The 144,179-nt window shown below is 42.4% G+C and overlaps 4 protein-coding genes and 1 long non-coding RNA gene across 6 annotated transcripts; 2 read left to right on the plus strand and 3 right to left on the minus strand.

The window, feature by feature from the left end:
• Window positions 1-32,262: 32,262 nt before the first annotated feature.
• Window positions 32,263-36,615, minus strand: LOC309795724. Its single transcript, XR_014292349.1, has 4 exons — window positions 36,443-36,615; window positions 34,933-35,041; window positions 33,396-33,472; window positions 32,263-32,332 (listed from the first exon to the last, which is right to left on the minus strand). It is a non-coding gene; the product is annotated as an uncharacterized lncRNA (long non-coding RNA).
• A 16,388-nt stretch (window positions 36,616-53,003) lies between these two features.
• On the minus strand, window positions 53,004-77,506 carry DCTN6 (dynactin subunit 6). Of its 2 annotated transcripts, XM_082608856.1 has the most exons (7): window positions 77,397-77,506; window positions 69,981-70,045; window positions 60,207-60,312; window positions 58,191-58,279; window positions 56,886-56,933; window positions 55,068-55,210; window positions 53,004-53,467 (listed from the first exon to the last, which is right to left on the minus strand). In XM_082608856.1, the coding sequence occupies exons 1-7, from the start codon at window positions 77,417-77,419 to the stop codon at window positions 53,369-53,371; spliced, it is 573 nt and encodes a 190-aa protein (XP_082464982.1). In that variant the 5' UTR covers window positions 77,420-77,506; the 3' UTR covers window positions 53,004-53,368. The 2 variants fall into 2 exon arrangements, with proteins under 2 accessions (XP_082464982.1, XP_082464983.1); XM_082608857.1 differs by lacking the exons at window positions 60,207-60,312; window positions 77,397-77,506.
• Window positions 77,507-83,371: 5,865 nt separating this feature from the next.
• MBOAT4 (membrane bound ghrelin O-acyltransferase MBOAT4) lies at window positions 83,372-90,857 on the plus strand. Its single transcript, XM_082608737.1, has 3 exons — window positions 83,372-83,505; window positions 86,507-86,731; window positions 89,559-90,857. The coding sequence occupies exons 1-3, from the start codon at window positions 83,384-83,386 to the stop codon at window positions 90,520-90,522; spliced, it is 1,311 nt and encodes a 436-aa protein (XP_082464863.1). The 5' UTR covers window positions 83,372-83,383; the 3' UTR covers window positions 90,523-90,857.
• Window positions 90,858-97,473: 6,616 nt separating this feature from the next.
• LEPROTL1 (leptin receptor overlapping transcript like 1) lies at window positions 97,474-107,347 on the minus strand. The gene is made up of 4 exons (XM_082608598.1): window positions 107,228-107,347; window positions 101,584-101,659; window positions 98,618-98,804; window positions 97,474-97,789 (listed from the first exon to the last, which is right to left on the minus strand). Exons 1-4 carry the CDS (start codon window positions 107,241-107,243, stop codon window positions 97,673-97,675), a joined length of 396 nt encoding a protein of 131 aa, XP_082464724.1. The 5' UTR covers window positions 107,244-107,347; the 3' UTR covers window positions 97,474-97,672.
• A 3,045-nt stretch (window positions 107,348-110,392) lies between these two features.
• SARAF (store-operated calcium entry associated regulatory factor) lies at window positions 110,393-126,207 on the plus strand. The gene is made up of 6 exons (XM_082608858.1): window positions 110,393-110,563; window positions 117,737-117,915; window positions 121,340-121,757; window positions 122,400-122,529; window positions 123,157-123,311; window positions 125,350-126,207. The coding sequence occupies exons 1-6, from the start codon at window positions 110,461-110,463 to the stop codon at window positions 125,373-125,375; spliced, it is 1,011 nt and encodes a 336-aa protein (XP_082464984.1). The 5' UTR covers window positions 110,393-110,460; the 3' UTR covers window positions 125,376-126,207.
• Window positions 126,208-144,179: the final 17,972 nt, after the last annotated feature.

Consider the following 144,179-nt stretch of genomic DNA (forward strand, 5'->3'; position numbering starts at 1 on the left):
TCAACACAGTAAAGTAAGAAGACAACATCCCTGACCTTACCGTTCAGAGACTGCCTCTGCTAATGTTTATTCTTCCTAAGTCAAGCAAATGTTCAATTCTGGAACGTGTAACTCAAACGTGTTTAAGTCAGAAAAGATAACAATCATGACATCATCCAGTGACCAGCATCCAGAATGTGTTTGCTTGCAAGATGGAGCAGCAGAGAGGAGTGATTTCCCACTTCCTTCTTCTGGCACCTTCTCCTTTTCATGGTCCCTCTCTTCATCTCTAAGACTTCTGAGGATTTGGGGTCTCTCTCCTCAAACTATGTCATTGCCAACTCATCCTCATGGCACACAGCTGCCACCTCCTTGAAGATAAAGCTCTGAGGGTCCTCGGGGCTTCCCTGGTGGCGCAGTGGTTAAGAATCTGCCTGCCAATGCAGGGGACACGGGTTTGAGCCCTGGTCCAGGAAGATCCCACGTGCGGAGGAGCAACTAAGCCCGAGCGTCACAACTATTGAGCCTGAGCTCCCCGAGCATCACAACTACTGAGCCTGAGTTCTAGAGCCCGCCAGCCACAATTATTGAAGCCCGCGCGCCTAGAGCCCGTGCTCCGCAACAAGAGAAGCCACCACCACAATAAGAAGCCCACGCACTGCAACGAAGACCCAACGCAGACAAAAATAAATAAAAATAAAATAAAGTAAAATAAATAAATTAAAAAAAAAAAAGCTCTGAGGATCCCCTTGTCCTTCTGCCTTTCCTTGGCCGTTCAACCCTTTCAGGCCTGTTCTGCGACTCTCATCATGTAGAGTTCCATTCGTTGCTACGGGACACGGCAAGATCATCACCAGCATCAGCAGCTGAAGCTTCTCTGTAAGCCTACTGTTATTGATGCCTCCTTCGATTCCAATGGCCGTAAAGCTGCGTCTGCTTGCACCTAAGCAAAGTTTAGGATGCCTTAGAAAACTGTAGTTGATTTTTCAAAATTGGAATAAAGTTTGCCAGTAATACAGAAATCCCATAGGCATAGCGTGAGAATCTCACAATAACAGAGACAGCATGAAGCAGAAAGCAAAATGCCTACTGGAGCCGCCTCCTGCTGTGTGCTCTTGCTTATAAGCGTTGTCCAAGCCCAGAAAGCTTCGTGTCTCCAACATAATGCAAAATTCTCTGGGTCTCTAAAATTGTATTATGCACCAGATTAACATTCACCCAGTTTACCAGTTTTTCTAGAGTGGCTTTTTTATGTGGGTGAGGGCAGGGTGAATCACAGATCTGAAATAAGGATAATCTAGGACATTTCTGTGCAATTGCATGCTACTTTTTACTAAACATTTTGAGTTACTTTTTAACAACTCAGAGGTTATTTCATTCAGAAATCAATTTAAAACTAAAGTTATTCAAAGACTTTAGAAAGACTCTATATTACTTAAACAAAGGCAGTATTAGAAGTTGTTAGAAGTGGGAATTCCCTAACGGTCCAGTGGTTAGGACTCAGCGCTTTCATTGCCATGGGCCCGGGTCGATCCCTGGTCGGGGAACTAAGATCCTGCAAGCCACACAGCGTGGTCAAAAAAAAAAAAAAAAAAAAAAAAAGTTAGAAGTGAGATTTTTGCCAGTGTTTGATTGTATCATGGCCAGGAACACAGGACTACCTCAGTCCTGTGGCCCACACCTCCATGGGGCTTTTATGCAGGGAAGAACAGTTAAATGGGAAACAAAGCCCAACTTGGTAACAGTTGGCCAAGCCCTCCTACCCCCAAATGTGGTTGCCTTGGGGGAAATGCAATGGGGACTGTGGCTGAGGCCAGAGACCACAGTGGGACTTTCTGCTCTCTGCCCTCTTGAATCCCAGAAGGTTGTCTGCAGAGCAACCTCAAGGTAGTTGATCCACCCCACTGCAGGCAGAGAGGAGCAAGAACAGAGACGAGGCCAGGCTTGACTGCTCAGAGGAACTGACCTTGACCCTTTCTGCTTATTATCTTAGGATGCAGAAGGCAGAAAGGGCATAAAGCTGCCTGGGAGATAAAGTCCCTGCAAGGGGTGCTCACTGCAGGGGAGCAGAAAGCGTTAAGGGGAGCACCATGGTACTGCCTTTGATCCTCACAAGTACCCCATGATAGAGAAAGTCCCAGTTAGAGGTGAAGAAACTGAAACACAGAGAGGTTAAGTAGTGTGGTTGTTAATTTTACATGTGAACCTGACTGGGCTAAGGCATGCAGAGAGAGCAGGTAAACCATGATTTCTGGGTGTGTCTATGAGGATGGTTTCCCATCAACCGATGGGGATGAAAGGAATCAAGCTGAGGATGAGCTAAGTAGAAAGAAAGGTAACCAGCATCGCATCTTATAAGGGAAACTTACACTACATGCAGAGACATAAGTCCATTGAGAAACCAATGATTCTTCTATATGTGTTTGGGGAGGGAAAATGAACTCAATTAAAAACATCTGCTCCAGGCTTCCCTGGTGGCTCAGTGGTTAAGAATCTGCCTGCCAATGCAGGGGACACGGGTTCAAGCCCTGGTTCAGGAAGATCCCACATGCCGCGGAGCAACTAAACCCGTGCGCCACAACTACTGAGCCTACGCTCTAGAGCCCGTGAGCCACAACTACTGAGCCCGCATGCCACAACTACAGAAGCCTGCATGCCTAGAGCCCATGCCCCGCAACAAGAGAATCCACTGCAGTGAGAAGCCCGCGCACCGCGATGAAGAGTAGCCCTGCTCACCGCAACTAGAGAAAGCCCGCACATCAACGAAGACCCAACGCCATAAATAAATAAATAAAAATAAAGTTCCCTTCAAAAAAAGCAGAAATCTGCTCCTTTCTTCTGATGAGACTATGGAGGAAGAAAAAGCAGAAAGCTTTCTGAGTAGGTGTATATAGGAACAAATTGTGATGCAATGGAACCTCTAGCCAAGTGCCATGGAGACATTATGCCTCTGGTGAGGGGATGCCAACACACTATTAGTTTGGAATCCCAAGTGTGACAGCAAGTTAGTTGTTCCCTCCGCCTATCCGTGGTCCTGTTTCTACATTCCAGCAACCAGGATGCCCAGAGAACTCTAGTCATTTCAATGAAAGCTTCAAGTTGCTTCATTCCTTTAAGGGTAGCGACTTTGGAAATCCAGTTTTTCGGTTGTTTCCCCTCTGCTTTTGAGATGACACGAGATGTATATTTCCTTCCCAGCTGTAAAGCACATGTCTCCAAAAGATCCCTAATTGCTGCTCCTAACAGGAGGAGCTTTAGTGTCTGGGAAGCTCCATGGGAGAATTATGAAATGGGATGTTAGGTAAGGCCTTTCCTGTCAGACTGGAATTGTGTCTAAGGCTGAAAGCTGAGGGCAGGAGGAGCTGATACTGAGAGAATTAGCCAACAACTGGGACCAGACAGCGTCCCCAGGAGTTTAGAAGAAGCAGCAGAACAGGCTCTACTACCTTCACCGTCCTGCTCCAAGAGATTCTATCCGAGAAGACTGGGGAGGGGTCAGGGTTCAGATGAGTGATAATTCTCTCCCCACCCTCCAAGGGAAGGAGATGCTTGCGTCCTATGAACCCAAGCAAAGAGAGAGTGCCTCCTACAGCACCATTTACAGGCAGTGAGGATGCCTGTGAGAAGCCCAGCTCTGGGCATCTCATTTCCCTGCTGGATACCAGCTTAGATGGCAGACTTGCTGGCCACTTGTGTTCTGGCGTGAGCAGCGACAAGAGAGTTGGAAAGAGATGCCTGGACCTGGGGGAGGTGTGGCAGCTGCAGGTCCACGCTGGGAGGTGGCCCTCCTGCCATCCACAGAGCCATCCGTGTTGTGATATGGCAGCTTTGCAGTGTCAACCTGGCAGAGCTGAACTAGGTTTCCAGCAATTCCCTTTCTTACGCATTTCTGGTGAGGGGTGGCCACAAGAGGCATTTGCAGAAGCCTTGGAAGACGGAGGTGGAGCAGTAGCCATGACTATTCTCAGAAGGTCCAGGTAGGTCAGGCCCTGTGACAACTCACACTGGTATTTGCAGATCCAATGGCTCTGCTACTAGTGTGGGAAGCAAACAGGCTGAAGCTCCAGCTCTGTGGGGTCTCTTCCTCCAGCTCTTCCAGACCCTCTCCTGCAGGTCACGGCGGCAACGGAGATGAGGAGGGGCTGACTGCACTCCAGTGAGAGGCAGAGGTCGGCTGCCTCCCTGTCTCCCAGTTTGCGTCCATCTTACCTTCCCCATCCCCTACCCTGTGACTTTGAGCTTGGCCCCAAATCCAGGAGGAACAGCTGGTCTGAGACTGTTTTACGAGCTCTCTCAGTCGACTTAAACCCCTTATTCTAGTTCATTCCTACTGGGTCTGCTTCTCTAAGCTAGCACTGCCTGATACATGTGGTTTCTTCTCAATACCAGTCATACTTCCAGATTATGGGGAGAAACTTGGTACAATAAAAAGAGCACAGTTCTGGGGGTCAGATACATCTTCCAAGTTCATCTTTTTAACCGACTTGCTGTGTGACTTTGGTTACGTCACTTAACCCTCTGAGTCTCAGTTTCATCACTGGTTTAAATAAGGGGGGTTTGGGGGCTGCCCTGGTGGCACAGTGGTTAAGAATCCACCTGCCGGGCTTCCCTGGTGGCGCAGTGGTTGAGAGTCCGCCTGCCGATGCAGGGGACACGGGTTCGTGCCCCGGTCCGGGAAGATCCCACATGCCGCGAAGTGGCTGGGCCCGTGAGCCATGGCCGCTGAGCCTGCGCGTCCGGAGCCTGTGCTCCGCAACGGGAGAGGCCACAGCAGTGAGAGGTCCGCGTACCGCAAAAAAAACAAACAAAAAAAGAATCCACTTGCCAATGCAGGGGACACGGGTTCGAGCCCTGGTCCGGGAAGATCCCACATGCCACAAAGCAACTGAACCCATGTGCCACAACTACTGAGCCTGAGCTCTAGAGCCCACGTGCCACAACCACTGAAGCCTGTGCGTCACAACTACTGAGCCTGCATGCCTAGAGCCTGTGCTCCACAACAGGAGAAGCCGCTGCAATGAGAAGCCCACGCACCACAACGAAGAGTGGCCTCCACTCACTGCAACTGGAGAAAGGCCACACGCAGCAACGAAGACTCAACACAGCCAAAAAAATATATAAATAAAATAAATAAATTAAAATGTAAATATTTTAAAAATAATAATAAATAAATAACTAAGGGGAGTTTGGAATAGGTGGTCTCTAAAGATGTTCCCAACTTTAAACATATAAGCAAACACATAACATTAGATTTGTGATTACCAGAGGTGGGGGAGGGGAAGAGGGAGAATTGGATGAAGGTGGTCAGAAGGTACAAACTTCCAGTTAGGAGATAAGTACTAGGGATGTAAAGTACAACATGATAACTGTAATTAACACTGCTGGATGTTATATACGAGAGTTAAGAGAGTAAATCCTAAGAGTTCCATCAGAAGGAAAAAAATGTGTTTCTATTTCTTTAATTTTGTATTTATATGAGATGACGGATGTTCACTACACTTACTGTGATAATCATTTCATGATGTACGTAAGTCAAATCATTATGCTGTACACCTTAACTTATACAGTGCTATATGTCAATTACACCTCCATAAAACTGGAAGAAAAAAGATACTAAAGTGGGCTTCCCTGGTGGCGCAGTGGTTGAGAGTCCGCCGGCCGATGCAGGGGACATGGGTTCGTGCCCCGGTCCGGGAAGATCCCACGTGCTGCGGAGTGGCTGGGCCCGTTAGCCATGGCTACTGAGCCTATGCGTCCGGAGCCTGTGCTCCGCAACGGGAGAGACCACAACAGTGACAGGCCCGCGTAACGCAAAAAAAAAAAAAAAAAAAAATTATTAAGAAGGTAAATTTTATGTTATTGTATTTTACCACAATAAAAGAGAGAAAGAATTTTTCCTAAAAAAACTCACAAACCACTCTAATGGCTTTCTAGCTCACTCAGAGGAGAGTCACTGCTGCCTTTCTGTCTTCACCTCCTACTTTTTTGGTCTCTAGGAGGGGATCCAGTTTTTGAGGGGCCTGAAGCTTATACGAGTTGGAGGACTTTTTAAGAGCTGTAATACAAAGTTATGCATGAACATGAATATTTCTTTACAATGAGAAAACAAATCACAATCGATTAAAAATCTTCCCAAGTCAATTTCCCCTTCCGGATCCCCAAAATTCAAACGTCAAATGGCCGACACCATCCAACTTGGGAGGAAGTGTAAGGAAGGGAAACAGGGTAAAAGGAGACGGGAGTCCCAATCCATCTCAGCTGAATTATCTCAATTGCGTAAATTACAGAGTGTGTGACAAGTGAACCCACTGCCAGGCTACTCTCAGGGCTTGGAGGGGACACCTGAGCCAGTGGGGGCCCTGATGCTCCACGGTGGCCCCAGCCCTGCCCACCCCCTATCCTGTCTTGCTCCGGCCATATGGGTCCCCTCTGTACGAACACAAGTCAGCCCCCTTCTCAAGCCTTTGCCTCTGCCGGTCTCTCAGCCTGGAACTCTCTTCCCTCAGATACCTGTATGGTTTCCTTCTCCATTTCCTTCAGGTCTCTGCTCAAATATCACTGTGTCGGAGAGCGTTTCGCAAGCATCCTGTATGAAAGATAACCTCTGCCATTTCTATCCCTCTCACCTGCTCTATTCCTCTCCCTGATATGATATCTACTTGTTTGCTATCTCCCCCACTAGATGTGACAGAAGAGACCCTGTTGCATTCACTGCTTTATCCCCAGTACCTATCACAGTGCCTGGCACATGGTAAAAGGTCAGGAAATACTTGTTGAACCAGTAAATATTTTAATAATTGCGGGTATTACATTGCAGATACTTGGTGACAGGCTCTACTAGGTGGTATGATTCTTGAGAACAGGGGACTTATTTATTCTTTTTTTTAAAAAGTGATTAATTTTGGGGGGGGGCGGTACGCGGGCCTCTCACCGCTGCAGCCCCTCCCGTCGCGGAGCACAGGCTCCGGATGCGCAGGCTCAGCGGCCATGGCTCATGGGCCCAGCCACTCCACAGCATGTGGGATCTTCCCGGTCCGGGGCACGAACCCGTGTCCCCTGCATCGGCGGGTGGACTCTCAACCACTGTGCCACCAGGGAAGCCCAAAGTGATTAATTTTTTAAATTTTTTATTGGACTATAGTTGATTTACGATGTTGTGTTAGTTTCTGCTGTACAGAAAAGTCAATCAGTTAGACACATACACATATCCACTGTTTTTTAGAGTCTATTCCCATATAGGTCATTACAGAGTATTGAGACGGTTTGATTTTTTAAATTATTTATTTATTTATTTATTTGGTTGCGCTGGGCCTTAGTTGGAGCTCTCAGGCTCCTTAGTTGCAGCAGGCGAACTCTTAGTTGTGGCATGCATGTGGGATCTAGTTCCCTGACCACGGATCGAACCCTAGCCCCCTGCACTGGGAGCACAGAGTCTTAACCACTGGACCACCAGGGAAGTTCTGGGACTTACTTATTCTTTCACTTATTTTTTTCCACAGAAGTTTCTGAGCACTCCATGTGTACTAGTCTGCTATAGGACTGCTATAACAAAATGCCATGGACAACAGGAATTGTGGCTTAAACAACAGAAATTTAATTTCTCACAGTTCTGGAGGCTAGAGTACAGGATAAATCAGCTGTCAGGGTTGGTTTCTGGTGAGAGCTCTTTCTGACTTGCACATGGCTACTTTCTCCCTGTGCCCTCATGTGGCCTTTCCTTTGTGTACACACATGGGAGAGATCTCTGTTTCCCGGGGTTTCTCTTACTCTTCTTACAAGGATACCAATCCCATTGGATCAGTGCCCCACCCTTATGACTTCATTTATGACTTCACCCTTAATTACCTTCCTAAAGGCCTTAGCTCCAAATATAGTCCCATGGAAGATTAGGGCTTCAACATATGACTTTTTGGAGGGACGTAATTCAGCCCATAACACCATGTTAGGCAGTAGAGATACAGCAACCACCAAAACAGTTCTGACCCCAACCTGCAGGGAGTCCGCAGCATTTACTACAAAGAGTAAAATTTGACAAAAATGTTCCTAGTTGGGGCGTAGCTGAAGGTGTCAGAAAGCACTGTGGGGGGACTTTCCTGGTGGCACAGTGGTTTAGAATCCACCTGACAATGCAGGGGACACGGTTTCGAGCCCTGGTCCAGGAAGATCCCACATGCCACGGAGCAACTAAACCCGTGCGCCACAACTACTGAAGCCTGTGCACCCTAGAGCCCGCGTGCTGCAACTATTGAGCCTGAATCCTGCACCTACTGAAACCCACGCTCCTAGAGCCCGTGCTCCACAACAAGAGAAGCCACTGCAATGAGAAGCCTGTGCACTGCAACAAAGAGTAGCCCCCGCTTGTCACAACTAAAGAAAGCCCGGGCAGCAACAAAGACCCAAAGCGGCCCAAGAAAGGAAGGAAGGACGGGAGGGGGGGAGGGAGGGAGGGAAGAAGAGAGGGAGGGAGGGAGGGAGGATTGCAGGAAGCAGATGATACCGACAAGAGCAGTAATAACAATAGCTGATGTTTATTCTGTACTTCCTAGGGGCCAAGCAATGTTATAAACAAGAAACAACAGAGCAAGGTAGACACCACTATCCTTTGTCTGCAGCAAAGGTGCAGACAGTATACACACCTTGCCAAGTTCATACAACTGGTACTTGGCTGAGACGGGATTCAAACCCAGTCAGCCGGACCCCAGAGCCATGTTTGTAACAATTGTGCTATAGAAGCTTCGAGAACCATCCTGCCTCCTTCACCATATAGATGAAAACCACATAGTTCTTTTTCCATCTCCAGTGTCGGACATGTATCTCTGTTGGCTGAGTTGTGGCAATATCCCTACATGGTGCATAATCTACAAGCTCAGATACGGCCCCTCTTGTATCATTTGGTTACTCACGATCTTTTTATTCATAATAATAACTGGTATTAGTTCAGTACTAACCAGTTTACAAAGCATTTTCATATGCCTTAGCTGACTTAATCGTCATAATAATACTAGTCGGTAGGTATTGTGACCCCATTTTACAGGAGAAGAAATTGAGAGTAAGAATGAGAGGATAATGATGCCAGAAAAAAAAAAGGTTTTTCCTTGAATGAGTGAGGGCTTTGGAACAGCCTCACTGGAATCCCTGGCCTTAGGCTTGGATTGCACTAGCTGTGAGGTCTTGAGCAAGTTGCTCTGTCAAGGGAGTGCTTTCCTAAGCCCAGGCTTCTTACCTTAAAGCAGGGTATCTCAGCCTTGGCACCGCTAACATCTGGGGGCTGTCCTGTGTGTTGTAGGATATACAGCAGCATCCCTAGTCCCTACCCACTAGATGCTAGAGTACCCTCCTCACCCCAGTTGTGACAACCCAGAATGCCTCTAAACATTGCCAAATGTCCCCTGAGGATAAAATTGCTCCTGGTTGAGAACCACCTTAGTGACAGGACAGGGAGAGCCAGGAGTCATAGAAGCTCATCCCCTGAAACACGGCCATGTGTAGAGATGGGGCCCCCAGATCCCCGCAGCCCATCAAAGGCCGCCTTGATCTTCGAGGCAGGAATCCATTCTTTGTGCTCAGTATATGACTTATTAATGTGTAATTTTATAAATATTTATACCCGGTCTGCCACAGTGCCCTGCACCCCTTGCCAACAGCGAGGGGTCTGTCATGGCAGCTGGGAGGGAGGTGAGGGACGTGACCAGGCGTGGAGTTCACAGAGCCAGCGATGGGCTGAAGGTCTGGTCAACTGGGGGCTCCAGGGATAGTTGAATAGTTGAAGACCTGGGTTCTAGTCCTGGATTTGCCTCCAGTGTGGCCGTCATGAAGTCCTAGTTGGGTCTTCTCTAACCTCGGGTCAGTGATACCTCTCTTACTTGCTCAGTTAAGATGAAGCATATGGAGGCTCTTTTAAACTAAGTGTGCTGTGTGTCAGCTCTCAGTATAAAGAACACCTGCTCTGGTCCCACAGGCCTCTCTCTGACTGTCGCCAGAAATTGCGCCATAGAGACATTCCTTTGCGTGAAGGCAAGTCCAGAACTAACCTGAAATCCGTGCCAGCTTCCTGGAATTCTATCCCAGCCTCCCAGAATTCATGACCATTCAGCTCTGCCTTTACCGACTGCTGGTCTACCTGCCAAAGTTTCCCAGGGAGAAAATCCACACGAGCTGCAGATCCTTCTAAAAGAAGGTCAGGAAAATTTGGAACCAGGACTGGTTCCTGCCACCATAACCGGCCCAGGTGATCAGGAGACGGTGAGCAGCCCTTACTGGCTTTCTTTAGGACAACTGGGGAAGCTAAAGAAGCAACACTGTCTGTTTGTGAATGAGTACGCAGCATGAACTTAAGAAATGGTTCTAAACACACCTCTAATCTCTCTATATTTCTTTTTTTTTTTTTTTTTTTGCGGTACGCGGGCCTCTCACTGCTGTGGCCTCTCCCGTTGCGGAGCACAGGCTCCGGACGCGCAGGCTCAGCAGCCATGGCTCACGGGCCTAGCCGCTCCGCGGCATGTGGGATCTTCCCGGACCGGGGCACGAACCCGTGTCCCCTGCATCGGCAGGCGGACTCTCAACCACTGCGCCACCAGGGAAGCCCTCTATATTTCACATGGATGTTAAATTACCCCTTTAAATCTTGGTGTTCTTTTCAGAATAGTCCATATGAATCTGCCTTTCCTTCCTTTCTTTGGAGATTCGTTCTTCTTTTCTTAGAAAACTCCACCAACACCACTTAAATACACCACTTGAAAACGGCTGGGGTGCCGCATTCAGTGAGTGGACTTACACTGACTTTGTAAAAGTTTATTAATTTAATTGTTGCTTCACCCCTGCCCTTCACTGGGCCTGGTATCACCAGAGTGCAAACGCTTCATGGTTCAATATCTCTAGAGACGAAATCTCCCAACTCTTGCATTTTTAAACAAATTTTCTTTGGGACGATTTACTGCCAACTGGAGAAGAAAATTTAAATTCTTGAAATCAATGCTGAAAGGAGTAGAACAAGCAAGAGGAGAGAATCTGTGCTGTGGGGTAGGACTCCTCCCTGGGGACTTTTGAAATTGCTGGTAAAAAACTATGGAAAAAAATCAACAAAGCAAAATGAAACTAACAAGTGGAATAGGCTGAAATGAATGAGAAATTTTCTAAGTGAAAAATATGACAAAGCTATTTAAAAGCCCAAATTGATTTTAAGATTAGTCTTTAATTTCTTGAATTTTGACCTATTTGTTTAACCAAAACATCTGCTTCTATGAACTCCTGCTTGTTATTCAGGTAATACACAGTTCGTTGTTCACATTTAAGGCTTCACTCCCTGGATAGCCATTGATTCTCTTCAGAGTCCCTGGCAAAGTGTGAAAGAGTCCATCTTTGGCCTCCCTGACCTGCTCCCTCATTCATTCATTCAACACACATTTGTGGAGAGTCTGCTGTGCTTCAGACACTATACAAGGGAAAGTGGACCCAGACCAAGAAGAACTCATAATAAATGGGGAAAAACAAATAGTACACAGGAAAGAGCTACAGTCAAGAATTACGTATGAAATATTGAGTGACCACAGTTGAGGAACCATAAAAATTCCATTGAGAGCATGGGATGGTTTGGCCATCGAGGTCACAGATGAACTATTTTAACATCTCCTCCACCCATATTATCTGACTCATTCATCTTCTCCATTACATGCAAACAAAAATAAAGCTTACTTTGCTTCCCATTGTAATAAAAGCATGGGTTGGAGTTCTCTCGTGAGTTGCATCTGTTTTTGTACTCCAGGTCTTCCCAGGAGGAGGCTGTAATTGAGTGGAAGGTCACAGACTTTGGAATCAGAAATTAGAATTTCCCACCACTTAATTGCTATGGACCTTGGGCAAGTATAAGTTACTTGACCTCTCTGGACCTTAGATCCTCATCTGTAAAAAGAGATGACAAGAAAAACTAGGTGGCAGCCTGCTGTCTGTCAGGATAGCAATAATGTATATAAAATTACAGACAGGGGCTTCCCTGGTGGCGCAGTGGTTGAGAGTCCACCTGCCGATTCAGGGGACATGGGTTCATGCCCCGGTCCGGGAAGATCCCACATGCCGCGGAGTGGCTGGGCCCGTGAGCCATGGCCGCTGAGCCTGCGCGTCTGAAGCCTGTGCTCCACAATGGGAGAGGCCACAACAGTGAGAGGCCTGCGTACCGCAAAAAAAAAAAAAAAAAAAAAAATTACAGAGAGTTACACTGATTGCTTCCAGTGATTCAATCCCACTGGTATTCATGGCATTTATGTCCTTGGGTAGTCTCCTTCTAAACTGACTTTGGGCTTGTCCTTATGAATTGCTTGGCTCATGGGACCTGTGACACAGCAGAGGCTGGATAAACGTGCACACACTGGGGCTTACATTCTCAGAATCCAGATGCCAAGTAAAAAGAGAGGTCCCAGTTTCCCATCTAACTCCAGCTCCAGGCAACCGACCTGCCGAATGCAGCTTCTTGATCAAGCCCAGGCAAGACCAGCAAAAGAACCACCCAGCCAAGCCACAAAATCATGAGAAGTAATAAATGTGTTTGTTTTGTTTGTTTTTCTTTTCCTTTTTTTTTTTGTGGGTTCTTTTTGTGTGTTTTGGGGGCTTTTAAAAAATATTTATTTATTTATTTGGCTGCTCTGGGTCTTAGCTGCGGCATGCGAGATCTTTAGTTGTGGTATGAGTTGTGGCATGCACGTAGGATCTAGTTCTCTGACCAGGGATCAAACCTGGGGCCCCTGCATTGGAGCATGGAGTCTTAACCACTGGACCACCAGGGAAGTCCCTAAATGGTTTTGTTTTAAGCCACTAAGTTTTGGGATGGCTTGTTAAGCAAGAATACACAATGGATGAGTTAATTCCTACTACTATGATCTGTTTTTACTCAGAATATTTCTGATACCAAATATGTGAGGGTTTTCCCCACACCAACAAATTCTCCAACTCTCTGGACTCCAACTGCGTGTTTTATAATTTGATTCTGACACTAACTACCTGGATTTAGCACACACCTGATGGGTTAAAGGCTCAGTCCCAAAGAATGCCCCCACTTCAGAGACCAACTGTAAGTCCAAGCCTCCCAAACTTCTGACCAACCATCTGTAAAGTTGGGGGGTGGGTTCCCACACCCCCTTCTCAGGCTCAATAATTTGCTAGAATGGCTCACAGAACTCAGGATACAACTCAGGAATAGCCAAATGAGAGATGCATTGGTAGCACACCCTCTTAGCATCTTGATGTGCTCACCAAGCTGGAAGTTCTCCAAACCCTGTAGTTTAGGGGTTTTATGGAGGTTTCATTATATAGGCATGATTGATTAAATCATTTGCCTTTGGTGATTAACTCAGTCTCCCCAGAGGTCCAACCTTCTAATCACAAGATTCGTTCCTCTGCCATTCGACTATCTAGGAACGAACAAGAGTTACCTCATTAGTGTAAACTCAGATTTGGTTGAAGGAGCCTTATTATGAATAACAGAAAACACTCCTCTCACACCTACCACTCAGAAAATTTCAAGGAATGTGTTATTTAATTTCTTTCCATTTGTAAATGTTCCAAATTTCCTTCTGTTATTGACTTACAATTTCATTCCATTGTGGTCAGAGAACACAAAGGTATACAGGTACTTTTAATGGTGTTCTTTATTTGTGTAGATTGGAGTTACTGTCTAGAGTCCTTTTATTTCAACTTGAGAACCTCCTTGAGCATTTCTTTTTTTTTTTAATAGTAATCTTTTATTTATTCATTTATTTTTTTATATTTATTTTTGGCTGTGTTGGGTCTTTGTTTCTGTGCGAGGGCTTTCTCTAGTTGCAGCAAGCAGGAGCCACTCTTCATCGTGGTGTGCGAGCCTCTTCACTATGGTGGCCTCTCTTGTTGCAGAGCACAGGCTCCAGACGCGCAGGCTCAGTAGCTGTGGTCCATGGGCCCAGCTGCTCCGTGGCGTGTGGGATCCTCCCAGACCAGGGCTCGAACCCGCGTCCCCCGCATTAGCAGGCAGATTCTCAACCACTGTGCCACCAGGGAAGACCCTCCTTGAGCATTTCTTGTAATACAGGTTTGCTAACAATTCTCTTACTTAAAATAATCTGTGAATGTCTTCATCTCACCTTCATTTTAAAGTATAGCTTTGCTGAATATAGAATTCTTGGTTGACAGTCCTTTTTCTCCCCCAGGACTTTGAATATGTCACTCCACTGCCATCTGGTCTCCATGGTTTCTGATGAGAAATTGTCTGTTAATCTTATTGATGATTCTTTGTGATGAGCCACTTCTCTCTTGCTATGTTCAAGATTCTTCCTCTGTCTTTAGCTTTCAGTAGTTGGATTATGTGTCTAGGTGCTGATCTCTTTGAGGTATCCCACTTGGAGTTTGCTAAGGTTCTTGGATGTATAGACACCCAAGGGACAGTTTTTATTAACTGCTTTTCCTCCTGTGTATAGGCCATACTTTTCTGTTTCTTTCAAATCATGTAATTTTTTTTGTCAAAAACTGGACATTTTAAAGAATATAATTAGCAATGCTGGAAATCAGATTCTCCCCTCCAAGGTTTTTTAATTTTTTTTTTCCTCTCTCTTTCTGTTTTGCTATTTGTTTGTTTAGTGACTTTCCTGAACTAATTATGTAGAGTTTGTATTTTTTGGTCATGTGTGGCCACTGAATTCTTTGTTCATTTAGCTTAGTGGTCAGCTAGTAATTGGATAGATATTTTCTTAAACTCCCTGAACCAGTACATCTCCCAGCTTTGCTGAGCATTTCTATGTGCATGTTGGGGCTCACAATCAATGTTCCAGCAGTTTACAAGTCTGCCTCATTTCCTGCTTGCACAGAGTCTCAAGTTCAGCCAGAGTGAGAGATTAGGGTCTTCTCAGCTGTCTCCTGGGCATGTGCACAGCCCTGCACATGCCTCTGGACTTTTAGATTTTTATTAGTATGTCAGAGCTTTTAAAATCTTCTATGGACATCTCATTTTACAGCTTTTCCTTTTAAGATTTTGATCAGCCTTTTGTTTCTTCCAACTGTTATTGCCACTTCAAGCAGCTGTGATATTAAACAATTGCTGTTGATTGTTTTTTTTGGGTTTCTTTTGGCTGCATTGGGTCTTCGTTGCTGTGCGCAGGTTTTCTCTAGTTGTGGCGAGTGGGGGCTACTCTTCGTTGTGGTGCACAGGCTTCTCATTGTGGTGGCTTCTCTTGTTGCGGAGCACGGGCTCTAGGCATGCAGGCTTCAGTAGTTGCGGCTCACTGGCTCTAGAGCACAGGCTCAGTAGCTGTGGTGCACAGGCTTAGTTGCTCCGCGGCTTGTGGGATCTTCCCAGACCAGGGCTTGAACCCGGGTTCCCTGCATTGGCAGGCGAATTCTTAACCACTGTGCCACCAGGGATGTCCCCTGCTGATTGTTTTTGACAAATGCCCCTGGAAAAATCTGTTCACATTTAGTGGGCTCTGAATTGGTGAACTAAAGACCAGCCCTGAATTTGGTGGTTTCCAGGGAGCTACCAGAGAAATCAAATAAAGACAATTCTCTGGGAATGGGGATTTAAGAGATCTCTAAACTCCTTGTGCCCCCTCCATTTGCTGTTACGCTGCTCGTTTTCACAACTACAATAGTTACAAAGTTCTTGGTTTTCAAGACTATTACAAAGCTGGAAATAAGGAATGGAAATTGAGCAAGTTAAAAATGCCATAAAGTTCATTGCTCTTACCAATATTCAGTTGTTTTTCTTGAATAAATGCTCTTAGGATTGTTGCAAGATTTTATTTAATTTCCAAACTTGTGACAAAGTTGATTTTGAAAAAAAATTTTTAGTGTTCTTATTGCCTTTATGGAAGAGTGGATTTTCAAAGTCCTTACTCCACCATCCCAAAAGCTGACTGCCACTATACCACTTCTTATAACCTAGTGTCATAAATCAAGTAGCATCATTTTGTTGAGGCAGTCACAGAGGTGTGTCCAATTTCAAGTGAGAGGCAATAGATTCTATCACTTGATAGGACAGTGTCAAGTCTCTGGAAGAGCATGTGGGAAAAGAAATGGGCCATTTTTGGAAAATATAATCTGCTACATTTACTGTTTTGGAAAAATCAAGCCACCAATGGCAGTTCTGCTTGTAGTATCCAAGTTACCAGTTCAACAGACTAGAGTCAGTTTACATTTGTGCTATCACATATATGGAGATGATTTTTCTAAGCAACTAATCAAGTCTTCTGGATTTGTAACGGCCAAGAATTTTTATATTAAACTACTGTTCATATTTTTCCTTTTATTTCTTTTATGTTATAATTAATACATTCTATTATTATTCTGTATTAAGTTGATTATTAAATTTAAAACTTTTTTATTGCGGTATCACTTATATATGGTAAAGTGCACAAATCATCAGTGTACAGCTCAATAAATTTTTTTAAGCAATGGTACTCATTTATTATTTCTCACAGTTTCTATTAGTCAAGAATTCAGAAAAATACCAATGGCATTTGTCACAGAAATAGAGAAAACAATCCTAAAATTTGAATGGAACCATAAAAAAACCCTGAATAGCCAAAGGAATCTTGAGAAAGAAGAACAAACCTGGAGTCATCATGCTCCATAATTTAAAACTATATTACAAAGCTATAGTAATTAAAACAGTATGGTGGGGCTTCCTTGGTGGTGCAGTGGTTGAGAATCCACCTTCCAATGCAGGGGACATGGGTTTGAGCCCTGGTCTGGGAAGATCCCACATGCCACAGAGCAACTAAGCCTGTGAGCCACAACTACTGAGTCCACATGCTGCAACTACTGAAGACCACATGCCTAGAGTCGGTGCTCCGCAACAAGAGAAGCCATCACAATGAGAAGCCCGTGCACCACAACGAAGAGTAGCCCCTAGGGCCTCCCTGGTGGCGCAGTGGTTGAGAGTCCGCCTGCCGATGCAGGGGATACGGGTTCGTGCCCCGGTCTGGGAGGATCCCATATGCCGCGGAGCGGCTGGGCCCGTGAGCCATGGCTGCTGGGCCTGCGCATCCGGAGCCTGTGCTCCGCAACGGGGGAGGCCACAGCAGTGAGAGGCCCGCATACCGCAAAAAGAAAAAAGAAAAAAAAAAAAAAAAGAGTAGCCCCTGCTTGCCGCAATTAGAGAAAGCCCGTGTGCAGCAATGAAGACCCAACACAGCCAAAAATAAATAAATAAAATACATAAATTTATATAAAAATAAATAAATAAATAAATAAATAAAACAGTATGGTATTGGCATAAAAGCAGACATATAGATCAGTGGAACAGAATAGAGAGCCCAGAAATAAATCTACATAGGTATGGTCAGTTAATTTATGATAAAGGATACAAGAATAGACAATGAGGAAAGGATGGTCTCTTTAATAAATGGTGCTGGCAAAATTGGACAGCCACATGCAAAAGAATGAAACTAGACCATTACCTTACACTATACAAAAACTTAACTCAAAATGAATTAAAGACTTGAACATAAAATTTGAAAAAAATCTTAGAGGAAAACATAGACAGTAAGCTCCTTGACATAGGTCTTGGCAATAATTTTTTTAATCTGATGTTCAAAGCAAAAGAAACAAAAGCAAAAATAAGTGGGACTACACCAAACTAAAAATTTTCTGCACAGCAAGGGAAACCATCAACAAAATGAAAAGGCAACATACTGAATGAGAGAAAATGTTTGCAAATCATATATCTGATAAGGGGCTAATGTCCAAAATATATAAAGAATTCATACAACTCAATAGTAAAAAATAAACAATCTGATTTAAAAATGAGCAGAAAACCTGAAAAGACATTTCTCCAAAAAATACATACAGATGGCCAACAGGAACATGAGAGATGCTCTACATCATTAATCATCAGGGAAACATAAATCAAAACCACAATGAGATATCACCTCACACCTTTTAGAATTGCTGTTACCTAAAAGACTTGAAATAGCAATTGTTGGCTAGGATGTGGAGAAAAGGGAACCTTTGTGCACCGTTGGTGAGGATGTAAATTGGTGCAGCACTATGAAAAGAATATGGAGTTTCCTCAAAAAAATTAAAACTAGAACTACCATATAATCCAGCAATTCCACTTCTGAGTATGTATCCAAAGAAAATGAAAACACTAACTCTTTCTTTCTCTTCCTTCCTTCCTTCCTTCCTTCTTCAGCTTTGTTGAGGTATAATTGGTATACAAAAAACTGAACATAATGTATACAGTTTGGTGAAAGGATTCACTTCACTGTGGCTCATACATTGAGCTAAGATGCTGCTGACTGGCAGCTGGGAGCCTCAGTTCTTCTCTCTATGGACCTCTCTATGGGGCTGCTTGAGCGTCCTGACAACATGGTGAATGGATCTCCCAGAAATCCAGGAGACCAAAGTGGAATCTGCGATACCATTTATGATCTAGCCTTGAAAGCCACATGATGTCATTTTCACCATATTCCACTGGCCCCACAAGACCAGCTGTGATTCACTGTGGGAGGGGACCACATAAGGGCATGAATACCAGGGGACTAGGATTCCTGGGGGATGGCTACCACATTGCTGCATTGATGGGTTCAATTCCTGGTTCCACAATTGTGCCAGTGCCACATCACCTCTTAACTTCCTGAGTCTTGAGTGTTGCATTGGTATTTTTCAACAGTCACCCCTGGCTCCTCAGGGCTGTGCCTTCCTAAGTGTCTTCAAGAGTTCTGAGAACAGTGTTTATTATTAGCAAAGCACTGACCCCCGTCACTGAGCTAACTCCAAGGCTCATCTGCTTGCTTCTCTAGAGGTTTTTTAATAGAAAGAAATGTGTTAATGGCCTAGTACCTCATCTGTCTGCTACAGTTTTGACAGGCAACATGGAAATGTGATTTTTTTAAAGAAAAAATAATATTTTGATTTTATTCTTAAATAACCACAATTACTTGCTAATGGTATGTGTGTGTCTGTTGGGCACTGCACAGTCCCTCAAAACCACGGAAACAAATTCGACACATCCATCCATGTTTCCTGTTCCATGTTGACTTTTGCACAGTATTTTTTATTTTTTAAATTTTATTTATTTATTTATTCATTTATTTATTTTTGGCCACACCATGCAGCTTGCAAGATCTTAGTTCCCTGACCAGGGATTGAACCTGGGCCCACAGCAGTGAAAACGCCAAATCCTAATGACTGGACTGCCAGGGAATTTCCTTTATTTATTTTTAAAATATTTATTTATTTACTTGGCTGCGCCGAGTCTTAGTTGCGGCACACGGGATCTTCGTTGCAGCGCGTGGGATCTTTAGTTGAGGCATGCGAACTCTTAGTTGTGGCATGTGAGATCCAGTTCCCGGACCAGGGGTCGAACCCAGGCCCCCTGCATTGGGAGCTCAGAGTCTTAGCCACTGGACCACCAGGGAAGTCCCTCCCTTTATTTTTAAATAAAAGAAAAAACAGATGAACACTTTGTTTTCAATATTGTACCATTACTAACAATATCTCAAAGAATGTCTCGTACATATATTCTTATTCGTGTGTGAGAGTAGAACGGCTGGCTCCCAGGGCATCTACATTGCCAATCTTAGCAGGTAACACTGAACTGTCCTCCATAGCCATTGTACTAATTTATGCCCCTAGCAGCACTGAAGAATTTCCCTTTTCTCCACATCCTTGATGAAATGAATATTATTAAACTTCTCCATTTCTGCCAATCTGATGGGTGTGAAACGCACCTCGTTTTTAAAAAATTTTGGCAAAATACACATTTAAAATTTACCAGGATCTCGCTTTTAATTTAAATTTTAATAGAGGTAATTATAGATTCATATAAATTTGTAAAAAAAAAGAGAGATCCCTTGTTCAATGAATTTTTATATATGAATACAGCCATGTAACTACCACCCAAATCAATATATAGAATATTTCCAACAACCCAGAAGGCTCCCTTGTGTCCTCGCCCATCAATACTTCATCAAAGGCAAGTTATAGTGGTTTACATCTTTATTTCATGATAAGAAAATAGTGTATTCATTATAAAAAGGGGGAGTTGTATCCGGTGAGGTTGAGAACCATTGTGTCTAGAAGGACTTCCTATAGCTGGTGGGTTAGAGATAGCGGGAGATGCCCCTCCCATCCTTTACTTAATCCCATTGCCTGTCCTAGACTGTTGTCTCTGGCACTGTGCCCAGTAAGCACCGTGTTAAAATGCAATGATGAAGTGGTGTTTGACAATAATTGATGACAGCCTTAGAACCCCACCCTATCCCCACCATGACCACAATGCTGTTCCGCATTCATGCAGCTTTTGTGTTTCTACCAGGAAAGGAGACAGAGGAGGAGCATGGTGGCCTGAGGAGGCCATCTCTGAGCACCAAACAGCAGGCAGGCACCGTGTGATAACACAGAGTGGCACACAGGCTGTCTGCGGCCCAGGACCAGCCAGCCTGTGTTCTCTGTATCGTGGTGTAGCAGTGGTTGGTCACTCTTGGTTACAGAGAACAGAGGTAACTACGGCTACAGAGAGAAGACTTTCTGGGAGTGAAAATGTAGAATTATGCACAGGGAGTTCTGCTGGACACCTTGTGTTGATTTTCTCATTTAATTCTCACAACTATGAAGCAGGTGTTACTATTCCCTTTCTCTGGGTAAAAGAAGAGCAGTTATTCTGAAATCAGGCAGACAGAGGTAACTACGGCTACAGAGAGAAGACTTTCTGGGAGTGAAAATGTAGGATTATGCACAGGGAGTTCTGCTGGACACCTTGTGTTGATTTTCTCATTTAATTCTCACAACTATGAAGCAGGTGTTACTATTCCCTTTCTCTGGGTAAAAGAAGAGCAGTTATTCTGAAATCAGGCAGACAGAGGTAACTACGGCTACAGAGAGAAGACTTTCTGGGAGTGAAAATGTAGGATTATGCACAGGGAGTTCTGCTGGACACCTTGTGTTGCTTTTCTCATTTATGAAGCAGGTGTTACTGTTCCCTTTCTCCGGGTAAACGAAGAGCAGTTATTCTGAAACCAGGCAGACAGGGATTCGCATGCTAGCTCTGCCAGTGAACCAACCGTGCCTGTGACCTCAGCCGAGCCAGCCGCCTTCCCCGAGACATGGCTCATTCACAACTCACCGAGTCGTCTCCCATCTCCAATTGGATAACAAATGTGAGGGGTTTTGACTCCATGCAGTGAATAGATGTAATGTTATTAGTCATTTATAAATATCTAAAACACAGCTTGCTAGAGGCCTAGCAAGAGCGTTTGGGGGTCTGGACTCAATATGTGAGCGGGATCCCTGGATCCAGAAAGGAAAGAAAGCCTCCAGAGTTAGAAGCAACATGGGGCAAACCTGTCCTCTTCCTTGCCCTGGTCTTCACCAACACAACCTAAACGTGAAAAGAAACACTCTCTGCCAAGCAGGACTGCCCCACCGGCAACCCCACCTTGGTGGCCCATCGCCACTGGCTGATGAGAAAGGCTGCCGCTAATTAGCATACTAACACTCCAGGCTTAGCTACACGTGGGGGGCCTGGTGCCCCCTTCCTCTGTGGGTTCACCTGTCCAGCCCTGACTAGGTGTCCCTGATGGGGAGAGCGCATGTATCCAGTAGAACTATCTTCAGAGCCAAGCGGGACGAAATGGTGAAATGAGCTTCCTCCCCTCTGTCAGTGACTCCCTTTCCCTCCCACTCTGCCTGCTCCCCCTGCTTGCTCTCTGGTGGCCCCGGGGCCCCCAAGCCAGAGGAGAATGTCCAAACTCACTTTACACGAGAGGATTTTGGTCTCATCCCCTCAAGGACCCGCTCACTCTCCATTGGTTGGTTCATGTCACTCTTCCCTCTGTGCCCTCAGAGCCTTCTCTTAATTACAGTGCCTTCTTCTCTCCCATGACCTAAAGCAACTAGCCCTTAACCAGGGCCTCAGACGTTCACGTTCGCCCTTTGAGTTCACTGACAAAGGCACTCTCTCTGGGCACATGTAGCCCATGTGCTGTGGGATGTGCCTAGCGAAGCATCAACCGGATTTCAGCTTAAGCTCCTTCCCTTACTGGCATGTTTGGGCAGTGCACAACTTGTACAACTGTATGGGGAAGCCCTGTCATCAGCTGCTGTGTTTTACTCATCTCTGCGTTTCCCACTGCCTACCATTCTGCTTGATCTCAGTGAACATTTGTTGACTGGATACGTTCATAAATTGATGACCTACTGAGTAACACTACTAGGCTTTGCCGGTCCACTCACTCTCTTACCCTCACAAGCATGGTTTTGAACCCTCTCTGCTCTCCTCAGATTTCCTCACTCAGGAGGTGATCTTGCTCCTACTATACAGAGAAATAGAAAGGGTTGAGACAGCAATTGCCCCCCCTTCCTCCTAACACCAAGTGAAAGCCTGCCTTTTCTTCTCTGTGTTCTCTCGTTATGGCAGGGATGCCGTCCCTCCTACAAAAGCAAAGTCCTTCATACCTGCCTTGAATCTTGGCCAGGAGTCCTTCGGAGGAACAGAAAACTGTCCATTATCCCTTCTCTCTCCTGTTCTCAACCTCTGGCTTCTGGATCCTTCCTATCGATTCCATAACATACACAGTCTTTTCCAACAAGAACAAAGCAACACACACACACACACACACCCTTACCACATTATTTCCGCTCACTGGCTCGTGAATGAGACAGTGAGGTCAAGTACTGTACACTGGCTGCCTGGAGCCCACCCACATACAGTGACAGAAAGTTTGGGACTTGACCTTGGCTCCTAGACTGAGAAGTACCCCCCAAGCATCTGCTCTGCCAGGTAAAATCCAAGTTCCTTAGTTTGGAGTGAGAAGCTTAGCACAATCTGATTCTACTCTATTTTCCCAGTTTCTCTCCTGTCTTCCTTCCCCACACACATACCCGCACCTAATAACCAACGTACCAATAGGGCCGGCCTTGCCATGACTACAGGCCTCTACAGATGCTAGTCACATTCTAGAATGTTCTTCCTCCTTTCCCACCTGACCAGCCTCAAGAAGCCGACTCAAATGTCATATTCTCATGAGTAGAAAATAAACTGGATTCTAAGTTGCATTTCACTGAGTTTTATCAACTCAGTTGTCATTGTGATAAGACTTTATCATCTCTGATGGGCAGTAATAGATATGTCTCACAAATATGAAATGTGCATAGTAAATTGCTATTAGTCACCACAAATTTCTATGAACCAGCATCTCTAAACCTTGACAGTGCGATTACCATTGACAATGTAGAAGACACAAAAATTGTTTCTCGAATCCATTGAAAGTTAAGTTAGGTTGTATGAAAAAAAGAGATGCTTTCTGACCAGACTGGTAGTTGCAACTTATTGCTAGCTGGGCACGCTGCTGCCTAGATAAAGACTACATTTCCCAGCCTTCCTTGCAGCTAGATGTGGCCACATGACTAGGTCCCTGCCCTGGAATGTGAATCAAAGAGTAGGTGCAGCTTCTGTGTTTCCTGCTTAAAAAGAAATTGCCTGCCCTCCTCTTTTTCTCTTCCCCTTTCCCAGGCTGAAGCTTGGATATTGTCATGACCCAGCTTTGACAGTGCAACTAAGGACAACATCCTACGGATGATGACGCACAACAAGATGGGAAGCAGCCAGATCCCCAACTGACCAGTCTGGACCACTCTGGTTTCTGGTGTGAGAAACAAATAAATTGAATTTTCTTTAAGCCACTGTGTGTGTGTACGTGAGTGTAGATAGATGTCTCTTTAACATAGCAGCTTAGCCCTAAACTGTTCTCCTAGGTGGGGTAGGCAGTGAGCTTCTCCAGAGCAGAGATGAAATCTCTGTTATCTTTTTATTTCCAGGTCCCAGCAAAGCACCTGATAAAAAAACAAGTGTTCAATAAGCCTTTCCTTAGTGATTGAATGGGTGCCTGAATTGGTAAGCCATAAAAAGTGAATTCGATTCAATCTGAAGGGCCTGGGATGTCCTCGATAGGAATTTGGACTTTACACTGCCCACATTAAGGCTCCATGGAAAGTTTTCAAGTAGAGAGAATGAACTTTGCGTTTTCTGGCTGCTCAGAATCGTGTTAGCTGGCGACGCCTGCTGGCCATTTGGAACACTGCAGCCTAGCGCAGGCTGTGACTCCAGGGAAGAAGAGACGAAGCAGTTGTTAAATACTGAAAGTTACAAATTAGAGGGCTAACTAACACCTTGTGATAAATAACCTTTTGGAACTACTCTGGACCATTCAGCGTGATGGGTGCTGTAGTGGGGATGGAGCAAACTTTAGACATGGTTCCTGGTGTGGAAATTTTAGGTTTCTTTTTTTAAGCGTTCCTGTCCCTTGCTCTTAAGTTTATAAAAAATGCCTCTTCAACAGCTGGCCCAGCTGACACAACAGCTGGCCCAGACAGAGCAACACCTGAACAGTCTGATGGCCCAGCTGGACCCCCTTTTTGAGCGTGTGACTACCCTGGCTGGAGCCCAGCAGGAGTTTCTGCACATTGAAGCTGCAGGGTGTCCACCAGCTGCTACAAGAGAGCAAGACAAAACAAGGGTGTGGAAGTTCCGGAACCAGAGGCCAGCATACCCTTTCCTAAGGTCTTATGTCTAGAGGAGAGTGAGGAAGAGGCTGGTGACAATCAGACCCCAGAGGCGCCCCTAACCTGGAGCACAGGGACAAGGAACCTAGCAACACCAAGAGAAATGGCGCGGGGGCTAAGGAGCAAATGCAGGAAGGCGGCAGCAAGGGCCCCGTCACAGCCCCCAACTGGGAAGGAGGGACAACAGCTGACGGTTTAGTAAAACAATCTGTTCTTATGAAGAAGAAAAAAAAAAAAAAGCCTCTTGCACCCTCTCCTTCCTTCTGTAATTCTTTCTTGTCCATTTGCATCGACTTAATGCTTTTCTCATTTCTACCAAAGGAGTACGTTATTTGAGCCAACTTGTGATTTTGATAAAAAAAAAAAAAAGAACCACAACCAAACCAAAAACCGCACGCTGTGTGCACCGCAACGAAGAGCAGCCCCGCTCACCGCAACTAGAGGAAGCCCGCGCGCAGCAGCGCAGACCCAACGCGGCCAAAACAAACAAGCAAGCAAACAAGACCCCCCACTGTCGTAAGAGATGAGCCATTTTCTCGGATGAGACGGTACACCGAGGTCTTTGGCTGGACCCGCTGGGGAGATTTTTCTCCGTTCTCAGTGTCGAGAGAAGATGTTCTATTCCTAAAAACCAGTCTGATTGCACCTAAGCACGCTGTGCAGCCCCTGCAATGATTCTTTGCCCTTTAACTTTGGCCTCCGGAAAGAGACTTAGAGAAACTTTCTGGCCCCCTTCTAGCAACTGGATAAGACTGTGCTTTTCTCTGTGCCAATATCATACCTGAGTTTTAAAAATCTTTTTTACGTTTTTGTAAGCCACTACAGATCTCTAACACAACGTATGACTAACCATCGGAATGACTGGCCCAGATAAAAAGCGTCTAGGAAACCACAGGACCGGAGATGTGAAGGAGGAGGCCCTTAGGAGAGGGTCTGTACCTGGAGGGGCGGGGGGAGGAGGGCGAGGTTAATTAAGCCTTGAAGGGAAGACGGTACATGGTAGGCTCTCCCCATTCCTAGCAATTCTCTCACCCTTTCCTTATAACTCTTGTCCTGGCTACTGCAGACGACAAAAGAGCCGGTTTCTGAGATGATTTTTAAAATACGTGATGAACTGGTAACTAGCCACTCCCATCCTCCACCCCGAGTGGGCTGGTCTAACCGGGGCACCTGCGTCCTCCTCCCCAGGTTGCCATCCGGACACCCAGCACTGGAAGCAAGAGGGTGGCTTTCCCTGAGCGGACTGTGCAGAGCTGCTTTTTGTGGGGTTTTTTTTTTTTTTTTTTTGGCGTCGGGGGAACTCCTGTAGGAGTTACGTGAATTAAGTTACAAATAGCAAGCGGCTCCAGCAGAAAGGGGCCTAGTTTTCTGCCAGCAAAGTGTTGCAATCTGTTTTGATGGCCGTGCATGGAAAAGGTGCTTTTCCTTGCTTCCAGCTGCTAGACAAAGGAGGGGAAGGAGCTGTCGGCCCTCGTTCCCGAGGCCAGGCTTTCAGACCTGGGCGGGAAGCAAGGCCAGGATAAGTCCTCCAGGTCCATGTCCCGCTCCTTTGGCGTCCTCCCAGACTGTTCCTGGGCCGGCTCGCTGGGGTCCGAGGCTGCCCCACCGGATCGGCCAGGCCTTCAGCTCGTCACTGGCTCTGTGACCCCAACACCAGGCCACATCCCTCACCTCCCTCCCCACCGCGGCGAGAGGCTCCCCACTTCGGGCTGGCAACCCCCTGATGCAGAAGACTGGCAGAAAGATTCAGAGTGACCGGTAATGCAAACCATCGACTTCTGTCTAGAGCAAAGTGTCTACCTCTGCCCTGAGGCCTAGTGAGCAGTGGGGCTGGGGGGATAGCTGGGGGCTTGGGGTCGGGGAGGAGGCCCCTTGAGCCTTCCGAGGGCTCAGAGCAATGTGGCTGCAGAGCTGAGAGGGCTGTGGATCTGCACCTGAAGCTGACATTGCCCCGGGTGGGCCCCCATAGCCCCCAGCTACCTCACCCCGTGGATACTCAGAGGGTCGGGAAGGTGTAGGAGAGAATCAGGCCTGAGTGGGAGGCTTCTGGGTCCGGGCCTGGCGAGCAACCACTACTCCTCTCCTGAAGTCCTTACCCACATTAACGCCGAGGTAATAAACGTGTATCGTTGCGTTAAGACAGTTTCGAAGTTACACAGCAATTGATGACCAACACGTAAAATGATGCTGGGACCTTCAGAGGACACGGAGGTGCCTCTTGGCAGGTGTGGCCTGCCTTCCTGCGGCGAACCACAGGAACTTTCTCTCCTGCCCACAAATCTCCCTCTCCCTCCGTGTTTTCATTCACAGCAGCCCAGGGAGAGACTGAGATGTATTTCCTTCTGCCATTCTGACCCCATAGTTGTAGGAAATGTCAACAAGCTCCTTCAAGACTCTGTGCTCCAGCACCACCCCTTCCCCAGCCCTTCAGGAGGAGTTTATTCCTCACCACACACCCACCTCAGGACCTCCTGGCAGCTCCTAGCCCCATAAAGACAGTTACTCCCTGGACCCCTGAGAGGTCCCCAGGTCTCGCTCATTGAAAAGTTGTTGACAACATTCCGCTCACATTTTCCCCGCCAACCTTGAGCCTCAGCCTCTTATCTGAGAATCTCTCCATCAGCAATCAGTTTTTTACGGCAGATACAACACCACTCTTTTAAAGGAGGTTTTATAAAAATGTTTTCTTTATGAGAGTAATATAAGCTCAATTTCAAAAAAGTGGAAAATCCATAGAGCGATCATGGTTAAGGTGTGCGTTGCTGTCAAAGCAAATTCACTATAAATAATGTATAAGAAACGAAGTGCTGAAGTAATTTATTTTGTTGTAGCCAAAGCTTTGAAATGAAACTGGTTTGCAGCCTGGAGGCTTTGTGTATTGATATTTAAGGCATATTCTGGCAGACAACTGCTTACATCTTCTAGAAATATAATGGATGCAGTTATAAGGGAGGAAAGGGATTTTTGTGGGCCTCTTTCTGTCTGACCAGAAAGGAATGGCCATCAGGTGGGGAGGATGGTGGAGAAAGGAAATAACACAAAACACCTGTGTTTCAATTAGCCCTTTGCTCAATGCCTGACACCTGTGATCTCTGTGGATCTCCTCCCCACCCCCCAAATACCTCACTGCCCCTCACAACGAGAACCCCTGTCCCTTCCCCCCGACTCGAGTGCCAGACCTGTGCCCATACCTGTGGCCCTCTGAGGCCACAGCCTGCTGTAATTAGTTTGCAAGCACTGCCGTAAAAAACACCAGCACCTGGGTGCCTTAAAACAACAGAAATGTACTCTCTTACGGTTGCAGAGACCAGAAGTCCCAAATGAAGGTGTCAGCAGGGTTCGTTCCTTCAGGGGGGCTCTGGGGAGCATCCGTCCCAGGCCTCTCTCCCAGTGGCTGCCAGCAGTCCCTGGCGTTCCTTGGCTTGTAGACGCATCCCTCCAATCTGTCTCCGCCCTCACGTGGCATTCTCCTCTCTGTGTATCTCTCTGTTTTCACGTGGCTTTCTTATAAGGACGCCAGTGATTGGATTCAGGGCACACCTTAATCTAGTATGACCTCATCTTAACTGAATTGCACCTGCAAAGACCCTGCTTTGAAATGAGGTCTTGTTCTGGGGTTCCAGGTGGATCTGAATTTGGGAGGGATGCTATTTAATCCCGTACATTAATGCCCAAACAGTCCACATTTTAGTCATCAGCCATGGCAGTGCCTGGGTTATCCCCACTGGATTATAAATCCCTACATCGTGAGAAATAAAGGCAAAAGAAGAGATCATGAAAAAGAAAGTCTTGAAACCCGAACTCTGCTGAAACATGTTGGACTAAACAAGTTTTCTGAAGGTCCCAGGAGAGTCTGGATGAAGATTTTGCTGTCTTGTTGCTTGGAGAAAGCAGGGGAGCAGTTCTTTGCAGGAGGAAACTCTAAAACATGGGTAATGAAAGCAAATCTCCTGGAAACATAAGGGCTGGATCACAGCTACCTTAGGCAAGAAAACAGTGCAATGAATGTTACACAACCTATAAAATTGTCTTTAAGAAGAGTTCTTAAGGACATGGGAAAATGCTCATGCTGTAACGCTAAACAACAAAGCCAGGATTCAGAACTGCACTGTGGCGTGAGCTCGACTGTGCAATAAAGAGTAAGTATTTCCAGAAAATAAGGCTGGTGCCAACTGTGTGGTGAGGAGATGGAAGCAGGGAGCTATTGCCTTTTGTTTTACACACTTCCATGTTGTCCAAATTTTTTTTCCTGAAACATGGATGAAAATGATCAAAAGGTACAAACTTCCAGCTATATGATAAATAAGTACTAGGGATGTAATGTAGTATATGATTAATATAATTAACCCTGCTGTATGTTATATATGAAAGTTGTTCTATATGAACATTGTTAGGAGAGTACATCCTGAGTTCTCATCACAAGGAAAAAACATTTTCTTTTTCTTTTGTATCTATATGAGTTGATGGATGTCCACTAAACTTGCTGTGATAACTATTTCATGACATATGTAAGTCAAATCATTATGCTGTACACCTTAAACTTTTACAGTGCTGAATGTCAATTATATCTCAGTAAAACTGGAAGAAAAAAAATAAACTTTAAATTTGAAAATAGGTTTAGATTTACAGGAAAGCTACAAAGATAATGCAGAGAGTTCCCATATGTCAAGTACCCAGTTTCCTCTATTGTTAACTTGTCACAATTAACCATTTTTATTAACCAACGTCCATTCTTTAATGGGATTTTTAAAGTTTTTAATCTAATGTCATTTTCCTTTTCCAGGAGCCCATCCAGGACACCGCATTATATTTAGTGATCGTGTCTCCCTAGGCTCCTCTAGACTCTGACATTTTCTTAGGCTTTCCTTGTTTTTGATGATCTTGACAGTTTTGAGGAGTCCCGGTCAGATATTCTGTAGAGTGTCCCTCAGTTTGGGTTTGTCTGTAGTTTACCCTCATGACTAGACTGAGGTTATGAATTTTGGGGGAAAAGACCACAAAAGTTAAGTGCCATTCTCATCACATCATATCAAGAGATATATTACTTTTCAAAAAATTATTTATTTATTTGTTGCTTGGTTTTTATTTTGGCTGTTCCACACGGCTTGCAGGATCTTCGTTCCCTGACCAAGGACTGAACTTGGGCCACGGCAGTGAAAGTGCCCAATCCTAACCACTAGACCGCCAGGGAACTCCCTATATTACTTTCTGAATGAAACATACAATAAAATATATTTTCAATAAGAATTATGCTAGAAAAATAGCGGTGTCTGACTCTGAGCGTAGATCATGAGGGTTTTCTTAATATCTTTCTTTATAGTTCTCTATAAGAAGCATAAAATATATTGTATAATTAGAAAAAGGACAGCAACAAGAACAAATCCAACTGTAAATACACAAGAGGGGCAGCAGAGGTGCTTGGCTGTGAGGACAGGGTTAGAGAGCAGGAGTCGGGCCTGGCTCCGGTGCGGGAACAGTGTCAGCGTGATGGGGAACACGCCAGGCCTGGCTGCTGGGAGCAGTCAAGATTACTAATGGCAGGACAGACGGTAACAGCAACAAAAGGAGAGCAAGGTCCGGGGCTGGGAAGACAGCGCTAATGAGAACACTGAGAAGCATTCCAGGCAAAAGGGTCACCCAAAAATGTAAGCAAGCCTAGAGCCAAGATTAGTTATAGCCAAATAAGTCTTGCAGGATTCAGGGGGTGCAGGCAGCTGGGTGAATGCTCGGGCACCTCTGCGTCTCCGAATCCGGCAACGCAATGCTTTGTGTAAATACTGACTTTTTAGGGAAGACAGAGAGGAGCCTCTTTCTTTTTCCACTGCAGGGATTAAGAAAAGTTTATTGATTTTTAAACAGGCTGTTTCTAATCTGGGCTTATTTTAGATCTAATAAGACTGTTATCATTATTTTTTAATTGGGTACAGGGAAGGGAATTCAACGTCAATCTGTGGGTAAAGTATTTTTAATTGCTTTGGAAGAGTTACATTAAAACTGAGATTGTAGGTCACACGCGAGTCCCAGGGCACTGGCCCCACAAGGATATTCTACTAAAAGCAGTACGTCGCCCCTGCTCTCAGCCCAGCATTAAAATGGCTGGGCAGATGAGCTGGCATCCACATAACGGGGCAAATGACCGTTACTTCCAGAGAAGCAACCTTTCAGTTATGCTTGGCAAACTTCTATTCCTCCTTCCAAGACCCAAGTCAAGTGTTGTATGATATCTTCTCAAATTCTCAGGCATCAAAATCTCTCTGAGGTGATAAAAATCACCTCCCTTTCTACCTCACAGGTTATTCTGAGGAATGAGTGAGCCCAGTTTTTATGGAAGTGCTTTGGAGTCTGCAAAGCACCATGTAAATGATGGATGATGTTATTATAAAATATCTGCAGGGAATGCCCTGGCGGTCCAGTGGTTAGGACTCTGCGCTCTCACTGCTGAGGGCCCGGGTTCAATCCCTGGTTGGGGAACTAAGATCCCACAAGCTGTGAGGTACAGCCAAAATAAATAAATAAATATTTTTAAATTAAAAAAATAAAAATATCTGCAAGTTAATGGTATGTGCCTGTCAGCGGGCTAGGTAGCTGTACCTTGGTACAAAGACGCTTCTGGGAGGAAAAAAGTCGACCAATATTGACGATGGATAATTCAACCTATTTGAATTCGGCAGGACATGTGGCTTGCATCCCATATTCCTGACTCTTTCTCCATCAGCTGCTCAGAGCTGGGACCGCTGACTTCACTGATGCTCACCCCTCAGTGCAGGTTCCTTTGGCGCTCAGGCAAGAAAGGATTACAGAGTTTAAGCACCACCCCCCACACCTGTGGGTTTAGGGACCCTGGACCCCCAGCTGACCCCTGGGCTCACATCGTGGTCCCAGCTGTGCTTGGCGGCCAATCCCATGGGGTGTCCACAGCCTCAGAGAAGCCCAGGGCTTTATCACCACTGGACAGGGCATCTGTGTGGCTCCAGCTGGAATTCTGGACAGGGCATCTATGATCCAGACTCAGGACCGCCTGATCCCTGGATTTCCTGGGCTGCTTCCCCCTCTCCAGGTGGGAACTTGCTGCCGCCAGGGACCTAAATGAGGTTTGAGACCCGAGACTCTGTCAGTGGCTGGACATGCCTTCCCTCTCCTGTTCCACGTGGCGGGCTGAGCTGGACCCCCTCCTCTCCACCTGCCCTGTTTTGCCAAGGAAGCACCCTGCTTAGTGCCAGTCTTAGGTTTTAACAAGTTTCATTACTGATTTGTTGTTTGTCTCTAAATACATTCAGGTGTGATCTCTCCCATTATACCTCTCCAAACTGCCAAACCTCTACCAATATTTGAATAGTGTCCTGCTCTAATTTAGAATCTCTGCTCTCATTTCAAATATACTGAGGACCCACATAACAACAACCACAACATCAAATAGCGACTGTTTATAGAGCACAGCCTATGTGCCTGGCACCGAGCTGAGTGCTGGACCCTCCCTGTGAGGTGTGTGATCGTCTCTTTACAGGTGAGGACCCTGAGCCCCAGGGTGGACAGCTGGTGGGTGACAGAATTGGGATCCCGCCCAGAGCTGTGTGGTCCCAAAGCCTGTGCTCGTGGCCGTGATGGGACACAGGTGATCAGACGACTCAGGTGCATAAACTGCGTGGAATGGATAGAAACACAGCCGAGTTCCTGCAATGGACATAGGTTGTGGCACGTACTTTTGAAGGTTTTATTACATTTCCAAGTTACATGTTATTTGTTTCCTCTGGCAAATCCAAAGGGCCCACGTCCATCCTATCCTGTCTTCTCCTCCAGCGCTTTGCCATTCATATCCAAAGCGTCCTGCTAGGAGCTGTGGGAAATAGAAAGAGTAATCAGATGTAGCTTCCGCGTTCAAAAGGTTTTAATATAGGAGATAAATGGGAAACGACGTGAGAGCTGAATGAAGCTTTAAGTCAGTCTCTTTTCTGTTTCCTTTCAGCTACCTAGAAATGGCTCGATTTCTTCTGTGGAATATCTCAAATTGGAGAAAGGCCTTGAATTCAACAGCGAATGGCTGAGTTTTAGGAGTCCAATTTTTATGTGTGCTTTAAGGGGCAAGGATAAGACTTGAAGGGTGAGGGTATGTGATACTGTCCACTGCTGTGAAAGGTTGCAGTCTGCCCAGGGATTCGGAGAGGGGAATCAATTTTACATTCGGTCACCCGGGAAGCCATTCCGTTTCCCAGTCCCTCCAGCCTGCCTTGAATTATGGTTGGGTTCAGTTAGCAAAGCTTTATTGACGGCCCACTCTGAACCAGATAGAGCATGGGGAAAGCAGGGTGCTAAAGTTGTGAAGGATATGGTCTTTGACCCAGAAGGGTTTATCATCGAGATAGGAGGACAGATTTGTCAGTAAAAGCTGGTCAGTTCAGTGACAGAGGCTGGGTGCTAGGAGAGCCCGGGGAAGGGATTTAGCCCAGTCTTAAAAGAGTATGGTGCAGTATGGGGTGTGTGTGTGTATCTCTGTGTGTGTCTATATGTGTGTCTGAGTGTGTCTGTGTGTGTCAATGTTGTAAAAATTAATAAACAGAAACCTCAATTTCTTTCTTTTTTTTTTTTGGCGGCACTGTGTGCCATGTGGGATCATAGTTCCCGGACCAGGGAGCTAACCCGTGCCCCCTACAGTGGAAGCTTGGAGTCTTAACCACTGGACCACCAGGGAAGTCCCCCTCAATTTATTTTAAATGGAGTTGGGAGACCAGAAAGGGGAGATCTCAGGGCCTGTGATGACAGCAGAGCCCACCAGGAAGGAGAAAGACTCCTTTCCTGGTTAGCACTCAGCCAGTGAAAAGCCATAGACTCTTTGTTTACTGTAGCTCCCCAACTTCTCTCTGCCCCATAAAAGCAATCTCCTTCCCTTGCCCCTGGCTCACCATGGCTGCAGACCCCAAACTGCAATTGCTGGGGAGTAAGAAATTTTCCTCTGCCCCTCTAGGTTCTTCTGGCTGGTCTAAGAATTAAGTGCACATGAGACAGATTAACAAGAGAAAATCAAACAAAAGTTCAGTAACATGTATACATGGGAGAGACCCAGGAAAACTGAGTAACTCATGCAAATGACCCAAGCCCTCACCTTAAATACCATCTTCAGCTAAAGACAAAAAAGGATGTTGGGGGTAGTGGTTTGGGACTTCAAAGGGGGAGGAAGGCAATGCACATGGAGATGAAAAAGCAAATGTTTAGTAAATAAATGTTTGCTGGGCTTGCAGAGACAGTGGGACCCAGCGTGGACTCTGGTCTCTAGGCATTTCCCCCACCACACGGAGCCCACACTCTCTGCTGATGTCTCTGGTGACAGCTCTATTCCGGGAACAGGCCCTCTATGCAAATCCTTTTAGGCAGTTAGGGAGGAGGTCAAAGATTCTGAGTTTTGGGGCCCTTGACTGTTTTCAGCTTGAAATAATCCGCCTGACAAAGAGGCCTTTTGGGGTGGCGGCTTGCTCCCCTCCACAATTCTTTGCTGACCCCAAATAAACCCATCTTTGTTGGAGAAATATCTGGCACTCTATTTGTTTTAGGTCAACAGTGTATATACATCTTCCTTGAAGACAAGACACCTGACCTAAATCTTGAAAAGGAGATTCCAAGCAAAGAGAAGGGCAGAGCCGGTCAGTACACAGGCAGCAGCTGACTTGCCGAGACCCATCAACAGGGATGAGAGGGGAGGAGGGGCAGGGATTAGGACCGGGAAGCACATGGGTTAACCCCGTAATAGCTGAGGGCCCTGGGAAGCAAGGGAGAGACAAGGTTACATCAGCCCCTTGGAGACACTGCTCTGGTGGCAGCCTGGCGACCAGAGTGATGGCGGGCACAGGCGGCGGTGGGACACTGAGCTTAGTCACCAGGGGAAGCAGTCCAGGAGAGAGGCGACCAGAGCCCAGATTCCGGCAGGGGAGAAAGCGACGGAGAGAAGGTGCCACGTTATCCTGCTGTCCCACAAGCCAAATGCCATTTCCGTCTCTTCCTCACTGGCCTCTCTGCCCCCTGCCAGCCCCTCCCCAGCCTTCCGTGGCCTTCCGTGATACAGCCTCTGCCAGGGTCCCCTTCAACAGTGGGGAAGCCGGCAGTCGGGGAGGGGGAGAGACCGATCAGAGAGGGGGCAGGGCAGGGTCAGCCCAGCCTGCCCACCCCCCCGAGTCCTTATCTGATCATCACGTAGTACCATTTGCTCTTTGCAGTTTATTAAGTCCATTACTTCTCTATGGGTCTAATAGAATTGTACACCTAGACACATATGAGGAGTTCTTATGCTGTGAGGGGGGTGGGGTTCTGACCCTGGGAGTTTTTACAGCACTGGTACCTTTTAATGGAAACAAAATTTCCTTCTCCCTCCTTTCATTGCCCTCCCCTGCCACGCTCCGGGTTGTCCAGGTAAAGACTGACCCCTCCCGGGGTGGTGGGGTCTGTTACCTCCCGAACAGGCTTCCATGGTGAGAGTTCCCTCGTAAGAGCTTGTTCTTTGCTTCTAGAAATCACTTCAATAAATACCCAGCAGATTAGATTCTCATGTAAACAGTATCTGTTGTGAGGACAGGAGAGAATGACAATGTAATGAGACTGTTAGGAAACCCATCTGTGGCTTTCCAGCTTTCTTTTTCTGGGGGAATCAAAAGCAGCAGGCATTTTTGAGCACCTGGCCCGTTGAAGCATCGCACTTGGGAGTCGGGTAGGTAGTGAGTGAGGAAGGGAACAGCCCTGAGCTCCAGGAGGTAGGTCCACGGGCCCATGGAGCTGTTGACTCTGCCCAAGGGACTGGGGGTGCTTGTGTCTGAACTGGGTTTTTCAATGGTGAGTGGGTGTTTGACAGGCAGAGACAAGAGCATTCCGAGCTGAGGAGGCAGTGTGACCAACGGCATGCAGGGGGGTGGGGTGCTGGGGCCCAGAGACTCGGGGTGTGGCTGGAGACAGACAGTGTGGAGGCGGCGTGGTGGATTCTGTGTTTTGGGAAGATAACTAGAGACGGGGGAGTGATGAAAAGCAATCTGGAAGCTGTTACAGGATGAAGGTGATGAAGCCTGCTCCAGGCGGTGGGTGGGACGGAGAGAAAGGGACAGTGTCTCGAAATACTTAGGATGTAGAATTGAGCTGAGCTGGCTGCTGACTGTGTAGAAGGAATAACGCATGACAGAAAAGTTTGCTGGTTGGGAGAATAGGTCCTTCAAGCCATGCACTTGGATACCTGAGAAGAGGTAATGCTTGCATAAACTGGTATCATCTCAGGTGACTCTAAGGATGGAGTGGCCTGGGGATTTGGCAGAAGGTAAAAGGAAGAGCTAAAGGGGGGCACACGAAGAGAGGCTTGTTCTTCGTGCCCAGATGGAATCTGCTAGTTTCCCTAACGTCTCCAATAGTGCCACTGGTGGCAGCCACTGTATAAACCGGGACGGAATCAAGTGGGACTCACTGCAGACCCCCCACGTGAGGCACTTCTGGGAGGCTGGTCGGGTGGAAGCACACGCTGAATGCAGGGCTAGAAGGCCATCGGGTGGTGCTCTCTAGAAGACGGCCGGAGCTTGGATATCAGGTGATAGCCAGGTTGGAAATCCGGGCCGCAGTTAGCAGACTGGAGGCAGCTGAAGCCAGGGGCGTGGGTGAAATGACTCACAGAGGGCCCTGGACAGAAACCTGAGGAACAGCATCATTTACAGAGCAGCCGAGGAGGAGGTGCCTGTGGAAACTGGGGTATGAGGAGGACGAGGAGAGATCAGAGGCTGGGAGTCTGCTGTGGGAGGGACCAGGCTGGCTACAGGGCAAGTAAAACCAGTAAAGCCAGTGAGGGGAGGCTGGCAGAGCGGGAGCAAGGGGAATGGGGCGGGGCGGGGCAGGGAGGAGGGCGGTGGGGCGGGGTGTCAGCCCTAGCAACCTGGACTGTCGTGCCCCGACCCGTGTACTAACTTCTCTGCATCCAGGCCCAGCTTACTTTGCTCCGGGCCCATCCTTCACGGCTCTAAGGGAGGCCACCCTCTTGCCCTTTGGGGGCTCAAGCCTCTGGCATCAGAAGTAAAACAAGGAGGGTCTTATAACCTCCCTTCACTCATCTCTTGGATAAGAGCTTCTGGACTACTGGGCCAACGCCACTCTTCCTTGCTTTGCACTGGAAAAAAAAAAAAATCAGCGTAGATAGCATGTAGCGATATTTCTGAGCGTGGCTTTGATCTTGCGGTAGGAACATTCCAGGAGAAAAGCAAGAAAAAACTTCTTAAGAATCTGTCGATTGTAAGCTGAGAGATTGGGTGTTGGGCTGATGGATGGAGGTCCCGCCGCCCAGCAGTCAGGGGAAAAAGGCTCTCCCCTCGCTCTCTGACCAGCGTGGTGTGTTCTAATCCTGGCCGCCAGCTGCTGCCCTCATGGTTAAGCACCTCTAACATCTACCATGTGTCGGCTGGAAATTTTACTTAAAGAAACAAACAACAGTCCTAATACTGAAATAGGGTTTGTGTATCTAGGCTCACATCACAGGTGGAATCATGTTCTATAAATGCAAACAAACTTTTAAAAATACATGTATGAAGTTTGACAATCACCTCTGAAGATTTTTAGTGTGGGGATGTGATGGAACAGGGTTGGAGAATTTAACAATGATGTAAAGACTCTACAAGTCAAATTGTTCTTCTACTTTCTCCGCTTTGCATAATCACAGTGTAAACAACACATATATCAGTATTAATGCTTATTCCTTTGGTTAAATAAAAATTCCAGTAGACAGGAGGTAGCTTTTAGAGGTTCTTAACTGTGAACGAAGCGAGATAGGGTAGTTTTTCGCCTGAGATACATCCAAGAAAATTACATTCACCTTGGTGGGTTGGGACCAAATGCAGGTTTTTTGAGAAAAAGTAAAGAGGCATTGAACTCACAAATTTTCTTTTCAGGAAATTAGTATTTTCTATTTGATTAATGATGGAAATTGACCATGTCTACATTGCCTCCTTTCTCTTATCAATTCAGAAAATAGAATATATTCCATCTGCTGTCCCTCCTCTCACCTCCCATCTTCTTAATCTCATTAAGACAGAATTGCTAAATAATAATAGCTGATGATAGTTTCTGATCAGATGAGGAGAGGTGGATGATCATAGAGATGAAGGTGCATCAGGCAGGTCTGACTGAAGGAGGAGGCTGCATATGTGGTGAAATCTAGGGGGTCTTATTTTGACAATTTTATTTGACAACTCATTCTCCTTTAAATGCCGTGGGGTTTTTTTGTTTTGTTTTCCTGGACTGAACTGGAACCATCAGGGTCATTTTTGTTTGGATGTTGTTTGGTTCTCATTCATTTACTTACTGAGTGTGCATCATGCACTGTGCTAGATACCTGGGGAGAGGTAATGCTTTTATAAACCTCCTTCTGGTATCATCTCAGGTGAATCTTAGGATGGACTCACCTAAGTATTTGGCAGAAGGCAAAAAGGAAGAGCTAAAGGAGGGCAGATGAAGAGAGACTTGGCCTTTGTGCCCAGGTGGAATCCGCTAGTTTTCCTAATGTCTGCAATGGTGCCACTGGTGCCAGCCACCGTCTGCTGTATAAAGTGTGACACTCACTCCAGACCCCGGCATGAGGCATTTCTGGGAGACTCGCAGGGACTGCACGAGGGCCGTTGGCTATACAAGTTGGTTCTTCAGGGCAGCATCTCAGATCCAGATGATAGATAACAGAAAAATCCTGTTTGGTTCAATTCTGTGTCTCTCTGACCTGCACTAGAAATATTTTTTGAGAGTCTTATTATAGTTGAAACCTTCCATTATATGTGATGGGAACAATGGAACTTACTCTTTTTTCTTATTTGTCGTGGCTGTCAAGAATCACAGAGATTTTTGCAGACCAAAATACTGGGGACCTTATTGCCTCCAAATTTTCCAGTCAGAGATGGAAGAGCTAAACGTATGGGAAAAGGACATTGCTAGTTTAATCTTTTTTTTTTTTTTTGGCCGTGCTGCTTGGCTGGTGGAATCTTAGTTCCCCAGCCAAGGATCAAACTCGTGCTCCCTGCAGGGAAGCACGGAGTTCCAACCACTGGACTGCCAGGGAGTTCCCAATCATTCTTTTTTAATTGCTGAAATGCAAGGCTCAGATGATCCTGAGTTAGAAGAGCGAGCTTGGTGCTGCACTGTACCAGAAGATTCCAATCCAATGGTGTCTTGTTCCAAAATTATTTTAAAGCCTTAAAAATGAATGTAGGGCTTCCCTGGTGGTGCAGTAGTTGAGAGTCCGCCTGCCAATGCAGGGGACACGGGTTCGTGCCCCGGTCCGGGAAGATCCCGTGTGCCGTGGAGCGGCTGGGCCTGTGAGCCATGGCCACTGAGCGTGCGCGTCCGGAGCCTGTGCTCCGCAACGGGAGAGACCACAACAGTGAGAGGCCCGCGTACCGCAAAAAAAAAAAAAAAAATGAATGTAGCTGCAGCTTCATGCGATGAAATAAAATGCATATTTGAGAAATGTAATACTGGTTATGAATTATAATAATACTGGCCACGACTTATTAGCCCTTATCATGTTCCAGGTTTCCTGCTAACTGCCTTGTATACTTGCTCTTGGAGCCAAGTCTGACCGTCAGTCACAGTGGTTAGCTAGTTCTCAGAGTTAGGATGTCTGCTTCGCCTCATTTTCCCACTTGCTCCGTGCATGTCTACTTTGTTAATCTTTTTTTTTTTTTTTTGGCTGCGTTGGGTCTTCGTTGCTGCACACGGGCTTTCTCTAGTTGTGGCGAGCGGGGGCTACTCTTCGTTGTGGCACGTGGGTGTCTTATTGCGGTGGCTCCTCTTGTTGCGGAGCATGGGCTCTAGGCACGTGGGCTTCAGTAGTTGTGGTACACAGGCTTAGTAGTTGTGGATTGTGGGCTCTAGAGCACAGGCTCAGTAGGTGTGGTGCACGGGCTTAGTTGCTCCGCGGCATGTGGGATCTTCCCGGACCAGGGCTCGAACCCTTGTCCCCTGCATTGGCAGGCAGATTCTTAACCATTGTGCCACCAGGGAAGTCCCTACTTTGTTCATCTTAATGTGTACACATTCTTTACCTTAACCCACTTCAAATTTCTTTTGGAAAAAGGCAGCATTCTGATGAATGAAATACATTTTGGAATGATTTTTTAGAGTGATTGTGAAGGCTTTAGTTTGTCTCAAATTCTAAAGAATCTATGGTTTACCTGAAAGACAACAGCCATTCTTGTTAAATTATTCTGCTCATGTTTACTTTGTAAAACAGTGGTATTTTATGCAAAGTTGGAAAGCCTTGATTTGGGCTCTGCAGGGGCAAAGGCCTTTCCTCTGTTACCAAGTACAGAATATGGTCCCCAGCTTAGTTTGACTTACAATTTTTTGACTTTAGGATGGCGAGAAAGTGATAGGCAGTGAGCAGAAACCGTACTTCGAATTTTGAAGTTTAATCTTTTCCTGGGCTGGCAGCATGCTCTCCGGTGACGCTGGGCAGTGGCAGTGAGTCTCAGCCTCGGGTCAGCCCTACGATCATGAGAGTAAACAATCAATACACTCACAGTCATTCTGGACCCAGGCAATCATCCTGTTTTCCACTTTCAATACAGTATTCAATAAATGACATGAGATATTCAACACTTTATTATAAAGTAGGCTTTGTGTTAGATGATTTTGCCCAACAGTAAGCTAATGTAAGTGTTCTGAGCATGTTTAATGTAGGCTAGGCAAAGCTATGATGTTCTGTAGGTTAGGTGTATTAAATGCATTTTCAACTTATGGTATTTTCAACTTATGATAGGTGTATCAGGAGGTAACCCCATCGTAAGTTGAGAAAGATCTGTACTGTCTGGTGGGGCTTCAGAGGGAGGCTCTGTCATTTCCACACCTGCCCATGGATCATAAGGGACAGGTGGGGTGGACTGTCATCTGAATGAAGTCTGGCTCGCTCTCCTTTATAATATAATATGTTTTCACGTACACATAATCTTTACACTTGTACTTTATGGACAGTCTACGTGTGTGTGCATATAAATATAGTATATATGTGATCATTTCTCTAAGCTGTTTCATTTCTCTGTGAGTCACCCTCCGTAATTATGCACAGTAACCTAACTGAAATATAAACTATTCAAAGAGAATTTACAGATTTCCAGAGAGGACAGGTGCCCATCGACAAGGACTCCTGCCCTTGGCAAACGGTTTTTGAGGGAGCTGTCAGAAGTCTGAGGGGGGTCAACGAACACCTTCACTCAAGGGCAGGAAAAGCCACCTCTAGCTGGCAGCTCCCTTCTGGCACTTGGGTGGTGGTAAGTCGGGGTGGACTCTCCCTCTGGGGCTGGGATCCCATTATCGCCCCAGGCACACTGCCTTTGGAAGAGGCTTTGGGAAGGCAGGGAGGGGACATCAGGTCAGGTCGAGGCTCAAAAATCTGTATTGTTGACTTTCTCAGGAATTTCCAGGTGCCTAACAAGCAAGGTTTAAAGGGAACTGCACATCAAAGCAAGTGGTCCATAGACTCTGAAGGGGAAGGCAATTCAGTATCCCTAAATGGAAGCTTTGTTATTAAAAGAGCCCTTATCTGGTGAGGCCCTGAGGTAAAACCAGTTAAGTCTTGACTACCCGTTTTTGTGTTTTAACTTTGGTGAGTTCTTGTTTTGACCTAGTGAGGCTAAGGTGGGTGGGAGGGATGGACCTTAAAGTGATGGGAGGATTTTTACTTCTAATTTTCTGATAACCATACTGCCTGCCTTGCCTGGAAAATGCTTCCTTACAGTGTCAAGTAGTACAAAATAAAACCAAATAGTCTTTGTGTATTTACACTGGGGCCTTAGTTATATAAAAAATATGGATAGGGCTTCCCTGGTGGCGCAGTGGTTGAGAGTCCGCCTGCCGATGCAGGGGACGCGGGTTCGTGCCCCGATCCCGGAAGATCCCACATGCCGCGGAGCGGCTGGGCCCGCGAGCCATGGCCGCGGAGCCTGTGTGTCCGGAGCCTGTGCTCCGCAATGGGAGAGGCCACAGCAGTGAGAGGCCCGCGTACAGCAAAAAAAAAAAAAAAAAAAAAAAAAAAAAAAAAAATATGGATAGGAAACATTAGTAGAAAATATGATTAAATGGTACCAGTGGTTTTCTCCTTATTTTGGGGCTGTGAATGGTTCCCCCCCCCAAATTTTATGTACTGAATGAGACATATTTATAATGAAACTGAAATATGGGAAAACAAAACAAAAAAAACAACCCTACCCTTGTTTTGCAATTTATGCCACACATTTTGTCTGAAAATTCCATCAAATGTGACAGTCTTCAAACTTGGGGGTTGTGTGTCACCTGGAAAGCTTTAAAATTTTTCAGAGACTATGAGGTCTGGCCTGGGGGGCTGATGTACAGCCAAGGTAGAGGACCTATGAGCTTGTAAGCAGATAGGTTAGGGGATCCCGGGAGAAAGAGAACCAGGAATGGCTTTCTTGACATAAGAAGAAGCCATTTTGGCCTAAGCCATTTTGGGATCTAAGGCTGGCCACAATGCTCGCCCTTGAACATGTCTCAGTAATTAATGATGCTAAGGGAACAAAGGAATATAGGAACAGAGAAAAGGCAGTCAAACAATAGTGAAATGATGAAGCAGAGTCCGAGCTCTTCCTCAAGGGATATACATAATAATGTCTTTGAGTTCTGCAGGAACTAAGGTTCCCCCGCAGGTAGTGGAGGGAATGACCTGACCCTCCTGACTTCCATCAACTAAAGCTTGGACTCCGTTGACCTTTGCCCCAATTCTGTGCTGAATTCTCCTCTGCTCAAGCCCCTTCATGAATATGCATGTACACTTAGCTTAAAGCTTCCCCAATTTTGTGGTTCGGAGAGACACTGCTTTGGGAAAGATCCCCAGGGTTCTCCTTACTTGCTGCAAGTAATAATAAACCCTTCCTTCTCCCGATCTTTGGCTTGGTTGTGTCTTTTGGCTCGATGCTCAAAAAGAGGCAAACCCAGTTTTCAGGTAACAAGCTGATGGTTTCCAGACTTCCTCACTAATCGGGGGGATGATGACCCTCCTGTGAAGTCCATGACATCAAGACTCTGGCTGGAATCAGAAGCTGAAGGGAGTATCGGCCGCCACCACTACTGTGAATGGTGGATAAGGGGTGGGTCTCCTGCGTGTGTCCAATTGAACAGATTCCCCATGGGGGCTTCCACGTCCATTATTAGCCTACTGGGTACTGGAAAATGGTCAAACTTAATTCTCAAAGCAATATTCATTTAAATTCATTAAAAAAACCCCACACAAATCTCACAGCACTCTTGGAAACAGGAGAGAGTTTGTGAAATAAAATACATATGCAACACTGCAGGTTGGGATTCACCTCTTCAGATGGTTGGTATCCATCAACAGGCCAACCGTGACTACTTTTAAGCTAAATATTCAAGGAGGCATCTGTCTTTTTGGCTAGTGGGTATGTGGGTGTGTGTGGCAGTGGTGGTGATGGTGGCCAGGATCTGAAACTGTAATATGGGAAGTGACACAAATCCCTCAAGGCTTGGTTTGCAATAAAGATAACATAATGGAGATTTTGATCTAAAAGATCAATAAGTTTTCTCTCAATTATCATCTCCATAGGAAATGAGAGTATTTCATTTCAGATTCTAGAGACTCACATAGATGAAAAGTTCCTGAAGTTCAGGCACACGGACAAGCAAGTTCACGTTCAGTTGAGTGGAGCGGGAGACACAGATGGGGTGTCTCTCCGCCTCTGCTCCCCTTTCCTGAGAGCTGTCCCTGCTCAGACCCAGGGGCAGGGTCACACTTGCATCCAGGATGCTGCCTTCCTGGCTAGAGCTGATGGGATTAGCAGTGGGACTAACAAGAGTCTCAATCCTGAGGGTTCTGAACTGGGGCTGTGAGGCACTATTTAGTCACTCCTGCAGGGCACTGAACGCAGGACGCGGAAACTAGGGAGTGAGGGCAGGCACGCGGGTCAGCGGCACGCGTGAGCAGTGGTGGCTGCTTCGCTGAGAGCTCAGCAGAGCGGATAATTTGAGAGAACTCGAGCGAGGGAAGCTGGCTGCCGGCTTCCTGGGCCAGTCCTCTGTTGGTCCCAGCCAGGCTGGATGCCCTTGGATTCCATTAGCCACATCGAGAGCCTTCCATAAAGTCCTTTTTGCTTAAGCTAGTGTGAACTGATATCTTTATCTTGTGACCCAGAAAGCCTTGACTAGAAAAAATGGTAACCAAAGCAAAATGCATAACTTAACCAGTAACTAACATTGAGAAAGAAATGTTAACGGAAGCAGACATTAAGAAGGCATTAGTCATTTTTTCCCCGATGAAAATTTTAGAGCAGTCATTCTTAGCTTTTGCGGGGGGTGGTAGTGGTTAGAATTCTTTAAGAAATTCACAGAAGTTATGGACCGTGACCATCTTTTTGGGAAAAACCCCACAGTTTGCAGATAATCCACGGACCACAAGTTAAGTATTTAGGTGATTAGTGTTTTGATTTGAGCCTTAATAAATGTGCATATGTAGGTGTTATTTTCATTATACCTCCCAATTCGAGTATAAGCTTCTTTCTAAAGGATAAAGTCCTTGTTTGTATGTAAATTTACCTTAGTTCATTCCCTGATGGCTCAATTAGTACTGTTCAAGGCAGTTATTATTATCTGTTAAATTATTGGATGTATATTTTATCAAAATATTTTATAATGGGACTTCCCTGGTGGTCTGGTGGTTAAGACTCCACACTTCCAATGCAGGGGGCTAGGGTTCAATCCCTGTCCGGGGAACTAAGATCCCACATGTCATGTGGCCCGGCCAAAAAAACCAAAACAAAAACAAACCACTTTATAATACTGAAAATACTTTTTTCAATTACTAAAATACTTTTTGCATGCAAGCCATGATCTGTGCCCCAAACACCATTAGTCATCAAAGAAATGCAAATCAAAACCATAAGATACCACTACTTCACACCCACTAGGATGGCTAAAATAAAACACAAATATTAACAAGTGCTAGTGAGGATGTGGAAAAATTGGAATCCTCATTCGTTGCTGGTGGGAAGGTAAAATGGTGCAACCACTCTGGAATACAGTTTGGTAGTTCCTCAAAAAGTTAAACATAGAGTTAACATATGACCCAGCAATTCTTCCCCACTCCCAGGTATGTATAAGAGAAATAAAAACTTGTCACACAAAAAAACTTGTGCATAAATATTCATACCAGCATTATTCGTAATAGCAAAAAAAACCCCCAAAACTAGAAGCAACCCAAATGTCCATCAACTGATGAACGGATAAACAAAACGAGGTATACCCATATACTGGAATATTATTCAGCCATCAAAAGGAATGAAGTACTGATATGTGCTATTACTTACATGAACCTTGAAAACATCATGCTAAGTGAAAGAAGCCAGTCACAGAAGACCATATATTACATGATTCCATTTACATAAAATGTCTAGAACAGGCAAATCCACAGAGACTGAAAGTTGATTAGTGGTGGCCAGAGGTGAGAAGGAAGGAGGAAGGACTGCTAATGGGTGTGGGGTTTTCTTTTTGGAGTGATGAAAATGTTAAAGTAAGTCAGAAAGAGAAAGACAAATACCGTATGCTAACACATATATATGGAATTTAAGAAGAAAAAAAAATGTCATGAAGAACCTAGGGGTAAGACAGGAATAAAGATGCAGACCTACTAGAGAATGGACTTGAGGATATGGGGAGGGGGAAGGGTAAGCTGTGACAAAGCGAAAGAGAGGCATGGACATATATACACTACCAAACGTAAGGTAGATAGCTAGTGGGAAGCAGCTGCATAGCACAGGGAGATCAGCTCAGTGCTTTGTGACCGCCTAGAGGGGTGGGATAGGGAGGGTGGGAGGGAGACACAAGAGGGAGGGGATATAGGAACATATGTATATGTATAACTGATTCATTTTGTTATAAAGCAGAAACTAACACACCATTGTTAAGCAATTATACTCCAATAAAGATGTAAAATAAATAAATAAATAAAACTAAAAACTAAAAAAAAAAAATTAGTCATGATGATTGTATTACTCTGTGAATGTATTAAAGGCCACAGAACCATACACTTTTCTCATAAATCTCTCTTTAGTTTTTCCACTTGTCCATACCTTTATTGCTACATCCCAAGCTACCATCATCTCTTGTTAACAAAGTTTCTTTTCTGTCCTGTTTATTCACTCTTGCCCCTCTTCAATCTGCCACCCAGGCAGCAGCAGGCAGTGCTGGGTTGCTCAACAGATGAACCAGGCTTGTGCTAACTACACGAGCAAAGCAGGCCACCAAAAAATTGAGGCGGGAAGACTGCCACCACGTCCTGCCTGCTGTCCACAGTACACAGGGTGGTGTTGCTTCAGGAACTTGCTTCAGACATAAACTAAGAAACTAAGACCCCCATCCAGTGGAGGATGTTGACTACATGCTGACCACAAGCATGTAGACCCCAGACTGGTTGGAACCAGAAGACTGATGAATAAGATTTCCAAAACATCACCTGGTTACCTCACCACCAACCAACCAGGAGAATGTCCATGAGCTGATGACCTGTGACCCTGTGACCCTCGCTCCTAATGCTGCCTTAAACAAACCCTTGCTCCAAAGCATCAGGGAATTCAGGTCTTTTGAGCATATGTTGCCCATTCTCCTTGCTTTGTGTCCTGCAAATAAATGCTGTACCTTGCTTCACCACAGAAAAAAAAAAAAAAAAAAGAAAGAAAAGAAGAAAAAGAAAAAAAACGGAGGCAATATTTCTTGAAAAATTTTGTATTTTCTGCAAGTAATAGAAATCCCAGCTAAGACAATGAGCAAATGTCTCCCCTAACAAGTTCAGGGTTAGGTAGGCTCTAAGGTTAGGCTCAGCCATGTCTTGGAGCACCTATATTTTTCCTATCTTTCCATTCTGCTGCCTCTCCTCATGGTGGTAAGGTGGCTGCCAGCAGAAAGAGGCAGCCTATTCCCCTATACACATCCTGTGACAGAAGGAAAATCTCCTCCCCAACTCTAAGTTCTTCCCTGAGCTTGAATTAAGCAAATTTAAGTTTCATGTGCAATTGTGGACCAGGGAAAGGGCAAACACTCATTGGCACGGACTGACTGAGGTTTACTTGTGGACTGGGTAGACAATTGAACAAAATTTGAGGATCTGCTCAGGAGGAAGAAGCGGGGGTGGATGCTTGCCCCTGATCTAATACAGCTCTTCTTTTATGCAAAGCTTGAAATATAGGGAAGGGGCCCTCGTATACTGCAGAAAGAGGAAGGTGATTTAAGCAAAATGTCATTTACAGCATGACTTTTCCCCCTTCTTATTTCAATATTCAAAACTCAAATGCACTTGATTTTCTGTCATCCAGCACAAACACACTTTAATAATTTATCTATAATTCAGTAAAGAGCTTTCTAATTTTTCTTACTGCATTATGATAAAGTTAAAATATAAAGGCTGACAGCATATGGGATCAGGTGTGGGTCATTCTTTCCCCAATTAAAAAATATATTGAGGGGCTTCCCTGGTGGCGCAGTGGTTGAGAGTCCACCTGCCGATGCAGGGGACACGGGTTCATGCCCTGGTCCAGGAAGATCCCACATGCCACAGAGCGGTTGGGCCCGTGAGCCATGGCCGCTGAGCCTGCGCGTCCGGAGCCTGTGCCCCACAACGGGAGAGGCCACAACAGTGAGAGGCCCATGTACCGCAAAAAAAACCCCAAAAACCATATATATATATATATATGTATATATAGTATGACAGCAGAGATTCACGAACTACAGGAGTAAATATAAAGTTGCAGCCTTCACTTTTGGGCTGTGAGCATTTAAGCAATATAGATCACACATCTACAATTATGCCAGCCTTAAGTAAAACGGAAGCATATTTTAGGCACAGATACAGGATAAGCTGAAAGATCTGAAGCCATCCTTTCAGATAGCAGGCTTAGGCACATGATAGGTAATTAAGTTATAAAAATCCGCTATATTAAAATCAAGCACATCTACGGGACTTTCTGGCAGTCCAGTGGTTAAAACTCTGTGCTGCCAATGCAGGGGGTGTGGGTTCAGTCCCTGGTTGAGGAACTAAGATCCCACATGCTGTGTAATGTGGCCAAAAGATTAAAAAAAAAAAAAATCAAGCACATCTAACCCAGAAATAAGGGCTTCTGTGTAATCTTTATAAAAATGAGGTTATTAATTTCAAAATGTACTTAAGTCACTAGCAAGCACTGAGGTCCAGGTAATTCATTTCTCCATACCTGTGTACGGCTGGCAGCTCCTGGTTATATTATACTGTGGCAGCTCTCTTCCCCTATGTCATCAGGATCTGTCATTGGTCAGTTAAAGAGAAAAGCCAGTTAAAATGGGGAATCATAAAATTATAATAAAAATCCTTATAACTTTGTTTTTAATTTAAAACATATACAAGTCCATTCATCCATCATTCCTTTGGTATCAGGCTAAGGCCTTTTCTTTGAGTGGGGTCTGCTGACTGGGGCTGCACATAAGGTGACCATTAGCACAGCAAGTAGCCTCGCCAAATTTAGTTTCAGTGGAGTGGGGACTCAAAACACTTGTGGAGCAAACCGACGGCAGAATTATTCTAGATTTTGACAATCCTTTCCTCCCACCCAAACTTTCACATTTGTTTTGTCCACACGTTTTTTTCCTGATATCAGGTCTTTCTAATTCCACAGCATCTTTTTTTCCTGATATCAGGTCTTTCTCAAGCACTCAACTTATTTTCAGAGAGATTACGACTCTCTCCACACTCATATATATATATATATATTTTTTTTTTTTTTTTTTTTTATTTTTTTTTGTGGTATGCGGGCCTCTCACTGTTGTGGCCTCTCCCATTGCGGAGCACAGACTCCGGACGCGCAGGCTCAGCGGCCACGGCTCATGGGCCCAGCCGCTCCGCGGCATGTGGGATCCTCCCGGACCAGGGCACGAACCCGTGTCCCCTGCTTCAGCAGGCGGGCTCTCAACCACTGCGCCACCAGGGAAGCCCTCATATTTGTTTGATTTTGGTAATACTGAATTAAATTATGTAATTACTGAGCACAACTTGCATAAACAAGTTTGGGAACAAGTGACTGATTTTGAAAAGCATACAACTCAGGGAGAAATGTGACTAGCCCATCAGGGACTGGCCTACTTACTAGTTGTAAAAAGTGGGTGGGCCTTGAGCAGCAGTCCTATTTTTCACAGAGAACAGAGACTGGTTCAAAGGTCTGAATCACAGGAAAATAGGGTTGGTTTAAGAAACAGAACATCTAAATTCAGACACTTAGCCCTCAAACTCACATGAAGTTAGTGTGGAAACTCTTTTGTGAAGGATGCTAACAAAGATTTGAGAAACCTTTCTTTGCTAGGTCCCTGGTGGGACCAGCAATGCTTCTCTGAGGGAGATGCCATGCCCGAGCCCCCATGTGGATGTGTGTAGCGTCACTGGTTCTACTCCTGGTAAATTCTCTAAAATGTTAAAATATACCTATCTCTCTTTGAAGGGGGCAGGCGAGGAACTGTTTCCAGTTTATGTTTAATAAAATATGTTTAAAGTAGCCTTAATATAGGTTGGATTACTAAGGATAATAAAATTCTCTAGGAGAACCCATTTGCTAGCCAAAAGTGGAAAAAATGATCCTGTTTCCCTCCTGTGATAAAACAGCAGGTCTACAGTGGAATTATAAAGTTCTAAGATTAAATCATCTTCATTTACTTTCATTAGTGGTTGGATTGCACACTAAGAAGTAGACACTAAAATGATAAAAGTGGTGGTGCTTTAGGGTGGGCCATGGAATTAGAAGTATTTCCTCTCTACCCTCTTAATGTCTAAAATGAAATTATATTACTTTTATAAGTAAAAACAACAATAAAAATACCACCACAATTTACCACCACACTTAACTGGTAATAATAGGCAGAAGTAGTTCAGAGTTTTGGACAGAATGACCTGCAGCCTTATCGTGAGAATCTCTCTTTGGGTAATTCTTACTGAATTCAGTGGGAAGACCAAACAATTCTTTTAAAATTTTCCTATTGTTTTGTCTCATGCGGTTTAAAAATTTTAAGAGAAACAAAAACTAAGCAAGACAAATCCACAGCTGTTTTCCTAACTAGCATTTAGGAAGCTCACCAAGCTATGGAATCTCTATCTTAAAAGGTTTAACCAGTCTTCCAAATGGCAGCATTGAATGGGGTTAAGGTTATGAACTCTGGAGCTGAAATGCCACTTACCAGCTGAGTGACCTTGGATGATTACTAAACCTCTCTGTGCCTCAATTTCCACATCTGCAAAATAATGGTAGTAAGATTACCTACCTGATTAAGAGTATTAAGTAAGCTAATGTGTAGTTAATAAGTTATGTGTAAACTGCTTTAAACAGTGCCTGGCATGTAATAGGTTCTATACAAGTTTAACAAATACATGCAAATTTTTAAAATGTCAGTGAGTTTACTAAGTACATACTTTAGCATTTCTGTATGATTTTCAACATTCTCTCATTCAACATCCTTATCCTTCAAGATTTTTATTAGTAATTTCTATTAAGCCTAGACAAGTTAAACTGAGGCTTAATGAAATGTATGCTAAATTTAGGACAAGTAATCTAAATGTCTAAGAAGACAGGGTTTATAAGTTATGAGATGAAGATCTTGAATGATGTCATGTGTGTGCCCATCAATAAACAGCAGTCCTTCCTAAAGCTTCCCCACAGCATGGGGGCCCCTAAGAGATGCTGATGGTGCACTAGGGAGGAACCCAGGTGGGAATGATGCGTGTATATGCTGGCAGCTTTAGAACATGAACAGGAGTTCTTGGATGCTCCTCCCTTCAAAAGGTAGAGCCTAATCACCCCCCTTGAGTGTGAGGTGGACTTAGTGACCTGCTTCTAGCAGATAAAATGCAATGGAAGTGGTGGTGTGCAACGTTAGAGACTAGGTCTTTCCTTGCTTGGATCTGGAGGAAGCTGAGGGAAGCCAGCTGCCCCATCACGAGGACACTCAGCAGCCATGTGGAGAGGCTCACGTGTGCAGAGCTGAGGCCTCCTGCCGACGGCCATGTGAGGCAGCCACCTTGGAAGTGGACCTTCCAGACCCAGGTGAGCCTTCAGATGACTGCAGTCTGGCTTGAGTAAAACCTGAGGGGCACTGAGCCAGGACGACCAGCTGAGCCGCTCCTAGATTTGACCTGAAGAAACCACACAAGAAGATAATACACATCTGTTGTTCTAAGCTGCTATATTTTACGGTAATTTTCTACACTGCATAGATAAACCACTACAGTGTGTGTTAATGGATGAAGAAGACAGCAGGGTAAAAAGTACCCTTTCTAGACCTGACGCTTCACCTGGTGAAAACCCATCATCTTGACCCAAGAACTATCACCAAACTGTGATGATAAAATGGTTTCTTTCTTCTCCCTGCTTAGTTGCTACTTTTTATGTCACCAGCATGCCAGGGTTTGTCCTACCACTTAGCACAATTGCCTAGAATACCTGTGCTGAAGTTTGAGTACTGAATGCGGTCTTAGTGAGACAGAGACTGTCACCAGGAGAAGGCTGGGGGCCTGGCTATGGAGAAGCCCCAAAGAGTAAAGACTGCAATAAACTGTCTGGGCTTTGATTCTCTGTCCTGAAGGGTCATAAACTATTTTATTAGAATATTCAAAACTCACAGACTAAACTGATGGACATGGAGGCAGAACTACACAAACTAAATTCACATGATACTGATGTATAAATCAGAAAGCTTCTCTAAGTTTACTATGTGCAGAATGGAATTCGGATGCTCTCATACAGAGCTCCCCCTTTTCCTGAATGATAGCTTAGAGTCTGTATCGGCAATCAGAAGGTGGCTCAGTTAAGCTTGCAGTTAGAGGACAAAGTGGCAAGTCCTGAGGTATGTTCTTCCCAAGCCACAGCAAGCCTTCATAAACTGATACTACGGGAAGTAGAGAACACCTCTGGTCACTGAATGGCTCACATCTCTTGGATTCAGCACCTCCCCTCCGTGGGTTAACACTGTATGCACACTGTCACTTTTTGTTTCTCTAAACTCTTGGTAAATTGACATTTTCTTTCCTCAAATGAGTTAATAGTGATTAAAAGCCACAGTGTACCTGGGAAACATTGAGGCTCTTCTCACATGATGATTAAACTAGTTTGACTCTCTGGGGATATCTTATTACCAAGTCCTCAGGAGGGATCTCACTGCTGTCTTCACATACTACCTGTATAGTTTGGAGCACAGGGCATTTATTAGCATATCAGAGCCTGTCCAGAGATAATATTTCAGAACTGGTACAGCATTTCAAGGGCAGTTTTGTAATTTCTGATCTTTTATCTAGAAATTTTCATGATCAACAAAATCCTAAGTTGATCGCCAGGGGTTGAAAAATGAATAAAGATCAGTTATCAAAAACAGGACATTTATGTGATGTTCTCCTTTTTCAAACCACTATATGTAGTAGTACAGTTTTCTAACTTGAGTCATGAATATTCTTACCAAAATCAAGTCGTTCACAACTGGAACAAAGGCTAATTTGTAGCAGTCAGTTTCAGAAATTCAAAAATAGTTTTTTACTATCCACAATTAAAAATTAATCTTGTAATAATTTATAATGGAAAAGAATCTGAAAAAGAATACATATATACGTATAACTGAATCACTTTGCTGTATACCTGAAACTAACATAACATTGTAAATCAACTATACTTCAATGAAAAAAAAGGTTTCAAGAGAAAATATTTTAGCATTTAATGTCTTAGTATTAATCAACATCTACTGATTCAAAAGTTAAAAAGTATGTCCCGGGCTTCCCTGGTGGCGCAGTGGTTGAGAGTTCGCCTGCCGATGCAGGGGACATGGGTTCGTGCCCCGGTGCGGGGAGATCCCACATGCCGCGGAGCGGCTGGGCCCGTGAGCCATGGCCGCTGGGCCTGCGCGTCCGGAGCCTGTGCTCCGCAACGGGAGAGGCCACAACAGTGAGAGGCCCACGTACTGCAAAAAAAAAAAAAAAAAAAAAAAAAAAAGTATGTCCCATTAAATGTATGCACTTGAATTATTAAAAAAACTTAGAATTACAATAAAATCCTCAATACTTTGCCCATTATGTAATTAGGTAAATAGAATTATGACAAGGTCAATAATTAGTGATTAGTAATATGCCAAAATAATTTCATACATTTATAAATATATCAAAATCTCTTCTAGTTTCATTGTTTTCAGAAACCTAAGAATACCACTCAATGGTCATTTTACTTGTCATGTTCATCAGACACCATTCTTTTTGATTTTGTATTCTACTGAATACATCTTTCCCTGATTACTTTTGTTTTACTGAAAAAAAAAAAACCCTTTTTCTTGGAAACAAAATGAAGTCTAAATTAATTCAATAGCTGCTGAAATTTCACCTGGAATTTTAAACAGCTACAAATCCACATTAGCTTTAATATATAGCTAGTACACAATAAAAATTAAAAGAGCTATTTTGGGAGAGTTGATGCAAGTAGAAAAATTGATTAAAGTATATTCACTGAAAGTCCTGTCATCAACATTTTTATTTAGTTTAGTAAATGTTAGAATATAAATACATAACAATATGTTCTTTCTTATCATGGGTAGTCTTTTATATAACTAAAATTCATGGCCAACATTTTACATAGCAAAACAACACAAAACAAGAAATTTGTAAATTATCAGAAATGGGACAAGGACATCAGAAAATAATACATTTTATATAAATTATAGAGGACAGTTACAATGAAAACCCATTTCTTTCCTCTCTAACTCAATTTTACAAGATAAAGTCAACACATATTCTGCGGACTAAGAATGTATAAACACTGTGGCTCTTTCAAAAGACAGTGGTCAAAGACAAATGTTATCTTGATGTCATATATTTTTCTTAGTTCTTAACTGGAGTTGAGCTTCCTTTCATAGTCTTCTTTAGGTGATGGTAGTTTGGCAAGATTTTCATCAGGAAATCCAGCTGTAGTGTCTGGGGCTAAAAAGATAAGAGAATTAAGAACTGACCAGCAGAAAGCAAAGAGTATCAGGTAGAGATGATTATCACTATGTCATGGGATTACAGGTGATTTTCACTGACTTTTTTTTTTTTTGGCCCTGCTGTGCAGCATGCAGGATCTTAGTTCCCTGACCAAGGATCCAGGGATCGAACCTGTGCCCCTGCAGTGGATCCCATTCACTGACTTATTTTTGCTTCTGTTTTTTCAATTTACAATGAACATACATTAAGTTTGGTAATAAGAAAAAGCCAAAAAATTTTACATATAAAATATATGTTAATCAGTTTTCAACCTTGCTTTCATAGATTTTACCTTGGCCTCTAAGAATTGAAAAAGTTCCAATTATAGTAGACAACACAAGTAAAATACCCCGAGTACACTGCTTTCTACACGACCTACAGAGCACACAGCTGTGATACTCACCTGATCTTCACTCTTCATATACCAGCTTTGCTCGAACTTCCCTCACTGTAAATCTCACTTGGAGTACTTGTGAAAATTACGGACTTTTAGGCCCTTGCCCTAAGAACTTTGTTTCCAAAAGTCTGGGTGAATCCTCTGTAATAAGGACCTCTACATGATCCTTACGATCAGCAAGATAATGGAAAACAGTGTTGCATACATACCACTATGTATTAAACTTCAGACATTCTTGCTCACTTAATTCTAATCTCCCTTAACCCAACTCCAGCTTCATTTCTCCCTCTTCAATTGTTTTGCTGTTATGCAGAAAGATAGTGAAAAAATACTGGATTTGTTCTTATTTCCTTTTTGGTCTATAGAGGTAATACTTGCTTATAATAATAGTAATAATAATAAAAGCCAAACATTACAGAATTACAATAACCCAGAAAGAACTGGAATTTTAATTTCTGATAAAATATGGCTAAGAACCAAAAGTGCTAAATGTCTTGAAAAATACTTTCTTTGGGGAAAGGGAAGGAGGGTGGGTAATATACTGAGTGTGTCAAACAGTGAGGCTCCAAACTTCAATCAGAACGTCTTCTGTCCAAAGGAAGTCCCAAATGCTCTATCTTACTTATCTCCTATCTAATGTGAAACTCCAAATACGTACTTCCCATTATTCTTGGTTATTAGGAGGGGACAATTTCTCATAAGACAGGAAAATATCTAAATATACCTGCATATTCACAAGCTGTGTTTATTTTCAAGGCATCTATGTTAGTAAACTAATAGATGAACCCAAGTTGGCTATTCAGTATAAATTTGGTAGGTTCATTCCTTACCCTCAAAGGTTGGTATTTTTAGGAGCAAATCCATATAGTTTGTAAGGCTTGGTGATGTACCTCCAGTGAAAATACATAAGACTAGGAATAACATCCCTGGATTTTCTTTTCCCATAATCAATGTGTCATTGTCATCTTTGGACATATTTCTGATATTAAGGACTCAATAATTACAAAGAAATTATAGTTTTAGGAATGTTTCTCTCATGTTTTATTTTAATTATTTGCTTTTTAAACAGCTGACTTGCTGCCCCATTAAAACAATTATGTGGTATTTTGGGAAAATTAGCAGCCCTAGAAAAGACTCTTCTTAAAAGAGACGTTCTAGTACCTGTGGTCGCTCAGTCTGCACCCGACGAAGGCAGTCTGCGCCATAAATCACTGTGTTCTCAGGGATGACTTCAAACGTGTTCAGGCTGCAGCAGGCCCCGATGATGCAACCACTTGTCAATATTACGTTTCTGCCTACATACGCTGCAGGAAAGACACAGAGAGAACTACCATGTGAGACATTCAATGACTAGAATACTATTTTTTTTCCTAAGATGATGCAAGTCTAAAAATACAAACTGCCCTTAAAAAAATAATAAGAAATCACTTTAGTCCAGAGTTTGTACAGCACAGAGGCAAGCACCAGACTAGTATCAAGTGCATTCAAAACACAGCTCTGGGGCTTCCCTGGGGGCGCAGTGGTTGAGAGTCCGCCTGCCGATGCAGGGGACACGGGTTCGTGCCCCGGTCCGAGAGGATCCCACATGCCACGGAGCGGCTGGGCCCGTGAGCCATGGCTGCTGAGCCTGCGCGTCCGGAGCCTGTGCTCCGCAACGGGAGAGGCCACAGCAGTGAGAGGCCCGTGTCCCCCCCCCAAAAACAAACAAAACAAAACAGAGCTCCGCTGCCATCTGTGCAACCTTGGGCAAGTCACTGTAAAGTCTCTGAGCAAGTTCATCCATAAAATGGAGACCATCCCACTTCATAGTTTGCTGTAAGGAATAAACGAGATAGTAAATGTAAAGTGTCAAGCACAGGTTTGACACATAGTAAGTATACAATAAATAGAAAATGACAGTGGGAATCATCATCGTCGTAACTGGTAATCCAAATTAAATAAAAACCATTAAGCAGATTAACAAAAAGCCTAATTTTTTTTTTTTTTTTTAAAAAGAAAACATTTCCTTTCATGCCAATCAAGACCACGAAAGGAAAGGCACTATTCTAAAAAAGTCTTATCACTCCGGTTCTTTCTGGACAAGCTCTTGGAGCTGCTTCCCAGCAGTGATGGTGACTTACATGGCCCCCGCCTAGCCCCGCCTATGATAAAGTAGCTTACATTTGTTTCTGATGGGCTAGGGGAAAGCAGTCCTGAAATTCAAGAAAGCAAACTGCTAGAGAAACTAATTTTTTTCTTTAATTCTACAATAACGTTAATCAACTAAATTACCACTGACTCTAGTTTTGTTTTTTTTTTTAAAGGAAGGAAGGAAGTTTCTTTTGGTTTTTAAAAATCATTTATTTATTTATTTATTTATTTTTGGCTGCGTTCGGTTTTCGTTGCTGCGCGCCGGCTTTCTCTAGTTGTGGCGCGCAGGGGCTACTCTTTGCTGTGGTGCATGGGCTTCTCATTGCGGTGGCTTCTCTTGTTGTGGAGCATGGGCTCTAGGCACGCATGCTTTAGTAGTTGTGGCATGTGGGCTCAGTAGTTGTGGCTCACAGGCTCTAGAGCACAGGCCCAGTAGTTGTGGCGCATGGGCTTAGCTGCTCAGCGGCATGTGGGATCTTCCCAGACCAGGGCTCGAACCCGTGTCCCCTGTGCTGGCAGGCGGATTCTTAACCATTGAGCCACCAGGGAAGTCAGACACTAGTTTTTAGGAGAAATCTTTTTCAAATCTTTCACCTGAAGTTTATGGTTTAACTCAATCCTGATTTAAATGTACACAGCTAGAATTTCAATTTAATGTATGAAACACATTACTAGATTAGGTTCCTTAAAGGCGAAGAATTCGTCTCACAGCTGTGTTAGCCCACTTCCAACCACGCCTTCCTTCCAAGCACACCACTTTGCCGTGGTCTGTACTTAGGTTGTTTTCTGGAACACCACAAAGAGAAAGGAGGTAATCAGTTTCACAATAAAGTTCCAAACATAACTTACCTTTTGATTCAATAACATTATTATCTCCTATTTTCATGGCTTGGGAATCTGTAAGCCAGAGTTAAGTAGACATTGTGAATATGTTCATCTTTCTTCCCTACTAATTCACTGTGTCCTTATCCTGTACTGGGGCAGAGACAGAGGCATGGGAGGGGCCACGCGGGCTAGCCTGACCAGAACTCCTTGCCCAGGGCAGTCTGCAAGTAAAGTTTCAATCTTTGTATAGAAATATCTCAAGTATAAATAAATGTCTTCTATATTTTTAAAGAAATGAGCACCTTATACCCCGATTTTATGAGTAACATATTTTCACAATTGTTTTAAGAAAATGAAAACTAACACCCAATCACTTAAGGGTAGCACTGTTAATGGTTTGATATATCTTTATGCAAATATGTATAATTCCCTTTATATAACTGGAAATCAAACTGTACAAAATCAAACCGTATAAACCTCTGTAGCTCGCTTTATTCGGTTCACTTCCATTTGCAAGCCTTATCCCATACCATCAAAAATCTTTAAAAACATAATTGTAAATGACTGCTTAGTGGTTCTAGTGGTCCATTTTATGCTTGCAGCTTAATTTATTTAAATATTTTGCTATTGTTAAACCTTTAGATTTTCTCCTTCAAGTAGTTTCTATTATAAAATAAGGTTTCGCTGACATCTTGAAAAGATTTTACTATCTTTTTAGAGTATGAAATCAGCAAAGGCACTGGTGACACTTGGGGGGAAAAATGCAAAGAATGAAATATTTTCATCCCCATCCACCATTTCCTTGTATCAGACAACAACACACTGTCCACCTAAAACTATATAGGAATCAAATGGACAGAGTGTGGTTCTTAAACCAGGACTGAAGCCAAGGTTACTCTATTTCATGGCTACTGCCACTCAGTCACTGTACCTGCCAACAAGATGTAGCAACAGGAGCAAGATGGTTCCTAAAGGTGAGTGTGAGTTTGTGTGTGCATGCATGCACACCTGAAAACAGCATACTTCTTTTACTCGGGTTATTCAATGGAACAGAGGGGATAATTTTTTTTGATATACTGTAAACAAGTCTTTTCAAAGAGCTGGAAGGCCTAGTCCTAAAAACGTAGTTTATATATGTTTATATATACACATAATATAAATTACATAATATATAACATATATTATACACAATTATATTATGTGTTAAAAAATAATTATATACATATAATGGAAGTATTTGATAGATAAATTACAACAATTTCTACAGAGGAGATTTAGGTACCAAAAGACAGCTGGAAATGATTTATCTTAAATTATGGCAAAGGATACAACAGCCAACTTCAAACACATTATTGGTGCCAATGATCATAGGTTTGGGCTCTGGATCTTCAGTATCAGGGGTGATATTCTCAGGGTGACTATAAGAAGAAGAGACAAATTATCAACAAGTCAACAATGCAGTAAGCAATTCTGCTGTTTTAGAATTTGGGTTCATTCTCTGAATTTTACCTCCATCAAGCTTAATATATGTAACGATGTAAGTAATTTCTTAATCCAAGTGAATTACTTATCCTCTATGCCACAGAAGACTGTATTCTGAGTTGAAAAAGAACTACTGAAATGTAAAGAACTCATAGGTGTGTACAGAAGGTCAGCCTTTCTTTGTTTATTTTTTAAACTCAAAGCCCAGTGTGCCTTTCCCAGGACAAGGTAGAAAAGATGCTGGCTAGGACTTTCGGCTTGTTGAAATGGAATCAAAATCATGCCTAACTTGGAAAATTTCCTTTCTTAATCATCATGCAAGATTGTGAAATGTAAACAGATATTCACATAAAATAATCATTTTACGCTGTTAGGTGGATAGCTGAAACATTCAGAGCGTACGATGTTTGTGGCCTAAGAGGAAAACGCCATTTAAAAACAGTGCTTTGCCTGTGACGGCTGAGTTACTGCAGAATAGAACTGTTAGTTGACTTACACTAAAGTTGCCAAACTATTTTAAAAAGAAACTCCGCTTAACAGAGCAAGAAACTCCCAAATCCTAAGCAAGCACCAAGAGAAGTCAACCTCTCTATCACAGTTAAGTATGTTCCCAAGGTCTTTAGTAAACATTCCACACACTGTTGCTATAAATTAGGTATAAGCTTGAATTTCCTGCCAAAATTTTACCTAGAAAGCTTTACAAACGCTTATAAAAATTTCACAGGTATTATAGTCTAGTTCACTAAGATTATGTACATGTTCTAATATTTTATAAAGTTTAAAAATTTTTCAAATATAATTCTGAGTGTTATCCCTCAAAGCATATGAAAATATATATCAGATTTAAGTTCACACATCTGGGTAACATTGCAGCCAGAACCAAGACATCCAACTAAAAGACAATTTGAGGCAGTGAGCACAGCACTGGGCCATTGGGGGTGTCCTCAGGAAATGTTTGCTTAAGGAACAGAAGAGGCTGTCATACGTAAGGGGAAGATTATCAGAACGAGACTCGGAGATTCTAGTCATCCACCTACGAACTATCTCACCTTAGACAAGTCTCTTTACCCCTCTGGTCTTTGGTTTCCTCATTTACTAGTTACTTGCGTTGAGAAAGATGCTTAAGATGAATGGAAAAGAAGATGTGGCACATATATACCATGGAATATTACTCAGCCATAAAAATAAATAAAATTGAGTTATCTGTAGTGAGGTGGATGGACAGTCTGTCATACAGAGTGAAGTAAGTCAGAAAGAGAAAAACAAATACCGTATGCTAACACATATATATGGAATCTAAAAAAAAAAAAAAGGTTCTGAAGAACCTAGGGGCAGGACAGGAATAAAGACGCAGACGTAGAGAATGGACTTGAGGATATGGGGAGGGGGAAGGGTAAGCTGGGACAAAGTGAGAGAGTGGCATGGACACATATACACTACCAAACGTAAAATAGATAGCTAGTGGGAAGCAGCCACATAGCACAGGGAGATCAGCTCGGTGCTTTGTGACCACCTAGAGGGGTGGGATAGGGAGGGTGGGAGGGAGGGAGATGCAAGAGGGAGGAGATATGGGGATATATGTATTTGTATAGCTGATTCCCTTTGTTATAAAGCAGAAACTAACACATCATTGTAAAGCAATTATACTCCAATAAAGATGTTAAAAATAAATAAATAAATAAATTAATTAATTAATAAACAAACAAACATAAAAAAAGAAAAAGATGCTTAGTGTTTCCCTAGTTCTCAAATAGTGGGCTTTCCAGATGTCAGTTGTAAAAGGTCCCTAGAGATGGGGCTGAAATGAATGGAAACACTCTCTGTGGCACCTGATTCAGAGCATCTGTTAAGAGTCTGACTCACGCATTTATGATGAGCGCCTGTTCTTCTATTAGGTTACCTTCGCCGATCACTATAGGCCCGGCTTCTGCAATGATTCGTGCTTTAGGGTGGATCACCGTCCTGGGTCCTGTTAAAAGTACGGTGAAAAGAAATTACTTTTGAAGGCTGCGCTTCCAAGGAGGCTATTGGGAGGAACGTTTCCTAAAGCAGGTGCCAGGCACCACACTAGGCACATTACAAACGTTATCACTGCCGTTCGTGCCAAATCTCAAGCCGAGGTGAGTGGAGACAGCACACGCTTTGAAGCCGGACAGCCGTGGCTCACCCTCTGTTCTGAAGCCTCTGTTATCTCAGCGGTGAAATGGGGGCGGTGATAATACCAGTCCTGCAGGGCTGTTTTAAGAATTAGATGAAGTAATGTTTGTAGACATAGTATTCTGACACGTAGCCAGCAATAAAAATTAATTCCCTTCCTCCTTTCCCTCATACAGGTAAGGCTCTCTTTGCTTACAATGTTGGTGCTTTCTTATGCTAGTGCATTACAGAATTAATCCTTTAAATTAGCTAATTAATTAATTTATTTTAATTAATTAATTTATTTTTGGCTGTGTTAGGTCTTCGTTGCTGCGCATGGGCTTTCTCTAGTTGCGGTGAGCGGGGGCTACTCTTTGTTGCGGTGCGTGGGCTTCTCATTGCGGTGGCTTCTCTTGTTGTGCAGCACGGGCTCCAGGCACACGGCTTCAGTAGTTGTGGCACGTGGGCTCAGTAGTTGTGGCTCGTGGGCTCTAGAGCTCAGGCTCAGCAGTTGTGGCACACGGGCTTAGTTGCTCCGCGGCATATGGGATCTTCCCAGACCAGGGCTCGAACCCGTGTCCCCTTCATTGGCAGGTGGATTCTTAACCACTGCGCCACCAGGGAAGCCCAAAATTAGTCCTTTTATTAAGGGATTAAGAGGAAATATGGGCGAGATGAGAGTTAGAAAATATGGAGACTAACCTTAGCTTTGTTACTCTGTCACTATCCCTACTGGCCTAGGATGTGACTTTAACCAGGTGAAAGGGGTAACAGCAGGCAGAGGAAGAAGCCAAGCATGGTTACTGGAGTCCTACGACTCTGATAAAGGGAGACCTGAGGCAGTGACTCCAACCTCAGGTCTAGGGGCAGGAAGGGCTATCATCAAGACCATTGGCGGTCGCGGTGGAGGAGGCACTGCACTGCCTAAATCCGGTAACATCCCCTCCCCATAGGCCTAGCATCTGGGTGATAATGAAACCGCTAATGAGAAAACAGAATCGAGAAAACAGAATCGAGGCAGCCGCTCCCTCCAACACCCGCCCACCCACCCATACCAAGGCCATTTTTATCTGTAAACCAGCGGACAGGAAGTAACTGACTCTGAAAGTAACAGAAGGTGGGCAGAAGTGCTGACAGAGAGTAGGAGGGGAGTCAGATAGATGGCCCCGTCCAGGAAATTCAGTATGCTATTGTTTTAATAAAGTATATTCATAACTTGTTAATTTATTCAGTAATCATTATCTGCTTGTGACAGGCAGGGCTGTATGTTACAGGGAAACAAAGAGGAATGTGTGCTATATTTGCCCTTTTGAGCTTGTTTATCTTAAAAATTGGGAATATTTAACATGCTTGCTCAAAAATGTATTAAAATAAAGAGGCATTCCAGGTGCCCAGAGAATTGGAAGGAATCTCGGCGCAGCATATTTTTTTCCCTAACAATGAAGAGCTGCTCGGGATTGATAAAGAGGCGGGGCCCAAGTCAAAGGATGCACAGAGAGTGGCTTTGTTATTTCTGTCAACTCTGGCTCCCCAAATTCTCAGCTGCTAAAGTACAATTTCCCTGGCGAATTCTCCTGTTCAGGATAGGAGATTTCAGAATAGAAGACGGGATCACTGAGATTCCGGGGAAGCTTCTCAAGGCGACCATGACTGTGACCACGTGTGCCTTTTTCCTTTGCTAAACACACACACACACACACACACACACACACACACACACACACACACACACACACACACACACACACACACACACACACACACACACGGAATACATACTCATTAGAAAAACGTCAATCAAAGCCAAAAGTGAAAGATCTTCTCTCTTGCTAATCCCATTCCCTAGAGGTAACTATTCTTAAAAATTTGGAGTATATTATTCCAGACTTAAGTAGTACTATATACTTAAAATCTGTAAATATCACTGTACATAAAATATATTTCATTATAAAGTTAAAAAATAAAGGAGAAAAAATACAAATTACAAGTACATACTTTTTCAAAAAAACAAGGAATAGTACCTATTCTGCAATTTGCTTTTTCACCTAATAAGTCATGGTGATTTTTCCATATAAGTACATCTAGCTGGCTAATTTTTTTTTTTTTTCCGGTACGCGGGCCTCTCACTGACGTGGCCTCTCCCATGGTTGAGCACAGGCTCCGGACTCGCAGGCTCAGCGGCCATGGCTCACGGGCCCAACCGCTCCGTGGCATGTGGGATCCTCCCGGACCGGGGCACGAACCCATGTCCCCTGCATCGGCAGGCTGACTCTCAACCACTGCGCCACCAGGGAAGCCCTGGCTATTCTTTTTAATGGCTGAATATTATTTCACATCATATGAATATATCATAATTTATTTAACCAATCCCTTAATAAGGGGCATTTAGAAGTTAATACTTTTGGGGAGAGGTGCTAAAACATTGCTGAAACAAACACTGGATTCCTCTGAAATGAGAAATTTCTTACAGGTCTTCCAGCCATGTGAACCAATTTAAATCTGTAGTTTGCACAATACCAGATTTACATTTTATGTCAAAATATTCCATGATAAAGGGACTCAATCTTTCTATTTTAGGTTATTTATAATTAAAGCCCCAGCTAGCACCCCGCCCCTTGTCTAGAAAGTCCAGGCTCTGGCCTTTATCACTTAAAGGCTATGTGCTTAATCTCTCAAATGCCTCAGTTTTCTCATCTATAAAAAGATGGGTATGATAACCTACCTCACTGGGCTGAAGTGTGGATTATATAAAATAATGTTTGAAAAGGAGATCATAGTTCTTCAAAATGGGAAGTTCATCACTACCTGACACTAAGAGCTAAGACCTTTATCACAGTAAACAAAATAACTCCTTCTGGTCTGAGAAACAGAAGAAAAGGGAGTACTTTACTTCCCTGATACTCAGGTACTGGGGTAAAAACTCTTCTTAACCAGGGAGGAAAATTCTTCACCATACTGTAAGATAGTGAAAAAGATTAATAATTAATAAAATTAATAATTTTCCATTGCTAGCATTAAAAATCTGACAGGAGGAAGAGATCATCATGGCTGTGACAGAAAGTAGATCCTTTGCCACAGCTAGATAAGTAGCCAGAGGCACTAGATATTCTGCTGGTACTCAGGCTGAAGCTTTTAACAACAAGCAGCCTTGCAAGAAGCTACGTGAGAAAGGGCTAATACGACAAAAGTACTACTGGGACCTGTTATTCTTTAAAAGTTCCTCTAAAGTACAGCTTTGAAAACAATTGGTATTTTCATCTTTCCCTTTCAAAAATAATATAATACATGTTAAGTATACAAAAGAAACCCAAAGAGATGAGCACAAATTTTTAAAAATTAAAGAATCCCAAATCCCATATCTTCTTACACAATATTTAAAAATAATGCGGGGCTATTTTAGCCAGGTGTTTATTATTGTTATTGTTTTTATCATTATTAATAAGTTTGTTAGTAAGTAACTGGAAAACTGGTTATAAATCTGATGGCCTTGCCCTGGGATATAAAGCATATATGAGACCTGTGAGCAGCTGCTGTGAGACCTGTGTTTAGGACAACACCTCCACCTGGTGGCCACACTGCCAAACTACAAGTCTTGGAGTTCCGGGCTGAAATGACTTGAAAGGTGAAACTATCTACTGCAAGTTGTGATGTTAACAAGGTCATGGGTGACAATAAACTGAATAGCTTCCCTTAACCTCTTGTAGGTCTTTTTTGGGCAGAGACTAGAGAGGTTAGTATGTGTATATGAGCTGCAGGACATGTGACTGCTAAGACTTAAGTTTGGTGAACTCCTTAAAGGAACTTTCTGACTTAGGTGAGTGAGGCTTTGTCTCTGCACAGCGCTGGAGGTCGGCACCAGACAGCCTGGCAACCTGAGCACTAGTCCAAGACACTGGAATGTGAGCACAGTCCGCTCCATACTTCTCTGCACGCAAGAGGCATTTTTACCTAGAATGGGTCTGAATTCAAACCAAGCTGAAGGGTCTTGAGGTTAAAATGCTTTAACAATAAAAATCTGTCACCATGGAAAGTTTTTTTTTACAAGGCTGCTGTGAACTTTCTTGGCGCTCTTTCTGGCGGGGCAGTTTGTATATTTTCTTACCAAATGTGCTGAAACCCTATTTGGCTTATCTCCTTGTTTGGATAAGTGTGTCTAGAGTCGGAGCTGCCTCACTGGCTGATGAATTATTTTTCTAAATGGTTGGCCGGGCTTGATGCAACCCAGCCAGAAAGACATTCCTTGCATCAAATTTCCATTCCCCTCATTTAGTAAAGGGCATTTTTCCTGTCTATCTTTGCCACAGAAAGCAATCTTTGTGGACATTTTCATATGTCAATAAATAGCTCCAAAAGCCACAAGGTCTCTTTTGAAAATGAAAACAATTCCTTTGACCTGTAAGCTGAAGTACCTTTAAGAACTGCTTTATATTCGATGAATTTCTCAAGTCAAAGCCACTGTTCTGCTTTATTGAAAAAGATTTCCATATAATGCACATATGAAACTTACATAATGTTATAAACCAATGTTACCTCAATTAAAAAAAAAAGATTTCCACAATAAAAGGGAAGCCTGTATTAAAAACTCTATTGGAAAGAACGGCAGAATAAGTGGGACAAAGTGCTTCCATCACAAAGCTTTGCCACTGTCCTCAGTTCTGCCTTCACATTACGATGTCCCACCAAGCCCTGTCCTAACCCCAGGAGTCTGCCTTCACCCTGGAACAGGACTACAGGACTGTGCTCAGAGCTACCTTTCTGAAATGTTTTTCAGCTTTCAAAACAAAATTTTCAGGAAATAATGCATGGCCCATGAATCAAGGCAAACTAATTAAAAACAGGCTTCATACTATGAAACCTTATTTAGCCAAATTATAATTAACGAGAGTGCTGTTATTTTTCCCAAGGTCTGTTTCCTAGCTGCCTCTAATGAAAGGGTCAGGTTCCTGCAGAGCCACAGCCACAGGGTTTCTGGTTAAGGACAGTACTTCAAATCTTCGGACTAGTTAACTTTGATAAACCAAATACCTGATTTTCTAGGAAAACAGAAGATCAGGTTTAAAGTTCTACTAACTGAAACACAGCAAAGGAAAAAATTACTTTCCTCCTCAAATATTTCAGAATGGAATAATTTGGTAAGAGTAAAACTGATGAGGGAATGAAAAGTTATGTAAAACATCCTGAAAAATCTATTAATTAAACTACACTTAAATTTATTGCCACTTAAGCCAGAAAACAGAGCTTATTAAGTGCTCAAATCTCATACTGTAACAGAAGACTTACATTAGTTATCCTGATAAATTAAGCAAAAACAAAAACAGCCGTAAGTTGAAAATAGTCCATTGACAGAGGAATGGATAAAGAACATGTGGTATATATATACAATGGAATATTACTCAGCCATAAGAAAGAATGAGATAATGCCATTTGCAGCAACACGGAAGGACCTAGAGATTCAGACAAAAACAAATATCATATATTGCTTATATGTGGAATCTAAAAAAATGGTACAAATGAACTTACTTACAAAACAGAAATAGAATCACAGATGTAGAAAACAAACTTACAGTTACCAGGGGGAAAAGGGAGGGGGAGGGATAAACTGGGAGATCAGAACTGACATATACATACCACTACATATATAAAATAGACAACTAATAAGGACATACTGTATAGCACAGGGAGCTCTACTCAGTACTCTGTAATGACCTATATGGGAAAAGAATCTAAAAAAGAGTGGATAGATGTATATGTATAACTGATTCACTTTGCTATACAGCAGAAACTAACACAACACTGTAAATCAACTATACTCCAATAAAAATTATTAAAAATAAATAAGAAAATAAAAGTTTCCCTAAGAAGAAAATTCCACCACCACTCCCAAAAAAACCCCACAACACTAAAAATAAAAAAACACAACGTGGTAGGGAGAGTGAGATTTAATCAGATAACTTATCTCTACTCTCAGCTTTGATTTAACTTTATATCTCCCAGGAGCTTTTTTAATCTGATGTATTACATCAGAAAAATGAATTAATAGTATCAAAAGATAAGAGATAATTTTATACCAAATATAACATGATAGAAATGACTAAATACCAATACTGGAAAATTTCGATATTTATATATAAAATTAGAGATAAGAAACAGGCACAATGAAAATGAGGTAAGAATTGTGTGGGGCTTCCCTGGTGGCTCAGTGGTTGGGAATCCGCTTGCCAATGCAGGGGACACGGGTTCGAGCCCTGGTCCAGGAGGACCCCACATGCTGGGGAGCAGCTAAGCCCGTGTGCCACAGCTACTGAGCCTGCACTCTAGTGCCTGTGAGCCACAACTACTGAACCTGCGCTCCTAAAGCCAGTGCTCCACAGGAGAAGCCACTGCAATGAGAAGCCCGCACACCGCAGCGAAGAGTACCCCGCCCCCCGCTGCAACTAAAGAAAGCCCATGCACAGCAACGAAGACCTAAATAAATAAATAAGTTAAAAAAAAAAAAAAAGAATTGTGTAACATAGAACACTGGGTAACTATATCACTTCTGAATCTTTTCCTTGATTTTCTTTTAAAATATTTATTTATTTATATTTTGGGGCTGCATCAGGTCTTAGCTGCAGCACATGGGCTTCTCTCTAGTTTGGGCATGGGCTCAAGAGTTGCAGCGCGTGGGCCTAATTGCCCCGAGGCCTGTGGGATCCTAGTTCCCTGACCAGGGATCGAACCCGTGTCCCCAGCCCTGGAAGGCAAACTCCCAACCACTGGACCGCCAGGGAAGCCCCTTTCCTTAATTTAAAAAACTGAGATGTTTCTGTAACATGAGCAAATTTTCTTGTTCTAAAAAGCTGGGTCAAAAATAAACCCAACAAATATTAACTTAGATCCATTCTATGATAAACTTCAAATCACTAGTTTTAAAAAAATTGCCATTTCTTATGCTACAATCCGTCACTGAAAATCTGTGTTGAACAATCATTTTATATTTTAACCATCAAAATTGTGCATGATCAGATGGTAATCAGCTTACATGGAAAGTAGATTTAAATACTGTATTTCTTTACATAATTTCAACATTTACAGAAAGCAGGAAGATAAAAGGGATAAACAAAGGGGAGAAGCACAAAGGAACAAAAGACAGAGGGAGAACAGAAAAGCGAGTGCTGATTCCTGAAACCCCCAGGCCCCAGTCCTATGTAGTGGTCCAGCTCTCCTTTTCACAGGATAAAGCCTTTACTGCTATTCTAGGGATGCTTTGCAAGGACAGGACCTGTTATTTCAAATCTGAAACACACACACACAAACATATATGTATACCTGTGTGTACATTTATGCCTGTAGAGACATTCATACCATCTATATATCTACTATACAGTAGATACTGAACACTTATTGTTTAAAGTGAGGAAGAAGTAGAAATGAGAGGGAAAGTAATTATTTTAGTCTTATTTTCCTTCTAAGTACAGAATACCTTGTGGGCTACGATTAGATGTTGTTCCTCGAATCATGAAGAAAACCATAAAAATACTAGAATAAAAATGCAGAGGAGGGACTTCCCTGGCGGTCCAGTGGTTAAGACTCCGTGCTCCCAATGCAGGGGGCTCGGGTTCAATCCCTGGTAGGGGAACTAAGAGCCCACGTGAGGCCAAAAAAAAAAAGGCAAAATGCAGAGGAACATTTTGATAAACATGTGACCATCATAATTTCTCCTCATAAAAAGTTTGCAAGTGGTTTAAGAGTTAACAAAGAGTTAATACAGCACTGGAAAGAAAGAGCCACCATCTAAACTTTGAAATTCTGTCAATTAAAAATATTATAATTAAATAAATCCAACCTGGCTAATTCCTAATGATGTTCCATAATACTGGCATGATCTTTTTAGTAGTTTAATGCTGTATTTATTTTATTTATTTATTTGGTTATGCCGGGTCTTAGTTGTGGCAGGCGGGCTCCTTAGTTGTGGTTCACGGGCTCCTTAGTTGCGGCTTGCCGGCTCCTTAGTTGTGGCATGCATGTGGGATCTAATTCCCTGAACAGGGATCGAACCCAGGCCCCCTGCATTGGGAGCGCAGAGTCTTAACCACTGGGCCACCAGGGAAGTCCCCAATACAGGCACAATCTTAACTGGTTTTATAAGGCATGATGCCTGAAGTGGCTGGAGGCTTAGACTTACTAAAATTAAAAAAAAATTTTTTCTTTTACAGATACTGTTAGTATAAGGGAACAAGGCATATCTTCTCTCTGAAAGTGTACTTATTCCCTGAAAGCTGTACTCCAGCAACACACAGTGGCTAGTCAGGATGGGCTCACGTTAACAAAGCTACCAGGGCACCATGTCCAGTGAAAACACATGTAAAAGAACTAGAATGTGCTACAGTGTGCATCTGGGGGAATTTAATCATGTTCATATAAGCAAGCTGCCTCATGTTAAATTGTTCATTTGATTTAAATGTTGGACTTCACCTCTAACAAGGCTACACTGATTTTACAGTGTGATTCGCCAACGTTTATTGAGTGCTTACTGTCTGTTAGGTACTGGGCAATGACTTTCACAAATATTCTTTTATTTTTAATCCTTCAAAAACCTATGAGGTAAAAAAAAGAAAAACCTCTGAGGGAGGCACTCCTATTTTGCCTGTGACAAAAGCTGCTAACTAGCACCGAATATCCATTCTTTCCTTTTGCCTTGTAACAGAACCCAATAAGGGGGCAGCAACGTGTCCAGTTCAGACGACATCTCCCAGCCTTCTCTGTAGCTAAGTGTGTCCATGAGACCAAGACCAAGGCAAAAGGCTGTGTGGAACTTTCAGGAAGACTATTTAAGGGGAGCTGATGCACTGGGAGGTACACCCTTTGTCTCCACTCCTCCCTTTTCTTATCCAAGATCACTCTTCGTGCTCTAGCCATCACATCCTGGCCTGCAAGGCTGGAGTTCCCAGACAATCAACTGACAGGCCCTGAATTGCCCACCCCTGGGCTTTTTACATAAGGGAGTAAACCTGTGAGTGTGTAAGCCACCACTACAAGCAGTTGAACCTAATTCTGATACACACAATTACACAGATGGGGAAAATGAGACAGGTTAAGTGACACGCCAGAGGTAACTCAGCAGGTTAGGAGCGCGGATGCTACCCCAAGTCTGTCAGACCCCGTGGTTTGTACTCTTAATAGAATGTAAGCTCTGTGAAGGCAGTACCTGTGTCTGCTGTGTTCACTGCTGGGTCCCTAGTGCTAGCACAGTGCCTGGCACATAGTAGGTACACATAGCTGTCTCTCAGATAAATAAATGACTTTATTATATTGCCTTGTTAGTTTATCAGACATGAGTTTAAATATAGACTCCATCACATTAAATTCTTTTAGAAATATTAAACACTTAGAGAAATACACTGTTTCTCAATAAAATTAGGACATCAGTCAAACATAGAAAATAATACCTAATGAATTATAAAGCACTGAAATAAATCACAACAATTCTTGAGAAACAACACTAATATGTTATTTTCTTACCTATAGTTACATCACCTTTGATTTCACTCTCTACACACACAACTGCTCCAGGTGCAATCTTCACACTGTAGGAAAAAAAGGTAACATTCATCATGTGTAAAGTTTAAAAATACTGTTATAGAAGCTATCTTGACACTGCAATGAGAAAAAGGTTAAAACAAATTGAGGGAAAAATGAAAAGTAAACTGTAAGATTTAATATATTATAAACTTCTCAGGTGGCACACCATCCACTGAGCTAAAATTATTTATCATGCGTTCTTAAAATGCTTGAGAGGAAAAGAGGCTTTGGACTCTTTTAACACCAACATTGTTTCTAAATAGCAAAAAGCTCAAAACAATCTAGATATTCATTAGTAGGGAACTGTTAATAAATTATGGTATACTATGAACTAATATACAGCATAATAAAGAATGAATAATCCTGTATGTAAAGAGTTGGAATGATCTCCAAGCTACATTGTTAAGTCAACAAAATCAAAGCCAGAAGACGGACAGTAACATGCCAGTATTCTGGTTAAGAAGAGGAAAAAGAATGTTCATTCAAAATATTTAACAATACAGCAATGTAATATTAATATAGAAATCAATGTAGAAATTTAAAATTTACAAATATTCCTATTTATTCTCTATGTATATGATAAAGCTGATCAAGTGATATAAATTGTAGTGCAAATTATCCAAAAAATCAATAATGTCCAAATAATGTATTAATGTTTTTGATATTCTGCTGTGATCTTTTGTTGGACACAGCTGAATCTAGCTAAATGCTGCCCTAGCTGAGCCATGAGCTGACATGAAGAACTGTATCAAATGACTTCCCCATTAAACTGATAATCATTAAGTAACTCGTAGTCATTAATAATCTTTCTTAGTAGTAATGATATTATTCATGGTGTTAAATCTGCTCTCAGTTTCTATGAAATAACAATACCATTTTAGATATTTCTATTTTATATCTGTGTGGATTTTTCAAAATTTTGATTTCTAGTTGTTTATTGCAAGTTTATAGGAATACAATAATTTTGTATATTGACCTTGTATCTTGCAACCTTGCTATACCCACTTAGTTCAAGTAGTTTTTTATAGATTCTCTGGGATTTTCCATGCAAACCAGTTTCATGTAAACAATTTTGTTATCTGTGGATAGGGACAGTTTTATTTCTTCTTTTCCAATTTGTATTCATATTATTTCTTTTTCTTCCCTTATTGTCCTGGCTAAGACTTCCAGTATGATATTAAGCAGAAGAGTGATGAAACCAGACATCCTTGCCATGTTCTAGCTCTACAAGATAAACAAAACCTATCAAAGTTTCTTCTAAGACATGAACTTTGCATTTCAAGTAAATTACTAAAACCTGGTATATAACAGTTGAAGTTTTCTTGACTTGCATGTTACAGCCTTGATTTATAAATTTTCCAAAAAGTTGTTTTCTCATATCAGTAAATATCATATTTATATTTAAATAAATATTTGTATCACCACCAGCAAGGACTAGAAATCTAGAGTGCAATGATTCACTCATATCAATATCATTCTATAAATATTCATGTATGAAAATACTTGCTTATTTATTGACTTATCTTTAATTAATTAATTTATTTATCTATCTTTGGCTGCACTGGGTCTTCATTGCTAAGCACGGGCTTTCTCTAGTTGCTGTGAGGAGGGGCTACTCTTCACTGCGGTGTGTGGGCTTCTCATAGCAGTGGATTCTCTTGTTGCGGAGCACGGGCTCTCTGTAGGTGCGCGGGCTTCAGTAGTTGTGGCACTCGGGCTCAGTAGTTGTGGCTTGTGGGCTTAGTTGCTCTGTGGCATGTGGGATCTTCCCAGACCAGGGCTCGAACCTGTGTCCCCTGCACTGGCAGGCGGGTTCTTAACCACTGCGCCACCAGGAAAGTCCCTACTTGCTTATTTTTAACATACAGTAGATACTATAAACAAATTTAATGGTACTTTCCATTTGTTTGTCATGTCTTTTTTGGATACTTCTTGGATTTTAAAAAATATTATTGCCAAGTTTTACTTTTTCAAATGTTTTACTGTGAAAGATTCATGTTTTTAACATTTGCCCTCCTTGATGACTGAACATTTTCATTGTATGTAACGTGAGCTTAAACAGGAAAACCTTACCATTCTAATAAAATACTTAAGTGTTTAGCACCTTCAGCTTTTCTGAAATGACTTTTGAGCATCATTTACAACTGGTGCAACGTGTATAGTAATACTAGTGTGTAACCGCTTAATATTTGTATTTTCTTGAATGTTTCCAAACTATCTCTGGAAGAACAGGTAAGAAACAATCAATACTCGCTGCCTTCAGAGAGAGGAGCTAGATAGCAGGGACACAAGGGTAGATGGAAGATTTTTTTCATTATACATCTTTTTTTTTTTTTTTTTTTGTGGTACACGGGCCTCTCACTGCTGTGACCTCTCCCGTTGCGGAGCACAGGCTCCGGACGTGCAGGCTCAGCGGCCATGGCTCACGGGCCCAGCCGCTCCGCGGCACGTGGGATCTTCCCGGACTGGGCCACAAACCCGTGTCCCCTGCATCGGCAGGCGGACTCTCAACCACTGCGCCACCAGGGAAGCCCTATACATCATTTTTTAAATTGTTTGCATTTTGAATCACACAAATGCATTACCTATCCAATCAATCAATCAATAACTGATCAAATTTTCTTAAGGCCAGGTACTAAAGAAGTCCTGGATATGTTTCCATAATCAGGGTGAAACTTTATCCACTTTCCTGAAAAAGTCCCCCTCAAATCAGAATCCCTCAAAGTGTCTCCCCCTTTATTTTATCTAAAAATACTTTCATGTAACTTGTAAGTATCATTTAATGAACTTTAGATTCCTTAGTTTCCCTTTAAGACCAGTTTTTCTGTTCTTCAAATCATTTCTCCCACTGCTTCAGCAACAATCCTCTTTAACCAAGGAAAAAATTATTATTTTTCATTAGCATTACTTCTCATTACTTTCAGTCTCCAAATAAATAACTGCTATCACAAATATAACCTGATTATACCATATTCACAATGGCATGGGTTAGAATATTTCCAGACCACAGTTCATAACTGTTCTGTGTCATATTACACCCAGGATGCTTGATATCGTACTAGCAGAAACATGACACAAGTCAATGGAGGGAAGAAATGAAAGGCTGTGTTATGAGATAAATGTGAATACTTGGAATATTCAATATGGTTACATTCTGGTCCATTTCTTATCTCATATTAGTTTGTTCAGGGTGATGAGGTGTTTTGTTTTTCCTTTAATGACAGCTATCCAATGGTGATGCAGCTGTAATTTAACTGAGACACTAGGACATTTCTGGTGGCACTATCAGGACACCTCTTTGAAATTACTGTACCAATATGCATCAGGAATCATAAAAATATTCATAATGTGTGATCTAGGAAATCTATTTCTGGAGTTCTATCATCAAGAATTCAATAGGAGGAAAATATATGCACAAATTGGTCATTATAATATTATTCAGAACAGCGAAACATTGTTAATAACCTTGATAGCCATAAAAAGGGAGAGGTAATGAAATAAAATATTGCCACCAGCTTACTGGAACACTATGTACTCCTTAACAATAAAAACAAGGTAATACTAGCTTTTTACAGAAGAAGTTAGCCCCCCCGGTCTACATGGACAACTTATCTCTCCTTTCAAAATACCACTAAAACAACAGTAAAGGAATAAAAGAAGTACTATTCCCAAAGAGCAAGGGAGAGGAGGTAACAGCAGATGAAAGGTGTCGAGACTTTCAGAAGCCTGTAAGCAGCAGGAAGAGAGTCACTGAGGGGCTTAGCTTGGAGGCACCAGGCACTAGGGAAGGGGAGAAAACGCGAGGCAACCAAGCAGTCAGATGTCTGCCCCCGGTCCCCATCCTCAGGGGCACAGCCGGATGATGACTGGACCCTCCATGAGGCGCTGCGCTTAAGATATCAAGCCAAAGCCAGGTGACGATGACAGGCAGAGCAACAGTGAGACCACCAGCACCCCTTCCCCATGTGCCTTCCTGGCCTCACACAGAATTTCAGGCAGCAAGGAGATAAGAAGATGATTCTTTTCTACAGAAACTACCAGCCATCCTGAGTTCTTCGACGAAAAGCTCAGCTTCCTGCCTGACTTGCTCTACCCTGAAACACATCAGAGGACAAGCCTAATGCATATACCTGGAGCTCCCAGCTGTGCTGTTCTCATGCTTAACAATGGACAGAATGGACAGAAGGCCATTATCAGATACATCCAGAAAGCCTCCAACTAAGAAGGAAAAAACCAAAACCAACAGGAAAAAAAAGTTTGAGGAAACACAGTTAATTCAGATAGTAGAAGAAAACATTAAAGACACACAACCCTTATAACTGAGAGAAATGAGACACTACTGCATAAATCAAGACAGAAGCCTATGAAAAAGCAACAGAGTCTAAGAAAGAGGTGCTAGAAATAAAAAACATGACTAATATTTAAAATTCACTAGAAGGATGGAGGTTAAAAAAAGAGCTCTCCCAGAAAGCAGAACAAAATGTAAAGAAAAAAGAGAAAAGGCAAGACGGTTAGAGGACCAATATATGAAATATAAAAGTAATCCCAATAAAAGTAATCTTGAAAGGAGAAAATAGAGATATTGGTGGAGAATAAACTAGGAAAGAATAACATAAGAAAATTCCCCGGGACAAAGGCTATCAATTTCCACTCAGGAAGGACTCACTGAATGCATAACACCCATGGCAAGTACCATTAGCATAACATTTTTGAACACTATAGAGAAGATCCTCAAAAGTTTCCAGGGGTGGGGGGTGGAACAGTCACACACGGAGGGGAAGAAATAATCAGAATGGCATCAGATTTCTTAAGAGCAATACTGGGTACTACAACACCAGCAAACAATCCCTACAGAAGTCTGAGTGAAAACTACTTTTAACCTAGAGCTGTTTATCCAGCCAAACTAGCAAACAACTACGGAAGGAAAATAAAGACATTCTTAGACTTGCAAGGACTAAAAAAAAATATCTCCTGTGCACTCTTTATTAGGAAGCTAATGAAGGATGTACTTAGCTAAATAAAAGTAAACCAACAGACAAGACAGATTCTAGAAACAGAGGCTCCAGTGTGCAAGGACAGAGGGAAACATCAGGATAACAGCTGTGCATCAGTCTTAGAGAGCAAAGTTGACAGAGGACTTCGAAGGGAAGATTTCTAGGAAAAAAGAAAAAACCAGAAAGATTATGTGATGAGCATTTGGAAAAAAATTTTATGAGGCATTTGACATATCTGTGGGAAGATATGAAAAACATCAGTACATAGAAAAGAAAGAAAATGAAAAATGAAGTTACTTGGTTAAATTTTAGATGAACTCAGCTTGAGGTATCCATGGAGAAAGACCCAGTATATCCAGATCTGGAGCCATGAGAGAGTTCTAGACCAGAAATACAGCTCTGAAGAGTCAGAAGGGTACAAACTCTTTAATATGTTTCTCCATCATTCATATTCCAGAATCCTCCCAAATATTCCCTAATATAAATGAAAAGTGACACCAAAACTAAGTATTTTTAAAAATCACCACTTCCTTACTGATGTGAAAAACTAAAAAAAGACGTGTAAGAATTTTTCTTCTATAAATTTCTGTGAACAAACCTTCCTACCACAAAGTATTTTTAAAGCTCTAAGTAAAAAGAATATCAAACCAAAAACTAATAATCCCTGGGTCTATCTTCAAGAAATGTTGTTGAGACTAGACACAGCTATGTCTGCTCCCATCATTTTAACAGGCACTGACTTTCTACAAGGAACAAGTTAATAAAATTTTAAAGTGATCCATCTGGGTTACTACGTGTCACTTGTCTGCTGAAATCACAGAAAATATAAAACCTTTCTACTGAATAGAAGAAAGAAAAAACTTCAGTGACATGAAGTAGAAAACAGAAAATGGTCCAAACCTCTCATTTTCTAGATGAGGAAACTGAAGCCCAGAGACTTCAAATGTCTTGAAGCAAAGTTCATTTCCGGGACATCATTATCCTAACACCAGTCATCTCTTTTCTGTTAGCTGAAAGTTTCCTGGAAACATCCTGTCATTTTGGATATTCTTTCTGTGACAGCTGAATGATGCTGCCCTTGAATGTATCAACATTTGTAAATGTTTTTTCAAGTTGGTTTGTGTGTTTAAAAAAGCAATTTTATTAAGCCCTGGACAAATAAATTAACCTCTATAAAACATCTCATTTTAGACATGATTTCCCAACCCAGTTTTCCATTCCCTCAGCCTCCCTCTCGCTATAATTTTTTAATGAAAAAAGTATTATCTAACGTTTAACTTATCCTGGGCAGCGAGAACAGGTGAGACTCAGAAATGCCCTGTCTTCAGTTTTATGCAGAAGGAAGAGGCTCCAGGTAGTGTGTGTTACAATCAGCACACTTTGTGAGGCAGGAATAATTAAACGCACCGCTAGATCAATTAAAACGTGGTCCGAACATCTCCACGTAGACCTCACTGTACCTGGGAGTGATGGGGCGGACAGGGAAACAGGCAGCTGGGAGAAGGCTTAGCCAAAGACCTACCTATTAAAACAACAATCAACACCACCTTCATCTCCACTGCACACTACTATACACTGTGCATAATATTCCTAGCAGATCTTTCCTCATTATCTTATGAAAAAGATTACAATTACCTGCCTAAAGAGAAGAAAAACCTAAATGTTAATTTATGGCACCCAAAACAAGGTTTGTCGGTTTTCTTTTTCAGAGAGAGTCACCAGAGAGTGCTCAACACTGCTGCTGTGGGAAACGGTTTAACTTAAGCATGTCCCCATCCCAGCCGCTCCTTTCCACCCAGAGTGCCCAGCCAGTAAGACCACTGGAGAAGCAGCCCTAGGGCCTGTCCCCACGCGTCTACAAAGCAGCTAGTTCTGGTCCAGGCGCGGCCCCCCCGGAGCCCGTCTACACAAACACACAGCGCCCACGACAGGCAGGAAGGGATTGGGGAGCGGCCGGCACTCCCGTGTGTGTCGGGGACACAGGTCAGCTATAGCCACCCCGAAGGCAGCGAAAGGGAAGGGGACGGTTCCTCCGTGTCCGGGGCGGGGGACAACACCCTCCTCCCCTCGCAGCCCCGCCCGAGACCGCTTCCGCGCAGGCGCGTGGCGGAGGAGAGCCGGAGAGGTCGCGGAGGGACCGAGAACCAGAAGCTTCCCTGCCCCATTCCGTATACCTTCCCGGGCCGCTCTACCGCTACTCCGTCGTCCCCTCCCTCCGCGGACGCCCAGGTCTGGGCTTTAGGAACCGTCTAAGCCGGGCGCCCGGGATAAGACACCATCTAAGTCCCCACCACAGGCGACCAGGAACAGGTTCCACCCCTGCGGAGAGGGCAGAACAGGCTTTTCTCAGACAGCGACCCACCTTTTTTGAGTCTTTTCCGCCATGGTTTGGGCCTGACTTCCAGTTGGATCTACACAACCGCCTGGGCAAAGCGACGATCTCTACGAACGATTGCAGAGCCTGGCAGGATCGGGAAGGGGCGGAGCCTGGGGCTGCTCGCGGGGGCGGGGCGGGGCGGAGTGGGGCCGGGGGCGGGGCCGGCTCTGGTTTAAGGTTCCACTTCGCTGGGGTAAGCGGATTTGTGCCGGGGGTCGGTGCGTGGCCACCATCTGGTTTTAGCGCAATCCGGGGATCGATGGACTCGGATTTTAAACAGCCGTTTAGTTTGATCCAACGCACGTCATTGAGACCTCATTATACCCACTGTTCCTTCTCAGTCTCCCTTCCTGAAGCATCCTACTGCTAAACCCTGGGCCCTTTTCCCTTTCAGTGTGAGCTCGTTATTCCCGTAAATTAAGTACCCTCTACCTGCTGTCGGTCTCAGGTTAATATCTCTAATGCTGTCCTCCTTGCTGGGCTGATTATTCGATTGCCTACTTCACGTGTCCACTTGGGTCTTATGAAACCTAAAATGTCCAGAACAGAGCTTTTGATTTACGCCCTTGCCCTCTCTCCAGAGGATCCAAGTTGGTCATTTGATCTCTGTCTAGTAAAGGAGTCCGCCATTCACCCAGTTGCTCAAGCGAGAAACTCAACAGTCATTCTTGGCAGTCGTCACCTCTCCGTACATAACTCACCGGCAAGTTCTGCTGTTCCTACATCTCATTCTTACACTTTGCATCATTTACTCTGCCACCTCTCTAATCTAACCTCCCCCTGTAGCCTGCCCCTTCCACCCGTGACCTCTGAAATCACACCCCCATCCAAGCCACTCTCCTGTAGCTAAAATCATCCTTGAAAAACCAAATTCAGTTATTTTACTTCCCATTCCTTTTAAAATCCAGCCCCTGCCCAGTTCTCTCTTCTTTAATTCCATGTTCTCTTCCTCTTTCTCTAATCACACTTTCATTCTCTAGGAAGCCAGGCTGAATCTGAGACCCAAACAGCTTCCACCTGCCCTCGGCCCCACCCCCGCTTCTGACTCTAGTCTCAGATGTCATATACGGGGCATATCAGCCAGGGTTCGACCACAGAAACAGAACCACTAGGAGATAATATACTAAGAGATTTATTGCAGGGAATTGGTCAGCGTGATTGTGGGGCTGGCTAGGCAGGTGAGAAATCTTCAGGGCAGGCTGGAACTCCGACACATGGAGTGAAGCCCTGTCTACAGGTGGACTTTCTTCAGGAAGCTCCAGCTCTGCCCCAAGGCCTTTTAACTGATTGAATCAAGCCCACCCAGATTATCTAGGATAATCTCCATTCCTTAAAATCAGCTGGTTATGGCATTTAATCACATCAGCAAAATACTTTCACTACATCACCTAGACTGGCGTTTGAATAACTGAGAACTGTAGCCCAGCTCAGTTGATACAAGAAACTGACCTTCATTCTCAGAGAAGCCTCTCTGACCACTGAGTCAGAAATAGGTCACTCTTATATGTATATGTATAACTGAATCACTTTGCTATACACCTGAAACTAGCAAAACATTGTAAATCAACTATAGTCCAATATAAAATAAAAATTTTTTAAAAATAGGTCACTCTTGCTATACTGTTGGTTATCTCCAAGGGATAAGGATAGCATCCATCACCAGCTGTACTTCTTTTACCACCTCCCCCAAAGACTAAGTTCCATGAAAGTAAGGCCATAGGAGTTTGTCCTTACTCTTTACTCACTGACCACAGTACCTGACACATAGTTGATACTCAAAAAAAAACCTGTTGAATAAATATATGGATGAATTTAAAACATCCTATTGTCTCCAAGCATGTAAACACTTATTCTTTTTTTTTTTTTGCGGTACGCGGGCCTCTCACTGTTGTGGCCTCTCCTGTTGCGGAGCACAGGCTCCGGACGCGCAGGCTCAGTGGCCAGGGCTCACGGGCCCAGCCGCTCCGCGGCACGTGGGATCTTCCCGGACCAGGGCACGAACCCGTGTCCCCTGCATCGGCAGGCGGACTCTCAACCACTGAGCCACCAGGGAAGCCCAACACCTATTCATTTTTAAGCAATGTCTGTCTAAATCGATTTGAAAGACTTCCATGGCCCAGTCAGAATGGCCATCATCAAAAAATCTACAAATAGTAAATGCTGGAGAGGGTGTGGAGAAAAGGGAACCCTCTTGCAGTGTTGGTGGGAATGTAAATTGATACAGCAACTATACAGAACAGTATGGCGGTTCCTTAAAAAACTAAAAATAGAACTACCATACGACCCAGCAATCCCACTACTGGGCATATACCCTGAGAAAACCATAATTCAAACAGAGTCATGTACCACAATGTTCATTGCAGCTCTATTTACAATAGCCAGGACATGGAAGCAACCTAAATGTCCATCGACAGATGAATGGATAAAGAAGATGTGGCACATATATACCATGGAATATTACTCAGCCATAAAAAGAAACAAAATTGAGTTATTTGTAGTGAGGTGGATGGACCTAGAGTCTGTCATACAGAGTGAAGTAAGTCAGAAAGAGAAAAACAAATACCATATGCTAACACATATATATGGAATCTAAAACAAAACCAAAGAAAGGTTCTGAAGAACCTAGGGGCAGGACAGGAATAAGGACACAGACGTAGAGAATGGACTTGAGGACACGGGGAGGGGGAAAGGTAAGCTGGGACGAAGTGAGAGAGTGATATGGACATATATACACTAAGAAACGTAAAGTAGATAGCTAGTGGGAAGCAGCTGCATGGCACAGGGAGATCAGCTCAGTGCTTTGTGACCCCCTAAGGGGGTGGGATAGGGAGGGTGGGAGGGAGACTCAAGAGGGAGGGGATATGGGGACATATGTATATGTATAGCTGATTCACTTTGTTATACAGCAGAAACTAACACCATTGTAAAGCAATTATACTCCAATAAAGATGTTAAAAAAAAAAAAAAAGACCTTCATGGCATGGGTGCTAGTGTTCTCCAGAGAAGCAGAAGCCATGGGAGACACATTTATTTTAAGGAACTGGCTCACGTAGTTACGCAGACCCCCAGGCTGGAAGAAGTTGATCTTGCAGTCTCAAATCCAAAATCTACAAGCGGGAAATTCAGGCAGGGTTTCTATGAGGCAGAATTGCTTTCTGCGGAGGGGAAACCTCAGTCTTTGGTCTTAAGGCCTTCTGCTGATTGGATGAGGCCCACCCACATTTTGTTTATTTTATTTATTATTTTTGGCTGTGTTGGGTCTTCATTGCTGCACGTGGGCTTTCTCTAGTTGCGGGGAGCGGGGGCTACTCTTCGTTGTGGTGCGCAGGTTTCTCATTGCGGTGGCTTCTCTTGTTGTGGAGCACGGGCTCTAGGCGCGCGGGCTTCAGTAGTGGCAGCACGTGGGCTCAGTAGTTGTGGCTCGCGGGCTCCAGTAGTTGTGGCTCGCGGGCTCTAGAGCGCAGGCTCAGTAGTTGTGGCGCATGGGCTTAGCTGTCCTCGGCACGTGGGATCTTCCCAAACCAGGGCTCGAACCCGTGTCCCCTGCATTGACAGGCAGATTCTTAACCACTGCACCACTAGGGAAGTCACCCCCCACATTTTGGATGGTAATATGTTTTACTAAAATTCTACTGATTTAAATCTGATTTTAATTTCATCTTAAAAATACCTTTGCTGCAATATTTAGACTGGTAATGACCAAACAGCTGGGCAGCATAGCCTGAGTTGACACAAAATTAACCATCATGGCATGCTTGTAAAAAGGACCATTTTATCAATATTAGCTACAGTGTCTAGGGCCTACAGGCCTTTCGGGGAGCCTATAAAATGTTTGAGACCTGCAAATAAAATGTGCTGATTCCAAAATGCAAAAAGTACAAGTATGAATTAATAAATATTTAATTCAATGACAAAAAGCATAACCTTTTCCCTAACAAATTAAGGGCAACTCAATTCTTCTGAACCTAGCAAGTATATTTAATGGGGGTTTTGACTGCATTTTAATATGTTTACTATGATGTGAGCTTATTCGTTGCTTAGGGAGCCCTTTTCTCCCATTAATTGCTCTACTGTTTGTCTAGGTCTTTGTGCCATCTGTGGCCTGGAATAAACTATCCATCTGTTTGGAAACATCCTTCCAGAGCCAAGTTAAGCATTCCCCCTTCTCCACTTCCCCTGCATTTAAAAAATTCCTTATCTCTGCAGATGATTGCTTCTTTATTTGTCCACTACAGTGTGCCAGTGGTATACGGCACCTATAGTTCTTTAATGCAAGTATTTGTTGCCATTTCCTTCTCCCTAGTAGATTCAGAGCTACTTGAGGGCAGGAACCGTATCTTATTCATCCTTCTACTCCAAGTGCTTAGCACAAGTCTGTCATAAAATGGTAGCCCAGGGACTTCCCTGGTGGTGCAGTGGTTAAGAATCTGCCTGCCAATGCAGGGGACACGGTTTCGAGCCCTGGTTCGGGACGATCCCACGTGCCGTGGAGCAACTAAGCCCATGCCCCACAACTACCGAGCCTGTGCTCTAGAGCCGGCCAGCCACAAGTACTGAAGCCCGCACACCTAGAGCACGTGCTCCGCAACGAGAAACCACTGCAATGAGAAGCTTGCGCACCACAACGAAGAGTAGCCCCCGCTCGCTGCAACTAGAGAAAGCAGCAACAGCAAAAAAAACCCAACACAGCCAAAAACAAATAAATAAATAAATTTATTTTTAAAAATAATAAATAAATAAAATGGTAGCCCAATAATGCTCAACATTTTTATTATTCAATTGTGTTACCTTCAACTACATTCAACCAAACAGCTTTATCCTCCATGCTTTTACATACGTTATCTAATCTTCATAACAGTTCTGTTGAAGACAACACAGCAATTCTGCTGAATAACTGTCATTATTATATAGAATTTTAAGATGAAGTTGTTCAGTCTCAGAGAGGGGACTGATTTGCTCAGAGTTCTCTAGCTAATTGGAGGCTTTCTTTCATGTTTTCTCTTCTGTGCAGAGCTGTCTCCCACTAACAGGGGGTCCTTGCCCTTAAGATGCTTTTGAATCAGGCTATACTCTCCCGTCCCTTATTTAAGGCTGCTTGCTCTTCCATGTGCCTTCAGAGATGAAAAGTGGCTGGTCTGGGATGGCGTTGTAATGCTCTGGGCTCAGTAGATGGACCTCTACCCGCCAAGAAATGGCCTCTTGTTCTTGTCTTGCTTGTAGGCAGCGTCTCTTGGATTTCTTGTCCACACCCTAAAGAAGAGCTTCTCTTTAAATGTTCCTCTCCACACTTTAGCTTCCTTAAAACCTTTCAGATTTTAACAAGTACTTACTGAGTACATCGTACGCACCCAGCACTGTTCTATGTGTAGGGGGTACAGCAATAAACAAAACAAAGCTCCTCCCTTGCAGAGCTCACATTGTAGCAGGGAGACGGGCAATAAACTAATTGAGAAATAGGTATATAAAGGGTGGTGACTAGGTACTATAAAAAAAAAAAGAAGAAATAGCATAAGGAAATAGTATAAAGAGCCTAAGGAGGAAATGGTTGGGAGGGGGAACCGGCCTCCCTTCTTCACAGTTCGTGTTCTTGTTCCCCCTCCCGAGTCGGGTGAGTTGACTGTCCACAATTGGAAAATGAGATTTTCCATTTACTTAGTGAGAAGAATATGAAAGTCAGATGACTGGAAAGGCAAATACTGCAGTATATAAACAAAACCAGAACTTCTGAAAGCAATGCTTTTCATACATAGCCTTACTAGGTAATCTAACACCAGATGCGTTTTGCTTTCTATAGTGAGTTCCCTTTATCAGAAAGCCAACTTTTATACTGCTTATCTCCAGTGCTTTTGTTTGCCTTTTGCTCAGCCAGGCCTTCCTAAACTGTATAAAAAGATCAAAGAGAACCTGGTTGAGATTTCCAGGAAAGCATCAGTTAAGGATTCTGGAAAGGACAGTATCTTTTGTTCCAGTTCATGATGGATTGGCTTCAGCTGTTCTTCCTCCATCCTGTATCACTTTATCAAGGGGCTGCTTTTCCTTTTGCGCTTCTCTTTAATTATCTCTGCATTATGGATTCATTTTCCACTCATGCCAGGTAGGTTTGATGGCTAATTTTGCTCTTACGTCTATGAATACTATAGTAGATCAAAAAGCCCAGGTTGGAGTGCAGATGTGAATATTAAATACTAATTACACTGGTTGTTTTTAAGTTATCATCACTGCCACCGATTATTGATTGCTTGATCATGATTATGTCTAATAGAGTGAATCAGAACTGGAAATTGACATCATGTCTGCATTGACTCAGCCAAAGTTTGATAGGGTCACATTAAGTAGGAAAAGGATGAAAATAAATGGGGGACAGATGGATGTTGGGGTGATATAGGAATTCCCCAAATAGATGCACCTATAAATCAAACGTATGCCCCAGATGTTCTTTTTTTTTTTTTTTTTTTTTTTTTTTGGCGGTATGCAGGCCTCTCACTGCTGTGGCTTCTCCCGTTGCGGAGCACAGGCTCCGGATGCGCAGGCTCAGCGGCCATGGCTCATGGGCCCAGCCGCTCCGCGGCATGTGGGATCCTCTCGGACCGGGGCACGAACCCGCGTCCCCTGCATTGGCAGGCAGACTCCCAACCACTGCGCCACCAGGGAAGCGCCACCCCCAGATATTCTTGAACAGTCTTAATTTCATGGAATTCTATCATTTTGAATAAAATTAAATTTTATTAAATATACAACTATGTGATTTTTTTAATGCCTTTGTCTGATTTCTCAGAGAAATGAAAAAAGTCAAAATAAATTTTGTTTGATTAGTTTTATCTCTACCTGGGATCCAAAATTACTGTCACTAGAGATTTGATAACTTGATTGAAATGATTTTTTATACCTAGTAAATTCAATACATTAGAGACAGTCCCTATTTTTAAAAAAAGGTTTTATGGAATATCCTTTTGTAAAGTGAAAATCCATTGCCAAAGTTCTACCTCTTAATAATTCACTTATTTTGGAAACTAAGATTTTTATATATTGGGGATTCATAAGTAAATCTAGCTGTTTCTAGCAACCAGGATGGCTGAGTTCGATTAAACTATGGTAGGTTATTACATCTTCACAACTGGTTGATGGCGCTTTACCTTTGTTTAGGAGACGAGGGAAGCAGTTGTTAAAAAAAAAAGTTTCCTATTGAGAAAGAATCACAAACAATAAAGCAAAACAAGTGCAAAAATAAGGGCTAATTCCCATAGGTTAAGATTGCTGGCTTTGGGAGTTAGCCTGGTGAGTCCTGGTCCCTCACTTCCTGAGTGTCCTTGTGTATGTGAATAAACTCTCTGAGTTCATCTGTAAAATGGAAATAATAATGCCTACCTCATGGGATTGTTTTAAGGATTAAACGAAGATATTTCATATAAAGGAATTATTGGCCCAATGCCCAGAATAAAATAAGCACTCCAAAAAATCATGCATCCTGCATTGTACATGTGTAGACATAATAATGTTTACATACCCCCAGGGCAGTTGCTTTGAGGAATAGCACTGTTTCATGTTTCACCTCTGCTGTGTAAGGAATAAGTGTTCTCTATTTTCCAATGGCAGGGAGGCGAAGGCTTGGGCGGGTAGAGAAGGAGTCATCCCAAGCAGAGGCTGAAGCTCAGGAATGGCCAGGGCCTGTGGAATAGAGCCTCGCACACTGAAGCACCTGCCGTCTCCCTCAAGAAAGAAAGAAATTCTTGCAAAGGCCTGTGCGTCACAGGCCAAAGAGCCATGATCTACACCCTGTGACACAGAGATTTATTCACTTTTCCTGTCCCTGTTTCAGAGTTTTTTTTATGGCCTCTTTGTTCAGATTTATTAACTAGGCACTACTTAAAAGGAAAAAACAAACAAATCTCCATATACTGTGGAAAGAAAAGCCGAGTCCTCATAATATGGAAACTCTGGTGCCTCTGCAGATCCAGAGGGCATCCGCTGGCTTCCAAAGGAGGCATGCTCCACAAGCCACTTCACTGATGTATTTACAACATGTATTTACAATGTATTTACAACAATACAAAAAGTACCAAGTCATGAGAACTTAAAGTACAGTAGAGAGGATTGAGGGTAGATATAAAGACAAATATCATGGTATCACTTATATGTAGAATCTAAAAAATGATACAGATGAACTTATTTACAAAACAGAAATAGACAATAGACTCACAGACATAGAAAACGAACTATGGTTACCAAAGGGATAGCTGGGGAGGGGGTAGAGATAAATTAGGAGTTTGGGATTAACATATACACACGACTATATACAAAACAGACAACAAGAACCTACTGTATAGCACAGGGAACTACACTCAATATCTTATAATAACCTACGATAGACAAAAATCTGAAAAAGAATATACATATGTATAACTGAATCACTTTGCTGTACATCTGAAACATTGTAAATCAACTATACTTCAATAAATTAAAAAAACAAAATATTATACTAATGATAGAAGCTTTACTCAAATAAGCAAATACTGTATGATTTTATTTGTATGGATTTGGAGAATAGGCTAAACTATGTATGCAGATGACAAAAATTATTAAACAATACACTTAAAGAGTTTGTAATTGAGTTTTCAAACACTTATCAAAGGGAGGCATTGAGGGCCAGGGGGTGCAGCTCTGTGGAAAGGGAAGAGACTCACCTGTGTGAGATGATGTCTAGAGTCCTCCTAGATCCTGGATCCTAGATTCCCACCACTTTGGTTGGGCAGCAAGCGCAGGGCTGAGTGTGGCCCTACTGGGAAACATTCCAGACCGGTCTCCACAGGATTGTTGGGGGCAGGTATCTCCCCACTGGCCTGGCAGACATCAAAGAGGGGTGCCCAGGGTCCCAGAGGCAGAAATCAAGATTTGTCTCCTGCTGAAGTGGTTTACACATGGACTCTGCCTCTACCCTCCGTTTCTCTTCTTCAGAAGAACAGGAGGAATACTTCAGAGTGACAACGGTGTGACTTCTGTAGGGGTGAGGGGGCGCCCACCTCCACTGGGTTCCACAGATGGGCTGCCACGGGAGGTGACTCATCTGTCACACTGCTCTAAGGTGTTCTGTATTCCAGGTACCTGTTCCTCCTGGTGGTAGGAGGAGGCCTGGCAGTAGCCGCCATGGGTTCCTTCGCTGTGCTGGTCTTCATCCCCGCTCTGTGCACCGTGGTCCTGATCCACTCGCTGGGCCCCCAGGACGTCCACAGGCTGACTTTCCTCTTTCAGATGAGCTGGCAGACGCTGTGCCACCTGGGTCTGCACTATACGGAGTATTATCTGCAAGAAGCTCCTTCCACAAGGTAAAGCAGCCCGTTCCTGTGTTCCTACAGAGCCCACCAGGGTTTGCTTGCACCGGGGTGCTGGTGGGGAGGACCTGGGCGTTGAGTTTGAATCCAAATTCTTCCACATCCCAGCAGTGTGATCTTGAGTGAGTCAGTCAACCTCTCTCAGCCTCAATGTCTTTTTCTGAAATAAAGGGTGTGTGTTAAGTGTGTGTTGGGGGGATAGCAATACCTATCTTGCAAGCCTCTTAGGTTAGGGTTAATGAATGAATATAAGTGTAATTGTATGACTTATCTCCTAATAGCTACCATGTGCTGCCTGCATGGCACAGTGCCTGGCACTAGCTGTAATTCACATTGTGCCCGAGAAAGGGAGTGAACCAGGAGTCCCAGGGCCCACAGATGAGGCTGGCCTGCAGGTAACTAAGCAGAGTACACACACCTCAGTGTAGGTAGTTTAGACACATAGCCGGCAGCCTCCCCGCTGTTTCAGTAGGACAGGAAAGGTATAAATCTACCATAAACCTTTGCTGCCTTCCCACACACCTGCTCTGCAAGAGTTTTACTTTCACTGACACTCAGCTCTTCCATCCCCCAGAAAAAGGGAAGTCACTCAATCCAGGAAAAAAAAAATAGGGCGCTAATTACAGTCTAGGGACGTGTTTTCCTGAGCCAGTGAGATCACCAGGATTAGAGGGAATCAGGCATCTCTGCCATCCTGAAGCCTGTTGTTCCTGGCTCTCGCTGTGATCACCACTGGCCTGGCTTCATGGTCGCTCGGTGAACTGGAGGGGTGACCTGTCGAGGGGGTCACCTCTCTGATTCTAGCTGCTGTTGGTTGCCTTACTCTGCCATCCCTCCCACACCCAGAATCCTATTCTTTTTTTTTTTTTTAATTTTCCCAGGCTACATTATAATCCACTGTTTTGTTGTATAAAAAATTACTAAACCGTTTTGACATCCGTAAATTTTTTTTTTTTAGTTTATTAATTAATTAATTTCTTTTTGCTGTGTTGGGTCTTCGTTTCTGTGCGAGAGCTTTCTCTAGTTGTGGCAAGCAGGGGCCACTCTTCATCGCGGTGCGCGGGCCTCTCACTATCGCGGCCTCTCTTGTTGCGGAGCACAGGCTCCAGACGCGCAGGCTCAGTAATTGTGGCTCACGGGCCCAGCCGCTCCACGGCATGTGGGATCCTCCCAGACCAGCGCTCGAACCCCTGTCCCCTGCATCGGCAGGCAGACTCTCAACCACTGCGCCACCAGGGAAGCCCCAGAATCCTATTCTTTATTCTGACTGTTTTCACCAAAGTCTCCAGGGCTTGCTTCTCTGAAGAAGAGGCAAGATGGTGGGTGGATAGGGAGTGGGGAGTACTGACCGGGATGTGGTGACTTAGGATTTCAGGAGGAAGCCCGGACCTGATAGGGGCTGGAGGAGCAAGTTGAACAGAACCTGGCTGCACGGGAGGGAGGCTGAACCTGAGCTGAAGCGGGAAGATGTGTTAGTTTGCTCTGGCTCTCATACAAAGTACTGCGGACAGGGTGGCTTCAACAGCAAACATTTACTTCCTCTGGAGGCTGGAAGTCCAAGGTCAAAGTGTTGGCAGGTTCAGCTTCTCCTGAGGCCTCTCTCCTTGGCTTGTAGATACCATCTTCTCCCTCTGCTTTCACATGGTCTTCCCTCTGTGTGTGTCTGTGTCCTTATCTCTTCTCATATGGAAACCAGTCATCTTGGGTTAGGGCCTGCCCTCATGACCTCGTTTTACCTTAATTACCTCTTAAAGACCCATCCCCAAATATACACATTCTGAGGTACTGGAGGTTAGGCCCCCAACATATGAATTTGGGGTGGGGGAGGACACATTCAGCCCTTAACAGAAGAGGACTGAACAGGGGTTAGTGGCATTTGGTGGCCACTTTGCTTACTGTTTGATAGGTCAAGTAAGGAGATCAGTTGTCCTTAAGTTCTCAGACACAGAAGCAGCAACGGTTGGGAAACAGAGCCATCTTCTCTCCACAGGACAGTGTTCCTGGCTGTAGAGTGTGTCACTGTAACTCTCATTAATTTTCTCCATGGTCAGCAGGATCTTCTCTACTGTGTGATGGTGACGCAGGAACAGGTCAGCTGATTGGTGAAGAACACAGCTCAAATGCTAATGACTCAGCACATACCCTGAGCCTCTAGCTTGATTCGCTCTTCCTCAGCCCAAATCCCGAAGCCTTCAGAATCTTGCAGTCAGGGACTGGTTCACAGTCCACATCTCCAGCTTCCTGTAGTCTCTATAGGAAGAACTAAGACTAAACAGAACTAAGGTCTTGTTTCTTCTGTGACAAATTTCTCCCTGACCTCGATCCTAATCTTTATAAGGTATTCTTAGAAATACTATAATCAACGTTTCACTGTAATATTCCTCGTCATTCTTTTATTTGCCTCTCTAATGATTCATTTCTCCATTTACCTTTCCATCCTGCTCAGAGGAGCCTGTGGTTCCGGATTAATCCAAGAGTCTTTGTGGGGGAAACTGCAGGCCATGAGATTGGTCTTAATTGTTTAGAGCCACCCATTGGCCACTGGGTCTTTTTTTTTTTTTTAGTATTTATTTGGCTGGGCTAGGTCTTAGTTGTGGAACGTGGGATCTTTAGTTGCGGCATGCAGACTCTTAGTGGCAGCATGCATGTGGGATCTAGTTTCCTGACCAGGGATCAAACCTGGGCTCCCTGCATTGGGAGCATGGAGTCTTAGCCACTGGACCACTAGGGAAGTCCCTGCCACTGGGTCTTGGGTGAGGCACTGCAAGGGGATAAAAGTAAATGTGGAGTGTTTTTACATTAAAGAAAAACTCTCTTTCAGGTTCTGTGTCACTCTTTCTTCCCTCATGCTCTTAACCCAGAGGGTCACATCCCTGTCTCTGGACATTCATGAGGGGAAAGCGGCAGCAGCAGCAGGAGGCATCAGGAATAAGAGCTCTTTGTCTGAGCGTCTGTGGAAGGCTCTGCCCTATTTCAGCTACTTGCTCTTTTTCCCTGCTCTCCTAGGAGGCCCCCTGTGTTCCTTCCAGAGATTTCAGGCTCGTGTTCAAGGGCCCAGCAGTTTGTATCCCAGGCACTCTTTCTGGGCTCTGACCCGGAGGGGTCTGCAGATTCTGGGACTAGAGTGTCTGAAGGTTGTGGTGAGGCAGGCGGTGAGCGCAGGAGCAGGACTGACGGACTGCCGACAACTGCAGTGCGTCTATGTCACGTGGTCCACCGCCGGGCTCTTCAAACTCACCTACTACTCCCACTGGCTCCTGGATGACTCCCTCCTCTACGCAGCGGGCTTTGGACCCGAGTTTGGACAGAGCCCTGGTGAGGAGGGATACATCCCTGATGCGGACATTTGGACTCTGGAAACAACCCACAGGATAGCCCTGTTCACCAGAAAGTGGAACCAGAGCACAGCTCGGTGGCTCCGACGCCTCATTTTCCAGCAGGGCAGGACCTGGCCCTTGTTGCAGACGTTCGTCTTCTCGGCTTGGTGGCACGGACTCCACCCCGGACAGGTGTTTGGTTTCCTCTGCTGGGCTGTGATGGTGGAAGCCGACTACCTGATTCACACCTTTGCCAACGTGTTCATCAGATCCTGGCCGATGCGGGTGCTCTATAGAACTCTCACCTGGGCCCACACCCAGCTCATCATTGCCTATATAATGCTGGCCGTGGAGGTCCGGAGCCTCTCCTCTCTCTGGCTGCTGTGGAATTCTTACAACAGCGTCTTTCCCATGGTGTATTGTATTTTGCTTTTTTGTTTAGCGAAGAGAAAGCATAAATTTAACTGACATCTTTCCCCGATTTTCATCTTATACACCCATGAAACAGACTTTAGAAAGTATAAGATGGCGCCTTGAAGATGCAGGTGTTTGCACTTTTCCGTGATAAAAGTATTTTTTTCTTTTTTTAAGTATTGGATGTATGCACCTGAAGTATTGTTGACTTACAATGTTGTATTAGTTTCAGGTATACAGTAAAGTGATTCAGTTATACATATATATATTCTTTTTCAGATTCTTTTCCCATATAGGTTATTACAAAATATTGAGTAGAGTTCCCAGTGCTAGGCAGTAGGTCCTTGTTGTTTATTTTACATGTAGTAGTGTGTATATATTACTCCCAAATTCCTGTTCACCTTCCTTTTCAATTACTTTGTAGTCTTGGTGTCTGGTTCCAAAAGTTTGTGGAATGAATAAATACTGATGGTGGGCCATGTAACGTTTCAGGTGGGAATGCAAAACATCACATGAGATGTAGAGTATTCGGTACACTTTTCCCTTTCTTCCCATCCATGCAGATAGCAGGTTCTAGGTTCACTGTCTCAGGACAGTATGCCACAGGGAGAGAACACATTGTGGAAAAAGGTTCATCAGTAATAAGATTATTCTACGTGTCTTTGAATCAAATCTATTGTTACAGGAAGAAGAGCCTTGAGGAAAAATAAAGTAGTGTTTTCTCCAAGGTTCGGTCCTGGGGAATTGTAATTGGGTTTGGGTGCAAAAAAAGTAAAATGTTCTGTGACTTGACTTCATCAGCCAGATTTTTTTTTTTTTTTTTTTTTTTTGCGGAACGTGGGCCTCTCACTGTTGTGGCTTCTCCCGTTGCGGAGCACAGGCTCCGGACATGCAGGCTCAGCGGCCATAGCTCACGGGCCCAGCCGCTCCGCGGCATGTAGGATCTTCCCGGACCAGGGCACGAACCCGTGTCCCCTGCATCAGCAGGCGGACTCTCAACCACTGCGCCACCAGGGAAGCCCCCTCAAGGAGTTTATAAAGCAGATACAGGTCAACGTGTCAACAGTATTCTCTTGTCTGGTAAAGATTTTAAACATGGTGAATGATGATATTTGTAGGTAAGAAATACATGTGACGAACCAGTAGTTTGGAAGTGGTGTCCACCTCAGTTGTCTCTTTCCAACTCTCCCTCATTACATCTTCTTCTCCCCACGCCCCTGACAGGGACAACTGAAAACTTGCTCGTCACGCTTGACTTCTCCCTTTCTCCCACACAGTTCATCAGCAAATCTGCTTGATCAGTTCCTTTTTAAAAATTTTTTAATTAATTAGTTGGCTGAGTTGGGTCTTCGCTGCTGCACGCGGGCTTTCTCCAGTTGCAGCGGGGGCTACTCTTCACTGCCATGCATGGGCCTCCCATCGCAGTGGCTTCTCCCATTGCAGAGCACGGGCTCCAGGCATGTGGGCTTCAGCAGTTGTGGCTCGTGGGTTCTAGAGCACAGGCTCAGTAGTTGTGGCGCACGGGCCTAATCGCTCCGTGGCATGTGGGATCTTACCGAAACAGGGGTCGAACCTATGTCCCCTGCATTGGCAGGCGGACTCCCAACCACTGCGCCACCAGGGAAGCCCTGATCAGTTCCTTTGAAATATACACTAAGTCTCACCACCTCTCCCATCTCCATTGTATCTGGGACCCAGAGATGAGGGTGTCAGAATCAAGAAGCTCCCACGACCACTGCTGCTGCGCTCAGCACCTCCCGAGCCCCAGGGAGCTGAAGAACCGCCACCAGGACGTTGCTCTGGACACGCCCTCGTGTCCATGACCCTGCCTGCCAGCAGAAGACCGGCCAGAGCAGAACGGGAAACTCCCTCCACCTCACTTTTGCTTCCCAAATCGTTTCCTCCTGTGAACCCCCAAACTTCTCCTTTGGCATGTATAGGAATCAGCTTCCTTTGGTCCGTTCTTGCGTCTCATCTTAGCTCACTAGACTGACAGCTCAGAGACGGACCATGTGTCCCCATCTTTTTCTGTTCCCCAACAGTACCTAGAATCGGTCCTGAAGTGTATAACTGCCGCTGGGAACAAAGGACTTTTCTAGGTACGGAGTATGGCTCAAACCCAGCTTTTTTTTCTTTTGGCTGTGCCACGTGGCTGTGGGGTCTTAGCTCCCCGACCAGGGACTGAACTTGAACCTGGGCCCTCGGCAGTGAAACTGTGGAGTCCTAACCACTGGACCGCCGGGGAATTCCCAAACCCAGCTTTTCTTAATCTTTAGGAGACTAACACCCTCTTCTTCACTACTATACTCATAACTAGGTTTTAGAGCTGACTCTCACCTATGTTTTGGAGCATGACGAAAATAAATAAAAATCCATCCATCTTAGTCCTATCCTAAGAAATTGTTCAACTGTGAACACTTTTAGAAACAATTTTCAAATGGTCTATGTTAAGTATACCTAGCTTTCAGGAAAACATCTGTCCTATTTTGGAGAGGTTCACAAATCTACCCAAGTTCACTGACACTTATTTCATACTATATTTACATAATATTAAACAATAACTGATCTGATAAGAGAAAAAGACATTTCTGATATGAAACGCCAAACTATACATCAGGATAACTAAATTATAAAGTAGTAATGCTCTTCATGCTCTTATTAAAACATACGGAAATACTCATGTTTGTTCTATAATATTTTATTCTATTTGATGGTTCCTATGGTGTAAACTGCAACAAAGTTTCTCTTTCATAGTATTAGCCGTTCTCCTGGCTCCTGAAATAAAAGATTCCTGACTTCCCCTTTTAGTGCTGCCTCTAAATACACAAAAGAAAACAGAACTATAATTGAAAAAGGAATGTTTTATGGTTTTAATTTCTCAGCTGTGGAAACATTTTTTGACTTTCTCTGTTTTATTCCTTCCAGCTGGAATTTACAAGATTAAGAGTTAATATCTGAATTGCTGTGACTACAGCATATAGTCCTATAGTCCTAAACCCAGGGATGAATTCAAGTTATCTTCAAGAGATTGGAAGCAAAATATACAGTACGAAGTTTCCTATGAAAATAAACAGCAAAACTGTCTCTATCTCTAGACTTTCTGCAACCGAAAACAGACGGTGAAGGGAGATGTAAGATCTCAGAAGTCAGACAAAGGTCTGTGAGGACCTTAAGCTCGGAATAACTCCTACATGAAAGCGTGGAAAACTGAACTCTAACGCTTCTGCTCAGCACTGTGCCATCTCCCTATCTGGTGCTCCTCCCACCCCCCTTATCTGTATACAGTTAACAATGACAGTTTTTTAAAGAGCCATTTCCGTCACAAAGCCTTTCATTTGTGTAAGAGGTGGGAGACACCCTAGTTAACTCCAGTGATGTTGTATTGTGTACAGAAATGTTATATACTTGATTCAGTCAGCTTGGTTACCTCACTTTTTTCCCCTGGCCACACTCCATTCTTACTAACATATTACTGACTAGAAAATTAGAAATAAAAGAAGTTAAGGAGTGTTAGAACACTCAGTTGTAAGAAAAGCTGGCAAAGACACAATTGCAGAAAAATACAGGTCAGGGGCCATTTAAAATAGGGGAAAATAGCACAGGGAATTCTGCTCAATATTATATAACAACCTAAATGGGAAAAGAACTTGAAAAAGAATAGATACATGTATATGTATAACTAAAATCACTTTGCTGTACACCTAAAACTATCACAACATTGTTAATCAAGTATACTCCAATATAAAATAAAAAGTTAAAAAAAAGCTACAAGGATATACTGTACAAACAGGGAGTATAGCCGATATTTTATAATAACTATAAATGTATAACCTTTAAAAATTGTGAATCACTATACTGTACGCCTGAAACTTATATGATATTGTACATTAACTATCAATATAAAAATAAAAAATAAGGGAAAAATAATTTATGATAACCCTAAATTACCAAGGAAAAATCAAAATGTTTTAATATATTCTAAGAAAGTATAAAAGTATATGATCCATTTAATACTTAGGTCAAAATAGTTAAAACAAACATAGTTCTTTTTGAGTTAAGCTTTAGTTGTCTGGAATATTTATTTTACAGGATATGTTCTCTTCCCTGGGACTGCATGAAAATTAGGAGTCCTGCAATAAAACAAGGGCTCCCTAATCTTTTCTGACAAAAAGATAATACAGGCTTATACAGAAGAAATATGAATTTGAAATTCCCACCAATTTATGCATCAAAAAGCCTCCTGAGATCTAAAATGTACATACCACTTAATAGTAATGTTGCATGGCTGCTTGTTAAATTTGATGTGACTTAAAGTTACCTGAAACTTATAAAACTAGTCACATTCAATATAAACATTCTAGAGTTTACCTTAAAAGTCTGGATTATTTTCACAATGCCCCCAAAATCATATTAAAGCAGACACTAAGAACCTATGATTTGAATTTTTTTTAAAGTATACAATGAGATTATAATTAGGGCAACTTGGGACAAGATTCATGTTTGATAAGAGAACAGTACTTTTCTCTGTTCACATTGTACCACACAGATGAATTTTTTTTACCTTTAACTGTTTGAAGTGTCTGCAAAAAGCAAAATGCTCTAATGATGAATAATAATAAATATATAATAAAACGTGCAGTCATAAAAAAAAAGTTCTGAAAGTTTAAGAACAAGTACAACCTTGACTTTTGACGCTCAGTAGTCTTTTTATGTCAACAAAACCTTCTATGGCTATTTTTCTAAAAGGTCAGTAAAAATTCTACTCCCCCAGATTACGAATCCTTTTACTACAGCTCAAAATCATACAGCTTCAGTGTAGTATTTACTACTATGTTTTCACTTTTATTTTGGAAGTGTAACTTCTGCAAGACTAACCTTGTAACTAACGTCATCCTTGCTTTATATCACATAGTTAAAATGGATAATGCACGTCAGCAACTAAAGTGTGTTGTATATTTTCATTTCAAAAACACCCACAAACTAAAATAGATATTTAAAATCTTTATTGTTTCATCATCAAAAGTTCTCTTTCCATAGAAGAATGGCAATGCAGGATCAGTGCACATTCTATGGAAAATTCAGACCTCAAGTAGCTAGCCTAGAAATCAGAGACAGCACTATGTCAAGCTATAGCGCAAGGTCAAAGACACAATGCTGCCAGTGCGATTAGCATACAGAATACGCAGCTCTCAGAAAAAGAGTCTATGGCCAAGTAAATGAAACAGTGGCAGTGCACTGCACTGACATTCTAGAACAGAAAATGGATGGGGGAAGACCAGAGAATGTTTTTTTGGCAAAAAAAAAAAAAAAGAAAAAAAGAAAAAAAATTGAGTAGATCGCAGGCACTGAGTTCCCAACTGTACCACCAGCTGCCTAATCCACCTGTGGCTGCCCCTCTGGTCTTTACGCCTACCACATCCTAACACTGCAAGCTGCTTTCAGCCTGTGTGTAAATGCGACAGCCACACGCACGCATATTTATTCTGCTTCCCATCTCACGGCTCAAAGTAACAACTTGAGTTGGGCGATAAAGCCCGCGGCCTTGAGGCATTTTTAGTAAAAAGCTGAACAAACCCACAATTTGTTCCCATTTTTTGGAGAAATCAACTTTATAGCACAAGACAGTTGTCATGATTACTCCATTTCGTCTGAAGGCAGAACAGATTTTATGTAAGTATACTGAATAAACATATAAACAAATGTCCTTAACAAAATACTGTCAGACCAACTTGAACATTTTCAAAACTAGCTCCTGAAAAAAGGTACTGATAATTGTGAGATGGAACATCCACTACAATTTGATCATGCCTGGTTACTGGGAATTTTTTGGTCAGCTTTGTGTCTGAAGCTGCTATACAGCTGGATTTGGCTACTTTGCATTAATTCACACAATCAAGACCGTTTATAAAAGGAAACAGCAAATCTATGACGGTGAAATAAAAATCAAAACAGTTGAGAGGTATACAGGAAACTTGCCTTCAATATTTTAAAATTACATATGATATAACCTTAGGGGATAAGAACTACAATTACCGTGGTCTAAATCTTGAGTTGTTAATACATGAATTATCGGCATAACTAACAAGTCACTTGTTAATCACGTCAAGGCCTTGCGGGGCTGGGGCACTCTGAATGTATGGTGGAGCAATCACTCTCCAGGTGTGTTAAAACCTCTAATTTAACGTGTTATTAAACCATATTGGAAAAGTTATTTTACTTAATATATACAATGTATAAAATAAGTTATAAGGAGGAGGCAGGAAAAGGTTTTCTAGTATGTAGGATGCAAACATACACTTTCCCATGTCAGTAGTAGTTCTGTGTGTGTCTCTTTACCCATGTAAAACATGAAAGACTGAAAGAAGATTTGAAATTCCACTTATAAATAGAAACAGGATTCAAGAAAATGGAATTTCAACATCGTTTCTTCCCACAATGCAACTCACTCTAATTGTAACATAAATAAAAACCGTATCTCAAAAATCTGTTTTTACACTCTTACCTTTAACAATAAGTTCTTCTAACAATTGAGAATAAAAGCACTCCTTTGTAGCAATTCCATAAAATAATTTTCCGTTCACAAAACACCTGCTTTCCAGCAAAACCAGCAACCCTTATGGAGGGCGTGGCATTAACACTTGGCCCCTCTGAGGTACAAATGCAGTCATATTTGCACTGAGTATATTGTCTATAAGGTATGCTAATAGTCTGCATGTTTGCATAAAATTGGGAGTGATGTCATCCTGACTGATTGAAAAACTTATCTTTGTAACTTTGTGTAGTAATGGAGGTTAAATAATTTTAAGGAAAAAAAAGTACTTTAGCCCAGTTAATAGCCAGCAGAACTCTAGTTCCTAACCAATGCAAATGGTTATTAGATTTAAAAAATATTTAACATTGCATACTGGTTAAAAGAAAAAACTGAACAGGGAAAACACGTAAATATTTAAATTCAGCAGGACACCACAAAAAGCATACTAGAGATAAGTGTGAAATCAGTCAAGCTTTTCCAAAAGAGAAAATCCTTTTAATCCTTCAGCAAGTCTCTGTGAAAATAGTATGCTTACAATACAAGTGAGAAGGAGCACCTAGAACACCCCCAAGAGGCTTGCTCCACTGCTCAGCATCACTGCCCCACCTCCTGTGTGCACGGACGGCTGAGAAATGACAAGAAGTCCATCTGACAAGAGTTCAGTAATCCCTTTCACCACTGCTGCCAGCTGAAGTCATCATTGCTGCCAAAGACCAAGAAAAAGCCCAGGATAGTTGCAAAGATGACAGTGTTTCCGGTGAGGACAAGTGCACAAGCTCCCCACTCGATCTACAGAAGAAGACAGAAACGCTCAGTTAACAGACATGAAAAACAACAAGGAAACGAAAAGTGAATCAAGGCTCTAGTTGTAGCCAATCACGATCCAAAACAAATACAACTTGTAATAATAACTTTGACGCTGCTGAACATGTAATGCTGTTCTTATGTATTGCTGGTTCCTTTAAAGAGACAGAAAGTCATGGAAGGTGATAATTATTCAAAAGCAAGCCTAGCTTCCAGGCTATGAGGAGGCAGCACAGAATTCTGTAATTTTCTGTTTACAAAGAAGTTTGCTCCAACACTTCATCAGTGAACCTAAAAATTTTATCTAGAGAGCAGATTAGATTTAAAGTATCAGAGATGCAAACACACTCGTGCACATTCTTTTCAAGAGGTGGCGAGTCATCGCCCTCTCCATGTGGAAGGGTGGCCAGCCCGTCTTCTCTGCCATCTCCACCCACCCAGAGATGGAGGAGCGAATCTGACTGGTGAGTCTGGGAGGCCTCTTCTACTCTTTGGTACTTTCCCACCTGCAGAGAACACGGATCTCCTCGGGTCTTCCATGTTTAAGCTATACAGGACAGGCCTGTGGTTGTTCAGCCCTGGCCGAGTCCATGTGCCCAATTCTGACAGTGAAGTACTGGCAAGCCAACTGTTGCTGCCAATGCTCTCCGGTATTTCCACCAGTTAACCACCACAAAAGTAAGATTTTTATCTCTTATCCTCTAGGCTCCTATGTCTCTCGTCTCTTTTTCATGTCATTTAACAAAAACGTTTTTCCTGAGAAAAACTTAACACAATCTAATGTAAAACCATTAGAAGAATGCTTTCACTTACCAGGTGTGCTCTGGCAAATACAATGGGGAGTCCAAAAGCTGAGACCACAATGCCTGTCGTAAGAAATATGGCCAGTTCCTTACAGGCATTACTCATAGCATCTGTATCATCCACTAATCTTCTTGCTATGCAGTATGGAATAGGTGAAAGGATGTAAAAAAACAGAACAAAGAGAGGCCAGTATTGGCTAGAAAAAGAAAGATACGTTAATGTAGTTTTTGCTATCTTTGTCATTTTCCTCACACAAAATCCACTCTTTTTAAAAATAAGGACCGAAGCATATTGCAAGGTACAAAATATAACACAGTTTAAAAATAAGCGATAACCTGAACACTGAAAAGAGAGACATTTAGAGTCACAGTATTCCTAAAGTTATGATACAATGATTAAATATTTCTCAAATTAAAAGAAAATGCTTTATGAATTTTAACAGTTGGAATCAAAGCCCAAAATTAAAAATACTGTTTTTCATTTTAGGTTATAAATAAAAAGGGATTATTGAAAAATGGAATTATTAACAGTAATTTTTAAAATTCAAGATTCATGCCCTTGACTTCTAACATCCTGCCTTAGCATGAAGCTGGAACACTCCCAAACTTTCTATAGGTCACTAGGAACTCCCAAAATACTGAAATCAAAATACAGAAAATGAACTGACAGTAATATTGAAGACTTTCAGTCAGAATATCAACTTTATCACAATAAAAATAGATGGCTTTTGTCTACAGTCTAGCTATCGTATTGTGCCAATGTCATTTACTGTTTGTGATCATATAAAACAGTTGTGGGGCCTCCCTGGTGGCGCAGTGGTTGAGAGTCCGCCTGCCGATGCAGGGGATACGGGTTCGTGCCCCGGTCTGGGAGGATCCCATATGCCGCGGAGCGGCTGGGCCCGTGAGCCATGGCCGCTGAGCCTGTGCTCCGCAGCGGGAGAGGCCACAACAGTGAGAGGCCCGCGTACAGCAAAAACAAAAACAAAAACAAAAAACAGTTGTGTAAGATATTAACACTGGGAGAAGATGTGTGAAGGGTATAAGGGACTTCTCTGTACTACTTTTGCAACTTCTTGAGAGCCTATCATCATTTCAAGATAAAAAGTTAAAAAGAAATAGACGGCTTTTAAAACTGCCATAAAATAAAACATACATCATAATGGAGATTTGCTTGTACTCAGACACTCATGATAAGCAAAGATTTATCTATATGTTTTTCCTAAAAGATCTTTTCCTAAATATTTCGAGAAAAAAAAATTACAAATGGACATAAGTTTAAGGAAAAAAATGTGCAAAAAATATAAAAGCACAAAAAGTGAAAAACCAAGGTTGTCTGTGTCTTCCCCACTCCTACTCATCTGGGTCCTTCCATATTCCCATATAGATAAACTTTAAAGATATGAATGAATCACTGCACTTTTAAATTTAACAATATATCTTATTTTACATGTTAGCAATCCAGGTCTTATTCTTTTTTTTTTTTTTTTTTTTTTTGCGGTAGGCGGGCCTCTCACTGTTGTGGCCTCTCCCCTTGCAGAGCACAGGCTCCGGACGCGCAGGCTCAGCGGCCATGGCTCACGGGCCCAGCCGCTCTGCGGCATGTGGGATCTTCCCAGACCGGGGCACGAACCCGTGTCCCCTGCATCGGCAGGCGGACTCTCAACCACTGCGCCACCAGGGAAGCCCCTAGCTCTTATTCTTTTTAAGACTGCCTAGTATTTTCATTGGTGGATGGACTATAATTTATCATTTTTCTTTTGACAGACCTTTAGGATGCTTCCAGTTTTTTGTTGTTGTTGTTGGTAATATAAACAAGGCTGCCATGAACATCCATACTCTCCCCTGACTACACATATCTTTGCAAACATCTGTAAGTGGATTTCTATGAGTAATTCTAAGAAGTGGAAAGGCTAGTTCAAAGAATATATACATTTTGAGAGCTACAGGCAAGCTGGCCTCCCAGAGGACTTGCACTATTTAAACTTCCACCCAGAGTACATGACAATGCTTGTTTGCCATATCTTTTATCTTTGTCAATGGATTTCATTTAATTGAGTGAGGTTGAGTATATTTTCATGTTCTTAGTAGCAATCTGCAGTTCTTTTTTCATATTTGTAGTTCATTTTTCTATTGCATTGCCTGTATTCTTTCTTTTTGATTTAAAAAAAATTTATTTATTTTGTTTATTTGTTTTTGGCTGTGTTGGGTCTTCGTTGCTGTGCGCGGGCTTTCTGTAGTTGTGGTGAGCGGGGGCTACTCTTCGTTGAGGTGCGCAGGCTTCTCACTGCGGTGGCTTCTCTTGTTGTGCAGCATGGGCTCTAGGTGTGCAGGCTTCAGTAGTTGTGGTACGCAGGTTCAGCAGTTGTGGCTCGCAGGCTGTAGAGCGCAGGCTCAGTAGTTGTGGTGCATGGCCTTAGCTGCCCCGCGGCATGTGGCATCTTCCCGGACCAGGGCTCGAATGTGTGTCCCCGGCATTGGCAGGCGGATTCTTAACCACTGCACCACCAGGGAAGCCCTGTATTTTTCTTACTAATTTATCCTATTAATTAAAAAAAATTCTCTCTGTCCTAAGGAAAGTAATTGTCAAAAGTCATTTACATGACTTTTTTTGTCAGTTGCTCTTGACTCTGCTTACAGGTTTTTGTTTGTTTGTTTTTACTCAAAAGATATTTTACATTTTCTTGTATTTAATTTAATCAGTTGGTTCTCAAAATTAAGCAGTAGTACTGGGCTACTGTGTTGCTATCCTGCCATTAAAGACTTAGCAGTAGTCAAGGACAGCCAAAGTCTTTTTTGCACGCTGCTGTCCTAAAATCTTTTCAAACACATTTTAAGTGAAGACTTAAAGTTTGTCCTTGGTAAACGACCATTTCTCAGGATTACTTCTATTGTAGTAAAAAAAATTTTTTTTTTAATTTTAAAAGTAGAAAAATTTTACACTTAAACACTCAAAAAGACAAAAATTTTACATACTTGTATATTGGAAGGGCACATCCAAGCATCAAAAACATCAGCCCAATTGCTCCTCCAAAGGACAAACTAATCAAAGCTGCAAAGTAAAAAATAAAAAGACAAATAGAAATAGTCATTAAATTAAATTAACACTATTTTTTATTAATATTACTATTAGCAGTCTGAACATTACCTGTGATCCCAGAGGCAAAAAGCAAACAAAACACACCAAAAAAGCAAACGTATTAGTGAATCATCTTCAAAAGCTGAAGTTATCTGGTTTCAGAATAAGTCTTTTGTGGCATCTTCAAAGCAAAATACAGTGATACTGATATTCAAATCCCTGACCGATCGCCAGCACATCATCACATTCCCAAATTACTGGTTCCATGTCAAATAAGCATCCCAGTCTGCGAGATCAATGCTCCTCCAGGCATTAGTATGATACTCACTCCTCAGATCATTACAGTTTTGAAAAGTGGTATGTGGAGAAACTCCGCAGTCAACTTTACTGGACTTCAGAAGCCTCATCTATGGGAAACCCTCCCTCTCCTGAGCAGTTCCTACTTCCTGCACACACACCCCCAACAGGCATAGGTGAAAAGTGTCCATGGATATCTGTAGTCAGTAATCTCAGTTAATTAATTCTGCTACAGATATTTAAATCGTTTGCAAAACAATAGCTGGGTTTCTTTCCCTAATTTCCTACACATTAGAAAATCTGCAGGATAACAGGTACAATCCTTCGGTGGTATCACTGTTTTAAGACATTATCACAAGCAATAGATTCATTCTATAGCTGAAATATAGTTTCTGAATCACACACACATACTTATACAAAGCATTATGTTTTATAAAGTGTTTTCACATAGATAAGTGAGTAGAAACAACTTCCTTGAATATACATAGTTAATCAATGGCCTAGAATTAAGCAAAGAAACAAATGATCAATTTATTTTGAATTCTATACAACCTATATTTCTGCAAACTACAGTGGCTAAGAGAAAAACTTACTTTTTTTTTTTAATGATGCAGTTCACTAACCTTAACAGAAACATTAAAATTCAAAAGAGCTGTCGAAGGTCTACAAATTACCAAGACAAAATCCAACATATACAAACCAAAATTAACACAAGGGGTTAAATGCTGCTAAGAACTACTGATATACTTCTCTGAATTAAGATGGTCATAATCAAGGACACCCACTGACATGGGAGCTGGGCAGATTTAGTTTTCATTCAGATCAGTGATGTAGGTCATGTCAACCGTGAACACATTTACTTAGTCCTTAATGCCATTAGATTTTCAGTTGCACAAAGAGAAAGACACATTTGCACTTTAATCTGCAGCAAAAGAGGAACTTCACGTTTACAAGGGAATGCCATGTAAGCAGTGAGGAAAATACCAAGTTCACCGTTTGTTTTGTTCAGTTCAAGACAGGTCCTCATAAGCGGACCCCACTTCCTTGCTCGGACACACATCACCCCAGGCTAGCACCCCTTGGTCTCGGCACTGCAGCTGTACCGGCCCCCTTTCCTCTCCTGGAAATCAGCCGGCTCCCTCACCCACAGGGCCTTTGCACATGCTATCCCTTCTACCTCAGACGCTTTTTCATTCATTTATTTCATTCAAGAAATGTCTACATAGAACCAAATACCTAACAGGTGCTGGGGACATGTTAATGAACAGGCAAGGCCATGTCACTCACGGAGCTTGAATTCTTGTCCCAGTCCTTGCCTCTTTCTGCCAAGTGAACTCCTACTTTTCCTTCAGGTCACAGCCCAGTTATCTCTTCCTCAGTCAAGTTTTTGCAAAGCCCCTGACTAGACCGATTCCCATTATGTTTATTTATTCACTTATTCCACAAATATCTACTGAGTGCCTACTGTGTGTCACACACTGTCCTTGACACTGGAGACAGCGCAATGTAAAGAAATCGAAGCTCTTGCTCTCATGCTTACATTCTGGTGGGAGAATAAAGCAATTTTTTTAAAAAGTAAGCAAATAAATGTCAAATGTTATGAAAAAAAAATCAAGTAAGGGGGTGGGAGTGCTATTCTAGATTCATCAGCTGGGAAGGCATCTCTGATGAGGAGACATCTAAGCAGAGATCTATATGAAATGAAGAAGTGAATCAATCTCATGGCTATCTGGGGGGAACATTCCAGGCTGAGGGACGTGCACGTGCAGAGGTCCTCTTTGCTCTGGATGCCTCCCCTGTGCTCATTTATCACAGCTGCAATGTTATACTGATTTGTATTTGTCTTCCCTTGTAAGCTGTTCACACCACAAGAGCAGGGAAAGAGTTCTTCTGTTGCTGATGTTCAGGCCTCAGCTCTTAACACTCAATAATAAACATGTGTAGAATGAACAAAGGAAGCAAAGGGAAAAGAGAGAGGGAGATGAAAAAAGAGAAGAGAGCCCAATGCAGCAGAGCAGAAAGAGCCGTAACTGAGAGTCAGGAGGCACTGGGTCCCAGCTCCTACCAGCCACTTACTAGCTGACTAAATAAGTCATCTAAATATCAGTTCTTTCTTCTATAAAATAAGGGTTGGACTAGATCTAAAATGCAAATAATTCTCTGAACACTAAAGATACTTGTTATAAGACATGCTGAAGAAGTAAAACACCATCTCTGCTTTGTGAAATATAACTGCCAAACAGCTAAGTTCATCACTATAACAACACCTTATTTATTCAAAAGCCATTTATGCAGCATAGAGCTTAGACTCCTGAAGGAAATAGACAGATAACATACATACCACAAAGCCCATACACTAAAGCTAACATTCTTTATAAGCAGACACTTAGGCTCTTATTCAGAAGTTATTTATTCATTTTTTGTGACAACTGTGTGTGAATTCCAGCGGAATAAAACCTTTTTATTTTAAAGGATCACCTATGCTCACTTATACATATATATTTCAATAGGCAACTCAGGTACCCAGAACAAAGTTAAGTGAAAAGTAACTTTTCTTTCCTGGATTACTGTTATCTGAATCCTGTGAAGACAAAATTTTGTAAGCTTATTTTGCTTCCTGTATTTAAAGAGATGAGAAACAGGAAGGAGAGCTGCATACAAGCAAGAACTGCCCTCTGATTGGGGGGAAGAGACTAAAAAAAAAAAAAAGGTTATATCAGGCATAAAAATCTCAAAGAGCATACCAGATTTGCGATAATCTTGGCCAAGAGATAAGTAGCCTTAGGACTTGGTTGCTGAAGTTAACTCTGTTCTATGACAGAGAAAAATTACTTATGTTCCTTTTTTAAAAAAATTTTTATTTATTTTTTGCTGCATTGGGTCTTCGTTGCTGCACAGGCTTTCTCTAGTTGTGGTGAGTGGGGGCTACTCTTCATTGCGGTGCGCGGGCTTCTCATTGCGGTGGCTTCTCTTATTGCGGAGCACAGGCTCTAGGTGTGCGGGCTTCAGCAGTTGTGGCACGTGGGCTCAGTAGTTGTGGCTCGCGGGCTCTAGAGCGCAGGCTCAGTAGTTGTGGCGCACGGGCTTAGCTGCTCCGCGGCACGTGGGATATTCCCAGACCAGGGCTCAAACCCGTGTTCCGTGCATTGGCAGGCAGATTCTTAACCACTGTGCCACCAGGGAAGTCCCTACTTATGTTCTTACCCTCAAAAAAGAGTCTAAAGTCTTTGAGTACACTCTTAAAAAGTTAATGAAGACGATTTCTTAAAACAAAAACAAAAACAAAAAAAAACAACCCAAGGAACTGAAATAAGATTCAGGTATCAAAAATAATTTTATGTGACATCTCACCTCCCAGTCACAATGGATAAGATAAATGCCAATGGGGTTAAATAAACTGCTCAAAAGTGTTCTCAAAAGTTGTAAAGTTTCTCCAGTCTCATGAGATCAGCAATTAGGCTGATTTATATACAAAACTCATCATTTGTGTATAAATGGTTGTCCTAGATGACACATCAATGAGGCAAAATTTTATGCTGTAATTGAGTGATTTGACATCCAGAAGGCAAAACTTAGATGAGTCTGGCTTCTACACCCAAAGCCTCCAGGCTGGGGATGGAACAGCCCGATTTATCTAAACTCTCAAAAGACTGGGTGCTAGTTCGGGATTACGAAGAGACTACAGTAGGAGAAGGGACCAGTTCCCTAACCTGGGAGTTACCAGAAAAATCCAGTATATAACAAAGTAATAGGCAAATGGCTTAAGAAGTAAGTTGTGGATTAAATCATAGCAACACTCCCACCTAACAAAAAGATAGGCCAACAGGAAGAAAACATCCTGAAACAATCATAACAATCAGAAAATCTTACTGAAACCGAAAGTGTAAGTACAATCCCATCTGAGACACTTTCTGCTGATTAATATTCACCTAAGTCCACAATCACAGAGTTATTTTCTTGAGAGAGAGACTCCTGCATTTATTGACAGTAAAGAAATGGAGAACTGAGAAACTGGCAAAGAACTGAGAAACTGGCAACATTCTAAAAAAAACAGCATTCTACCATAACTGCCTTTCACACAGGGATTTTAAAAGGTCTGTTAGAGTTCAAAAGGAGACTGGAAAGTAACTCAGCTGGTCAACTGACAAAGTTTTCTATAGGAAATGAAATGTCTTCAGACGTTACAAACAAATAAGAAACAGTAAAAATGTGACTCTGGGGAAGCAGCTCAGCAAAAGCTGTCCTTAAAGCAAATAAAAAACACAGAAAAAACACTGTTATTGAAGTTCTTCACTTCCTGCTTGCCTGCCCCTTCTACAAAGCCTCAGGTCAGGAAATCAATGTAATCCATTGTCAAGAATTAAGTTGAAAACATTGGTAATGGTATTTGCTTCTAACCACGCTAACAAAACTACAAAACAGTTGGAAAGCATGCGACATCCCTTATTTCTAAAGGAAACTGACTAATAAACGAGTACTTTTCCATTGAGTTTTAATGAAAAACTCTTGCCTTAAAAAAAAAACCCAACTAAATAAAAACTTTGAAATGTGGAAAAGCCTCAACGTGCAACTGTAGAGAGGGCAGGGGGAAGGAACCCTTTGGGGTCGCTCTCTGGGTCTACCCTAACAGACCAACACCGCAAATCAAAATGCATCCGTTTTAGGAGCGTAAAGCTCTGAGTACGGGTCCTGAGCGTGGATGTGATCGCCGAGGTTTGGGAAAGAACCATCCCTAAGGCCTTCCAGGGCGTTCCTGGGGGACTCGGTTGGGCTCAGCGCCCGAAGACCGCACTCGTGCCTTTAAATGGGAAATGACACTGATTTTCCGTAACTGGCATCTCTAGCGACCCCCTCAAAACCACCCTCTGCCCGCCTCGCTCTCGGAGGCAAACTCCTGCAAAACATGAGTGATGGCCCGAGCGGCTGCGGGACTCCGAACACCCCGCGGGCCATTTCATTCTCCGTACGGGGCGCGACGAGTGGGAGCGAGGCTGCCGAGCTCAGCAGAAAGTGGGGGTTGGCGGACAAGCCGCCGACCCCGCCGTCCTTTCCCCGAGGCCGCCGCGCCCACCTCGGCTCCGAGGGCGCAGGCCGGGGGTCGGGGGTCAGGGCTCTGCCGCCAGCGCAGTGGCCCCGCGGCGCGCGCCCGGCCCCGGGAGGCGGCGTGCGGGGCCTGCGTGGGCCTCCTCCCCCTCTCTGGGGGCGGCCGCGCAGCCTTCCGGCCGCCCAGCGCCCCAGGCCCACCTTTGATGCCGGCCATGGCGGTGACGTCGCTCCTGCCTCCGGGACCCGAGGCGACGGCGGCGGCGGCGGCGGCCGTGAGACCGGAGACGCGCGGCGGCGGCCAGACAACACCCGGAAGTGCGCGACGCAGCACTTCCGCCGGCGGCTCGCGCTCGCGCTGGGGCGCGGGGGGCGCGCCGGGCTGGGGGCCTTCGGGCTGACCCCTTACTCCCCGGCTCTGCTCCCGTGGGATCGCCGCCCTGCGAGGCTTCCCGCCCCTGCCCCGGTTCCCGGGCCGTGGAGACTCCAGCTCCCGTGTTCCCTGCAGTGTCCGGGGAACTCCATCCCGCAGACCCCAACGCGCATCCCGCAACCTCCCCATCCTTCGGGAAGGGAGCGCGAGTCGACGCGGTCCTTAGGGAGGCCTGGTGTGATGCCTTTGGGGGATCCTTTTGCGTCCTTCAAAGCGCACCCATTTCTTTCTCCTCCCTATCTTGTAATAAAGGAGCAGTAAGGCCAGTTGGGTGGTCTGCACTAGGCTTCTCGCTTTCCGACGCAGAACTAGGGTCTGGTGAGACCCACCTCCAGAGGGAGGAGCGGCGGGACTCAGTAACAAGTGGATTTAATACAAATCCGAGCTCTTGGGAGTCTGTGAGAATGTTTTTTTTTTGTAGTAACAGGGCTAGGAAAAAAGTAAGCAGAGGTACAAATACATTTAGTTAAGTAATCCTACAAATTGATTGAACATTTACTGATATTATGTGTGGGGAGCACTAAGGTGAGCAAAACTAGGTACGGTTTCTGTCCTCAAGGAACTTGCTGTTTAGTGAGAGAGACAGACACGAAAAAGTGTAACATTGCAACAATGATAACTGCAAAGAAAGTGGATAGATAGGCCTGTGACAGTCTTTGATCTAGATTAGTCAAGTGAGATTTCCCCGAGGGAGGGACAACAGCAGGATGAACAGGTGTGTAACTAGGAGAGAAAAGGGAAAAGCCATCATGGGGAAGGGACAGTGTTTACAGGGGTGGGGGAGGTGAAGATCACATTTAGGAAGCCTTTTGGGGCACAAGCCCTGGTGGCTGAGGGAAGTGCTAGTCCCCTAATTTCCTTTCTTTTTTTAAATTAATTTATTTTTGGCTGTGTTGCATCTTCCTTGAAGGCACTTATTATTTATCTGAACTATATTATTTGTTGGCTGTCTCTCTCACTAGAGTGTAAATTTGTACAACGTTTTATGTTTGTTCACCACTGTCTAGAACTGTACGTGGCAACTGATGGGATCTCAAATAACAGAAATTCTCTTTTTAAGGTAATTCTCTACCTTTCAAAATCCAAAGGTCACTTTTTTCTTTTTTTTTTTGCGGTACGCGGGCCTCTCACTGTTGTGGCCTCTCCCGTTGCGGAGCACAGGCTCCGGACGCGCAGGCTCAGCGGCCATGGTTCACAGGCCCAGCCGCTCCGTGGCACGTGGGATCCTCCCGGACCGGGGCACGAACCCGCGTCCCCTACATCGGCAGGCGGACTCTCAACCAGTGCGCCACCAGGGAAGCCCCCCAAAGGTCACTTTTTGATCCAAACTTTCAACAACAGTGGACACTGGTGACCATTCTTTCTCTCAACTACCATACCACTGTTCTCCTGTTTGTTTCTTATACCTCACCAGAGATTTCTTTTCAGACTCTTTCTAGGAACTTCTGCTCAAGGTTCAAATGTTAGTGTTCTCTTAATTTGGTCCTGGGCCTCCGTCTTTGCTATATCTAAATTCTCTCCCTATGAATTGTATCTCTTCCTGTGGCATTAAATACTGTCTTCTTTTTGATAGCATAACTACCAAGTTTACCTTGGCTTCGAAATTCAGACTTGTATATCCAAGTGTCTGTTTGACATGTCTACCTGGATTCCTAAAAGTCACCTCAAACCTAACATGTGGAGACCAGAATTCTCTATTATCTTTATTCCAGTCCCACTTGGTCCCACTCCAAGCCACCACTGTTAGGCCTACTCTTGTTCCACTCTTCCCCAAACTTACTTTGCTTCAGTTGCCCTGGCTTTGTTTGCCTCTCCCAACCCCTAAGTTTTGTTTTATTCATTGCTGTATCCCCAGTGCCTAGAACAGTGCCTGGCAGGTACTGTTAGGTACTAAATAGATAAAGGTGTTAATCAAATTAGTGAGTGATGTTCCTCAAAACAGAAACTTAGGGCTTTTGCATCCACTGTTCCCCAGGCGGTGAAGGCTCTCCCCCGATCTTTGTATTTTCTCATCATTCAGGTCTCAAAGCTTCAAAATCACTTCCTCAGCAAGGCCCTCCCTGAAGTTGGCTCCTAGTCTCTACTGTATCACCCTGTTTTATTTTCATCAATGCACTTATCACTATTATCTTTGTTTATTAATTTATTATTTAATTTTGTTTATCTTAGTTCTCATCAGTGTAAGCTCCATGAGTACAGAGACCTTGTCTGCATACTCCAAGCTGAAAACAGCGCCAGACACATACTAGGCGTTCAACCTATATTTGTTGAATGAATGAATGAAGGAGATAAAACCAGGACTGTCAGACCTCAAAGATAATGCCTATGCACTCTTAACTGTTTTCCCTGGCTGGTTCTTTATTTAGGTGGTGGTAGTTTCTCCTACGGATATCTTGTAAATTCCCACTGTCTCCACGTGGAAGGAAATATGTAAAGGTTCTGAGCTTCTGAAACCAGACAATATATTTCCGTGCTGCCTCTCTCAAATCCACTCTGTATTTAGCAAACTAATGGAACACAAGTCATGCGCCAGACGCCATGCTAGTTGCTGAAGACGTGAAGTTGAGTAAGGGACAGTAGCGTCCCTCGGGAAGGTTATTAAGGTTTTGTAAATAACGTGACTACACTTAGATTTTGCATTGTGACGGTTTCAGTCTTCGCGCTGAACCGTAGGGAGGGCGGCCCTAGGCCCCGCCCACAGCCTCTGCGTCCCGCCCTTGGCTCCGCCCTCAACGGTGGCACCCCGCCCTCGACTCCACCCGCAGCCGCGCTGGGCCCCAGGGGCGGGGACAGCAGCGACCACTCCAGTTCCCCCTCTCGCCGCCGCTGTAGTGACGTCAGACTGGCGCACGGACCTTCCCTGCAGCAGGGCCCCTGCGGTAGACCTTCTTTTTCCGCGGCGGAAGCTGCCGGCGTCGGTGCTTAACAGTGCGTGGCCTTCCGTAGCCAGGGTTCCGGCCCGCGAGCTCCCGGCAGCTGCGCGCCATCTTCACCGAGCGCCATGGTGGCGGCCGGCGGGCCGGAAGCGGCTGGACGCTGCGCTCTGTTCAGCCTCCTTTTGCTTCTGCTGATCGCGGGCTCTGCCCGGGGCTGGAAAGACCCTGGTGAGTGCTGCCTTCACTCCCCCCTTCCTGCTGCCTTCAGGCAGCGCTAAGAGGCTCCACCATTTCTGTTCGCCGCCCCTTGAGCCCTTCTACCCTAATTCCTCATTTCCATCCTCTTCGCTGTTCATTTGTGCCCTGCCTGGCCTCTTTGCTCTTCCCAGACGTCCTCCTGGACGAGTGTGGACTGTTGGGGAGTGGGCGGGGCGGGACTACTCTAGGTTGTTAATGTTCCCTTCTCCCTTGCTTGGACTCCCAGAATTTGCCCACCTTCTTCTTTCTCGGGCTACAGCCCTCATCCCCTGGGTCTGGCTGGAAAGCTCGACCCTCACCTGCGCATCTTGCTTTGTTGTCAAGACTGTCTGATGTCATCGTCGCTGACTGTTGTCATGGCTGCCTGTTGCTGTACCTGGCAGCTGCATGGCACCGGCAGTCCTTGAGTCACACTTAGTGGACAGGGCTGCAAACCTTGGAGGTAGGTTAGCAGAATCATAGACTGTACTATTTATGTGAGCACAACTCACGCTGCTTATTCTGACCATTACAGTGACGTACATTGCGTTACACCAGCTTTTCCTGTTGAATTAAAAAAAATTTTTTTGTGTGATAGTACATGATAAGTGATTTCTAGGAAAAAAAGTTCTTTCATATCACTATGTTATTAGAATTGTCTAACGAATTTTTATGGGATCGAGAATGTTCCATGTAATTAATACATATGTGTGTGTATATATATGTATACATACATACATAGTTTTCCATTTAATAAATGATGCATGCTGTTAAGTTGGAGTGATGTAAAAAACGACTTTCAAACAATGAAAACATCATTTTTGTTTTGGGGAGTAAAGATGTTAAAGTATGGAAAGTGTACCCATGTTGCAGTCGTGGTTTGGTGATAGGAAATGCCTGTGTTTTTGAACTTAAGCAACAGATTTATTTCTGTAGCTTCTTATTTTTTATTCTTAAATGCTAAAATGAGAGAGAAGGTGCTATTTGTAAGTACTTGATTTTGAGTACTCCTTTGATGTGGATGTTTTATTACTAATTAATAAAAAGCCAAGTTGGATTTAAATGTCTGTATATTTTCCTTATGTATTTCTAGGAAGTTTTATATAGATAGGAGACTCTGATCAGAATTACAGTTTAAAAACTGGATTAAAACATTAGTTGAACCCTCAATCAATTCTTGAATTAAAAAAGGAGGTTAAAAAAAAAAAAGAGGAGGTTTACAGATGAAGAGTCAGGGGAATAAAAAAACGGAGCCAAATTTAAATTAACGATGAAACTTTTCCTGGTAGCTCTTTGTCTACCTACTCTATAAAACTATTGTTCTGGAACAAAAGGCACAAAAATATTTTGCAGAGTAAACACAATCAAACTACTTGGGACTTAAATTTCTTTTGAGGAACTATTTTATGAAGGCATTTTATTGAGTTAGATTTTATCAGGTAGTTTTATCAAGCAGTAGTTAGTCCCTTATTTGTCTTTTGTTTGACTTTGGTTGTGCTCACTTAGTCTTTAGCTAACATAAAGCAAAAATCTGTCCAGAAAAAAAAAAAATGTACGACTTCTAAAGAGATTACCTAAAAATTTTCACAATTCTTTATTGAGCTACTTTGTATTTGTCACTCTTCTGGGTGTTGGGAATATTGCAGTGAACGAAACAGTGTTTCACCCTGGAGTTCACACCTATTGAGGAGAAACAGAAAATAAACAAATCAGGTAAATAGCGTGTCATATTGTGAATAGTGGTTTGGACATTGATAAAACAGGGTAAGGAGGACAGGGTGTGCAGGCAGAAGCAGGGGTTTTCAAAATATACATTAGTCAGGGAAGAAGTCACTGTTAAGGTGACATTTGATGAGAACCCTGAAGGGATGGGTCTGCTATGACCTGTATTCTATCCCATTCTATTCTATTCTATATTTTTTTAATATGATTTTTTTTTTCTTTTTTTTTTTGTGGTACACGGGCCTCTCACTGTTGTGGCCTGTCCCGTTGCGGAGCACAGGCTCCGGATGCGCAGGCTCAGCGGCCATGGCTCACGGGCCTAGCCGCTCTGCGGCATGTGGGATCATCCCGGACCGGGGCACGAACCCGTGTCCCCTGCGTCGGCAGGCGGACTCTCAACCACTGCGCCACCAGGGAAGCCCTAATATGATCTGTGTTTTAAAGGCACATTCTGTCTGCTCTGTGGGAAACAGACTGTGGGAGCGAGAGTGGGCGGGGGGAAGCTGGGAGGCCAGTGAAGGGACTGCTTGTACAGCAAGTCCCGAGAGTGGTGATGGTTGGCGGGGGGTGTGTGGGGGGAAGCAGTGCAGTTGGTGAGAGTGGTGGGCTTCTCAGCTGTTCTGAAGGTGGAGCTGACATGATACTCTGAGGGATTAGATATAGGGGTTAGAGGAGGAGAGAAGACAAAGATAACTCGAAGGTTTTGGGTCTTGAGTGACTAGAAGGATGGAATTACCGTTTCCTGAGATGTGGGATTGTGGGAGAATCAGGCTTGGGGGAGTTTGGTTTTGTTCATCTTAAGTTTGAGACCTGCAAGTGGATTTCGATTTGTGAGTCTGGACTTCAGGGAACTCTGTGTCACCCTTGACTGATGTACTAGTGGAGTAAGGTTGTGAGCATTTTGTTCTTAGACCTTGGCTTAGTTCGAGCTGCTATCACAAAATACCACAGACTGGGTGGTAAGCAGCATTTATTACTTGCGTTCTGAGGCTGGCAAGTCTAAGATCAAGGTGCGAGCATGTTTGGTGTCTGGAGAGGGCCCTCTTCCTGCTCTGCAGATGACTGTCTTCTTGTTATGTTCTCACATAACAAGAGCGGGGGTGGGGCGGGGTGGGGGTAGGTGGGGGTGAGTGGGTGGATGGGGGCCCTGGTCTCTTCCTCTTCCTACACGGGCACTAATCCCATCACTGGGGCTCCATCCTCATGAGCTCATCTAAAACGAATCACCTCCCAAAGGACCTGCCTCCAAATGCCATCGCATTGGGGATTAAGGCTTCAACATTATGTATTCTGGTTACAAAACATAGTAACCTTTAGGATCTCTAGGGAGGAAAGATGCTGTAGAGTCATGGTAACGATAACACAGGTATATGGCTCATTAAACATTCTCAATAATATTTATCATACTTGATCACCTATTATGTGTCGATTACTCTGCCAGATAATTTTAGTAAATCATATAGATCACATATTGACCCTAAGTTTATTTCTAGATATTTTATGGATGTATGGTTTGTCACTAATTTGAGATAGACTTTACATTTTCTTTTGTAATTGGACATTACAATTATAGAAAAATCTTTTGCCTTTGGGTAATTGATAAAATATCCAGCCGTTTTATCAAATTCTCTTAATATAGCAGAGTTGTCTTTTGGGAAGTTTTCTTGGATTTTGTAGGTCCAACAACTGTAAATAAAATGTTTATTTCTACTACTCTTTGTACCAAGTGTGACAGACATTGTTGTATGATTACTCAGAAGCTGTTCTCCACTTTCTTCTCCTTGTCTTCCTCCACATAGATACTGGAAAAGCCAAATACTCATTTTATTAGAATCCCTTGACACTAAGTCATTCTCATCAGTCTACTGGAGGAATTCTGGGGAAAATATTTTAAGTTTTGATGGAAAGTTATTAATCTTATATTCTCTGTTTTCTTTCAACTCTCTCTTTTTTAAAATGTTGATATATTTTAATGTAAGTTACAGGCATCATGATAGGCCATAACTAAATCCTTCAGTATAAGACTTTTTTTAATGAACTTTTCTCCACCTAGTAAAAATAACATTACATCTAACAAAATTAACCCTAATTTCTTAATATCAACTAATTACTCATTCCATAGCCAGATATCACAGTTGTCCCTAAAATGTCTAGTTTGTTCAAACCAGGGCCCAGTCCAGGACCAGGCATTGCATCTGACTGAATTATCCCTTTAGTCTTTTGAAAATGTAGAATGGTCTCTTTTCATGCTACTGCTTTGCTGAAGGGATTGGGCCAGTTATCCTTTAGAATATCCTACATTCTGGATTCTGTTTTCTCATGACATTGTTTTAGCTTTTTTTTTCTTGTATTTCTAGTAAACTGAATGCTAGGTCCAAAGGATTGATTAGATTCATATTAAATACTTCTGGGGATTACATTATAGGAGATGGTGTAATATCGATCTTTATACCGTTAGCAGTGTTAAGTTTGACTAGTGGATTACAGTGGCTTATTTCTCCCCCATGAAGTTACATTTTCCCCCTTTTGTGACTAGAAAGCACTCCGTGTAATGTTACTTGGCACCATACCAATATCCATTCACTTAATGATTTTAAAACTAATTAATCCTTTTCTGAATCTGTTTTTTTAGGGGTTGTAAAATGGTGATTTTTCTAATTCTATCACTTCTTCTGCATTTACTGACTGATATTCTTCAGTAAAGTTGAGATTTGCCTTATCAACTGAGGCTATTTCAGATTATGGTTCTGGGTGGAAAGTCAGGATAAACATTTAATTTAAAATCTTTAATTGCTAGTTTTCAAAGTAAGGAGGTAATTGGTAGCCACTTTAAGTATAGACAAGTGAATTTTTGGCTTTCCCTTTGAGTACTATTATGGATTCTTGGGTTTTCATAGATTGAACATGATTTGCCAAGTATAGTCACTATCTTGCTGGTCAGTCTTGCTTTTGGTGTCTTAAGATCTTTCCCATCCCAGGATCATAAACATAGGATTCTTTCATTTTGTGTTTTCTTCTAGTACTTTTAATTTGTTTTTTGTTTTTTGGTGTTTAACCATCAGGGATTAATTTTTATACATTGTGCACATGATCAGTTTTCCTAATGCTGTGTTACTGTTTACATTATTATAGATTTAATTACAGATATGTTTTGATTGCTGTAACCCAATTTTCCTTTCTTTGTTGTTACTGGTTTTCAGCTGTCTTTTTACTGTTTTATATGTTATTATATTACTTTATATTATTATATTTCTAGTTTTCTTGTATTTTGATGAGAGAAGGGTGACCAGTAAGTCTCAGCTTAGTCAAATTTATTAAGCTCTTTTTTTGGTAAATAAATATAAATAAGATCTGTATTTGCTGACGTGAGGGAATATCCTTGATGTCTGATTAAGTGCAAAAGCATGTGAAGAGTAATGTGCACTGTATGATTCAATTTTATAAAAATAAACTAACAAAAATCAAAGCAACCCCTGTATATGTATCTGTTTGTGTGAGCAAGAAAAAGGTACTGACCAGGCTGCTAATTTTGGTTATCACAGAAATGTGAAATTGGAGGAAGAACGGATTTCTCTTTTTAAAAGGAAAAAGTGTTACTTTTAGATTAAAAAAAATTGTGAAATATGTATATGTATGTATGTGTGTAGGTATATATGTGTGTGTATGTATGTATATATATATATGAATGAAAAGAGCTGGGGAGACCATCTAGGGATGTAGCTTCTTCTTAAGCAGCTTTCACCTTGTAGTGCTTACTTTAGTCAGCTCCAATTCAAGAGCTGCCATTTCCTGTTGCTTTTAGGGATTCCATTATGTGTGTCAGGTTGGTTCTCAGTTTTCCCACCTGCTGGTCTGGCACTTGACTTATATTTAGGACTAGTCACATAACTATTGGTCTATCTGCTTTCACCTTCCAAAATTCTGTTACCATCTCCTTTTCTGTTTTGCCTGACCTTGTTTGTTCACATCGGCAAAACAATTCAATTATTGTACTTTCAGTGGAATTTGAGAGGCAGCAAATTTTGCTAATTTGACAGGTTGAATATAGGGAATTGGGTGCTAACAAAATGGTGGAAAGTGATGTCTGCTACATCTGCAGCAATGAACACTGGATGGCTCACATCAAGCCTCTTGGCATCCACGACGCTAATTACGGAGCACTGGACAGTGTCAGGAAAACCCCGAGCCCCCATGACTGCCTGCTAGCCTGGGCACAGTCTGAGTTTAAGCTCTGATCTCCGGATCTCGCTTAAGTCCCTCTGGTTGACAGAACCAAAATCACTTTTGGGATTTGTAGCTGCAAGAGGTTTTAGGAGTCTTTTAGCTTTGCAAGAAGTCATACCAGTTTGAGGGCAAAATGGATGTTGAGTGAACCAATCCACAGTATCTTCCATCATAATCTGAGGATGATAAATAGGAAGACTATTCATTTTCCAATAACACTTCAAAATTCACTTATGTATTGATACATCAATGCCAGCCATAATTTCCTTGTTTTGACTTCTTTTTAAACTGCTTTGTCAATATGATTTTTAATTTGTGAAATAGTTTAACTTTTTAATTTTTAAAATTGTGAAATATTTAAAATATTTAAACCACAGAAGTACACAATGAAAACTCACCACCCAGTTTTATTGAATCTTTACATTGTACTATATTTGCAAGCAAACCTCCCCCCCTGCAAAGTAATAAAACATTAGGGATAGAGAGCGAAAGTCTCTGCTCTCCCTCTCTCCTCAGTGGTGCTCTGAATTTGGTGTTTAGTCATTCCTATGCATGTTTTCATACTACTGGTATATACACGTATAGACCTTAACAATACGTAGTACTGTTTTGCCAGTTTTCGCGGTTTATGTAAAGCCATCCTACTAAACATTCTACAACTTGCATTTTGCTTAAAATGTTTTTACTATTTCTATTCTGATACATGAATTCTAGTTCACTCATTTTAACTGCTGTAGAATATTCCACTTTGTGAATAGGCCAAAATTTTATTAAACCGTTCATCTGTTGACAGACATTTAAGTCATTAAATGCGCTTCAGGAACATTCATGTATGTTTTGCTATTTTAATTAACCATTGATATTATTGTCGATTGTCATACAGTAGTACAACATTTCAGATTAATGAACTTTTGGTTCTGATTTTGCAAAAATTATGTAGAACTTACGATATAGAAGCAGTTTAGGGGACATCAATCCTGAAATGAAGGTAGACCTTAAAGGAGTGACTTTCTGACTTTTGTGCAAAAGGCCTGAAGGTTGTTGCGATGGCTTTGGGATTTGGGAAACTGTTCCATCTTCTCTTCCTTAGTCATCCTCAAAAGGCAAGAAAGACCCTTACTTTTGAAAGTATTTTCGATGACAAGAGTTTTACTAGAATGAATCTTTCTATATGACAAGATGTTTACCATCTGTTTATCTGTGTTCTTACTGTTTCAGACAGAATATTGTTGCGGGATATAAAAGCTCTTACCCTCCACTATGACCGCTATACTACTTCCCGTAGGTTGGATCCGATCCCACAGTTGAAATGTGTTGGAGGCACAGCTGGATGTGATTCTTACACCCCCAAAGTCATACAGTGTCAGAACAAAGGCTGGGATGGTTATGATGTACAGGTAATACTCTTTATGTTGATGGCAGTCTAAATGGAATCCTTTTCAGTGAAGTGTTTATTGAGACATTATTCAGTATTTTGGGGAAGTACATATAGGAAATCTCCAGTTACCTAAAATATACAAATATAAATCAGCGATTCGGTCTCTGAAAGAAACATCCTCTGAAAGAAATGAACTGATTTTAAAGCCTGGAAATATTCATTGTAACCTTTATACCAAAACTTTCTCATAAGACATTAGTAAATTTTCAAAACTTTTGTTTTGAAAGGTAGAGGGTTTCTTTTGATTGTCATTTCTCTGTCATTCCTCAAAGAATACCAACCTATCCTTTAAAAATAAAGTTAAGATGATAAGGAATTGTAGATTGTAAGTGGGGGTGGGGTTCATGTGTCCCTATTGTGCTTCAAATGCTTGATTTTAAAAAGTTGTTTTAGAACTGAGGGTGGTTACTTATGAATGAAAGCACTTCAGTGGGCTTTATTGTCTTCAGGTCTTCGGCATTTTATACTTAGGATAGACCACCTCCTTGAAGTTCCAAAATTTATTATCCTTTAGAAATGGAATAGATTTTAAGTGAATTCAGTTTAAATCAATACTAATAGATTTCTACTTTGTATTCTGCCTGCTTTCAGAAAGGATTTAAGATGGTTGGTCATTCGGCCAGAAACTTGCTTTGATAGTTTTCCCTTCCATCAGAGTGATATTCTTGTTTGATACAACCTTTGTGCCTAGTGTATGCAGTTCAGGGAGAGAGTTCATATTTGCTTGGTGATATGTATTTCACAACATCTTTTCCTAGTCTTGTTAACCAAATCACAGAATCTTCAGGTTAAAGCTGAAATTACTTTTACTTTTATATTACTTTTCAGTCTTGATGGAAAAAAGATACTAATGGCAAAGTCATTCATTAAACATATATTAAACAGTATTATACAAAAATGAATGATGGAGTCACAACCCCCAAGAAACTCTCTTCCTAGGAGAATAGATAAGACAAGCACTCACATTACATCTACGTGCCAACAAAGTATTGTAAAGTCACGTCCAGTTGGGGGGTTGGGAAAGACTTGAAGAAGAAAGTATTATATGTACTGTGTTAGTAAGGAAGGATAACATTTTTAGAGCTGAAGAGATACAGAAGGGAGTGAATGGCATGAGCAAAGAAGTATAGAGGATGTCATACATTGACTTATGTTTAGTAGCAGAAGAGAGCCTCTTCTAATTTCAAGAGTATAAATATAATAATTAGAAGCCACTTTTAGTATATGCTATTAAGGAAATGACAGTTAACATGAAATACCGATAGAGATTGAGTTTATTTACCTAAATCAACAAGCTTATAAATCTTCCTCCAAATAAAATTATTTAAAAAATGGAATAGTGTAGAACAATAACAACAAAATAGAAAAGTTGTATACTATCCAAATTAAAAACTCTTAGGCTTCAACAGACACCATCAAGAAAGCGAAAAGGACACACACAATAGGAGAAAGCTTTTGCAGTCATATATCTGATTGGGGACTTGTGTCCAGAGTATATGAAGAACTATTACAACTCAGTAAGAAGACATATAACCAAATTTAACAGTGGGTAAGGCATCTGACTAGACATTTCTCCAAAGAAGATATGCAGATGGCCAATAAACATGTGAAAAAATGTTCAGCATCATTAGCTGAAAAAGTGTGCAGCATCAGGGAAATACAAATCAAAACCACAGTAAGATACCAGTTCCTAGCCAACAGGATGCCTGTAATCAGAAAGGCGTAGTAGCAGGTGTTGGTGAGGATGTGGAGAGACCCTCATACACTGCCATTAGGGATGTGAAATGGCACAGCCACCTTGGAAAACGGGCAGTTTCTCAAAGGTTTAAACATAGAGTTACTGAATGCCTAGACATTCGACTCCTAGGTGTGTACCCAAGAGACTTGAAAATGTGTGTCCACACAGAAACATACTAAACGTTGTAGCAGCGTTATTCATAAAAGGCAAAAAGTAGAAACAACCCAAACGTCCATCATTGATGAATGAAGAAACAAAATGTGGTATATCCATACGATGGAATATTATTTAGCCACAAAAAGGAATGAAGTGCTGATTTATGCTACAACATGTGTGAACCTTGAAAACATTCTGCCAGGTGAAAGAAGCCAGTCACATAGGACCATGTATTGTATGATTCCGTTTACATGAAATGTCCAGAGTAGGGGAATCCTTGCAGACAGATTGGTGGTTGCTTAGAGCTAAGAGACTTGGGGGGAAACAGGAGGTGACTGCTAAAGGAGATGAGATTTCTTTTGGGGGCGATGAAAATATTCTAAAATTGATTGTGATGACGGTTGCACAGCTCTGTGAATACACTAAAAACCATTGAAATGGGTGAATGTCTAGTATGTGAATTACATCTGAATAAAGCTGATATAGTGTACCTGAAGGTTGAAAGAGGAAGATAATTTGTCCAAAAATGAGAAAAGCAATAGAACCAATCAGATCTATTTTGGCTTATATCTTTTTTAATGTTGTTAGAGAAGCATATTACCTACTCAGCTCAAAATAGTTATAGAATTCAAACTAGACCTGGGCTTTTTTTGGGGGGGGGGCTTTTTTTTTAAGCTGGAAAAATTTGAGGCTAGCATAGATTCTTTTTGCAGTTTTTCTAAATGTCTTTTTTAAAAAACTTAAGAAAATTACTTAATGGATTGGACCCTGGGAAAGGTAGTCCATGGTTTTTATAGAATTTGTGTAGGAAGTTTTTCTCAGAAGGTTATATCAATAGCTACCAGATATTCATATATGATGCTGATATTTGAGCCTTAATATTGAAAAAACCCCTATTTTTTTTTTTTTTTTCTTTTTGCGGTATGCGGGCCTCTCACTGTTGTGGCCTCCCCCGTTGCGGAGCACAGGCTCCGGATGCGCAGGCCCAGCGGCCATGGCTCACGGGCCCAGCCGCTCCGCGGCATATGGGATCCTCCCAGACCGGGGCACGAACCCGTATCCCCTGCATCGGCAGGCGGACTCTCAACCACTGCGCCACCAGGGAGGCCCAAAACCCCTATTTTTAAAGAAAGCATCTTCAACAGTGGTTAAAAAGTTGACATTTAAAAAATTTGCTTAAAATTAAAAATTAAGGAATGCTTAATATGTACAAAAGAATTCTTCACATCTATATGTAAGGAATAAGGAATAGTAATAAAATGAGCACTCATGTACCCACCACCTAGCTTAAGTAGAATGTTAATATCACAAGTATCTTGGAAGCCCCTGGTTTGCCCTCCCCCAACACAGAAATACTCGTCCTGAATTTTGATCATCATTCCCTTGCTTCATTTTGCTGTTTTATGACAGCTATTTAGCCCAAATAATGTATATTAAATGAAAAAAAAATCTTTTGGTTCTAATAACCTGTTTCTACTTTTCTTCACAGTGGGAATGTAAGACCGATTTAGATATCGCGTACAAATTTGGAAAAACTGTGGTGAGCTGTGAAGGCTATGAATCCTCTGAAGACCAGTATGTACTGAGAGGTTCCTGTGGCTTGGAGTATCACTTAGATTACACGGAACTTGGCCTGAAGAAATTGAGAGAGTCTGGAAAAAACCATGGCTTTAACTCCTTCTCTGATTATTTTAACAAGTTGTACTCCCGAGAATCTTGTAGCCTCAGTGGAGTGCTTACCATCGTGGTGCTACTTGCTATTGCCTTTGGAGTTTATAAATTCTTCCTTAGTGATGGTCATGTTTCTCCTCCACCATATTCTGAGTATCCTCCATATTCCCATCGTTATCAGAGATTCACCGACTCTGCAGGACCCTCTCCTGCAGGCTTTAAGTCTGAGTTCACAGGTATGTTTTCCTAGGCAATGGCAGTAAGTAGGATAGAAGTCAGGTAGTGAATTCCTGTGCTGGTTTCTGATATAGAAAATGGTTGCATTGGGACACCAAAGCAGATTTGTCTTATTTTTTTACTTTCAACTTCTTTTACCTCTTCTGTTTTGTTTCTCTGTAAGGTTAATTGTGATTACTATTTTAAGGATGCATGATTAGATTGCAGATCATCTCAATCAAGCTTGATCAGATTTGGTAATAAGCATTTACCTTGAACCCTGTCTCACACCACACACAAAATTTTATTCACTGAGCATTACAGAGCTCAACATAAAAGTAAAACAATTAAGTTTCCAGAAGAAAACATAGGAAAATATTTGTCACGGTAGGCAAAACTTTCTTAGAATGCAAAAAATACCAGCCAAAAAGAAAAGAGGGATAAATTAGACTTTATTTAAATTAAAAATGTCTAGTCATCAAAGACAACATTAAGAGAGTGGTCCCCTGCATTGGCAGGCGGATTCTTAACCACTGTGCCACCAGGGAAGTCCCCTGAGTAGTAGTATTAAAGCATACAGATGAAACAATTGAAATGTCATATTATCTTTAGTTCTGTAGACTGTGGTTTAAGAGAGGATACATAATCATTTTTATTTTTAGGACCGCATGGTGCAACTTCTGGTTTTGGCAGTGCTTTCACTGGACAACAAGGACATGAAAATTCAGGACCAGGGTTCTGGACTGGCTTGGGAACTGGAGGAATATTAGGATATTTGTTTGGCAGCAACAGGTAGGCTTTGCATTTATCTCACCTGCTCTTTAATTCAGCCTTTCTTTAGAGGCTTCTTTGTTTTACTTACAATTTGACTGGATTTGTTTTGTTAAGGAAAATAAATTATGGTGACATTACCCTATTAAATCAGATTCTCTGGGGATGGGAAAGAATGCCATCTGTGCTTTGATCAATATTATATGTGTTGTTTTCTTTCACATATCATGCTTATAGATATGAGTTAGAAGCAAGACTGTTGACATCTGGGAAGGCAGGAAAGAACACAACATTTGGGGCACAGTTGGCATTCCGGTTTGGTTGGAGAATGAGAGAAGCAAGGGTGGAAAGAGCTTGTGACCAGATTTTGGAATGTCTTCAGTTTAAATAGTAGTTTAAGTTTAGATTGTATTTGAATGCAAATTCAGAAAGAAAGAACCTTTATTCCCTGTCATTTTCTTTCCTCATAGCAATGACCATAAGAATGGCAGAAATATAAAACAGTGTTTATTTTATGTTAATCCTAATATATCAGAACACTGAGGGAAAAACACTTGATAAAAATTGTTTTCTGATGGTTTAGGAATAGGAGGGTATTTAAAAATCATAGTCACAAGAAAAATGCCTGACACACTTTTGTCTTTATAGAGCAGCAACACCCTTTTCTGACTCGTGGTACTACCCATCCTACCCTCCCTCATACTCCAGCACGTGGAATAGTCGTGCTTATTCACCACTTCGCAGAGACCCAGGAAGCTATTCATCGTGTTCAAGCTCAGAGCCAAGAACCAGAACAGCATCAGGTGAGAGCAAAAAATCAAGAAGTTCCTATTCAGTAAAGTACAGAAACAATTTGGAACTTAGATGATTAACTATACATTTAGCAGTCATGGTTTTATGTGGTATACCCACCAGAAATATTAGTTGCACAATTAACTGAGATTAAAATATAATTCAGATCTATTCTTTCCTCCCACTTCTATTCTTTAAAACTCAAACAGAAATTTGGTTTAGACTCATGTCTGTCACTAACCAAGGTTTTAACTTAAACCTTCCTGGGGCTTCCCTGGTGGTGCAGTGGTTGAGAGTCCACCTGCCGATGCAGGGGACGTGGGTTCGTGCCCCAGTCCGGGAAGATCCCACATGCCATGGAGCGGCTGGGCCCGTGAGCCGTGGCCGCTGAGCCTGTGCGTCCGGAGCCTGTGCTTCGCAATGGGAGAGGCCACAACAGTGAGAGGCCGCGTACCGCAAAAAACAAAACAAAACAAAACAAAACCCTTCCTGGATGTTGGTTTCCATGTATGTTTAATTCTGGTTAATCTCTAGGGGTCCTGTAAGCTCTAAAATGGGAATTTTCTAGGTAGAAGGTTGAACTTTTCAGTTTGGTAAAACTCAATAAAAAGGTATTGAGCCATTCTTTAAATCATTATCAAAAATATGTTTATTGCAATGGCTAAGAGGAAATTTTGTAAAGAAGCAGAGATATAATATAAAAAGACAAATTATTCGGAGTTCAATATCTATCTAATTAGCAGAGAATTGGAGGTAGTTGATAATGAGGCGGTGGTAGATTGCTGGGGTTGGATTTGTCTTCTTCAGCAGAGGGAAGAAGTTATAGAACAATGAATAATTCTTGAAATTGACAGAAAATATATTTAAATATGTTTAAAAATGTCAGAATGGAATTCTCATAGTGCTGGTGTGAATGAATTGATATGATCACTTTGAAAAGCTGTTAAGCATTACTTACTAAAATTGAACATAAGCATACTCAAGATCCAGCAGTTTCACAAATACATAGTAACAGAAGTGCGTAGACTCTTACACTTAAAGATAAGTACAAGGATGTTTGTAGCATCCTTATTCATAATAGCCTTCAACTGGAAGAAATCCATGTATCTTCCAGCAGTAAAATGGATGAATAAATTGAGTTATATTCATACAGTGGAATACTGTGCAGCAGTGAGAGTAAGTAAATAGTTGTATGTGATAATGTGGATAAATTTATCAGATGTAAAGAAAGAAGCCAGACACACAAGAATATGTACAATATGATTGCAACATTGATGTTTTGTAAATATACATGTTTAAAAAGAAGCAAAACTAATCTGTGGTGTTAGATGTTGATAGTGGTTGCTTTGGGGGAGAAAAAGAGGTGGTAATAATTGAGAAGATATATAAAGATGTAACTACGTAGGACATAATGTGACAAAAGAAACCTCATTCTCAGTGGAAACAAGAATTGTAAGAAACTGTACATATCAACTAGAAATGTATGGGACTTATGTGAAGAAAATCATAAGACATTATCAAATAACCTACAGGAAGATCTGAGAAAAATTGAGTCTCCAGATGGGAACACTGTGGTCTTGTAACCTGTCTGTTAGCATGTTTGCATCCTGGGGGAGCTGGCGGTGCCTAGGTAACCTTTACCATCAACAGTCCGTGACCCTCCCCCATGTTACTTCTGTTTACCGCTGGAGTCGTGAGAGGTGGCAGGGCCTGGCTTAGGCTCCACTGCCCTGTTCGGCTCAGACTTCGGGTCTTGCCTGTACCACGCTGGCCCCAGCACAGAACACATCTTTGGTTTCCTGACTAAAAGTTATTGCCAGCAAGCGTGTATGTATTTAGCAGACTTGATGCTGATCGGATGGCTGGAAGGGCTCTTGTGGGGAGTTGATGCACCGAGTCCTGCAGCCCTGGTCCGCAAGCTCATTCTCTCCTTCTTCCCTCGTGTCTTGTACCATTTGCTAACAATAAACGTGTATTACTGTTGTAATTTTATAAGCAATTCTAATGCATTTTAAAAAACTAATATAAAATTTACTCTTCTCATCCTAGGATATGGTGGTACCAGAAGACGATAAGAAAGTAAAAAGTTGGGGTGAAACATTGGATGCAAAACTTCTGATTTTTCATCACTTTCTCTTATAAAACGTGCCCCTTGCTAACAACTGGGGAAAGGGAATATGCAAAAGTTCTGTGGTGTTTTGTCCTGTATAGCTTTTTGTGTTCTGTTATTTGAGGCTAGGAGTTCACATATGACAAAATGCTTATCTAGAGAATCATATGTTTGTGTAACATGCAGATGTATATTATAGTTTTTGAAAGTGATGACTACTGTAGAATGCTGAGAATGTATTGTGTGATTTCTGACACCTGTGATGCCATAAGAAGCATTAAGAATGAAGGCTTTATACCAATAGACACTGAGTACAGAAATTTTCAGTCTTAGGTGGTTTTAGTTGTTGATTCATTACATCATAGAAGCGATAATAATCTATTTGGTATGTGTTATTGGGTGTTTGCTGTTCTTCAAACATTTAAACCAAACTTTGGACTACTAATTATACTTCCCTGTGTGTTTTGATCACTTCTGAGCTCAGGAGCTTTGAACCTGTCAGTGGTGTGTGGGGTTCTGGTAAGTGAGAACTACCTTTTTAGGAAAAGGTAAAAAATAAGTATCTAGAAGGTTGTTGTGAATGGCAGTGTGCTGACAAAAATGCTTGAAGCCTCCATATTCATTTTTTTAAGAAGTTCAAGTGCTTCAGCAAAGGTTTTCTAATAACAGAAGCATGTAGTTCTCTGTGGAATCTCAGATATTGTAGCAGTCTGTGTCAATCTTACATTAAAATGACAGAAAAAATAAAAACAAACAAAGGGTTTTATTCTTTCTTTTTACCAGCCTTGACACAAATTGGTGTTACTTTTTTACCTTTTTTTCCCAAAGGAAAGGGGGTTCATGCAGAAGTTCCCTCTCCCTAAACAGTAATTTCCTGTGGTAGTCTTGCCTTAGCTACCGGTCACACAAAAAACCTAAATTCAGCAATTCCCAGTTATACTCATTAAACTTCATTATTTTGCTAGGAAAGACAAGAACAGATTTGTGTGTTATCACTACATATACTACTAATTCTTTTTATTTATTTATTTTCTTTTATTGAAGTATAGTTGCTGTATAATATATGTTACAGGTGTACAATACAGTGATTCACAATTTTTTTTTTTTTGCGGTACGCGGGCCTCTTACTGCTGTGGCCTCTCCTGTTGCGGAGCACAGACTCTGGACACGCAGGCCCAGCAGCCACGGCCCACGGGCCCAGCTGCTCTGCGGCATGTGGGATCCTCCCGGACTGGGGCATGAACCCGTGTCCCCTGCATCGGCAGGCGGACTCTCAACCACTGCGCCACCAGGGAAGCCCAATGATTCACAATTTTTAAAGGTTATAGTCCACTTATAGGCATAGGAAAAACAAGCTTTAAAGGATACATTAAACAAGATGGACTTAATTGATATTTATAGGACATTCCATCCCCAAACAACAATACACTTTCTTCTCAAGTGCTCATGGAACATTCTCCAGGATAGATCATACTTTGTGTCACAGATCAAGCCTTGGTAAATTTAAGAAAATTGAAATTGTATCAAGTATCTTTTCCGACCACAATGCTATGAGACTAGATATCATTACAGGAAAAAAAATCTGTAAAAAATACAAACACATGGAGGCTAAACAATACACTACTTAGTAACCAAGAGATCACTGAAGAAATGAAAGAGGAAATCAAAAAATACCTAGAAACAAATGACAATGAAAACATGATGACCCAAAACCTATGGGATGCCTCAAAAGCAGTTCTAAGAGGGAAGTTTATAGCAATACAATCCTACCTGAAGAAACAAGAAACATCTCAAATAAACAACCTAACCTTACACCTAAAGCAATTAGAGAAAGAACAACAAAAAACCCCCAAAGTTAGCAGAAGGAAAGAAATCATAAAGATCATACCAGAAATAAATGAAAAAGAAATGAAGGAAATGATAGCAAAGATCAATAAAATTAAAGCTGGTTCTTTGAGAAGATCAACAAAATTGATAAACCATTAGCCAGACCCATCAAGAAAAAAAAGGGAGAAGACTCAAATCAATAGAATTAGAAATGAAAAAGGAGAAGTAACAACTGACACTGCAGAAACACAGAGAATCATGAGAGATTACCACAAGCAACTATATGCCAATATGGACAACCTGGAAGAAATGGACAAATTCTTAGAAAAGCACAACCTTCCGAGACTGAACCAGGAAGAAATAGAAAATATAAATAGACCAATCACAAGCACTGAAATTGAAACTGTGATGAAAATTTTTCCAACAAACAAAAGCCCAGTACCAGATGGATTCACAGGCGAATTGTATCAAAAATTTGGAGAAGAGCTAACTCCTATCCTTCTCAAACTCTTCCAAAATATAGCAGAGGGAGAAACACTCCTAAACTCATTCTATGAGGCCACCATCACCCTGATACCAAAACCAGACAAAGATGTTACAAAAAAGGAAAACTACAGGCCAATATCACTGATGAACGTAGATGCAAAAATCCTCAACAGAATACTAGCAAACAGAATCCAGCAGCACATTAAAAGGATCATAAACCATCATCAAGTGGGGTTTATCCCAGGAATGCAAGTTATTTTCAATATACGCAAATCAATCAATGTGATACACCATATTAACAAATTGAAGGATAAAAACCATATGATCATCTCAATAGATGCAGAAAAAGCTTTCGACAAAAATCAACACCCATTTATGATAAAAACTCTCCAGAAAGTGGGCATAGAGGGAACATACCTCAACATAATAAAGGCCATATATGACAAACTCACAGCCAATATCATTCTCAATGGTGAAAAAAACCCATTTCCACTAAGATCAGGAACAAGGCAAGGTTGTCCACTCTCACCACTATTATTCAACATAGTTTTGGAAGTTTTAGCCACAGCAGTCAGAGAAGAAAAAGAAACAAAAGGAATCTAAATCAGAAAAGAAAAAGTAAAACTGACACTGTTTGCAGGTGACATGACACTATACAGAGAGAATCCTAAAGATGCTACCAGAAAACTGCTAGAGCTAATCAATGAATTTGGTAAAGTAGCAGGATATAAAATTAATGCACAGAAATCTCTTGAATTCCTACACACTAATGACGAAAAATCTGCAAGAGAAATTAAGGAAACACTCCCATTTACCATTGCAACAAAAAGAATACGTAGGAATAAACCTAACTAAGGAGACGAAAGACCTGTATGGCAGAAAAGTATAAGACACTGATGAAAGAAATTAAAGATGATACAAACAGATAGAGAGATATACCATGTTCTTGGATTGGAAGAATCAACATTGTGAAAATGACTCTACTACCCAAAGCAATCTACAGGTTCAGTGCAATCCCTATCAAACTACCAATGGCAGTTTTCACAGAACTAGAGCAAAAAAATTTCACAATTTGTGTGGAAACACAAAAGACCCCGAGTAGCCAAAGCAATCTTAAGAAAGAAAAACGGAGCTGGAGGAATCAGACTCCCTGACTTCAGACTATACTAGAAAGCTACAGTAATCAAGACAGTATGGTACTGGCACAAAAACAGAAATATAGATCAATGGAACAGGACAGAAAGCCCAGAGATAAACCCATGCACATATGGTCACCTTACCTTTGATAAAGGAGGCAAGAATATACAATGGAGAAAAGACAGCCTCTTCAGTAAGTGGTGCTGGGAAAACTGGACAGCTGCATGTAAAAGAATGATATTAGAACACTCCCTAACACCATACACAAAAATAAACTCAAAATGGATTAAAGACCTAAATGTAAGGCCAGACACTATAAAACTCTTAGAGGAAGACCTAGGGAGAACACTGTATGACATAAATCACAGCAAGATCCTTTTTGACCCACCTCCTAGAGAAATGGAAATAAAAATAAACAAATGGGACCTAATGAAACTTAAAACCTTTTGCACAGCAAAGGAAACCATAAAGAAGACAAAAAGACAATGCTCAGAATGGGAGAAAATATTTGCAAATAAAGCAACTGACAAAGGATTAATCTCCAAAATATACAAGCAGCTCATGCAGCTCAATATCAAAAAAACAAACAACTGAATCCAAAAATGGGCAGAAGACCTAAACAGACATTTCTCCAAAGAAGATACGCAGATTGCCAACAAACACATGAAAGGATGCTCAACATCACTAATCATTAGAGAAATGCAAATCAAAACTACAATGAGGTATCACCTCACACCAGTCAGAATGGGCATCATCAAAAAATCTACAAACAATAAATGCTGGAGAGGGTGTGGAGAAAAAGGAACCCTCTTGCACTGTTGGTGGGAATGTAAATGGATAAAGCCACTATGGAGAACAGTATGGAGGTTCCTTAGAAAACTAAAAATAGTTCTACCATATGACCCAGCAATCCCACTACTGGGCATATACCATGAGAAAACCATAATTCAAAAAGAGTCATGTACCACAATGTTCATTTCAACTCTATTTACAATAGCCAGGACACGGAAGCAACCTAAGTATCCATCGACAGATGAATGGATAAAGATGTGGCACATATATACAATGGAATATTGCTCAGCCATAGAAAGAAATGAGACTGAGTTATTTGTAGTGAGGTGGATGGACTTAGAGACTGTCATACAGAGTGAAGTAAGTCAGAAAGAGAAAAACAAATACCGTATGCTAACATATATATATGAATCTAAAAAAATTAAAAAAAGGTTCTGAAGAACCTAGGGGCAGGACAGGAATAAAGACGCAGATGTAGAGAATGGACTTGAGGACGCGGGGAGGGGGAAGGGTAAGCTGAGATGAAGTGAGAGTGGCATGGACATATATACACTACCAAATGTAAAATAGATAGCTAGTGGGAAGCAGCCACAGAGCACAGGGAGATCAGCTCGGTGCTTTGTGACCACCTAGAGGGGTGGGATAGGGAGGGTGGGAGGGAGGGAGACGCAAGAGGGAGGGGATATGGTGATATATGTATACGTGCAGCTGATTCACTTTGTTACACAGCAGCAACTAACACAACAATGTAAAGCAATTATACTCCAATAAGGATGTTAAGAAAAAAAAAAGAATTGCTCATGGTATCTCCTAATGAAAAATTCTTATGAAGTAACCTGTCATGGCACAAGGAGAACCGAAAATTTCAAAATGTATGTTTCTTAGCAGCATTGGTGGCCAGTGTCTAGCTTTTTCTAAATCTTTTTTTCTTTCATCACTAGAGGGCAGTAACGCTCCACTATACAAAGTTAGTGTGCAGTGAAGTCTCTACTTTGAATATTTTGTGGTTTGTTGATGCTGTTGTAGACCTACTAGATAGATAATCTTCCCCCAGACTGCTACTGGAAGATGAGGGTTGCTTATATTACAATTGTTTTTCACATGAGATGTTTCTGACATACTATTAAAACCAGTGTCACTGGTGCCCCATTTTCTGTCACATAGGACTTAATTCTTTTCTATACATAAAAACAAACCCAGATTCTGATGACACCTCATCTTTTTCACTGTCGCCACTCCGGTTCATGTCACCATCATCTGTCACTCGGTGAGGTCTACTCCGACTACTTGCATCCATTAGGATAGACCAGTAACAACTAATCCCCTGTTCCCACTGGGTTAAATCAAATGAGTAGGGCCTTCTGCTCATCAGAGTTACTCGGGGATTCTGGTGCACAAGAGCTTCCTTTCAGCATGTTCTTCTGCTGTGGCTTCAGCAGAGGGAAGGGCATGTGGAGAATCATGCACTGTTCTTAAAGCTTCTGTCCAGAAATGACATGTCATTTCTGCTCTTCGTTGGCCTAACCAGGTCACAAGGCCATGCCTAACTTTAATATGGTAGGGAAGTACAATCGTAACATGGGCCTGGAAATGGAAAACCAAATATGTTTACTAATCAACAGTAACGAAACCAAACTACTCTGTTTTACAATTTTAAATAATTTCCAACTTCCCATTTCTGCCCTGAGACTTTGCATCTTCCTTAGTCTCTTGCATGTTTTCTCCATAGCACTTATCTTCTAACTTATATGCTTTATTATTATTTTTTCTACCTCTTCTCACTAGAGTAGAAGTCCCACAAGGGCAGGGATTTTGTCTATATTGTTCTATACTATATTTGCATTGCTCAGAACAGTGTCTATCTTATAGCAGGCATTCAAAGAGCACATACTGGATGAATGAATAAGCAATTGATCATATACCAGTTTTGTTCTCATACAATAGCCCACTATATATGCTCTGGCTAGCAAGAGAGGGACAGTGGCATGAATTAGAGAAATTATTTCCTACAGTTATTCAAAACCATATTAATCAGGAAAGTCTTTGCAAGTAGGAAATCTTACTGGGAGAATGAATTCTTTTGAACTTGGGAGCTCCAAAAGCATCATGACAATAAACAGATTGATAATATTATTTATTTTAGTATCTTGACAGCTGGATTCACATATAGTGGCAAACACATAATCAATCATTTTAAATACATGCTGTTATGGTCCCTGCAGAGGTACATGGATGTCCACCCAAAGTGTGGATTGGATGTCGAGACTGATGATGTCTCACATACACGAGAGGGTATAAAAAAGTTTATTACTGACATAATTGAGGTGTCTTGGGAGAATAGGGCCGGCCTCTCAAGCAGGTTTGAAATGAGTTTTAATCATGATTAGGGTGTGAAGCTGGGGTGAGAGCTCCTATGCAGGGCCAGGGACACAAGAGGGAGAGGGAGGGGTGAGACTTAAAAGCTGTCAGCAGGGCTTCCCTGCTGGCGCAGTGGTTGAGAGTCTGCCTGCCGATGCAGGGGACATGGGTTCATGCCCCAGTCCGGGAAGATCCCACATGCCGCGGAGCGGCTGGGCCCGTGAGCCATGGCTGCTGAGCCTGCGCGTCCGGAGCCTGAGCGCCCGGAGCCTGTGCTCCGCAACGGGAGAGGCCACAACAGTGAGACGCCCCTGTACCGCAATTTAAAAAAAAAAAAAAAAAAAAAAAAGCTGTCAGCAGTCAGACATCAAAAATGGAGTCAGACTCTTCATTACATAGATGTTCTTAGTATTAGTTCAGTATTGCTTAACTTGATATTTGTAAAGTGATTCACAATTTGTTAGTTAATGGATTTCATGGAAATGAAAGGATCTACTGTCATTTTCTGTAGGTCAAATGCAGCACTGGTGGGAAATAGATAAAGACACACTCTTGGCTGGCTTCCATCTTTAAGTGTTGTGATGGTTAGATTTATGTCTCAACTGGGCCATGGGTACCCAGATATTTGGACAAACATTATTCTGTGAGGGTGTTTTGGGGTGAGATTAACATTTAAATCAGTAGGCTTAGTAAAGCAGATTGCTCTCCCTAGTGCATGTGGGCCTCACATAATCAGTTGAAGGTCTGACTAGAACAAGAGGGCTGACCTTCCCCCAAATAAGAGAGAATTCCTTTTCCCTGACTGCCTTTGAACCAAAACATCAGCTTCTTCCTGGGTCTCGAGCCCGCCAGTCTTTGGATTAGAACCATACCATTGGTTCTCATGGGTGTCCAGCTTGCCAACCCACCCTGTAGATCTTGGGACATGTCAGCCTCCATTCCAATACTACCTTCTAGAAATTATAATGTGAAACTTGAAATTGTTTTGTCTCCTTGCTTTCCTCTCCTGCTTCACCCTGTAAGCTTGGATATAGGAGGGAAAAATAGTGAAGGAATGGAGAAGTTTGATGGTTACCTTGATTTCAAAGAAGTCACAGAAAACATTAAAAAAAATTTTTTTTAGGCAGACAGAATATGGGGTATGTGTGGGATCGAATTAAGACCAGGGCCCACTGGAACAAGTGTTAGGATCTTTTTTTTTTTTTTGTCCACACTATGCAGCATGTGGGATATGAGTTCCCTGACCAGGGATCGAACCTGCTCCCCCTGCATTGGAAGCACGGAGTCTTAACCACTGGACCACCAGGGAAGTCCCATAGTATTAGAATCTTAAACGGCCAGATTTCCTCAAATTACTGACCGCCTGTTCAAGAACAGCAGAAACACCTATTAACTAAAATTTTGAGTTCCAATAAGACAAGCTTTTTAAAAAGAAGACTCCTCTTTTGCCTTCACTTAAAAATACGTGAGCATATAACGCATATAGATGGAATCTAAAAAATGGTACTGATGGGGGCTTCCCTGGTGGCGCAGTGGTTGAGAGTCCGCCTGCCGATGCAGGGGACACGGGTTCGTGCCCCGGTCCGGGAGGATCCCACATGCCGTGGAGCGGCTGGGCCCGTGAGCCATGGCCGCTGAGCCTGCGCGTCCGGAGCCTGTGCTTCGCAACGGGAGAGGCCACAGCAGTGAGAGGCCCGCGTACCGCAAAAAAAAAAAAAAAAAAAATGGTACTGATGAACGTAGTGGCAGGTCAGGAATAAATATGCAGACATAGAACAGACTTGAGGACACGGGGTTGGGGGTCGGGTAAGCTGGGATGAAGTGAGAGAGTAGTACTGACATATATACCAAATGTACAATAGAGAGCTAATGCATAGCACAGGGAGATCAACTTGATGCTTTGTGATGACCTAGAGGGGTGGGATAGGGAGGGTGGGAGGGAGGCTCAAGAGGGAGGGGATATGGGGACATATGTATGCATATGGCTGATTCACTTTGTTATACAGCAGAAACTAACACACCATTGTAAAGCAATTATACTCCAATAAAGATGTTAAAAAAAAGAAAAAAATATATGAGCATCATGTAAAGTATGAATTCCAACCTCCTCTTTTTTTTTTTTTTTGGCTGCATCACGGGGCATGCAGGATCCTAGTTCCCCGACCAGGGATTGAGCCCATGCCCCCTGCAGTGGAAGCAGGGAGTGTCCTAACCACTGGACCACCAGGGAGTTCCTCCCAATCTCTATTTTTAAAAATTGAAGTATAGTTGATTTATAATGTTGTATTAGTTTCAGGTGTACAGCAAACTGATTCAGTTATATATAAACATATATAGATATATGTTCTTTTTCAGATTATTTTCCACTGTAGGTTATTACAAGATATTTAATGTAGTTCCCTGGGCTATACAGTAAATCCTTGTTGCTTATCTAATCTCCTTTTTTAAAAGTAGCTTTCATTAGTGTTTTGGAAAATTGCCCTGTATATTCCCTATCCTCTACTAGTTTGGGCCCATCTGATAATCCCCTACCTACACCGACCCAGCTCACTGGGTCAACGGTCCAGTCACGGGACCTCCTCTCCTGTCTCTACTGCCTTCCATTCTGTTTCCTTCACTTCTCTTCTTTCTGCCTGTGGCCACTCCTCTTTTCTTTTCACACTATTAGAGGGTAGGCTCTGGAGGAGTGTAGAAGACTAGGGTTGGTAGAATAGCACAAGAGGTAGTGAGAGGGAGAGGAAAGATGGAAACATCAGCTCTCCTGGCTGCACCTCTCCCTACCCCACTTCCAACCACCACTGTCAACCACTGGCTCCAGCACTGGGAGTGGCATCCTCTTTCAATCCCTCAGTCTTTTCTCAGCGTCCCTAATATGCCCCACTCCCGGGCCTCCCTTTGGGGTGATGACTGGCTCTCAGAGCAGCTGTGGGAGGGAAAGAGACAGGAAGCAGGAAGCTGCAGAGGCTGTCCAGATGGCATCACCAGCCCTCACAAACCACGCCCCAGGTCAGGTATAGGACTGGTTCTCTGGTCTAGTCTGGTTAGGAAGTCAGATGCCTAAAGTCAATGCCTTATTTTTTTGAAACCTTAGGTCAAGGTTTTATTCCCTCTGATATGAGGAAGAGAAACACGTGGACTTATAGCTGGCAAATCAACAGATTATGATGCTGCTCATAACCCACAGCTAATCTTAGCTATTTAAAAATATCTGGGTTACTCTTTTGGAAGTGTTTCTCAAATGTGACTTTTCTTCCTCAGATATGGTGTAGAGGAAACAGTATTGAGAATCTCTGCCCTAATATATACTATATCCATCTTCCTTAGGTACATCTTAGTCTGATTTCCTCCCCATCCCAGGTGCTAGGCTGTTTTCTTACTAGTGACATCACTTATGATAGGAATTTTGTGCGGAGAACAGGTGGGGAACATCTGGACGCCTAGTTCTCTCTCCTGTGTCAGATGTCAGCAGAGACCAAAACAGTGAATTCATCCTCAGTGATAAGTTTTACATTTTCTTGTGAATAGTTATTAATTTAAAAATATATTACAAAACTATCAAATATGAGAAAAGTATGGAGAAAAGTGTATCAAATATTCTTGTATCTACTACCCAGGTTTATCAGATCTTAAAATTATATCTATTTCAGATCTATCAATCTATCCACCTAATAAATATTATAATCCATTATATATGTATACAATCTACATGTATATATCTATTATATATACAAACTATTATATAAGACATTATGTTGTTGATGGTTTTCTTTGCTGTGTGAAAGCTTTTAAGTTTGATTAGGTCCAATTATTTATTTTTGTTTTTGTTTCCCTTACCTGAGGAGACAGATCCTAAAAAATATTGCCAAGACCGATGTCAAAGAGACGACTGCCTAGGTTTTCTTCTAGGAGTTTTATGGTTTCCCAGGTCTTACATCAAGGTCTTTAATTTATTTTGAGTTTCCTTTGTATCAATATATGGTGTGAGAAAATGTGCTAATTTCATTCTTTTACATGTAGTTGTTCAGTTTTTCCATTACTACTTATTGAAGAGACGGTCTTTCCTCATTGTATATTCTTGCTTCCTTTGCTGTAGATTAATTGACCATATTTGCATGGGTTTATTTCTGGGCTCTCTACTTTGTTCCTATGATTATTTATTTTTATGCCTGAAAAACTCAGTCCCCTTCAAAAACCCTCCAAAGGCCTGTGCATTAGGTTGAACTGTATGAAGTTGCCATGATCGTAAGTCAAAACACATCAAAAATGGGCAGTTTCATAAGGTTCGATCTAATACTTGCTTCAGAGTATAAATTCTATTTTGAAGTTATGAGAGGAAGAAACATCAGAAGGATGAAATTTTGATAACAGAATACAGATGAAGGCTCCCTCTCTGGGGACAGACAGTAAAGTCCCCAGGTGTTGAATTTGTGCCCATTTGAATTCTTCAATTCTGGGCATTTCTTCAATTTTATTGTAATTTAGTGACTGAATTTTAACTTGGCCTAGTTTAGATAAAGTTTTATCAGAAAGTTGCTGAAAAGTTATATATTTCAGTGTGTTGGATTGGCCTATGTATTTGAAATGTAAAAAATCCCATTTTGGAAGTAATCATTAGGAACAGGAGTCGGCCAGCTTGCTAGTTAGTTGGCCAGTACCTCATTAGTGAGCTGGTAAGGTGGCCTGCTGAGTGATTTGGACAAAGAATCGAGAGTGAATTTACGTACTTTTAGATCTGATCTTCTTGTTAACACCGGAGAGCTGATTAATAACTGTGGAGAAAATAAGGTCCTGCCGGGTGACCCACGGGGAGCAGTACTAATTAGAAGCAACATCCTTGCCAAACAGACAGCTCCTGCTGTAGGGTTGATGAATAACCTTCTGACACCGGGAGCTGGAATCTAGCCGAATTCTTGTCACTTGCTCCTATAATTTGACTGTGTGATTCACTGACAAGAAAAGTGGCTCCCCAGAGGTAAACCCTCCTACACCCAAGCCCCTCAAATGCTGTCAGATGCCTTTTGAATTCACTCCTCTTTCAGAGATTGGCGATTAGGTAACCTCTCTGACTCAGTTTTTATGATTAAGGTAAATTAGAAAATTAGTGACAATTAAATCTGCTATGGAAGAGGCTTGAGCCTCTATACAGCCTGTCAAGATGTAGTTGCTATATTCAGTAGCACTTAATATGATCTCCTCAAGACTTGGGCCCATCTAGTTTCATGGCTGGTGGAATTTAGTATCTATTCCTGCCTCCAAAGGGAATGGGGGCTGAATGTTGACTCAAATGATGGTCAGGGGGTAGGTATTACCATATCTCCAAGCTTGTCAGAACTTTTAGAAGACAATGGATCATACCTTTGTCTTAAATTCTTCTGTTAAAAAAGTATATAAGTAATCAGTGATAACTTTCATAATAAACAAAAGGAAAAACCAGAGTCAGTTGTCCCATGATCACTCAGACCTGGCTTATAAACACTTTGGGTGGACAGTCAGACCCTGAGTGGAGAGAAAATTCAGTCCAGTGCAGACATGGAGAAAAATGAGTATCATGAAGGGAAAGGCACTTCCTCTGCATAACAGAAAGAGAAAGAAGATAGTAGTTGCAAATGGAGGTTTGGTGGCTGAAATACGAGGGACTCGGCTTGGAGGGCTCTGTACTCTTCATGAAGTGTGAAGAATGAGTATCAGCTGCGGGTATAAGGGAAGGAGGAAGTCGGAATTTTAGTGGAGGGGAGGGGTATGAAATCATGAAAAGTGGGAGAGGTCCTCAGCAGATAAAGGAAGATTTGCAGCATGGTTGAGTGTAAGTCTGAGGTTGGTCACTATGATTTGACCTTTTACCATTCTGCCTAGTTGGGGTTTTTCTCCAGCAATAACTAGTGTTTCAGGTTGAGGCACAGAGGACACAGAGGAGTTAGGTGGTATTGGATCCATGCATAGTTAGGGTTTTGATTTGGAAGCAGGAGATCAAGGAGTTGCAGGTATTTGCAAATGCAGTGTTAGATCCTGGAATTGCTGCTGGATGAGGAAGGACACACTGGATAAAATGTTTGGAAGTGTCGGTGTGTTGGGGACATTGATGAGGTCAAAGAACTCTTGTCTTGGGATTGGAGGAACTTGAGAAAGTGATGTGAAAGCAAAGGTTACGGTAGGAGATTGGGATTTTTGAATTAGTGCCTTTTCTTTATCTTTCCTCCCTCCCTCCTTCCATCCTTCTTTCCCTCCCTTCCTTCCTTTTTCTGAGAAGCTCAATGGAAGACGAAGTATCTTCTGCTGGGGTGATTAGAAAGGCTCAATCGAGGTGAGATTTGAGCTGGCCTTGGAAAGATTTGTATGGACAAAGAAGATGCAAGTTATGTGGAGCTGTAATTTTGGTGAATGCATTGCACAAAGTGGAAATTCACAACATTTGCTTTCCCTTGCAATGAACAGCTTTCCTCAGTCATTGCTGATGCTGTTTTAGAGTGGAACTAATATGCTATGTCAGACAGGCTCTCAGGGGTGTGTGTGTGCGTGTGCGCGTGCGTATGAACAGGATCTTGACATTTTAATTCAATGACTTCAGTTCGTCATTTTATCAAGTACTTTGCCTTTAGGGGACTGAGTCATTCTAGGCAAATCTAAAAGAGAATGATAAATTACAAAATTCCTACCAGTAAAGTTTCAAGACAAGAAAGTTCCTGTGGGCTGATTAGCACATTCTTCGCAGTAGGAGTCTGTTTCTTTCTTCTCTCTTTCTCTCTCTCTCTCTGTATAGGTATCTATTTTCTGTGCATTCAGTTATGTTTTGCACTATTTACTGAGTGCTTACTATGTTCTAGTCCCGTGGTATGTTCTTTACTTTCATTAGCTCCTTTAATCCTCATAACAACACTATGAGCAAGGTATGATTATTATCCCCATCTTTTACACAGGAAACTGAGACTTAAGAGAGGTTAAGTGTTTTGCTTTCATTCACCTACCTGGCAGAGCTGGGTGTCAAATACAGCCTATGGACTAACCACAGTTTGAATAACTTAATCCTATGCTATGTGTGGGCACATGCACACACACACATTTAAAAAATTGAGATGAAATTCGCATAACATAAATTCACCATTTTAATGTGTACTATTCAGTGACTTTTAGTACATCACAAGGCTTTGTGACCATCACCACCATCTAACTCTGACCATTTTCATCCCTCCAAAAACACACTCCATGCCCATGAGAATCACTTCCTGTCTTCCCTTCCCACCAGCTTCCTGCATCCACTCCGCTTTCTGTCTCTGTGGATTTCCCTATTCTGGACATTTCATATAAATTGTCAATATGTGGCCTTTTGTGTCTGGCTTCTTTCATTAGTTTTCAAAGCTCATCATGTAGCACTGATCAGCACTTCATGCCTTTTAATGGCAGAATAATATTCCATTATATGGATATGCCACATTTGGTTTATTCATTCTTTAGTTAATGATATTTGAGTTGTTTCCACCTTTTGGTGGAAACTTTTGGCTATTATGAATAGTGCTGCTCTAAACACTTGTGTACAGTTTTTATTTCAACATACATTTTTCAGTTCTCTTAGGTAACACCTAGGAGTAGAATTGCTGGGTTGTATGGTAGCTCTGTGTTTAACTTTCTGAAGAGCCACCAAACTGTTTTCCACAGTGGCTGCACCATTTTACATTTCCACTGACAATGTATAAGGGTTCCAATTATTTTATTTTATTTTATTCTATCCTATTGTATTCTATCCTATTGTATTCTGTGTGGCTGTGGGATCTTAGTTCCCCGACCATGGACTGAACCCAGGCTCTCAACAGTGAGAGTGCAGAGTCCTAACCACTGGACGACCAGGGAATTCCCGTTTCGAAAAATTACAGCCATCCTAGTGGGTGTGAAGTGGCATCTCATTGTGGTTTTGAGTTGCAGTTCCTTAATGACTGATAATACTGAATTTTAAATTTCATTATTGTACTTTATTTTTAACTCCAGAATATCTATTTGGTTCCTTTCTATAATTTTTAGGTGTTTACTGATATTCTCTATCTGGTGAGATATCATTGTTTCCTTTATTTCTTTGTGTATAATTTCTTTTGCCTGCTTGAGCATATTTAAAATAGTTAATATAATGTTTTTGTCTAGTAAGTACAAAACTTGGGCTTCCTCAGGGGAAATTTCTATTAATTTCCTTATTTCCTGTTTATTGGCTTTCTTCTCTCTTTTCACACCTTGTAAGTTTATTTGAAAACTGAACATTTTGGATATTAGAACATGGTAACTCTGCTAATCTGATTCTCCCCCACTACCTAGGGTATTTTGTTACTGCTTGTTGGAGTTGTTGCTTGTTTAGTGACTTTTATGGACTAATTTTATAAAGTCTATATTCTTCGTCATTGTAGCCAATGAAATCTCTGCTGTTAGTTTAATGATCAACCAGTGATTCTACAGAGATGTCTTTCACGCCTGGAACCATAACAAAAATCTCCTATTCTTTGGAGATGGTCTGGGTATGTTGGGTAATGTCTTCAGCGCTCCGCCAGGGAATTTACAGCCCTGCTTTATCCTTCATTTCCTGCTTGTGCAGAGCCTGAACACCGGCCAGAAGTGAGAGATCAGCCCTGGACATGTGTGTAGCCTCCTAAGTTCCTAGGAATATGTGGGACCTTTTCAAAGCCCTTATTCTACAAAGCATTTCATAGCCCAGCCTCTCCTCCTAAGCTTTTCATTTTGTCTACTGTTTATTCATTGCCCCAGGTGGCATCAGCTAATATATTTTCTTTTAAATATTTTTAACAAATGAGTCCCTCACCCACTCTCCCTGCTCCAGGTAGCAGTCTCAGCCCTGGGAAAGTTGTGAATTTCTTGAAATAAAGGCAAGCCCTTTGAGCTAGTCTTTCAGGGAACTACCAGACAGGTCGAAACAAACCACCACAATCTTTAAGAATAAAGCTGCTCTTCCCCCCTCCAGTACTAGGTACCTGTACTGGGAATGTGGGCTGTTGCCTTCAAGGCCACTGCCAAGCTGGGCCACTCAAGGATGGGGCCAGGGTAAGTTAAAAGTGCCACAGAGCTCTTTTTCCCAAGGGTCAGCTGTTTTTTTCTTGATTAATGGTTACTGTAAGCTGATTAGATTGCGGCATTCTGAAAAACTTGATTCTGACAAATTTTGCCAGTTTATTCATTGCTTTTATGGAGAGATGGACTTTTAGATTTCCCTACTCTACCATTTACACTGATGTTACTCAGTAATGGAATCCCATGGTATATTGCCTCTTTCAGGAAACTAAATTAATACCAGATGTTTACTTGATCTGCAGAGTCAGAATGTGGATTTGGATAATTTGGGGGATTCTGCCATGTAACCGTGAAGGCTTGGTCATTCCTATTTTATACAGACCCACAGTCTAGGAAGGAATTTCTGTTCCTTGTAAGTAAGATGGACCCATTCTTCTTTCACTCTTTTTCTAGATGTTTTGTAGACTACAACTCATGTTGTATGCACTCATGATAAACGCACATCATTAGTATGTGATGATTACTTCAGTTATCTTTATATGATGACCTTCCATGGGCTGAGATAGAAATATAATTGCAATCTATAAGACGGGTATTTCAGTTAATAACTAATATCACCCATCTTATGTTAATGTTTGTTAGCTTAATTTTCAGAATATGACGTTTTCTGATTTAAAAGTAACTGTGTGCTGGTAGCTTTCAAAGCAGCTATAAAAATCCATCTTCTATTGTTATAGGAAAGAAGGGAGTAGGCAAGATAACTTTATGGTTGTTTTTTTGTGTGTGCGTGGTTAATTCCTTTGATTTAGGGAAATATTTTTACCAACCAGTGCATTCCAGAGAATTTCACCCAAGGAACACATGACTTTGGCTGAAAGGTGAGACTTGTTTCCCATTAGGGTACAGTTAGAGGTGAATGGTTGGTTCACTGGTGGCTAGTTGGATTTTTCTCATGTCATAAAGGTCTTAGCCTGAAAGTCCAACTTTTATCCACTCTGAAAGTCCAACTTTTATCCACTCTGAAAGTCAAACAGATGTGCACATGGTGGAGGACAGTGAATGAGCCCATTGAGAGTTCACTGTGTGAGGGCAGACATACCTCTCGGCAAAGAATTTATCCTTAGGGATGAAAAAGTCATGTGTACATGCTTCCTTCAAAAACAATGGGCAAAGTGACAGAGAAGAAGGGATTCTGAGCACAATTTGAGGTCTGTTATTTGGTTTGCTCCGGCCCCCCGCCCCCCGCCAGCCTCATAGTCTCATGACTGAATTCTGTGGAGAAAGAGCTGCAATGGAAGAGCAAAAATGAACAAAAGACTGATTGTTTCCATCAGTGACCTTGGCAACCTTGGGTCTCATTTGTTAAATGAAGGTGTGAAATTAAAGCCCCTTCTAACTCTAGGGGTTAGATCTGTGATTCTATAATAATATCTGTGAATATGTGATTTTATAATGCTATCCATGAATATGCACATTCTGTGATTCTATAATGCTATCCATGAATATGCACATTCTGTGATTCTATAATGCTATCCATGAATATGCACATTCTGTGATTCTATAATGCTATCAATGAATACACTCCCCTCTGTTTCTTGGGTTTCTCTGTTAAGTTTCAGAGAGATCACCTGCTCCCTCTGCTCCTGGACTCGCCACACACACCCTTACTGGGTGGAGAGCCTTCTGTTCCAGCCGAAGCAGGAGGAAGGAAGAGTGGTCAACTATGGGTTCTGTTTCAGAGTCTCGAGGGCTAACCATTCCTCTATGGAACCCCACTACGGGTTCTGTTTCAATCAAAAGTTCTTGCAATCCTTCAGTGACAAGTCTCTGCTTTGTGAGAAGCTCTTGCAGTCAGGCTTTTGTTGCTGATTCATGCAAGAAAGGCTTCAACGTTGACATTCTTTGAAAAAGTGTGGCAGAGACTTCTAGTGCTAAGTGATCTCCAGTTTTCTTCCCCCTTCTGGACACTTGGGAGGAATACTCTCCCTTTTCCCTTGCATCTGACTAGTTCTGGCTAATGGTATGTGAATAAAAGCAATACTTGTCACTTCTGAGCTGCAGCATTTATCTGTTGGTGTGAGGCACTCCATTGCTAAGATATATGTCTAGAAGCAGACTTGCTGGGTTGTGTTGTCATGTACAACTTCAACATTATTATATAATGTCCAGTTTTGCTCTCCAAAATGGTTGTAATAATTTACATTTTGACCAAGGTGATGAGAAAGGGCCATTTCTCCACATCAGCACCCAATTTGTGAAAAATTTAGAACATTTTGCAATCTATTGGCTATGAAATACTCTATTTTTGGTATAAATCTGTATTTCCATATTAGTAGTAAAACTGACAATCCTTTCACATATTTACTGGCCACTGAGGTTTCATTTTCTGTGAACCATTTGTTCCTTTCTGTAGGGATCATGCTTCATTTATCACTGCTCTAAGTATTTTCTCTACATCTTGATAACTGTCCACATGCAGCATCTTGCTTTCACAAGAATGATGTCAGAAAACCTGCATCCCCAGGCTTTCTTGCAGTGAGGGTGCAGTGTTTAACCTAGATTTTTCCCATAGAAGACAATTTAGAAATGAGCAATGTGAGTGGTATCCTTAGGGTAACAGTAGCTGCTGTATCAGATAAACCTCTTCCTCAGGACTGAAACACAATATACACTTGCTTCTCACTCATAACAAAGTCTGATATCGGAGTTCTTGGTGCAGCAGACTTCCATGTGGGCTCTCAGAAACTCCGGCAGTTGAAGAAGCAAGAGAGAACCATTTGTAGGAGGTTTCTACAGGCTCTTCCCAGAAGTGGTATGCTTCTTTTCTTCCTACATACTATTGGCCAGAACTCAGGCACATAGCACACCTCATGGGTTTGGTGAGTGCATAGGAGTTCTGCTACATGGTGGAATTGCTCTTTTGACTAGCACGGTGAGAGATGGCTGGTTTCTTGGGAAAGTGATAGTGAGCTTTTGAACATGCAGCCTTGAGAGCCATAGGAATGAGCCGTGTGGCAAAGGTGGTTCACCAGGAGTCTCTGCAATGTGGTTGGGTGTTGTTCCTGCCCGCATAGTTTCAGTGCCTGGCCTTCTCCCCCTCCCAGGAATTCTCTTGGCTGTCTAATATACTTCAGCAAGTTCCTTTTCTGCTTAAGTAGCCTGAGTGGAC

The sequence above is a fragment of the Mesoplodon mirus genome, assembly GCF_964341445.2.
Source record: "Mesoplodon mirus genome assembly, chromosome: 20".
In the NCBI taxonomy this organism is placed as follows: domain Eukaryota; kingdom Metazoa; phylum Chordata; class Mammalia; order Artiodactyla; family Ziphiidae; genus Mesoplodon; species Mesoplodon mirus.

Excerpts from the sequence above, each read along its gene's own strand:
- DCTN6 (XM_082608856.1), bottom strand. The coding sequence starts at position 77,419 with ATGGCGGAAAAGACTCAAAAAAG. Across the intron at positions 70,046-77,396 it reads GCGGAAAAGACTCAAAAAAG|TGTGAAGATTGCACCTGGAG; the intron begins GTGGGTCGCTGT and ends TTTTTCCTACAG. Across the intron at positions 60,313-69,980 it reads CAAAGGTGATGTAACTATAG|GACCCAGGACGGTGATCCAC; the intron begins GTAAGAAAATAA and ends TACTTTTAACAG.
- MBOAT4 (XM_082608737.1), top strand. The coding sequence starts at position 83,384 with ATGATGGATTGGCTTCAGCTGTTCTTCCTCCATCCTGTATCACTTTAT. Across the intron at positions 83,506-86,506 it reads TCATTTTCCACTCATGCCAG|GTACCTGTTCCTCCTGGTGG; the intron begins GTAGGTTTGATG and ends TCTGTATTCCAG. Across the intron at positions 86,732-89,558 it reads CAAGAAGCTCCTTCCACAAG|GTTCTGTGTCACTCTTTCTT; the intron begins GTAAAGCAGCCC and ends ACTCTCTTTCAG.
- LEPROTL1 (XM_082608598.1), bottom strand. Across the intron at positions 98,805-101,583 it reads TGTGCCCTTCCAATATACAA|CCAATACTGGCCTCTCTTTG; the intron begins GTATGTAAAATT and ends TTCTTTTTCTAG. Across the intron at positions 97,790-98,617 it reads TATTTGCCAGAGCACACCTG|ATCGAGTGGGGAGCTTGTGC; the intron begins GTAAGTGAAAGC and ends CTTCTTCTGTAG.
- SARAF (XM_082608858.1), top strand. The coding sequence starts at position 110,461 with ATGGTGGCGGCCGGCGGGCCGGAAGCGGCTGGACGCTGCGCTCTGTTC. Across the intron at positions 117,916-121,339 it reads GGGATGGTTATGATGTACAG|TGGGAATGTAAGACCGATTT; the intron begins GTAATACTCTTT and ends TTTTCTTCACAG. Across the intron at positions 122,530-123,156 it reads TATTTGTTTGGCAGCAACAG|AGCAGCAACACCCTTTTCTG; the intron begins GTAGGCTTTGCA and ends TTGTCTTTATAG.